Genomic DNA, 144,179 nt, shown 5'->3' with positions numbered 1-144,179 from the left:
AGAAGGTGCATTACTCAGAAGCAGGTATTGATCCAGAAGAAACACGTTCGCTTTGGTTGAATCTGTTTTTTAAGAGAACGCAGGGCATGTGTTTAAACTTTCATATGTGGAGTGTTTCTCCAGAAAGATCTCAAGGAAAAGGACTTCTGCCCCATTGACAAGTTAAACTTGATGCATAAAAAAGGAGTTTAAATTTAGGAAAGGGAAAAATGGGTAGGGAAAGAGAAGAAAGTCTCCATAAGGGTCTTGGTTGGAACACCATCCAACTATGAAGAGAACAACTGGAGGAACCAGTTTGACAAACAAGAAGAAAAAATATCTTTATGAGAAACCATGACGAGATGTATGAGGACCTTTGATGAAGGATAAGAAAACTATGAAGATAAGAAACTATGAAGAGGAAAACAGGTGAGAAACCAGGTTGAAAAACCAGAATGGGAACCAATGTGAGAAACCAAGATATGATGAAGAAAAACTGTTAAGCGATTGACCAGGATGAGATGTCTTGAAACATGATAAGCCATGATGAGAAAGCATGACAAGATATGAGGAACTTTGAAGAATAACAAAAAGAGAAAACTATAAAGGGGAAATATTATGAAGAGGAAAACTCTTGAAAAACCAGACGTCTTGAGAAACCATGATGATAATTCATGATGAGAAACCATGAAAAGATATGAGGATCTTTGAGAATGAAGAAAGATGAGAAACTCTTTGTGAGTATCCTTAAACCTAGCCAGTATGAGACATGAAGTGTTATAGGAACCAAAATGAACAGATACAATGAGAATAAAGAGTTAAAGAGAATAACCAGATGGCTAGATAAACTATCCTATGAATGATCAATAGTGATTGGCATTTGAACCTAAATTCAAAGTCACAATAAAATGTAGTCAGATTAGAATTAACTGAACCAAAAAGACAGAAACACACAGGAAACCTTCAGCTTTCATTGGATAGCTTCGTTTGTGCCAATTGGGAGGACCTTACACAATGAAATGGAAACCTGTTGACCTAGACAGCAAACAGTTTCGGCCCAAATCTGGCCCGTGTGAAATCCACGTGGGCCAAATGTGGGCCAGATCTGGGCCGAAACTGCTTACTGTCTAGGGAGGAACCTTGATGATAATGCATGAGAAGGAACCAAAGCCACACCATGAGGAACAAAGTTTAAGATCCTAAAGTCCTGTCGTCTGTTTGGTAGTTTAGACATTTTTAGCAGGTAAAAAATATTTTAGTATAACTGTAAAAATGTCCACCTTCCACTCATACAACCCTCTACATTGGGAGTAAATCACTAGCATATGCGACCGAAGCTTATCTCTGGGCGACTAAATAAAGTCTATCGTTAGCCATTGGACCAAAGCCTGAAAAAGCCTGATGGACCAAATATGATGGTCTAAGGTCCAATATTTGTTTCAATTTATAGGTAAAAAAGAAAACGAGGAGTTTCAGGTGTAAAGAGGTCTTGGTTGAAGCATCTTGAGAAACTATGATGTGTGGGGAAATTCTTCTAGACTAGATGGCTAATTGAGAAACTGGCGATAAACCACGATAAGCAGAACTACAATGATAATCCAAGATGAGAAACTGTGAAGAGAAAAGATAATATTGAAACAATAGTCAAATATGGTAAAAACCAATGTTTTTCGATCTCTAGAAAAGCCTGCAAGATCAGAAGAAAGCAAACACGAGGTCAATACAGATTCCCAGAAGACCGCAGTTGGACTCGATTCACCGGGAACATCCGTAATCTGGATTTTAAGAGTCAGTTTCCATCTGTAGTCAGAAGACAAAGATCTTGAGCAGCAAAGATGGCGGGCTCGAATCAATAAACAACCCAGATGAACGACAGCCGCATGCTGAAGAAGCCGAGCACCTTCCATCCGACTGCAATGTTGAAGAAGAGCCCATATCAGTGAAGTCAACATCCGCTCTCTCAGGAGACAGAAAGAGGTAGGAAACGGCCACTAATACCCACGGGATTTGGTGTGGCGCTCCCTGATAATATGATTTGTAGGATCCAAGTGAAGAAACCCGTATCAATAAGACTGACCTCTTCCAGAAGCTTTATTGAGCCCCTGGAGCCGCGAGGATTGATGGTGAGAGATTGGAAATGAGAGAGAGAGAGAAAGAAGAGGAGTTTTACCTTTATCCAAGAGGAAACTAAAAGGATTTTCCCCCCTCATTCAATTTAAGATCCTTACAGCGTCCTGACTGCTTTGAGAGGTGATGTGGTGTGGTGTATCCCAGCTGGACAGTACGGGTACAATATGAGTTTTCCTACATTACTGAAACTCATTGCGTCTTCTGCGGGGATTGCCAACTTTCTACCGCACTTAAGTTTAGAAATACAGCTTTAAGGTTTAAAAACCTCAGAAAAATAGCAATAACCATATGAAATGAAGAATTGTTTTAGATATTTGGGAATTCTTTAAATATACTTTGTTTATAATGTTTATATTTATTATAATTATTTATTACATGTTTATATATATTGTTTGTTATTTTATCTTGTTTTATTTCATATTATTTTTCTTTTGGATTATCTTTTATTTCTAGTTCAGTTTTATATTAATAAAATGATTGTTGTTTTTTGGATAATTTCGTCATAAAATGTATATTTATATAATTATCTGTCTCTCTCTCTCTCTCTCTCTCTCTTTATATATATATATATATATATATATATATATATATATATATACAAAAAAACGCACAATTGTTACTGAATATATATATAAAGAAAAATAAAAGAAAATATAAAAATGACAAATATTAGAAATGTCACATTGGGGAAATTTTTAATTAAGTCTAAGCACTAAAATACATTTTTATTAGTTTTTTGGAGATTTTGCATTAATATTACTAGTAAGGTATAAATAATTCTTAAGTTTTAGTTAAATTTTTTTTTTTATTTGTTCCATTTTTATTTATTTTTATTTAAGTGCTCCAACTTAAACTAAACAAAAATGTAAAAAACATTTAATATTTTTTTCTTTTTTAATATTTACAACATTTAAACTAAAACAACTTTTTCATCTAATATTCATTTTTTTTTCAGCTTTATTTAAATTTGTTTAAAAGGTTTTAACAGTTTTATTTTGCAATAATATCCCTGTTTATAACCTAGTGTTCTCGTTCTTGAACTTGATTCAATATTCAGCTAAATAAATTCCCACAAAACTCATTAAAGCAAGACAAATGTATTTAAGAAGCAACACTGCACGACTGAATTATGTTTCACCGCACTGATTCACTTGTTTTTATCTGGTAGATAATTAAAACTAATGAGAACTCATTAATCTGATCACATGCTCAACATAATGTGCATTAAACACCAAACAGGTTCTGATCTCAATGCAGAATTACACAGTTTTGACAAAATACTGTCTATGATGCTTCTGGATTTCATTTAAAACTAGACGTGAGAGTAAAAACATACACACACACACACACACACACACACACAACAGATGTCTTGACTAATAGGAAGAGTACCAGCAAAGAAAAAGCCGTGCAAACTGGACTGAATGTGTGGGTTGATTTCATGAGATGACTGCACTGAGGCTAGGCTTGCTAATTAACAGTCCCACGAGCACCTAACACTTTCATACTGATGAATATTTGATTAGACGCTGGATGTGTGTGTGTGTGTGTGTGTGTGTGTGTGTGAGAGAGAGAGAGAGGCACAATGAGCGTTTCTCTCCTCCGTTTATGGCAGCTCTCGCATTGAAAAAGGCTTATTATGGCTGTTAACACAAAGGGAACAAAAGCATGTTCTGGCAACAGATGCGCTTCTCTTTGCAAACAGTTCAACACACAAACAAACACTGCAAGGCTATTTAAAGAAACCGAAATGAGAGGTTCTGTTCGTGGCTTGGAAACGCATAGTATATTCAACTTTATGCCCAAAGAAAACAATAAAAGTGTCAAAAACACTCTTTTTCATATGGTACAGTGGTATAAGTTTAAGATTTGTATTGTGTTAAACTACGACAGCAAGCTGTAATATCCTGCACAGCGTAACTACAAGCAGGTTTTATTTAAACTGGAAAACAAGTCAAAGACAACTCATTAAAATCTCATTTAAACTGTTTTTGCAGTGTAAACACCAGATCTAATTTGGAGCAAATAGAACCGAGGCAGAAATAAATAAATGCGGTCTGTTTGGTGGTTTGTGTAATTGACTGTTTAACCAACAAATAAATAAATCAATATTCTTAATAAAGAACAAGTTTATCACAGTGTTGTTCCATAAACATTATTATAATATGCAATACATATTATAATATTGAAATAACACATCAATTAAAAATACTAATATACTGTAATATTTCAAACAAAATTTTGCATATTGTATTACTTATATAAATCTATAAATGTTATGTTTAAAAAAATTGTTTATTGAAAATAAAGCTGTCAGATTTTACAAGTTTACACACAATTTATAAAATAATAATAAATAAATACCAAAAAATCAATACTACTATGATAAATAAATAAACAAGACGCATACATACTCATGAACATAAGAAAATACTAACAGGACGCATAATGATAATTAAAAATAAATCATTAAATGAACTGACATGAAAGTATAAAAAAAATTAAAAAGCCAATTTAAAACGCAAATTAAAAACTATAATAATATATGAATTATACTAAAATGACACTGGGATAAAAATGCAAATATGAATTAATACTCCATTTGAAATAAATTATAAAACCTTAAGTCGATAAAGCAGTTTATTAAACATTAAATGTTGTTATGTATTAAATATTAAAAGTATTATTTTTTTTAAATAAAGCTGAAATTGAATACAAATAAAGATTTATGCACTTAAATTACTTAAACCTAAAATAACAACAACTTCTATGTTAATAGTAATAAAAATGATATAAATACTAAAATTAAAACTGCGAAAAATATTAAATAAGAACATTTAAATATTAAAATGGGAAGCTCAAGGATCATCATGATGAATACCAAGGTAAACCCATGATACGAATACTAATAAATATGCTTAAAGTGAACATAGAAATTAAAAGTAATTTACAGAATGCTACTTTAAAAACTAATAATAGTATAAATTACTGTGGATAAAAATGTAAAAAGTGGAGGCAATCTGCTTTGAAGCCTTAAAAGATGGAATCTTACATTTTAGTTCAAACCATAATCACTAAATAAAGGAGAGATCCCGTTTAATATATATATATACTAACACACACACATATATATGATGTATATAATATACTATTATATAATATATATATATATATATATATATATATATATATAATATATATATAATATATATACATCAGCTGATGTAAAATCACAATCTAGCTGCAGCACGGCTATCTGGCACGCAATGCAGGATCTGGATCTATATAGTTCTATAAAAACCTATTTGTTAATGGCAAACTGCATTATATTTGACCTCTCAGCACATGACGCTTCAGAAGATTCCCGTCTGTGTAGTTTCTCTTCAGGAAGAGGCGTTCAAGCGCGCGGCGTCGAGGTAGAGACACGTTTGGTTGTCATATCGTGCAGGTGGCACGGACGCTCTGAAGCAAACACCCGCCGCGTCCACGGCCCACATAAATGCCTGCAATATATTTAATGTGCTCAAACGTGGCCTGCGGCACCAACACATCTCTCACAGGGGCTTATGGGACGGACACAAATAAATAAATAAATCAATATCAAAGAGGCCCAGCGTAATGCTTTACTGGCTAATAAAACACGCGGCCGTCAGGGAGCACGGCGGGCGGCATGGATTCCCAGAGGGCTCTGGGGTGGACGAGCACTGCCGATATAAATTTAACAGCAAATGAAGTCCATTTCACCACGCTGAACGGGAAAAAGGTCACGCAGACCATCAGTCCGAGGTTTCAAAACTGGTCAAACAGTAAAACAATGCATGGCCATTAAAATATCATTCAAAACATGGTATCATCATGGAAAATGAAAAAATAGACATGGCATTAAACATGATAAAGTCCTTAACATGGTACCACCATAGTAAATGTCTCAAAACATGGTATTAAGATCTCAATAGAGCACTAAAACTTTGCATTAATGTTGTCAATGACAAAAACGTGGTATTACTATTATCAAAATGTATTTTTTGCAAATGAACCCTCATGATAATGTCATAAACATGCTAGTATTATAGTACATGTCAAAAAAAAAAAACATCCCATTACCATTATGATATGGTCCAAAACATGGTATTATTGTGGTAAATGTAAAAAACATGGCATTAACATCATGGTATGGTCTAAACATGGTAGTACCAAAGTAACCTTGCCAATGCCGTTAAGATAAAGTCCAGAACATGGTATTTCCATGAAAAACTATTTAAAAAATGGCATTCCAAACATGATAATGTCCAAAATATATTACTGACCATGGTAAATGTCAAAACCAGGGCATTTGATAAGGTCCAAAAACAGGCCATCCTCATAAAATCCAAAACATAACAAATAATATAATAGCACAATATTGTCAGCTAACGCCAACAAAAATACTTCAAAATTAAGCAACAACAGAAACTGCAGCGCGTCTCTGAACAACTACAGTAATGCGTTCTTGAATGAATCAGTGTTTTTGGATGAACTGATTCTGCAAATGATAAGAAAACTCACTTGTAAAGAGTCAATGAATTCGAAGGAATGAATTAATTCACTTATGTCTATGCATGAATCTGTTTTTTTTTGTAACAAACTCTTTGAGTGAATGATTCAGTGATTAGAAACAAATAGGTTGAATGAATGACTCAAATGACTCACTCATAAAGACAAAATATCATTTAAATATCAGATAAAAATCATTTGTCGCCCACTACTGGCGTAATTTTATTACTGCAGAGTCCCAACAACTCTTTAACAATTCTGTTTTCAGAAATAAATTTGAATTAGCTAAATTACACAAATCTCATATAAAATCGACTTTATAAAAAGTCGATACAACATTTAGTTTGACCTCCGGATTTTGAAGAAAAATACATTTTCGCTGTTGCGAAAATAACAATACATATTAGATGTCATGTTTTAAAAGGCCATTTCCTAGAGGACCAGAAACCAACATACTCATCTAAAGGACACATGAAGTACTTTAAGAGCCAAAAATGGATCTTCATGAGAGGTTTGTTTGCTGACCTTAAATGCCTCATACCTCATACATGCCCATAAAATGAACCGTATAGACTACTTTATTTTTACGAGTACAGACCTTTCAGTGAACTTTTTCTCCTCAGAGATGGAAAAAAAAAAAAATAGCATGAGGGGGTGACTTCATTCCTGAAGCAAAATCAGACTGTTTGAATTGAGTTCAGACAGGCCAGGAACATCAAAGCGTTCGCTGTCCATCGGCAGCCAAATGACTCACCGCATGACATGTTTGACATCCCTGCCTCCGACCAAGAGACTCTTCTATTCCGAGCATTACAAGTCAAGCTGATGTGGAACTGGGAAGGCAGAACCTGCTGGGATTTTGAGCTGGAGAACTGCCAATTATTATTCTGAAAGCACATATCCGAATGATGCATAGTTAAATATGTAACGCCGCCTGACGTTTACCGAAAGAGCTACTCAGAAATTATGAATTCTCAGTTGGATTTTTGGGGCATATGAAGGGAAATGAATCTGGCTGAAAATAAGTGTATGCGCTCTTCTGCATTCATTTATGCATGGCTAGAAATCTCCAAACGAACACGCGCAAAATGAATCATGCCGAATGCACGTAATAGGAAGAAATAAGCGTCAAATAAACCCATGAGAACGGCACCAGACGGATGTTTATTATTACTCTGTACTGTCGGCACTCAAAATTAAATGTACATACATTCGGAAAAGTTATGTAACTAAAGAAAGGTTTAAAGTGGCAGCTGCAAATGGATTAGCATAACAAAAGCTAGCTGTCTACCTTTGGGTATAAATACTCCTATAGTTGATCCCAGGTTAGAAATAGCAGTTGAAGTGTAATAAAGACGTTGCACGGGTTGCTAAGAAAGAGCTAAGTGGATCAATGGCATTCTCAAGAGGCTAGATGCTAAATGGAGATCTAGCGTTCACCGGCACATGCCGTATCAAAACTAATCAATACCAATTACTGGCACTTTTTACAACAGACCCCAGAATGAAGTCTTCAGAAAACGTTCCTTCACTGACAAAGTTATCTGCCATTTTTAAAGAGGTGAGGCAGACAGGAATTGTGTTTACATTCACCTGAATGGCAGCAAATAAATACATTACAAATATGGAAAATAGTAATTTGCACTTTAAAATAATACAGTTTTACCACAGTACGTCGAAAAAAGATATATATACTTTTTGTGCTAGTGTACCATTTATAAATAGTGCAACAATAAAAAACAGTTTTACCATGGTACAATACATGTCCAAAAAAACTTTTTTTTTTTGTTTATGTATAATTTAAATATACTTTGAAGTATGCTTTGATGCTAAGCAATGGTATCAAATAATAATACTATGGTACATTCATCTATACCATGGTACTAATTGTTGCCATATTCAAATACCATAGTTTTACCATAGTACATGCCCAACAGGTGAATAATAATAATAATAAACTTAAATATCTTTCAGATATTATAATATTAAATAAAATATATGCATACTAATTATTAATAATATTATAAACAATCAAATCTACCTTTTAAAATATATTGAAATGTTTTAGAAATGTTTACACAAATAAAAAATGTATAGTAGAATATCTTTGTTTAGTATTGATATCATTGAGCAATTCCATGGTATTCTTGTACCATTAACCATACTATTTAAATAACAGTGAATAAAATAATAATCATATAATTTGCATTATTTTATAATTATTGTACACACTATATATATATATTTTACATTTGTCCAGTAGTTATAGAAAATATGTTTTTGTGGTAGTTAAATATATCATGGTAGTGTCAAAAAAAAAAACAGAAAAGGATGCAGTATTATCATAGTTTCCCTGTAGTATATATTTAAGGTAATATTGCAGTCTTTTTGTGAAAGGATATCGAGCTCAGCCTTATTGTATGAGAATAAATCCAATCAAAACCATGATCTAAAATAAAAACCACAGCAGTTTCTCATCAGAAAGAAAGTGCATCATTTTCACACACCTGCCGTTCAAGACAGAAGAGTGAAAACCGGGAAATTGTTTGAGTATCAGCTGACCTAAGATCAGTTACCACTCACACACACACACACACACACATAAACATACACACACTGTTGAAGCTGAATGGAAGCATTTCCATTTAGATATGATAAGATCCCTGGGAAGTGCTGGAGAAAGTAGGTTGCTCTATCATCGGCAGGTGAATCCGAGTCTGAGCGTATCTCTTATCATGAGCAGTAATCTTGTCTGGAAGCTGCTATACTCACAATGTAATCCATGCATTATGCTTTCAGGATTAGATTATATTGTGGTAAAGCAAAAGAGAGCTGAAAACCGAAAGAGACTCCATTCACATCTGAGAATCATTGGTTTGTCTTTTTTTTTTTTTGGCACTCATTTTCTTAGTCTACTAAGGTATACAGGAATCAATTTCAAAGATTTTACCTCTTTCTGAAATTATAAAAATGTCATTTACACTGCATCCTTTTTTAATGATAAATTTAGTTTGATAAGGTTCTGTTGTGGAAATGACACTAAACATTTGTCTAAGTTTAATCTCATCACATGTTAGTTTTTATCCGAAACACACACAGTTTAATTATATAGTCATACTGTCTGCATAATTTGGCCAAATTACACCTTGACTGGTAATGACAATCAAACTTTTAGGCTTTGAATTGAGACCTTGATTTTACCTTGTTTTCTTCACACATTACATGTAATATTAAAAATTAATATAATTTAGCTCTTTAGTAACCATAAGCACAAACTTTTGGGAAAACTACATTAGTGGACAAAATTGTTGTATGTTGTGGAAATGACATCAAAACTTAGGAAAAGTTCTTGATTGACGAAAAATGTAAATGTTCAATTTAACCCCTTAACTGTCACTCATATTTTTGAACATTGACTTTGTAGTGCACAATCCAAACTTACATTTTTATTATTCATGAATGAAAACATTTTGTAACATGATATTGATGTATCATTTAATGCAATGTCTGATTTTAAATTGAGTTTTAAAGGATGAATTTTGAGATTTTAAGTTTTCAGTTGATATATAATTTCTCATGATTTCTAAAATGTGATAGAGAAAAAGGCAACAAAGTTTTCTTGTTTTTTTAACAAAGGTCAAAATTCCTGTTATAATGTAGATTTTTGAGGGTACACTCTTGTCATAAATTAATCTATTACTTTTCCTACATAATTTTTAACAAAAAACATTGATCAAATATAGATTTGGGAGTCTTAGACCTTTCCAACGATATATAGTTTGTCAAGATTAGATTAGATTTAACTGCAATATAGTGAAGTAAATGTAGGCGTCCCACAGAGCAGACGGGTGACAGTTAACAGGTTAAAATGTAAAAAAAATTCACACAATATATAAATTAAGAGGGTTTATGATTATTACACTTTTGGAGAAAAAAAAATAAATGTTTATTAGCCAAAATATTTGTATGTTGTGGAAATTCGTCAAAACTTAGGAACAGTCATAAATCGCATAAACATTTAAATGACTGTTTAAATTTGCGAGCTTTTCACACAACGCACCTTATGATTATTAAACTTGTGATTATTGAACTTTCGAAATGTTCAGTAGCCAAAATTATCATGCGTTTCAGAAATGTCTAAACTTAGGAAAAGTTGTAATTTGTTAACGTTTACATGTTCAGTTTAAAATGTTCATACAGTACAACTATTAAGATTGTTTACGATTATTAAACTTTTTTGGGGAAAAAACTTAATTAGTTGGCAAAATTGTTGTCTGTTGTGGAAATTTCATCAAAGCTTAGGACCAGTGATAATTTGAGTAAATGTTAAGATTTTTTATTTGAAACTTGCGAAATATTTTCACACAATATATACTGAGATGGTTTATGATTATTCCATTCTTTTTTAACAAAATTTTAGAATATTATAATTTTCAAATACTAAATCTCATTTTCACAGTTTAATTCAATAAAGATATTGAATATTTGAGTGAGATTACCAATCAAGCTGTAATTTTGTAAAATAATTGAAATAATATCAGTAAACAATTTAAGATAAGATTTACAATTTCCAATTTTATTTAAAATAAAATGTGATTCACACAAATCTGAACCATTTTCCACACATGTTTTATAAATATTTCAGTCTTTTAGATTATCATAGTTTTTCATAAAATTCATTTGATTCTAACAATGAAAATACATTTTGGTTTTGAAACTTTAATTTTGTGAAATAAAGTAGTTACAACAAAATTAATTGTGTGTATTTAAGATTAATATGCAATGAAATTAGCCTTAGCTAAAAGAATCGGCTGTTTTTTATCAAATGTAATTGTTGTGGAAATGATTTTAAAACATTTGCATAAACATTTATATTTTAATTCAAAATTCGCTTAATTTTCACAACAAATTGAAATGGTTTAGGATTGTTTCACTCATTGCTTATATAATAGCTTCAAAATGTACAAATAATATTTGTAATAGACATAAACATCCAAAAGACTTTCAGCTGAATATTTTTGAGTAATAAACTAATAAAGTGATGAATATTTTGAGTGTCATTGTAACTTTGTGAAATAATGTAAGTGGTGAAACAATACAATGCATTTGCATACATTTCAATTTTTTTTAAGTTACCAAACAAATAAATAAATACCTTGTGATGAAATTAGCCTTAAGTAATCTGTTTTACTGCAAAAAAAGTTTAAAGTAATTTCCGCAACAAAAATATATGTATCGCAAATATCAATAATGACAGTTAAAAGTTTCCAAGCCAGTTTCAATGTGAATTTCTGAAAACAAAATAAAACCTGAAATCTGTTAGTTTGATGTAAAAATCAATCTCTGAGACATAAGAAGTGCCAGTGGTTGGAGAAACAGCCATATACTGAGCTCTACTACCAACAAAAGTCTTTGTACGAGAGTCAAAACATTTTGTAAACGAAGCACTCCTGGAAAATGCTTTGTGAAAGCAGGACTCTCGTGGCTTTTGTACAATGTTTGTTTACCTGTGCTATTTAACGTGTCTTTGATGCACCAACCATTTGTCCTTTTATTTCTGCTTGTGTTTCTTTGATTGACAAATAAATTCATAAGAGAAGGCTTTCTGGGCTTTGGGATCGATACATAAAATCTGAGCTTTTACTGAGAGCACCAATCAGCCCCAGCTTGTTTTTATACCTCTAGATGAACACAGCACATGAAAAATATTACAACTTTAAAAGAATGGTGCACACACACACACACACACACAAATTAATATAAATATAAATAAATACATGAGTGAATTAAATAAATGACTAAAATTAATTTTTTATGATGCATATATGAACACATAAATATTGACTAGCGCATGGAAATAAAGTGCATGCTTAAATAAATGTACATTTAATTTCCTCTTTTTTTCTCCATCTGACAGCTTCTTAAATCAATATCTCATGCTTATCAAATGTAACTAATAGCTTTTAATGCATTCAAGCAGCACAGCATTGATTAAAGCAGCAAACACTGAGATGATGTTACACTTCTCTTTCCTCATTTTATGGGTGTTATTATTTATTACCCACAATGCAACACAGGCTGACTAAAACCTACTTAAAAATTGAAAAATAATACAAGCTAATAAAAAAATAATTGCTTTAATTAGATAGAAAAATACAAATAAAACGGGCATGACTAAAATCCACTAACCATAAACAATAACAAAAATACAGTTATTAGTAAAAAATGTAAAATATATCAAATAAAAATAAATCTAATTAGTGATTTGGGAATAATTAATATAATAATGGAATATTAAACATTTATCCATATTAAACATTAACATACTTTGCCAACTCAATGAAAGTATTTTAAATATATAAAAATAAGTAAATAGTAGTAGCAGTAGTAATTATTACTATTAATAAATCAATAATAAATAAAAATGTAAATTAATTTTAAATATGTAAAATATATTTAACATTTATATTATATATATATAATATATTTATATAACAAATATAATAGTTATAATAGTTTTAGTAGAAGTAGTAGAACTAGTAGTAAAAAATAGATATGGAATGCAAAAGTATGCATATTAAATTAATTTTTGTATTATATAAAAGTATGTGAGCCTATATTAGATTGCAGGTGATATAATCAATAGCTTTGCAACCTACAGTACATCACACTGTACTAGAACACCTCTTTAACACGGTAACTTTACTGTAATCTACTGACTCAAGCAGCTTGTTGTTTTAACAGTCTAAATCTCTTTTATAGCATGTTTTTAACTCTTAAAATGCAAACTAATGTAGAAACTGGCATTGTATTGGGCATTCTCTTTGACGCTGAATCCAGCAAAGCCTCTCGAAGCTCAAGCAGAACCGCAGCTCTTCTTTCTGTCGAGGTTCGGTTGCATCAGTGCAGCTGACAGCATTAACAAGAGCGAGCCGTCCCCGGTCTAATGATGAGAGGAGGAACCAGAGGACATCCACAAACAGATCAGAGGAGCGCCGCTGGATCTGTCACCATCACCGCTGGGAACGACCGGCCCTCGTCATCCTGCAGGGGTTTACAGGTCATCCAGACCCCACCGCACTGACAACCTGCTCTCACACCGGCCATAATCAAAAGATCTCCCACAATGCATTGAGACACACTCTGCTCCTATCCAATCCTGATTACAGAGCTCAGGACAATGGCAAACTTAGCCTTTGTGTGTGTGTATATATATATATACATATATATATATATATACATATATATATATATATACATATATATATATATATATATATATATATATATATATATATATATATATATATATATGAGAAACAAATTAGAGCTGAATTAGCATTGCTTTTCTATTCTAAAATGTAAAATAAATGTTTAAATATTTATATGAACAAAGCATAAATTTGTCAATTCTGGCGTTTTTTTTTTTTTTTTTTTTGTAAAATGACAGCATTTTACAACAATCGCGACTGTGCTGATTCTGAAAATTAGTTTGGGTTTCAGGGAGAAACAAATGCACGCCGCTGTTAAGGGACGAAAAAAAGAAATAGCTAGATTTGAATAGTTGTACCTCATATCTTCTTCTTTTATAATCCTTAGAAGCCAAAATCAAAATGAAAAATAAAATGACCTTATCACAACATCACTGTGGGTGTCTTGATATTTTACTGGCACAAAATAAACGAGCACCAAATAAAAAAAAAATTTGGTGCACTAAAACATGTGCAACGGTTCAATTAAAACAAACAGATTGATCTTAATCACCCCGGGGCCACAGGCTGGTAAACGTCCAATCTGAGAAAGGAAATAAAACCTAGAGATATTGAAAAACAAATGTGACGGGGGAAAATATGGAAATATTAGACACGATGAATCCCTCTCATATGAGCCTCACAGCAACAGAAGAGATTTCACACAACATCAGCTGCATTAACCATAGATTGATCTGGAGAGATTCACAAATCTGAGTCTAATATCGCTTTATTTTACCAGGTGCATTCGCCCATCCCTCCAAGACAGATGCATACAGTGAAACCCTCACGAAAACAACTGAAGATTTAGCTTCAACAGCAGCCACAGAGAACTGAAGAAAAAGCCTGATAAACGAAGAGAAACTAGACAGAAAGCATCTTTAAATGATTGAGACGCGTCGTCCAGTGTTTGATTGACAGCTCTACTCACCTCCGCCATTTACTGTTGATCAGTGGAGAAAATAATGAAGTCCTCAAACCAGAAGAAAACCCTCGCTTGTTATATATTTGGCATTTTTCACTTTGAAAAGTAGAAAACAATATATTCTAATCACCTCCAACCTGTCAGTGATGTTTTACATAATATTTAATGTAATCTCCATAATATGTATGTCATATACTGTATAAAAAGAGAGAGTAGGAGAAACTTAATCTTTAAAAATACCAATCCAAGTACACTGAGACGTGCTGCTCCAGTAATTCCTCTGATAATTTAACATGCCCTCTTTGCACTGAAAAAAATAAATAAAATACTTTTCTTTTCAAAGTTTATTGAAGTATGTTCTGCAAGGAAATACTTCAGTTTTTCGACTTCAAAATTTAATGTATAATTAAATGTTTAATTCATGTTTTTGCATTACATTTACTAAGAGTTTCTGGGTGAAAATGTTTACTACTATAATAAAGTGTCAAAAAGTGGGTTGTTGCTAAAAAAAGTATTAAAGTAATTAATAATTATTATGAATAAATTAATTGTAAATATAGTTAATGTAAATACATAACTACTTTTTAAAATGGGAAATTTCTAAATGTAAGCATGAGCAATTCTCTTAGTAAACAACACTACTTATTAATAAATTGTTTGCCTTTATCACGAAAAAAAAAACTTTTTTGTGTGCCTTGCTCTCCATTAGTCCCTAGGGAACCTAAAAAGGAAAGTAAAAACAGACAATAAGCAAGAAACAGCCAAAAACTGAAAATAAAGAAAACAGAAAATACTATTTCTGATTTTCTTCTTAAAACAACTCATGTTTAATTCAACGTTTTACATGCCATTCATTCTAATACTTTCTGAATTTCACTAGCAATTTCTGAATCAAAACAGTTTCGAGTATATATTGCTACTATAACAAAGTGGCAAAACGTGCTTCGTTTTTGCGTCATAAAAAATACATTTATAAAAATGTTAATATTGAAATATTAATAAATATACAAGATTTAAATGATTAACTACTCTACTCTAGTAATTTAGTCTATACCTTATTTTTGCAAATTAAAAATAACTAATGAAGATAAATAATAACTTCATGAAATAAAAAAATATATAGTTAATTTAATTTCTATTCAAATTTAAAAATATTACTAATTATTATTATATATTATTTTATTATTATGAATATATTAATAATAATTATAATTAGGGCCGTGACTTTAACGCGTTAATTGAGATTAATTAATTACACAAAATATAACGCGTTAATTAAGATTAATTAGTTACAGAAAAAAAAATTCCCGCATTTTTAATAACTTATTTTTACACCGCGGAACGTTTCTCACTGGATGAGTTTCGGCGGACCGATTATACTGAAGCACCAACTAGCGTTCGCATCTCACCACAGCACATCCTTTCTCTTACTGTCTATGAGCACATCGAACCTCAAGTATCACCTCAACGCAAAACATATAGCAACTAGCGTGGACTTTACACTTTATGTTGAACTATGTATTATTTTGTTGGTTCAACTGGCAGTTTATGTTAAACTCTTTATTGTTTTGGCCAAGGTCATTGAGAGTTGGACTTAGTATGTTATGGCCTCTGAAGCTACAGAGAGATGTTTTCTAATAGTCAGTGTTTCCAATGTTCTGAATGTAATTGACAGTATTGTGTTTTACTTAAAAAACTCTTTACAGAATGTTCCAGCACCTATAAGCTTCCTGAATTTCTGAAATGTACTATTTCTAAATTGTTTCTAAATATGCTATTGCTACACTTAATGGCAAAAATTGCACTGGTCTGCTAGACTTGGTTGAATAAAAATAAGCAATATTTTGTTGCTAAAGCTTATGTATTCAGTCATTATTCAATGGTATACTATAAATCCATGTGAAAAGAAAAATACTTCTCACTGTTCTCAGGTCAAATATTTATATGCGATTAATTTCGATCAATTAATTACAAAGCCTCTAATTAATTAGATTAATTTTTTTAATCGAGTCCCGGCCCTAATTATAATTCTTTTAAAATATAAAAAGCACCACACTAACCCAAGTATAAGTAATTCCATTCGCAAACAGCACTAATCATTTATAGCTTGCTTGCTTTTATCACAGGAATGGCTTTTCCGTGTGCCTTGCTCTCCATTAGTCCCTTGGGAACCCCCCAAAAAAAGACAATAGACAAGAAATGGCAAAAATAAATAAATAAACACCACCACCTACAGTATTACACAGCAAAAACAAAGGGAAATGGCGGAGTGAGGAATGTATCCAGGGGTCTCGGGCATGAAAGTGCAGCGGAAATAAGGGCTTTTTCGGTCGCGCTCCCCAGAGATGCATGCTGTGCTGTTTGGACTTTCATTGGAAAACTGCTGCCTGCTCTTTAATGAAAACTATATTTCACACAATGGGCGATGAAAGGCGCTCTTACTTTCCTCTCTCAGCCTGACAGCTCCCAATTCCTTCGCTGTTTGATTAGACGCAGCGAGAGGCTGAGCTAGATGCATGATAACCTCACACTTAACTTCATTCGTTCACCATGTTACCCGTCATTCACAGCCTTGGCAATACTAAAACAATTAATAACAGCTTTCTGTTGTGTATCACCACGTTCACTTTAATCAGCTGGCACCAGACCAATGGGCAGGAGGAACAAAACAGAAAACAGCGATGACCATTAAAGACCAGCTTCTGCTGGATTCCAACCAAGAGCTGCTAAAGCAAATGTCAACAGGTTGAAAAACAGGTTTGAATTGACACTGAATCCTTGGAAACACTTTTACAGGTATGATGCCTCACAGTGGATAACGTCAATGATTTTGGACAAGATGTGTAGTTTTTGTGTAGTTTTTGAGTATTGCAAAACTTAATTTCGCTAATATTGGTTTTGTCTCAGAGTTGGTCTTGAAATACAGATGCTTTTAATCTACACTTTCAATTTCATGTGTTGTAGAGTGCAATAAAAATCTGAAAACTTAAAATAATGATAATAATAATATTAAATATTGTTAACTAAATATAAATTGGTATATATTGAACTGTATATATATTTTATAAACTATAACAAATGAAACCATGTTATTGAAAATGTAAAGTAAATAAATAAAATATCAATTCTATAATAAATTAAACTATGCTAATACAAAGTAAATATATATTACATATTAATACATAAAAATGAAACCATGTTAATAGGCAAATATAAATATAATATATAAATGTATACATACATTTAATTATAATAAAGTAATGCTAATAAACATTACAAAGTCAAAAATAAAACAATTTATAATAAACCATACTGATAAAATAAATAGATGTACATATATAATGTACATAAATTAAAAAAAGAAAAGTATAGAAATTGTAAGCAATATAGAAACTTAGTTATAAAAGGTATTTTTTTAATTGAAACCATGTTATAAAGAAATATATATATATATATATATATATATATATATACACACGTTTATACTAAATTTCATTTTAAGTTTACAATTTAAAAAATAAAAAAATGCATTGCTAACCAAGATAACAGAAATGTAATTTAAAAATATATACAATAATTACATATAATATCTAATTTTATAAAAAATGTAAACACACACACACATATGTATATATATATATATATATATGTATATATATATATATATATATATATATATATATATATATATATAATAAAACGTTAAATTAATAATAATTAATAATAAAATAAAAAGAATAAATGTTGTCATAATTTGTATGTGATTTCTAATCTCTTTGCAAAAAACACGATTCTGTGTTCTCTGCACAGATGGGAAACTCCCGCCTGGTGCTGAGGTTAATTCACGAAAAAAATTATAATAACTCATTATCCTTAAGTAACGAGTATGGAAAATCATTTAATTAAAGTGAAAGGTTCACGGTTTCTGCTGTAATATCCGAGCCCTTAAAGAGCTGTGGGAATGGGATCTTGACGATTTATTAAATTAATTTGGAAAGTGGCCAGAGAGAAACACTTTAATAAGAATCAACAAAGTATAGAATACTACTATATAACAAAACTGTTAATAATAATAAAAAGCACAAAAATTTATATGTGAATTAAATACAGCATAATAATAAATTAAATGATGAAATTAAATGGCAAAAAATAACATATTTCAATTTAATATAGTGTAATAATTCACAGAATTATGCTTAAAAAGTAAAATTATTTATAATATAAATGAAACTGTTAAATATCAGATTCAGGATAAAGCTACTAGATAAGTCATCAAATTAAATTAATTTTACTTATGGTTACTATAGTTTTATTACAGTTCATCTCAATCCAGTTAAACAATGATGAGGTTACCATGTAATAATTATGTTAAGTTTTCAAAAAAGACCATTTTTTGGTGTTACTCCAAATATCAAAATTAAACTATGTAATACAGCTTAACCTTGATTTAATATGGCATTTCTTCAAATATCACAGTTAAACTGTTGTTACATGCAAAAACTAACCGTAAACAACGTAAATGAAATAACCCCATAGCATACAGGAATCACCTCATATAGCAGATCTATACAGGTGGAGCTGGGGAGGGTGGAGGGTTTCTGAAGTGCGCTGTGGACTGCCACAGCAAATAAAAGCCAGATATTTAAATACTGAGCAGTGAGCTCATTGGCTACTAATACAGGAGAAATCCAATCAGCTGTGCCATGTGATAGTGATGTCATTAGGTCAGTTGGAGTTAGACCTATTGTACTGTGCCATCTAGAGTTTCATGCCAGAACTCTGTATTCGAACTATGGTTAGTTTAATAATAACTACTTTGCTTGTGTTTACTGTTTTACTCTAAATACCAATAGTAAACTATAGTTACCATGCAAAGGCAATGATAAATGTCATCAGAATACAATTTGCATTGGTTTACTGTGGTATTAGTTCAAATATCAAATCTTTAGCATAACAGGGAAAACCTAACAGTAAACTTTAAAAATAAATACTATTTAACTGGGTTGACTATAATTTTACCCCAAATACCACAGTGGTTACGACACAAGAAACATGGTACATTTTCACAGAAGGTGAATTTACCTTTGTTTGCTATGGTTTTACCCCAAATACCAGTTAAACCGTGTTTATCATGCAAGAACTATAGTCAATTTCTAAAACACTACAGCTACCATGCCAAAATGTTCTAAAGATGTGGCTTCTAATGAAGATGCTGATATAATTGAGTTGATCAGCAGGTGGTTTGGTACAAAAGCAGCAAATAAAATCGATTCCTGCATCTAAGACACATGTTTGAGAGGAGACTTTCAATCATTTCCAGACGTGTCTCAACATGCCCATGAAGTGTATTGGAGTCTGAACTCATATACAGTCTTTCCTCTGACGAACACGTGCAAGCAACACCCATCTGAACACATCAACACCAGCAGGGCTGGGTTTCTATGGCAACTGTTAGAGCATCTCTTACAAGATGGTCAAGAGACCCAAACTCAACATGAGAGAGAGAGAGAGAGAGAGAGAGGGTAAGACAGTGTAACAAGTTGCCTTACACAAGTGTCCATGAGCATACTTCAGAATCTCAGCAGAAGTACTTTGATTTTGGATGCTGCTCGGCTCACATACTAATTAATGATTAATGTTTGAAAGTGAAGTGTAAAATAAATTATATAAATATTTTATTTGACTAAGTAATTACAGTAATATTTCAGTCTTTATATATTAATAATTGAATTAAAAAATAAGCAAAATAATAATGTTATTATTTAAATGTTGTTATTTGTTCAAATTTACATGGTTTCCAAAAACATTGTGAATGGAAACCTACTGTAGACAACCATCACATCTAAGATATAATGTGTACCAATAACCTGTTTTGTTTTGTTGTTTTTGTGTAAACAGATGCAGCACTGCTAATCTTACCATCTTTATTCACAGAAAACATCAAGTTTCTCTTTTGTCTGGACAATGTAAGTTTTGATATGTCATGTCTTTGTGTTCGCTAACTGACTCAATGATTCGCGGACCCGCTTTGAACTCCCGAAATGACTCAAATGATTCGCGAACCCACTACGAACACCCGAACGTATTCAAATGATTCGCGATCCCCAAACTGACTCAAATGATTCGCGAATCCGCTGAGAACTCCCGAAATGACTCAATTGATTCGCGAACCCACTACGAACTCTCGAACGGATTCAAATGATTCGCGATCCCCGAACTGACTCAAATGATTCGCGAACCTGCTTTGAACTCCCGAAATGATTCAAATGATTCGCAAACCCGCTTTGAACTCCCGAACTGATTCAAATGATTCGCGAACATGCTACGAACCCCGGAACTGATTCAAATGATAATGTTATTATTTGTTCAAATTTAAAGGGTTTCCAAAAACACTGTGAATGTAAACCGAGACAACCGTCCCGCTCGCTCCGTACTCCCGAACTGACTCAAACGTTTCTGGAAAAATGAGCGCCTGTCACTTCCATTATGAGCGCCCATTCGGTGCGCCTACATTTGAAATAACGAACTTGAGAGCGCAAAAGACGTGATATGTGAACAGCCCCTTACTTATAGCCTTGTTTGCTGCTCTTTAATTTAATTCTTTGTAATTTATGTGAAATTATGTACCACAACTTAACAGTTTTGCTTTATGGATTATATTTTTTATCTGTTGAACACCAGACATAAACAAAAATAAGTTTCAAACTTATTATTTTCATTAATTTTAAAAAAGTAAACAATTTGTTTGCATTTGCGCTAGCATATTCACGCAGCGCTGTCTCGCGAGTGCAGTGCACGTTTTTGAATTCCAACGGTCGAGAAGAGATTGATCCCCGTCTACTGATTTAAATTGATGGTCTGACAGAAATATTGTTGTGGTAAGTCAGAGAAATACATTCTTTTTAAAGTAATTTACTTTTTATAAGCTTTAAACCCATTAGTAATTAAGTTGTCAATGTTTCTGCAGCGGATTTACACTAAAACACGAAAGAGCCTGAACCTGCGACAGTGTCACAAGTTGCCTTACATCCATAAGTTTTGTTGTGCTAGTTGCAAACTGTTAAATTAAGAGTTTTCGGATCCTAAGCTTAGAAAAAAAGATGCAAGACTTCAAACTTTCCAGTACTCCGGTGTACTGATAATCCGGGTTCCACCCAGTCCCAGGAGGTTTGTCTGTTTTATCCTTCTTCACTAAAATGTCTTAAAATTGCTTGGTTATTGACCAGTAATGCTAGGAGATTGTATATATACAATAGGAGTTTTGTTATTTACTACTTTTTTCAGATTATATTAAACCTGGAAAATATTGGAGAAGATCAATTAAGTTTTCAGGAGCACATTACTGTGATAAATGCTGAACTATGTAAAAGACAACCTGACTACACCAACATATCAAAAATCGAATGAGATGCGCTCTTTTTAAAAGAGTTGATTTAATGACAAAATCAACATGAGAGTTCATGGACATGTTCCCATTTCTTCGGGTTCCACAAATTGTGAGTATTTGTTTTTAGTGTTGTTTCCTTTCAGTTTAGTATTTCCACAGAATTTTAAATTTTTTATTGTTTGAATAAAAAGTTAAAATTGTTTTAATTAATTTTTCTTTCTTTTTTTGGTAGCTGCTGCATGAAGTGAAGATGCGGTTTGGGAAGGACCTTCATCTTAATCTAGATACTGCTCTTCAAGTTAAATTAAATTAAATTAAATTTATCCATTTAGCAGACGCGACTTACAGTGCATTCAGGCTATCAATTTTTTACCTATCAAGTGTTCCTGGGGAATCGAACCCCCAACCCCACAATGCTCTACCAATTGAGCTACAGGAACACTACTGTCTACTTTAGCAAATCGACACAAACGCAAAAAGTGTTCTTTTTTTCCTTAACACAACCATTAGTTGCTTGGTTTGTTGAATGGTTACTCTAATAAATCTATTTATACCATGGTTTGTCTGAATATTTCATTCTGATTGGCTAAAAGGGGTGCATTAAAATAATTTGATTCACAGGTAGATTCAGTCAGTGTAATTACAATTAAAGTTAAATGTGCTGCTGCAATGACATACATGCAAACAAAACACTTGCACACGAGATCGGAGATTAAAATAATGTGAACTGTGACATTTTGCATTTATTTCTTTAAATAAATTTTTTACAACCTCAGTCGCATTGCTACACTGCCACTCATAAATCCTCTCCTGTGTTCTCATGGAGTAGTAAAGTGTCCATTGTAAGCATACTTCAGAATCTCAGCAGAAGTACTTTGATTTTGGATGCTGCTTGGCTCACATACTAATTAATGATTAATGTTTGAAAGTGAAGTGTAAAATAAATTATATAAATATTTTATTTGACTAAGTAATTACAGTAATATTTCAGTCTTTATATATTAATAATTTAATAAAAAAATAAGCAAAATAATAATGTTATTATTTAGATGTTGTTATTTGTTCAAATTTACATGGTTTCCAAAAACACTGTGAATGGAAACCTAGACAACCATCACATCTAAGATATAATGTGTACCAATAACCTGTTTTGTTTTGTTGTTTTTGTGTAAACAGATGCAGCACTGCTAATCTTACCATCTTTATTCACAGAAAACATCAAGTTTCTCTTCTGTCTGGACAATGTAAGTTTTGATATGTCATCTCTTTGTGTTCGCTAACTGACTCAATGATTCGCGGACCCGCTTTGAACTCCCGAAATGACTCAAATGATTCGCGAACCCACTACGAACTCCCGAACGTATTCAAATGATTCGCGATCCCCAAACTGACTCAAATGATTCGCGAATCCGCTGTAAACTCCCGAAATGACTCAAATGATTCGCGAACCCACTACGAACTCCCGAACGTATTCAAATGATTAGCGATCCCCATACTGACTCAAATGATTCGCGAAACCCGCTGTAAACTCCCGAAATGACTCAAATGATTTGCGAACCCACTACGAACTCCCGAACGTATTCAAATGATTAGCGATCCCCAAACTGACTCAAATGATTCGCGAATCCGCTGTGATCTCCCGAAATGACTCAAATGATTCGCGATACCCGAACTGACTCAAGTGATTCGCGAAACCCGCTCCGAACTGCCGAACTGATTCAAATGAGTCGCGAATCCGCTTTGAACTCCCGAACTGATTCAAATGAACAACTTAACAGTTTTGCTTTATGGATTATATTTTTTATCTGTTGAACACCAGACATAAACAAAAAGAAGTTTTAAACTCATTATTTTCATTAATTTTAAAAAAGTAAACAATTTGTTTGCATTTGCACTAGCATATTCACGCAGCGCTGTCTCGCGAGTGCAGTGCACGTTTTTGAATTCCAACGGTCAAGAAGAGATTGATCCCCGTCTGCTGATTTAAATTGATGGTCTGACAGAAATATTGTTGTGGTAAGTCAGAGAAATACATTCTTTTTGAAGTAATTTACTTTTTATAAGCCTTAAACCCATTAGTAATTAAGTTGTCAATGTTTCTACAGCGGATTTACACTAAAACACGAAAGAGCCTGAACCGCGACAGTGTCACAAGTTGCCTTACATCCATAAGTTTTGTTGTGCTTGTTGCAAACTGTTAAATTAAGAGTTTTCCGATCCTAAGCTTAGAAAAAAAGATGCAAGACTTCAAACTTTCCAGTACTCCGGTGTACTGATAATCCGGGTTCCACCCAGTCCCAGGAGTTTTGTCTGTTTTATCCTTCTTCACTAAAATGTCTTAAAATTGCTTGGTTATTGACCAGTAATGCTAGGAGATTGTATATATACAATAGGAATTGTGTTATTTACTACTTTTTCAGATTATATTAAACCTGGAAAATATTGGAGAAGATCAATTAAGTTTTCAGGAGCACATTACTGTGATAAATGCTGAACTATGTAAAAGACAACCTGACTACACCAACATATCAAAAATCGAATGAGATGCGCTCTTTTTAAAAGGGTTGATTTAATGACAAAATCAACATGAGAGTTCATGGACATGTTCCCATTTCTTCGGGTTCCACAAATTGTGAGTATTTGTTTTTAGTGTTGTTTCCTTTGATTTAGTATTTCCACTGCATTTAAAAAAAATTTTTGTTTGAATAAAAAGTTAAAATTGTTTTAATGAATTTTTCTTTCTTTTTTTGGTAGCTGCTGCATGAAGTGAAGATGCGGTTTGGGAAGGACCTTCATCTTAATCTAGAGACTGCTTTTCAAGTTAAATTAAATGTATGCATTTAGCAGACGCGACTTACATTTAGGCTATCAATTTTTACCTATCAAGTGTTCCTGGGGAATCAAACCCCCAACCCCACAATGCTCTACCAATTGAGCTACAGGAACACTACTGTCTACTTTAGCAAATCGACACAAAAGCAAAAAGTGTTCTATTTTTCCTTAACACAACCATTAGTTGCTTGGTTTGTTGAATGGTTACTCTAATAAATCTATTTATACCATGGTTTGTCTGAATATTTGATTCTGATTGGCTAAAATGGGTGCATTAAAATAATTTGATTCACAGGTAGATTCAGTCAGTGTAATTACAATTAAAGTTAAATGTGCTGCTGCAATGACATACATGCAAACGAAACACTTGCACACGAGATCGGAGATTAAAATAATGTGAACTGTGACATTTTGCATTTATTTCTTTAAATAATTTTTTACAACCTCAGTCGCATTGCTACACTGCCACTCATAAATCCTCTCCTGTGTTCTCATGGAGTAGTAAAGTGTCCATTGTAAGCATACTTCAGAATCTCAGCAGAAGTACTTTGATTTTGGATGCTGCTTGGCTCACATACTAATTAATGATTAATGTTTGAAAGTGAAGTGTAAAATAAATTATATAAATATTTTATTTGACTAAGTAATTACAGTAATATTTCAGTCTTTATATATTAATAATTTAATAAAAAAATAAGCAAAATAATAATGTTATTATTTAGATGTTGTTATTTGTTCAAATTTACATGGTTTCCAAAAACACTGTGAATAAGAAAACCTACTGTAGACAACCATCACATCTAAGATATAATGTGTACCAATAACCTGTTTTGTTTTGTTGTTTTTGTGTAAACAGATGCAGCACTGCTAATCTTACCATCTTTATTCACAGAAAACATCAAGTTTCTCTTCTGTCTGGACAATGTAAGTTTTGATATGTCATCTCTTTGTGTTCGCTAACTGACTCAATGATTCACGGACCCGCTTTGAACTCCCGAAATGACTCAAATGATTCGCGAACCCACTACGAACTCCCGAACGTATTCAAATGATTCGCGATCCCCAAACTGACTCAAATGATTCGCGAATCCGCTGTAAACTCCCGAAATGACTCAAATGATTCGCGAACCCACTACGAACTCCCGAACGTATTCAAATGATTAGCGATCCCCATACTGACTCAAATGATTCGCGAAACCCGCTGTAAACTCCCGAAATGACTCAAATGATTCGCGAACCCACTACGAACTCCCGAACGTATTCAAATGATTAGCGATCCCCAAACTGACTCAAATGATTCGCGAATCCGCTGTGATCTCCCGAAATGACTCAAATGATTCGCGATCCCCGAACTGACTCAAGTGATTCGCGAAACCCGCTCCGAACTGCCGAACTGATTCAAATGAGTCGCGAATCCGCTTTGAACTCCCGAACTGATTCAAATGAACAACTTAACAGTTTTGCTTTATGGATTATATTTTTTATCTGTTGAACACCAGACATAAACAAAAAGAAGTTTTAAACTCATTATTTTCATTAATTTTAAAAAAGTAAACAATTTGTCTGCATTTGCACTAGCATATTCACGCAGCGCTGTCTCGCGAGTGCAGTGCACGTTTTGAATTCCAACGGTCGAGAAGAGATTGATCCCCGTCTGCTGATTTAAATTGATGGTCTGACAGAAATATTGTTGTGGTAAGTCAGAGAAATACATTCTTTTTGAAGTAATTTACTTTTTATAAGCCTTAAACCCATTAGTAATTAAGTTGTCAATGTTTCTACAGCGGATTTACACTAAAACACGAAAGAGCCTGAACCGCGACAGTGTCACAAGTTGCCTTACATCCATAAGTTTTGTTGTGCTTGTTGCAAACTGTTAAATTAAGAGTTTTCCGATCCTAAGCTTAGAAAAAAAGATGCAAGACTTCAAACTTTCCAGTACTCCGGTGTACTTATAATCCGGGTTCCACCCAGTCCCAGGAGGTTTTGTCTGTTTTATCCTTCTTCACTAAAATGTCTTAAAATTGCTTGGTTATTGACCAGTAATGCTAGGAGATTGTATATATACAATAGGAATTGTGTTATTTACTACTTTTTCAGATTATATTAAACCTGGAAAATATTGGAGAAGATCAATTAAGTTTTCAGGAGCACATTACTGTGATAAATGCTGAACTATGTAAAAGACAACCTGACTACACCAACATATCAAAAATCGAATGAGATGCGCTCTTTTTAAAAGGGTTGATTTAATGACAAAATCAACATGAGAGTTCATGGACATGTTCCCATTTCTTCGGGTTCCACAAATTGTGAGTATTTGTTTTTAGTGTTGTTTCCTTTGATTTTAGTATTTCCACTGCATTTAAAAAAAAATTTTTGTTTGAATAAAAAGTTAAAATTGTTTTAATGAATTTTTCTTTCTTTTTTTGGTAGCTGCTGCATGAAGTGAAGATGCGGTTTGGGAAGGACCTTCATCTTAATCTAGAGACTGCTTTTCAAGTTAAATTAAATGTATGCATTTAGCAGACGCGACTTACATTTAGGCTATCAATTTTTTACCTATCAAGTGTTCCTGGGGAATCGAACCCCCAACCCCACAATGCTCTACCAATTGAGCTACAGGAACACTACTGTCTACTTTAGCAAATCGACACAAAAGCAAAAAGTGTTCTATTTTTCCTTAACACAACCATTAGTTGCTTGGTTTGTTGAATGGTTACTCTAATAAATCTATTTATACCATGGTTTGTCTGAATATTTGATTCTGATTGGCTAAAATGGGTGCATTAAAATAATTTGATTCACAGGTAGATTCAGTCAGTGTAATTACAATTAAAGTTAAATGTGCTGCTGCAATGACATACATGCAAACGAAACACTTGCACACGAGATCGGAGATTAAAATAATGTGAACTGTGACATTTTGCATTTATTTCTTTAAATAAATTTTTTACAACCTCAGTCGCATTGCTACACTGCCACTCATAAATCCTCTCCTGTGTTCTCATGGAGTAGTAAAGTGTCCATTGTAAGCATACTTCAGAAGCTCAGCAGAAGTACTTTGATTTTGGATGCTGCTTGGCTCACATACTAATTAATGATTAATGTTTGAAAGTGAAGTGTAAAATAAATTATATAAATATTTTATTTGACTAAGTAATTACAGTAATATTTCAGTCTTTATATATTAATAATTTAATAAAAAAATAAGCAAAATAATAATGTTATTATTTAGATGTTGTTATTTGTTCAAATTTACATGGTTTCCAAAAACACTGAATAAGAAAACCTACTGTAGACAACCATCACATCTAAGATATAATGTGTACCAATAACCTGTTTTGTTTTGTTGTTTTTGTGTAAACAGATGCAGCACTGCTAATCTTACCATCTTTATTCACAGAAAACATCAAGTTTCTCTTCTGTCTGGACAATGTAAGTTTTGATATGTCATCTCTTTGTGTTCGCTAACTGACTCAATGATTCACGGACCCGCTTTGAACTCCCGAAATGACTCAAATGATTCGCGAACCCACTACGAACTCCCGAACGTATTCAAATGATTCGCGATCCCCAAACTGACTCAAATGATTCGCGAATCCGCTGTAAACTCCCGAAATGACTCAAATGATTCGCGAACCCACTACGAACTCCCGAACGTATTCAAATGATTAGCGATCCCCATACTGACTCAAATGATTCGCGAAACCCGCTGTAAACTCCCGAAATGACTCAAATGATTCGCGAACCCACTACGAACTCCCGAACGTATTCAAATGATTAGCGATCCCCAAACTGACTCAAATGATTCGCGAATCCGCTGTGATCTCCCGAAATGACTCAAATGATTCGCGATCCCCGAACTGACTCAAGTGATTCGCGAAACCCGCTCCGAACTGCCGAACTGATTCAAATGAGTCGCGAATCCGCTTTGAACTCCCGAACTGATTCAAATGAACAACTTAACAGTTTTGCTTTATGGATTATATTTTTTATCTGTTGAACACCAGACATAAACAAAAAGAAGTTTTAAACTCATTATTTTCATTAATTTTAAAAAAGTAAACAATTTGTCTGCATTTGCACTAGCATATTCACGCAGCGCTGTCTCGCGAGTGCAGTGCACATTTTGAATTCCAACGGTCGAGAAGAGATTGATCCCCGTCTGCTGATTTAAATTGATGGTCTGACAGAAATATTGTTGTGGTAAGTCAGAGAAATACATTCTTTTTGAAGTAATTTACTTTTTATAAGCCTTAAACCCATTAGTAATTAAGTTGTCAATGTTTCTACAGCGGATTTACACTAAAACACGAAAGAGCCTGAACCGCGACAGTGTCACAAGTTGCCTTACATCCATAAGTTTTGTTGTGCTTGTTGCAAACTGTTAAATTAAGAGTTTTCCGATCCTAAGCTTAGAAAAAAAGATGCAAGACTTCAAACTTTCCAGTACTCCGGTGTACTTATAATCCGGGTTCCACCCAGTCCCAGGAGGTTTTGTCTGTTTTATCCTTCTTCACTAAAATGTCTTAAAATTGCTTGGTTATTGACCAGTAATGCTAGGAGATTGTATATATACAATAGGAATTGTGTTATTTACTACTTTTTCAGATTATATTAAACCTGGAAAATATTGGAGAAGATCAATTAAGTTTTCAGGAGCACATTACTGTGATAAATGCTGAACTATGTAAAAGACAACCTGACTACACCAACATATCAAAAATCGAATGAGATGCGCTCTTTTTAAAAGGGTTGATTTAATGACAAAATCAACATGAGAGTTCATGGACATGTTCCCATTTCTTCGGGTTCCACAAATTGTGAGTATTTGTTTTTAGTGTTGTTTCCTTTGATTTTAGTATTTCCACTGCATTTAAAAAAAAATTTTGTTTGAATAAAAAGTTAAAATTGTTTTAATGAATTTTTCTTTCTTTTTTTGGTAGCTGCTGCATGAAGTGAAGATGCGGTTTGGGAAGGACCTTCATCTTAATCTAGAGACTGCTTTTCAAGTTAAATTAAATGTATGCATTTAGCAGACGCGACTTACATTTAGGCTATCAATTTTTTACCTATCAAGTGTTCCTGGGGAATCGAACCCCCAACCCCACAATGCTCTACCAATTGAGCTACAGGAACACTACTGTCTACTTTAGCAAATCGACACAAAAGCAAAAAGTGTTCTATTTTTCCTTAACACAACCATTAGTTGCTTGGTTTGTTGAATGGTTACTCTAATAAATCTATTTATACCATGGTTTGTCTGAATATTTGATTCTGATTGGCTAAAATGGGTGCATTAAAATAATTTGATTCACAGGTAGATTCAGTCAGTGTGATTACAATTAAAGTTAAATGTGCTGCTGCAATGACATACATGCAAACGAAACACTTGCACACGAGATCGGAGATTAAAATAATGTGAACTGTGACATTTTGCATTTATTTCTTTAAATAAATTTTTTACAACCTCAGTCGCATTGCTACACTGCCACTCATAAATCCTCTCCTGTGTTCTCATGGAGTAGTAAAGTGTCCATTGTAAGCATACTTCAGAATCTCAGCAGAAGTACTTTGATTTTGGATGCTGCTTGGCTCACATACTAATTAATGATTAATGTTTGAAAGTGAAGTGTAAAATAAATTATATAAATATTTTATTTGACTAAGTAATTACAGTAATATTTCAGTCTTTATATATTAATAATTTAATAAAAAAATAAGCAAAATAATAATGTTATTATTTAGATGTTGTTATTTGTTCAAATTTACATGGTTTCCAAAAACACTGAATAAGAAAACCTACTGTAGACAACCATCACATCTAAGATATAATGTGTACCAATAACCTGTTTTGTTTTGTTGTTTTTGTGTAAACAGATGCAGCACTGCTAATCTTACCATCTTTATTCACAGAAAACATCAAGTTTCTCTTCTGTCTGGACAATGTAAGTTTTGATATGTCATCTCTTTGTGTTCGCTAACTGACTCAATGATTCACGGACCCGCTTTGAACTCCCGAAATGACTCAAATGATTCGCGAACCCACTACGAACTCCCGAACGTATTCAAATGATTCGCGATCCCCAAACTGACTCAAATGATTCGCGAATCCGCTGTAAACTCCCGAAATGACTCAAATGATTCGCGAACCCACTACGAACTCCCGAACGTATTCAAATGATTAGCGATCCCCATACTGACTCAAATGATTCGCGAAACCCGCTGTAAACTCCCGAAATGACTCAAATGATTCGCGAACCCACTACGAACTCCCGAACGTATTCAAATGATTAGCGATCCCCAAACTGACTCAAATGATTCGCGAATCCGCTGTGATCTCCCGAAATGACTCAAATGATTCGCGATCCCCGAACTGACTCAAGTGATTCGCGAAACCCGCTCCGAACTGCCGAACTGATTCAAATGAGTCGCGAATCCGCTTTGAACTCCCGAACTGATTCAAATGAACAACTTAACAGTTTTGCTTTATGGATTATATTTTTTATCTGTTGAACACCAGACATAAACAAAAAGAAGTTTTAAACTCGTTATTTTCATTAATTTTAAAAAAGTAAACAATTTGTCTGCATTTGCACTAGCATATTCACGCAGCGCTGTCTCGCGAGTGCAGTGCACATTTTGAATTCCAACGGTCGAGAAGAGATTGATCCCCGTCTGCTGATTTAAATTGATGGTCTGACAGAAATATTGTTGTGGTAAGTCAGAGAAATACATTCTTTTTGAAGTAATTTACTTTTTATAAGCCTTAAACCCATTAGTAATTAAGTTGTCAATGTTTCTACAGCGGATTTACACTAAAACACGAAAGAGCCTGAACCGCGACAGTGTCACAAGTTGCCTTACATCCATAAGTTTTGTTGTGCTTGTTGCAAACTGTTAAATTAAGAGTTTTCCGATCCTAAGCTTAGAAAAAAAGATGCAAGACTTCAAACTTTCCAGTACTCCGGTGTACTTATAATCCGGGTTCCACCCAGTCCCAGGAGGTTTTGTCTGTTTTATCCTTCTTCACTAAAATGTCTTAAAATTGCTTGGTTATTGACCAGTAATGCTAGGAGATTGTATATATACAATAGGAATTGTGTTATTTACTACTTTTTCAGATTATATTAAACCTGGAAAATATTGGAGAAGATCAATTAAGTTTTCAGGAGCACATTACTGTGATAAATGCTGAACTATGTAAAAGACAACCTGACTACACCAACATATCAAAAATCGAATGAGATGCGCTCTTTTTAAAAGGGTTGATTTAATGACAAAATCAACATGAGAGTTCATGGACATGTTCCCATTTCTTCGGGTTCCACAAATTGTGAGTATTTGTTTTTAGTGTTGTTTCCTTTGATTTTAGTATTTCCACTGCATTTAAAAAAAATTTTTTATTTGAATAAAAAGTTAAAATTGTTTTAATGAAATTTTTCTTTCTTTTTTTGGTAGCTGCTGCATGAAGTGAAGATGCGGTTTGGGAAGGACCTTCATCTTAATCTAGAGACTGCTTTTCAAGTTAAATTAAATGTATGCATTTAGCAGACGCGACTTACATTTAGGCTATCAATTTTTTACCTATCAAGTGTTCCTGGGGAATCGAACCCCCAACCCCACAATGCTCTACCAATTGAGCTACAGGAACACTACTGTCTACTTTAGCAAATCGACACAAAAGCAAAAAGTGTTCTATTTTTCCTTAACACAACCATTAGTTGCTTGGTTTGTTGAATGGTTACTCTAATAAATCTATTTATACCATGGTTTGTCTGAATATTTGATTCTGATTGGCTAAAATGGGTGCATTAAAATAATTTGATTCACAGGTAGATTCAGTCAGTGTGATTACAATTAAAGTTAAATGTGCTGCTGCAATGACATACGTGCAAACAAAACACTTGCACACGAGATCGGAGATTAAAATAATGTGAACTGTGACATTTTGCATTTATTTTTTTAAATAAATTTTTTACAACCTCAGTCGCATTGCTTCACTGCCACTCATAAATCCCCTCCTGTGTTCTCATGGAGTAGTAAAGTGTCTATGAGCATACTTCAGAATCTCAGCAGAAGTACTTTGATTTTGGATGCTGCTTGGCTCACATACTAATTCATGATTAATGTTTGAAAGTGAAGTGTAAAATAAATTATATAAATATTTTATTTGACTAAGTAATTACAGTAATATTTCAGTCTTTATATATTAATAATTGAATTAAAAAATAAGCAAAACAATAATGTTATTATTTAGATGTTGTTATTTGTTCAAATTTACATGGTTTCCAAAAACATTGTGAATGGAAACCTACTGTAGACAACCATCACATCTAAGATATAATGTGTACCAATAACCGGTTTTGTCGTTTTTGTGTAAACATATGCAGCACTGCTAATCTTACCATCTTTATTCACAGAAAACATCAAGTTTCTCTTTTGTCTGGACAATGTAAGTTTTGATATGTCATGTCTTTGTGTTCGCTAACTGACTCAATGATTCGCGGACCCGCTTTGAACTCCCGAAATGACTCAAATGATTCGCGAACCCACTACGAACTCCCGAACGTATTCAAATGATTCGCAATCCCCAAACTGACTCAAACGATTCGCGGACCCGCTTTGAACTCCCGAAATGACTCAAATGATTCGCGAAACCCACTTCGAACTGCCGAACTGATTCAAATGAGTCGCGAACCCGCTTTGAACTCCCGAACTGATTCAAATGATTCGCGAACGCGCTACGAACCCCGGAACGTAGTCAAATGATAATGTTATTATTTAGATGTTGTTATTTGTTCAAATTTAAAGGGTTTCCAAAAACACTGTGAATGTAAACCGAGACAACCGTCCCGCTCGCTCCGTACTCCCGAACTGACTCAAACGTTTCTGGAAAAATGAGCGCCCGTCGATTCCGTTATGAGCGCCCATACGGTGCGCCTACATTTGAAATAACAAACTTGAGAGCGCAAAAGACGTAATATGTGAACAGCCCCATACCTATAGCCTTGTTTGCTGCTCTTTAATTTAATTATTTCTCATTTATGTGAAATTATGTACCACAACTTAACAGTTTTGCTTTATGGATTATATTTTTTTATCTGTTTAACACCAAACATAAACAAAAAGAAGTTTTAAACTCATTATTTTCATGAATTTTAAAAAAGTAAACAATTTGTTTGCATTTGTGCAAGCATATTCACGCAGCGCTGTCTCGCGAGTGCAGTGCACGTTTTTGAATTCCAACGGTCGAGAAGAGATTGATCCCCGTCTACTGATTTAAATTGATGGTCTGACAGAAATATTGTTGTGGTAAGTCAGAGAAATACATTCTTTTTAAAGTAATTTACTTTTTATAAGCTTTAAACCCATTAGTAATTAAGTTGTCAATGTTTCTACAGCGGATTTACACTAAAACATGAAAGAGCCTGAACCGCGACAGTGTCACAAGTTGCCTTACATCCATACGTTTTGTTGTGCTTGTTGCAAACTGTTAAATTAAGAGTTTTCCGATCCTAAGCTTAGAAAAAAAGATGCAAGACTTCAAACTTTCCAGTACTCCTGTGTACTGATAATCCGGGTTCCACCCAGTCCCAGGAGGTTTGTCTGTTTTATCCTTCTTCACTAAAATGTCTTAAAATTGCTTGGTTATTGACCAGTAATGCTAGGAGATTGTATATATACAATAGGAATTGTGTTATTTACAACTTTTTTCAGATTATATTAAACCTGGAAAATATTGGAGAAGATCAATTAAGTTTTCAGGAGCACATTACTGTGATAAATGCTGAACTATGTAAAAGACAACCTGACTACACCAACATATCAAAAATCGAATGAGATGCACTATTTTTAAAAGAGTTGATTTAATGACAAAATCAACATGAGAGGTCATGGACATGTTCCCATTTCTTCGGGTTCCACAAATTGTGAGTATTTGTTTTTAGTGTTGTTTCCTTTCAGTTTAGTATTTCCACTGCATTTAAAAAAAAATTTTTTTTTGTTTGAATAAAAAGTTAAAATTGTTCTAATTAATTTTTCTTTCTTTTTTTGGTAGCTGCTGCATGAAGTGAAGATGCGGTTTGGGAAGGACCTTCATCTTAATCTAGAGACTGCTCTTCAAGTTAAATTAAATTAAATGAAATTTATGCATTTAGCAGACGCGACTTACAGTGCATTCAGGCTATCAATTTTTTACCTATCAAGTGTTCCTGGGGAATCGAACCCCCAACCCCACAATGCTCTACCAATTGAGCTACAGGAACACTACTGTCTACTTTATCAAATCGACACAAACGCAAAAAGTGTTCTATTTTTCCTTAACACAACCATTAGTTGCTTGGTTTGTTGAATGGTTACTCTAATAAATCTATTTATACCATGGTTTGTCTGAATATTTGATTCTGATTGGCTAAAAGGGGTGCATTAAAATAATTTGATTCACAGGTAGATCCAGTCAGTGTAATTACAAAGAAAGTTAAATGTGCTGCTGCAATGACATACATGCAAACAAAACACTTGCACACGAGATCGGAGATTAAAATAATGTGAACTGTGACATTTTACATTTATTTTTTTAAATACATTTTTTAAAACCTGTCGCATAGCTTCACTGCCACTCATAAATCCTCTCCTGTGTTCTCATGGAGTAGTCAAGTGTCCATTGTGAGAATACTTAAGAATCTCAGAAGAAGTACTTTGATTTTGGATGCTGCTTGGCTCACATACTAATTAATGATTAATGTTTGAAAGTGAAGTGTAAAATAAATCATATAAATATTTTATTTGACTAAGTAATTACAGTAATATTTCAGTCTTTATATATTAATAATTGAATTAAAAAATAAGCAAAATAATAATGTTATTATTTAGATGTTGTTATTTGTTCAAATTTACATGGTTTCCAAAAACACTGTGAATGGAAACCTAGACAACCATCACATCTAAGATATAATGTGTACCAATAACCTGTTTTGTTTTGTTGTTTTTGTGTAAACAGATGCAGCACTGCTAATCTTACCATCTTTATTCACAGAAAACATCAAGTTCATCTTCTGTCTGGACAATGTAAGTTTTGATATGTCATCTCTTTGTGTTCGCTAACTGACTCAATGATTCGCGGACCCGCTTTGAACTCCCGAAATGACTCAAATGATTCGCGAACCCACTACGAACTCCCGAACGTATTCAAATGATTCGCTATCCCCAAACTGACTCAAATGATTCGCGAACCCACTACGAACTCCCGAACGTATTCAAATGATTCGCAATCCCCAAACTGACTCAAATGATTCGCGAATCGGCTGTGATCTCCCGAAATGACTCAAATGAGTCGCGATCCCCGAACTGACTCAAGTGATTCGCGAAACCCGCTCCGAACTGCCGAACTGATTCAAATGAGTCGCGAACCCGCTTTGAACTCCCGAACTAATTCAAATGATTCGCGAACGCGCTACGAACCCCGGAACTGATTCAAATGATAATGTTATTATTTAGATGTTGTTATTTGTTCAAATTTACATGGTTTCCAAAAACACTGTGAATGGAAACCTAGACAACCATCACATCTAAGATATAATGTGTACCAATAACCTGTTTTGTTTTGTTGTTTTTGTGTAAACAGATGCAGCACTGCTAATCTTACCATCTTTATTCACAGAAAACATCAAGTTCATCTTCTGTCTGGACAATGTAAGTTTTGATATGTCATCTCTTTGTGTCCGCTAACTGACTCAATGATTCGCGGACCCGCTTTGAACTCCCGAAATGACTCAAATGATTCGCGAACCCACTACGAACTCCCGAACGTATTCAAATGATTCGCGATCCCCAAACTGACTCAAATGATTCGCGAACCCACTACGAACTCCCGAACGTATTCAAATGATTCGCAATCCCCAAACTGACTCAAATGATTCGCGAATCGGCTGTGATCTCCCGAAATGACTCAAATGAGTCGCGATCCCCGAACTGACTCAAGTGATTCGCGAAACCCGCTCCGAACTGCCGAACTGATTCAAATGAGTCGCGAACCCACTTTGAACTCCCGAACTAATTCAAATGATTCGCGAACGCACTACGAACCCCGGAACTGATTCAAATGATAATGTTATTATTTAGATGTTGTTATTTGTTCAAATTTACATGGTTTCCAAAAACACTGTGAATGGAAACCTAGACAACCATCACATCTAAGATATAATGTGTACCAATAACCTGTTTTGTTTTGTTGTTTTTGTGTAAACAGATGCAGCACTGCTAATCTTACCATCTTTATTCACAGAAAACATCAAGTTCATCTTCTGTCTGGACAATGTAAGTTTTGATATGTCATGTCTTTGTGTTCGCTAACTGACTCAATGATTCGCGGACCCGCTTTGAACTCCCGAAATGACTCAAATGATTCGCGAACCCACTACGAACTCCCGAACGTATTCAAATGATTCACGATCCCCAAACTGACTCAAATGATTCGCGAACCCACTACGAACTCCCGAACGTATTCAAATGATTCGCGATCCCCAAACTGACTCAAATGATTCGCGAATCGGCTGTGATCTCCCGAAATGACTCAAATGAGTCGCGATCCCCGAACTGACTCAAGTGATTCGCGAAACCCACTCCGAACTGCCGAACTGATTCAAATGAGTCGCGAACCCGCTTTGAACTCCCGAACTAATTCAAATGATTCGCGAACGCGCTACGAACCCCGGAACTGATTCAAATGATAATGTTATTATTTAGATGTTGTTATTTGTTCAAATTGAAAGGGTTTCCAAAAACACTGTGAATGTAAACCGAGACAAACGTCCCGCTCGCTCCGTACTCCCGAACTGACTCAAACGTTTCTGGAAAAATTGAACGCCTGTCACTTCCATTATGAGCGCCCATTCGGTGCGCCTACATTTGAAATAACGAACTTGAGAGCGCAAAAGACATGATATGTGAACAGCCGCTTACTTATAGCCTTGTTTGCTGCTCTTTAATTTAATTCTTTGTCATTTATGTGAAATTATGTACCACAACTTAACAGTTTTGCTTTATGGATTATATTTTTTTATCTGTTGAACACCAGACATAAACAAAAAGAAGTTTTAAACTCATTATTTTCATTAATTTAAAAAAAGTAAACAATTTGTCTGCATTTGCGCTAGCATATTCACGCAGCGCTGTCTCGGGAGTGCAGTGCACGTTTTTGAATTCCAATGGTCGAGAAGAGATTGAGCCCCGTCTGCTGATTTAAATTGATGGTCTGACAGAAATATTGTTGTGGTAAGTCAGAGAAATACATTCTTTTTGAAGTAATTTACTTTTTATAAGCTTTAAACCCATTAGTAATTAAGTTGTCAATGTTTCTACAGCGGATTTACACTAAAACATGAAAGAGCCTGAACCGCGACAGTGTCACAAGTTGCCTTACATCCATAAGTTTTGTTGTGCTTGTTGCAAACTGTTAAATTAAGAGTTTTCCGATCCTAAGCTTAGAAAAAAAGATGCAAGACTTCAAACTTTCCAGTACTCCTGTGTACTGATAATCCGGGTTCCACCCAGTCCCAGGAGTTTTGTCTGTTTTATCCTTCTTCACTAAAATGTCTTAAAATTGCTTGGTTATTGACCAGTAATGCTAGGAGATTGTATATATACAATAGGAATTTTGTTATTTACTACTTTTTCAGATTATATTAAACCTGGAAAATATTGGAGAAGATCAATTAAGTTTTCAGGAGCACATTACTGTGATAAATGCTGAACTATGTAAAAGACAACCTGCTACACCAACATATCAAAAATCTAATGAGATGCGCTCTTTTTAAAAGGGTTGATTTAATGACAAAATCAACATGAGAGGTCATGGACATGTTCCCATTTCTTCGGGTTCCACAAATTGTGAGTATTTGTTTTTAGTGTTGTTTCCTTTGAATTTAGTATTTCCACTGCATTTTAATTATTTTTTTTTTTTGTTTGAATAAAAAGTTAAAATTGTTTTAATGAATTTTTCTTTCTTTTTTTGGTAGCTGCTGCATGAAGTGAAGATGCGGTTTGGGAAGGACCTTCATCTTAATCTAGAGACTGCTCTTCAAGTTAAATTAAATTAAATTAAATTTATGCATTTAGCAGACGCGACTTACAGTGCAATCAGGCTATCAATTTTTTACCTATCAAGTGTTCCTGGGGAATCGAACCCCCAACCCCACAATGCTCTACCAATTGAGCTACAGGAACACTACTGTCTACTTTAGCAAATCGACACAAACGCAAAAAGTGTTCTATTTTTCCTTAACACAACCATTAGTTGCTTGGTTTGTTGAATGGTTACTCTAATAAATCTATTTATACCATGGTTTGTCTGAATATTTGATTCTGATTGGCTAAAAGGGGTGCATTAAAATAATTTGATTCACAGGTAGATTCAGTCAGTGTAATTACAATTAAAGTTAAATGTGCTGCTGCAATGACATACATGCAAACAAAACACTTGCACACGAGATCGGAGATTAAAATAATGTGAACTGTGACATTTTGCATTTATTTTTTTAAATAAATTTTTTACAACCTCAGTCGCATTGCTTCACTGGCACTCATAAATCCCCTCCTGTGTTCTCATGGAGTAGTAAAGTGTCTATGAGCATACTTTAGAATCTCAGCAGAAGTACTTTGATTTGGGATGCTGCTTGCCTCATATACTAATTAATGATTAATGTTTGAAAGTGAAGTGTAAAATAAATTATATAAATATTTTATTTGACTAAGTAATTACAGTAATATTTCAGTCTTTATATATTAATAATTGAATTAAAAAATAAGCAAAATAATAATATTATTTAGATGTTGTTATTTGTTCAAATTTACATGGTTTCCAAAAACATTGTGAATGGAAACCTACTGTAGACAACCATCACATCTAAGATATAATGTGTACCAATAACCTGTTTTGTTGTTTTTGTGTAAACATATGCAGCACTGCTAATCTTACCATCTTTATTCACAGAAAACATCAAGTTTCTCTTCTATCTGGACAATGTAAGTTTTGATATGTCATGTCTTTGTGTTCGCTAACTGACTCAATGATTCGCGGACCCGCTTTGAACTCCCGAAATGACTCAAATGATTTGCGAACCCACTACGAACTCCCGAACGTATTCAAATGATTCACGATCGCCAAACTGACTCAAATGATTCGCGAATCCGCTGTGAACTCCCGAAATTAATCAAATGATTCGCGAAACCACTACGAACTCCCGAACGTATTCAAATGATTCGCGATCCCCAAACTGACTCAAATGATTCGCGAATCTGCTGTGAACTCCCGAAATGACTCAAATGATTCGCGAACCCACTACGAACTCCCGAACGGATTCAGATGATTTGCGATCCCCAAACTGACTCAAATGATTCGCGAATCTGCTGTGAACTCCCGAAATGACTCAAATGATTCGCGAACCCACTACGAACTCCCGAACGGATTCAGATGATTTGCGATCCCCAAACTGAGTCAAATGATTCGCGAACCCGCTTTGAACTCCCGAAAAGATTCAAATGATTCGCGATCCCCGAACTGACTCAAATGATTCGCGAAACCCGCTTCGAACTGCCCGAACTGATTCAAATGAGTCGCGAACCCACTTTGAACTCCCGAACTGATTCAAATGATTCGCGAACACGCTACGAACCCCGGAACAGATTCAAATGATAATGTTATTATTTAGATGTTGTTATTTGTTCAAATTTAAAGGGTTTCCAAAAACACTGTGAATGTAAACCGAGACAACCGTCCCGCTCGCTCCGTACTCCCGAACTGACTCAAACGTTTCTGGAAAAATGAGCGCCCGTCGCTTCCGTTATGAGCGCACATACCGTGCGCCTACATTTGAAATAACGAACTTGAGAGCGCAAAAGACATGATATGTGAACAGCCGCTTACTTATAGCCTTGTTTGCTGCTCTTTAATTTAATTCTTTGTCATTTATGTGTGAAATTATGTACCACAACTTAACAGTTTTGCTTTATGGATTATATTTTTTATCTGTTGAACACCAAACATAAACAAAAAGAAGTTTTAAACTCATTATTTTCATAAATTTTAAAAAAGTAAACAATTTGTTTGCATTTGCGCTAGCATATTCACGCAGCGCTGTCTCGCGAGTGCAGTGCACGTTTTTGAATTCCAACGGCCGAGAAGAGATTGATCCCCGTCTACTGATTTAAATTGATGGTCTGACAGAAATATTGTTGTGGTAAGTCAGAGAAATACATTCTTTTTAAAGTAATTTACTTTTTATAAGCTTTAAACCCATTAATAATTAAGTTGTCAATGTTTCTACAGCGGATTTACACTAAAACACGAAAGAGCCTGAACCGCGACAGTGTCTCAGGTTGCCTTAAATCCATACGTTTTGTTTTGCTTGTTGCAAACTGTTAAATTAAGAGTTTTCCGATCCTAAGCTTAGAAAAAAAGATGCAAGACTTCAAACTTTCCAGTACTCCTGTGTACTGATAATCCGGGTTCCACCCAGTCCCAGGAGGTTTGTCTGTTTTATCCTTCTTCACTAAAATGTCTTAAAATTGCTTGGTTATTGACCAGTAATGCTAGGAGATTGTATATATACAATAGGAATTGTGTTATTTACTACTTTTTTCAGATTATATTAAACCTGGAAAATATTGGAGAAGATAAATTAAGTTTTCAGGAGCACATTACTGTGATAAATGCTGGACTATGTAAAAGACAACCTGACTACACCAACATATCAAAAATCGAATGAGATGCGCTCTTTTTAAAAGAGTTGATTTAATGACAAAATCAACATGAGAGGTCATGGACATGTTCCCATTTCCTCGGTTTCCACAAATTGTGAGTATTTGTTTTTAGTGTTGTTTCCTTTCAGTTTAGTATTTCCACTGCATTTTCATTTTTTTTTTTTTTTTTTGAATAAAAAGTTAGAATTGTTTAATTAATTTTTCTTTCTTTTTTTGGTAGCTGCTGCATGAAGTGAAGATGCGGTTTGGGAAGGACCTTCATCTTATTCTAGAGACTGCTCTTCAAGTTAAATTAAATGAAATGAAATTAAATGTATGCATTTAGCAGACGCAACTTACAGTGCATTCAGGCTATCAATTTTTTACCTATCAAGTGTTCCTGGGGAATCGAACCCCCAACCCCACAATGCTCTACCAATTGAGCTACAGGAACACTACTGTCTACTTTAGCAAATTGACACAAACACAAAAAGTGTTCTTTTTTTCCTTAACACAGCCATTAGTTGCTTGGTTTGTTGAATGGTTACTCTAATAAATCTATTTATGCCATGGTTTGTCTGAATATTTGATTCTGATTGACTAATAGGTGTGCATTAAAATAATTTGATTCACAGGTAGATCCAGTCAGTGTGATTACTATTAAAGTTAAATGTGCTGCTGCAATGATATACATGCAAACAAAACACTTGCAAACGAGATCGGAGATAACCCTGAATCAACAAACAGAACTAACAATTATTGCTAAATGTGTGACTGCATCATATAATTACTTAATTAATAATATTGATAGTTCATCGTCTAGCTGACTACGTCTTGTATTATTATTTTTATTTTTTCTAAAATCCTGTCAAATGTGCACAAACTACTAGCTACTACTAAATATTGTAGAAACATAATTTTCTGTAAAGTTGATTTGTAACGATTTGTTTTGTAAAAAGCGCTATACAAATAAACTTGAATTGAATTAAAATAATGTGAACTGTGACATTGCATTTATTTTTTTTAAATAATTTTTTAAAACCTCAGTCGCATTGCTTCACTGCCACTCATAAATCCTCTCCTGTGTTCTCATGGAGTAGTAAAGTGTCCATGAGCATACTTCAGAATCTCAGCAGAAGTACTTTGATTTTGGATGCTGCTCGGCTCACATACTAATTAATGATTAATGTTTGAAAGTGAAGTGTAAAATAAATTATATAAATATTTTATTTGACTAAGTAATTACAGTAATATTTCATTCTTTATATATTAATAATTGAATTTAAAAAAAATAAGCAAAATAATAATGTTATTATTTAGATGTTGTTATTTGTTCAAATTTACATGGTTTCCAAAAACACTGTGAATAAGAAAACCTACTGTAGACAACCATCACATCTAAGATATAATGTGTACCAATAACCGGTTTTGTTTTGTTGTTTTTGTGTAAACAGATGCAGCACTGCTAATCTTACCATCTTTATTCACAGAAAACATCAAGTTTCTCTTCTGTCTGGACAATGAAAGTTTTGATGTGTCATGTCTTTGTGTTCGCTAACTGACTCAATGATTCGCGGACCCGCTTTGAACTCCCGAACGTATTCAAATGATTCGCGATCCCCAAACTGACTCAAATGATTCGCGAATCTGCTGTGAACTCCCGAAATAACTCAAATGATTCGCGAACCCACTACGAACTTCCGAAAGGATTCAAATGATTCGCGATCCCCAAACTGACTCAAATGATTCGCGAACCCGCTTTGAACTCCCGAAATGATTCAAATGAGTCGCGATCCCCGAACTGACTCAAATGATTCGCGAAACCCGCTCCGAACTGCCGAACTGATTCAAATGAGTCGCGAACCCGCTTTGAACGTCCAAACTGATTCAAATGATTCGCGAACGCGCTACGAACCCCGGAACTGATTCAAATGATAATGTTATTATTTAGATGTTGTTATTTGTTCAAATTTAAAGGGTTTCCAAAAGCACTGTGAATGTAAACCGAGACAACCGTCCCGCTCGCTCCGTACTCCCGAACTGACTCAAACATTTCTGGAAAAATGAGCGCCCGTCGCTTCCGTTATGAGAGCCCATATGGTGCGCCTACATTTGAAATAACGAACTTGAGAGTGCAAAAGACGTGATATTTTGAAAAGCCCCTTACTTATAGCCTTGTTTGCTGCTCTTTAATTTAATTCTTTGTCATTTATGTGAAATTATGTACCACAACTTAACAGTTTTGCTTTATGGATTATATTTTTTTTATCTGTTGAACACCAAATATAAACAAAAAGAAGTTTTAAACTCATTATTTTCATTAATTTTAAAAAAGTAAACAATTTGTTTGCATTTGCGCTAGCATATTCACGCAGCGCTGTCTCGCGAGTGCAGTGCATGTTTTTGAATTCCAACGGTCGAGAAGAGATTGATCCCAGTCTGCTGATTTAAATTGATGGTCTGACAGAAATATTGTTGTGGTAAGTCAGAGAAATACATTCTTTTTAAAGTAATTTACTTTTCATAAGCTTTAAACCCATTAGTAATTAAGTTGTCAATGTTTCTATAGCGGATTTACACTAAAACACGAAAGAGCCTGAACCGCGATATCCGCATGTTTGTAAATAGCACATTCTGTGTCTTTTATAAGTGGCGAAGAGAAACCGAAGAGGCTGAGCTCCAGTAACAAATGTAAGAAATGTTCGATCTCAAGACGCTTTCACAGTGGAACTGTGTTTTATTAGCATGAGCATGTTCTTGTGTTAAAAGAGGCAAACAGCTTAATAAAGACTTGATAAGAAAAGACAGTGAATTTCAATTCATCTGTGCAGCATTTTTCAAATTAAAAATAAAATGCTTAGATTACAAAGCAGATTCAACATTTTTCACACAAGATTCAAATACAGTAAAAATTAAGTATGCATTGTTTTTACTAAAGAAAAAAATATTATTCCATAATTTAGTTAAATATCATATATAATAATTGTATTATTTAAAATTATTGCATTTCATATTATTTTTAAGTTTTGATACAGTCATCAAAACACAAAGAAGAGTTACTACCTTTACTCCAGTTAAACTATGATAACCATTCAAAATGTGCATTGAAAGGTAAATTTGCATAAAGGTTATCTTACTTTGGTTTACTATTTGGATTTACTCCAAACACCGTAGTTAAAACTATTGTACTATGGTAAGCTTCTATAGACTAGAACTGGACAATAGTAGAACAGCTGAACTGGGTTTACTATGTTTTTGGCCCAGCTACTTAATTTAAACAATCATTACCCTACAAAACTATGGCAAACTTAAAAAAAGATTCTAACTGGGTTTAATATGGTTTTACTCCAAATACAATTATAGTTGTATGCAGCTAAGGTAAACATTCATAAATTACCATTTGTGATGGTTTTACTCCAAATTTAAACTATAACCATTTAAAATGTATGGTAAAATTTGCATAAATGTTATTTTACTGTAGTTTACTATGCTTTATTTCTCCATATACTACAGTTAATCTATGGTTAAAACTATGCAAAATTGTCAAAAACGATTTTCTGTTTTTAGCTGTTCCTTGTCTATTGTCTTTTTATTTCTTTTTGGGTTATCAAGGGACTAATGGAGAGCAAGGCACACAAAAAGGTTTTTTTTTTCGTGATAAAGGCCAATGATTTTACCTAAAGTTATAATGATCTTACTACAAAAACCAGAATCAAACAATAGTTCCTACACAAGAAGTCAAAGATCTTAGAATGAGCTCAAACATTTCTCATAAAATTTTCTCAAAACTAAACGTTTCCAGCTGATTGTCAACAACTGAGAGAAACAAAAGCAGTAGAATCTGCTGAAGACCCCAGACCATAAAGTCACTGTGGGTAGTTTGTGTGTTCATGTTATCAGAAATAAATGAATCTGCTCTTACAGGTGGGAATTGGTGCATCCCAACATGCCGTTTGTTTAATGGCTTCCTTTGCTGAGCTAATCAAATGTACGCCTGCCGGATTTGCTGAAACCACTGCATCTTATTTCCAGAGCTTAAGTGGGTAGACTCACACAATCTGTTGGTGTGGCGACAAGGACGGTCGAGGGCTTCGACTGAGTAGAAATTCAGCGTTTTCAGCAAATACGAGCTGGTGTTCGTGCTCTGGATGTGCGAGGGGCGAACGCTGCCCTTTTGAACTGCTCTCAGATCAGTTTACTCATGCTAAATGGCTCCAAATGTACAATAAAGACACCTCTTTCAATGCATAGGAGAACAACTGCTTGTCTAGCCAAAACAAAAATGACAAACTTTACGACTTGTTTTGGACAAAACATTCTGCTTTTATGCCAGGGATTTGTTAAACTCAAACTTAACTCGACTCACTGTAGCTGTAAATTAAAAACAAAGTTAAAACTTTACAATACAGTTGTTTACAATGAACAGCACTTTTACAGCATTTATGAATCTTGGTTAATATGCATTATCACAGAGTATACATGTTGAAATTGTTTAGTTCTTTATGAACTAACATTGAAAATAATGAAACAAAATGTAAATTTTTTGCTCATTTTTAGTTACTAAAATCCAATTCTTATTGTATGCAATAGAGTCATGTTACATACTTAAAATGGACAAATTAAGCAAACAATTTAAAATTATGCCACTTAATTCACATGGCGTTTGGTTGTCAACCTATTTGCAATATTCTTTTTCTATCAGGATCTGTATAAAAAAAATTAAGTACCTATCTAAATATGTAAAATTGTATTAAAAAAAGGTTGTTATAGCCACAAATATTAATCTATATTTTAGTAGTGGGTTAATATTATACCATACATATATACAGTATTGTTCAAAATAATAGCAGTACAATGTGACTAACCAGAATAATCAAGGTTTTTCGTATATTTTTTTATTGCTACGTGGCAAACAAGTTACCAGTAGGTTCAGTAGATTCTCAGAAAACAAATGAGACCCAGCATTCATGATATGCACGCTCTTAAGGCTGTGCAATTGGGCAATTAGTTGAATTAGTTGAAAGGGGTGTGTTCAAAAAAATAGCAGTGTGGCATTCAATCACTGAGGTCATCAATTTTGTGAAGAAACAGGTGTGAATCAGGTGGCCCCTATTTAAGGATGAAGCCAACACTTGTTGAACATGCATTTGAAAGCTGAGGAAAATGGGTCGTTCAAGACATTGTTCAGAAGAACAGCGTACTTTGATTAAAAAGTTGATTAGAGAGGGGAAAACCTATAAAGAGGTGCAAAAAATGATAGGCTGTTCAGCTAAAATGATCTCCAATGCCTTAAAATGGAGAGCAAAACCAGAGAGACGTGGAAGAAAACGGAAGACAACCATCAAAATGGATAGAAGAATAACCAGAATGGCAAAGGCTCAGCCAATGATCACCTCCAGGATGATCACAGACAGTCTGGAGTTACCTGTAAGTACTGTGACAGTTAGAAGACGTCTGTGTGAAGCTAATCTATTTTCAAGAATCCCCCGCAAAGTCCCTCTGTTAAAAAAAAGGCATGTGCAGAAGAGGTTACAATTTGCCAAAGAACACATCAACTGGCCTAAAGAGAAATGGAGAAACATTTTGTGGACTGATGAGAGTAAAATTGTTCTTTTTGGGTCCAAGGGCCACAGGCAGTTTGTGAGACGACCCCCAAACTCTGAATTCAAGCCACAGTACACAGTGAAGACAGTGAAGCATGGAGGTGCAAGCATCATGATATGGGCATGTTTCTCCTACAATGGTGTTGGGCCTATTTATCGCATACCAGGGATCATGGATCAGTTTGCATATGTTAAAATACTTGAAGAGGTCATGTTGCCCTATGCTGAAGAGGACATGCCCTTGAAATGGTTGTTTCAACAAGACAATGACCCAAAACACACTAGTAAACGGGCAAAGTCTTGGTTCCAAACCAACAAAATTAATGTTATGGAGTGGCCAGCCCAATCTCCAGACCTTAATCCAATTGAGAACTTGTGGGGTGATATCAAAAATGCTGTTTCTGAAGCAAAACCAAGAAATGTGAATGAATTGTGGAATGTTGTTAAAGAATCATGGAGTGGAATAACAGCTGAGAGGTGCCACAAGTTGGTTGACTCCATGCCACACAGATGTCAAGCAGTTTTAAAAAACTGTGGTCATACAACTAAATATTAGTTTAGTGATTCACAGGATTGCTAAATCCCAGAAAAAAAAACTGTTTGTACAAAATAGTTTTGAGTTTGTACAGTCAAAGGTAGACACTGCTATTTTTTTGAACAAACCCCTTTCAACTAATTGCCCAATTGCACAGCCTTAAGAGCGTGCATATCATGAATGCTGGGTCTTGTTTGTTTTCTGACAATCTACTGAACCTACTAATAACTTGTTTGCCACGTAGCAATAAAAAATATACTAAAAACCTTGATTATTCTGGTTAGTCACATTGTACTGCTATTATTTTGAACAATACTGTATACTATAAAATGTATCAAATGTGATAAAGAAAGAGATGTTTAATCTGACCACCAGTATAGTTTTAAACTATTCACATGCTATTTAAGCAAAGTCTATATCCAATTTCAAAGTTCAGGTCTGAATGGAAATGCTGCCACGTCAGAAGGAAAGAGAGCGGACGTGTTTTTATTTACACATTTCTAGACCGCCTTTCCAAAGACACGAGTGATTCTCCATTCACAACCTTTCAGTCAAAGCATGAAACGCTAAATACATGTAGTAGAGGAGGACTTGTGTTTCCCACATTTTAAGGGCAACGGTGTCTCTCAACATGCAAAAGCAACAGATGTTCTCACACTTCTGCGAACGCTAGCAGGATGTTTCATAGGGGACGCAGCTGAGAGCGCTAATTAGCCAAACCGTCCAGACCAGATACAGTTATAACAAGAAATGTGTGAATGTGGACAGATGTAAACTGTAAAACATCCGCTAGCTGTTCAGAAAAAAAAAAAACTGATCGGAGAAGCAATGACTGGTTATGCTGGATAAATAAATAGATAGCTAGCCAGACAGACAGATGATTTCTAGAGAGACAGACAAACATATAATAAGACAGACAGAAGGATAAAAGGATGTCTAGTAGAAAGATGTCTGGAAATATTATTAGATAAATATATGACAGACGGACAGACAGACAGATGGACAGACAGATAGATAGATGGACAGACAGATATATAGATATATAGATAGATAGATAGATAGATAGATAGATAGATAGATAGATAGATAGATAGATAGATGTCTAGTAGAAAGTATGGCATCTTGAAAGATTACTAGATAAACAATCTAACAGACAGCTAGACAGATAGATGTTTGTGGTCAGACAGACACAGATAAATGAATGTCTAGACAGATAGACAAATGCATAATCAGACAGACAGGCGTATTTAAACATACTAATGCAACTCTATTTTACTCACTTTTCTTTTTTTTTTCCTTTGTAATTATTTTTTCCCCCCACACACACTTCACTCAGATGGAAGAGCTCCCACACACACACACGCACACGCACACACACACACACACACACAGGTTTACAGCCGCCGTCTCCACCATGACCGATGATGATGATGTGAACAATATTTCAGGTCTGTGAGTAGCCAGGCCGAGCACAGATGAAGGCAGACTGAGACTGAGACTACAGCAAGTGAAGCTGGATCAGGACTGACCCCTACAGGTCATGTGGGAATTACACCCACCCAACTAACTCCAGCACAGACTTCTTGGGTTGTTTGACAGGCAAACAATTCTGTGTGGACTAGATAGTTAGCTGTTGGGCTAAATAGTGGTTTTAAATATGATCACTGTGATTTTAAACAACAAAACACAAGGTAGCGTAATGGGTTAAGTGGCTAATGCAAGGTCTGTTTTGAAGGACTGATGCTAGTTTCACAGCCATGGATTTTAAAAGAAAAGTTATTCCAAAAAATTCACCTTCATGTCTTTTCACACCTGTATGACTTACTTTTTCCATAAAACACAAAATATTAAAACATTCTTAAATCAAGATTCATTTACTAGAGAAGTAAAATAACTTAAATATTAAATATATTTAATATTTATTTTCTGAAGAAAAAGAAATGAAGCAATTTTATACTTAAAACAAGAAAAAATTACCTGTCAAATTAAAAAAAAAAAAAAATTTATTCAACCACGTAACAAGATACAAGTCGTTTACTTGTTTTAAGTAGGAGTACACTTAATATTACATTTTTCTGGGGAAAAAGACTTTATAGTTTACATATCTTATAGCCTTTATATATTATTTAGCTTTTCCAAGTAAATGTATCTTGCAGATATTTGTATAGTAAAACAAAAATACTGAGCGGGGGAAATCAACAATTTTATGCATTTATTTATTGTTCTTTTTGTAGATTGACCATATAAACTCATATAAAATTGTATTTGCACGATTCTAAGACTTTAATATTGGTTTAACGAAAGACATGTTTGATGCTTTCATTTTACTTTTTATTAAAAAGTAAAATTTATATCTATTCTTCAGACAAATCTGTCGTATGGCTTCAAAAGATGTGGAATATAATGGGAGTCATATAAATAAACTACTATAATGACACTTTTATTGTGCTTTTAAATTCTTTTTGGAGTTAAATTGTCATGATCTTAAGATATTAATATAGGTTTAAATGACATGAGGGAGAGTGAATAATGACACAATATTTCAAAAAAATTTTAATAGCATATCAAACCGTTTTGCTCACAAACAATCAACACTATCAACCATAAAGCGGCGTGTTTAGCATGTCAAAATATGTTATTGATTCTGAGCATATAAAACCACAGCACACTGACAGAGGACTTTAACAACTAATTGATTAAGAAATGAATTAGCACTATATATAGATATGCAAATCAAGGGTGGAGATGTCTAATTGTGCATGCGTGTGCTAACGTGCTGTGCAGCTTAAACAGGACACACAGAGTGACAATAATCTCTGGATCAATATACAAAGCTAGAAACGCAAAGTAAGATTACTCTGAAACGAGCTACGGTTATTTAACATGCTATAATTGAATCATTATCTACAAATTAGACGTTCTGAAGAGGCTAATTTGAGATATGAACCCATAGCAAGAAAATACATTCTACTTCCAAATAGAGATGTGTCATTACTAATTAGAATCGGTGTTATTAATGTTAACTAAAACTACAAGTAAAACTTAGCTGAAACTTGAAAACTTGTTGCCTTGCCTTTGTTAAGAAAATGTTGCCTTTTATTTAATAGCACACAAAGTTACTACAATTTTAACTGAGAAAAAAACAATCATAATCTAACTCAAAATATTCATAAAATAAATAATTAACAGAAATGCATATAAATAATACTACAGTTACAGGCATTAGCACTGCACTTGGAGTAGTTACAGATGTATAGTCAGTGTTTTAATCATTGATTAAATTAGAAATGTCATGCCATGGCAACTAACTGAAATAAAGTTCAAGTACTAAAATTACTTAAATTGAAATAAAAAAGCTAAATAGAAATATTTAAAAGAAACTAATAAGAAAAGAAAATTACTAAATTTTAATTCATGTTACAAGTATATAATACTACAGCAACAGTGATTAGCATTGCAATATGAATAAGCAACAAACATATACTATCAGTGTAGTTATTAACTAAAACTACAACTAAAACTTAAAAAAGTTAAAAGTTGAAAGTTAAAACTGAACAAAAATATTAGTTGTAGTCATTTTGCAGACGCTTTTATCCAAAAGCGATTTACAATTGGGGAATACATGAAGTGATTGTTTAGGCAAACAGACACAGGAAGTGCTCATAATACCAAGTTTCAAGCATTGTTCAAATAAGTACCAGCTAGAAAGGGAAGAAAAAAGTAAAGAGAAAGACTTTTTTATTTATTTAGTATTAACCACAAGGAAGCAGGTTGTGTTCAGGACCATGGAGAGCACCATCAGTGCCATCCTGTGACGTTCAGGACCAGGGACAGCTCCTCCAACACAAGTGTGCACAGTTTCTCTTCTGATAGGGAGCCTAAGCTGCAGTCTGTTGGGCACAATTAGCAAACACATAAAGAAGGGAACAAAGAAGTCACCGTAGGAGAGGAGGAAGGGAAGTGAGTGGTCAAATCTCTGAAGGTTCCACAGCCCAAGAATTGGACCAGTCCTAAGCAAACCACGCTCTGGATGACAAAGGCCTATTGACGGACATGAATAGCCTGAACCAACTTGACTAAGTCATAGGTTTCTCTGCCTTCCCTCCAGATGTAAAGTTGATGCAACTAGGAGCAACTTGGAAAAGAAGAAATGCCTGAATTTATGCACCCCAATCTTGTGTCCGAAGGCTACATATGGTGGAGGATGCGAGCATTGGTGGGAGCCTCGCATAATATTTCAGACAGTGCACCAGGCAGAAGAGAAGAAACAAGATTGTGGTGCATTAATTCAGGATGACCCATGAAACAACTCATCAGGCTAGAAATGACAAGGGCCTGGCAGCATGCTCCATCCATTGTTGTGCAATGCAAACCTGCAAGATCGAGCCTTTGCAATGTGGTTTTTGAACATCAGCTGGTCATCTTTACACCAAGATTTCTGACCGAAGTTGATGGGTTAATTGTAGAGGAACCTATCTGGATGGTAAAATCATGCTGTAGAGCTGGAGTGGCATGGAAGACAAGAATCTCAGTCTTCGCCAGGTTGAGCTGTAGGTGATGTTCTTTCGTCCATGCTGAGATGTCTGCCAGGTAGCCTGAAACACTTGCAGCTACCATTGGATCATCTGGTTGAAAAAAAAAGATGGAGCTGTGTGTCATTAGCATAGCAATGGTAGGAGAAGCCATGTGTCAGTATGATGAGACCCAGTGATGTAGTGTATGTGGAGAAGTGTAGGGGTCCTAGAACTGATCCTTGAGGTACTCCAGTGACCAGCTGATGTGCTTTGGGCACCTTCCCTCCCCAAGCCACCCTGAAAGACCTACCAGTGAGACAGAAATCAAATCAGCAAAGTGATTGGACAATGATGAGAGGTTGGACAAGCGTATCTGATGATTGAAAGTGTCAATATTACATGAAAAAAAATAAATAAATAAATAAAAAAATCTTAGAATATTAGACATTTTGCCTTGGCAACTTTCTGAAAGTTTTAGTTGATTAAAATTACTAAGAGTGAAAAAAAAACATGAGATCTAAACATAAATATTTAAAAGAAAATCTAAAATCATAAAAGTGCAAAAAATATATATATTTTTTTTTTGTTAACTGAAACAAAGTAATATAAATATAAATAATATAATATAAATATTACATGAAACTTTTAGATTTTTTTAAATAATTTATTTTTAATAATAAATTACTCCTAATATATGTAAAATAAATAAATGGAAAACATACTAAAAACACAAAATTAAACTTGTTAAAATAAAAAATATTAATAGCTAATTTAAAATATTAATTAAAACTATACTAGCAAATAACAGTGTTTAACTTTGCACTATGATGAGTAGCTAAAAACATATGTCATTCACGTTACAGGTCTAGGTCAATTAAATGCTCTCAAGCACCACTGCAAAACCTTTGGAGCTTCATCTGATGGACAAAATTTGCATTTTACTAGTGGTCCTCTTTACTAAAGTTACATAAAGCCCACTTTTCCAAATACATTTCCAAAGCCAGGCGCTGAAAGCAGAGCTGAAAGTGCATTAACGTTGAGCAGACAGTGTTAGGGTGAACCGAGCCGTACCAATCAAAGATCAGGAACCAGCTTTCAGTCGCTTTCATTGCATTCTGTCAGACAGGTGGAGCAGACCAGCCAGCGGGTGTTTGACATTTCTCTGACATTTCTTTTTCATGCATTTCTGCTTCATTGAAGAGAAGGAAAACTCTGCATTTTTCCTTTTTATAAACACGAATTTGAGAAATCCCTAATGGAAGGCACTGAAAGGAGAACTTTGTTTCGTCCTGGAGGAAAGTGTGAAACTGCAATCTCACGCTGCGCTCATGCTGCTGTCACAATGGACAAGATTATTCCAGTCCGGTCAAATAACACGCTGACTTTAGATTAAAAACCCGCCGCCACTTTGACAGTCGTGATGATGCCGAATGCTGCGAAAGAAACGTGTTTATGTCCTGGACTTTCAGCAGCACTGCTGGATTAATCACATTCAATCTATAACATCATTTACAGCCTCTGAGACTTCAGTCTTCAGAGCCACTGTGTTACTTGAACTAAATTACTGCTTTAAAACACAAAACAAAGAATAAATACATAGGCTACTATAAATGTACAAGGACATTTCAGTGTAAGATAAGATGATCTTCCATATGAATAAAACTAGCTGATTTAAAGCCACTTTAGTATGCAGAAACTGATATAAATAAGTCATCAGTCGTTTGATTTCCTCAAATAGTGCACAACTGGGATGATATTAAAGAAAAAGCCATGCTTGAAAAGTCTAAAACATACATAACCAATGGCTTTAACAGCAGTGCGATCAAAGATATTAGCATTTAATAAATAATGTGATCATTTAAACGATTTATTAGAATTTATATTAATAATACATTTCATATTTTAAATTATGTATTATTAAATTATTAGCTGTTTGAGATATTTATTATTGAACGACAAAATTTGTGTTCTTTAAAACAATAAATAATTTAAACAGTAAAATTTTGTAAGTATTACATTAAGAATATTTCATATTTGTTAAGAAATATCAAAATGATAAAATTAGCATTAAATAAAAAGAAAATATAGCCATTTAATGTATTATTATTATTATTATTATTATTAATCTATTAAACATATTCTTAATATTAATAATATTAGAAATATTAGAAAACAAACTGAAAATTTACATTTACATTTATGCAAATTATAAGGATATATGACTGATAATTTTTAGTTAACATTTGAAATAGTGTAAGAATATTTTTTATTATGCTTATTATTAATATTAATGATTACAATTATCAATTTATTAATAATAATAATGATAAAATGCACTATAACTCTTGCAAATTTAATACAAAAGGTTAAATTAAATTAAATAAATCATTTCAATATCTACATTTCAAAATATTATATTATTAACAAGAATGTTTCATAATTGTTAATATACAGTTTGTATAAACCCATTTCAGTTTATAAAAATAATTAATAATAAATTAATTAATAATTAAAAATAAATAGTTTAAATACATTAAGAATAATGATTAATAATTGTTAAGGCATATAATAAAATATATATCAAACAATATATTTAAATTCATAAAAATTAATAATAATAATAATAATACATGTTTTATTATTCTTAAATGGATAATTAAATTAGCATTATTAAACAAAAAAGCAAATATATAATTTTAATTTTATTATATATATATATATATATATATATATATATATATATATATATATATATATATATATATATATATATATATATATATTAGATTCCCAATCCACTCTCATCTAAATGAATTCCACACTCGTGAGCTTGTGTATTGATTAGAGAGGATATAAATAATTGTGCCAGTGATCAGAAACCCGTCTCCAGTGTGATCTAACAGCACAGCTTCACATGACGGCACATCACAGAAGATGTCCTTTACAGAGGTCACCCGTCCAGCTCAAACATCTTCTCCACAGATGTGTTATGATCATCTATGCACTGACATACAGAGCATAAACCAGGTGGCTCTGCTATGAATGCTGCTATTATGAATAAATAATGCAGAGCTCAAACAGCACGATGCATCTTGGGCCGGCAAATCTAGTTTCACAGACACACCTGCCAAAAAACCACACAGAACACATTAATATTTCTATTCACATGTATTTAGGTTTTCCTACCAAATCAACTTACACAGCAAATAATGTCTGTCATGAACATGTCTAGGTGATATTTCAGATCAGTTATGAACATAAGGCTCAAATATACACAGGTCACACATTGAAAAAAAGAAAATTCACTCAGAAACTGCTAGAAATGTTCACAAATGCATTGAAATATTTGTACAAATATAATAATACTAATACTTTGAGACATTGGTATTCCTATGACTATTATAATGACAAAGATTATAAAAATATACAGATTTTTTACATTTTCTTGTAAAAATGAATAAATAAAATAGCATAATAAGTTAGTGTATTTATACTTTAATTTAAATACTTTTTTTCACATTACAGATTTGACAAGTTGGGTGGCAATATGCTTAACTGTCATAATGCTGAAAATGCAATAAATAAATAAATAAATAATTTCACATTGCAGCACACTGAATTAAACATGAAATGTTGGAGTCAAAAATATGAAATAGATGAATTTTCTTTTAAACTATACTCAAAAATATTTTTAAATATACTCTAATAATTCTTAGGCTAGTTACAGCTTAAAAAATTTTTTTTTTTACAGTGTACATCACCTCAAAATAAAATAAAATAAAATATTTTAGGACCATGTATAATATACCTTATGACTTTTGATGATTTTTCCTGAACATTAAGCATATTCATCCTCTTATGTTTTATATTAAAATTGAATGCAGAATATATTAAAGCCATATTAATATTTAAAACAAGTTTTCATAATAATAATAATAATATAATAATAATAATAATAATATATAAATTATATATATATATATATATATATATATATATATATATATATATATATATATATATATATATAAAACAACAACAACAACAATAATTTGAGAGATACTTTGATATTTCCATAACTATTAACAGCATAAGCATTCCCTTAATTATTATTCATTTATTCATAAAAGAATAAAGGTAATGAAACAAATACTATCATAATGTATCAATACTTTTATTCAAATAATTTTTTATTTCCACATTATAGAAACTAGAAATTGAGTGACAATATAAATCATTTTTATGAAAATAACATCAAAATTCAGAAATAAAAATAAGATTAAAAATAAGCGTAACTTTCTATAAGCAAAATAACACGGTAATAACACAGTGATCTCACAGAGGGTACTTCCTCCCAATGACAGTGAGAAGTGATGGTTGAAAATCAGACAGCTGAAGGGAACCGGGTCAAACAGCTCTGGAGAACACACACAGAACGGATGTGTGATATGATTATCTGGAGAGACATGGGTCAACATTTACACCGCACACAGATCAATGTGAAGACATGTACGCCTCTCACCAGACAAAGGTTAGTTTTCGGCACAGTATATACTGCTTAAATACTTAAGTTTGGCACTTAATTCGTCCACATTCTTTATATCCCAGAATGAACAGGACCAAAAGGGATTTGAAAGTGATCAAAAAACAGTAAAGAAAGAGTTTTTGAGAGCAGCCTGTACAGTCAATGGGAGCATGTGTTTGTGAGAAACAAAATCAACATTATGACGTTTTAACTTCAGAGCATTGCATTCCGGTCTGTGGATTATTGTGATGTTTTTAACAGACTCTCATTCTGACGGCACCCAATTACTGATGAGACACTGATGCAATGCTACATTTCTCCAAATCTGATGAAGAAACCAACTCATCTGCATCTAGGGTGGTCTTAAAGGTACAATTTGTAAGATATTTGCAGTAAAATATCCAAAAACCACTAGGCTAGTGTTATAAATTTTGTCCAGCTGATTACTAACAATATCTCTAATGTTTTCAACTACTTGTAAATCATGAGAAAATTCCCATTCTAAACAGTAGTTACCTTTTTTTACGCGGGGCATCGCGTCTCTAAACCCAAGCGAGGATGCGTCTGATCCATAGTCTGATCGCGCCTTTGCATTGACTTGTAATCTACTTGCGCAAATCATTGAACTTGCGTTAAAACCATGATTATCTTTCGGTCTGATTGATGGCTGTCTGCAGTTGGGTAGAAGACAACAAATCCCATCATTCCACGCTGCTACTTAGCGTCATCTAACCACGTGATTGTTATTGTTTCGGTAGTGCGCCCTCTAGTGGCAGGTCATACAACCTGTACCTTTAAGGGTGAGGAAATTCATCAAATTTTCATTTTGGGATGAACTATTCCTTAAAATGTCGATTCAAAGCTATTTCAGTCAGGATCTCATCAATGGTCTTGTGCTCAGAAGAAAGCAGGAGTGAATAGCAGCGGTATAAATAAACGAGGGGAAGAGCAATCTTTCTGTGTAGTTATCAGTCACTGCTGTGTGCTCACTGACTCGTTTGATTCATTGCTGTAGCAAGAGCAGTGGTGTCCCTATCCCAGCAGTCATGGGTCAAACCACACACTCTCGCTCACTCGCTCGCACAAACACCCGGGCAGGTCGCACACGCTCGGCTGAGCTCTCCAGCTAACAGGCAACAAGCCAGTCAATAGAACAAGGCCCAGGCTGTCAATAGGGGCGAGCCGCTTTCGGATTTGTGCCCCGCTAAAGAGTCCAGGGCTAATGCGGCATGCCAGCACCAACAGAAGGGTGGCATGACCTCTACCTGCTACAGAGACTCTCGCGACTGCAATGGAAACCTATTATACACGTGCATTTAAGTGCAGCTGCTCACACTGGACTGCAAGCATGCTAAATTATTCTGGACACCAGGGTATTAGAAAATTCCTGTTTAAAGAGAGAGAAAAAAAAACTAAAATGTTGTGGGTGTAGGAAGGGGGGTCATCTTACTTGGAAAATAAAGTGCAACACTCACTCTAGAAGAAAATATTTAAAGGGATAGTTGACCCAAAAATGAAAATTAGCCCATGATTTTTGCACCCTAAAGAGCAAGGACATTTCAGATTAGATTCGTCTGAAAGAATGAAGTCACATCTAGGATGGTTTGAGGGTGAGAAAACTTCATTTGATTTTCATTTTTCAGTGAACTATCCCTTTAAGCATTATTAGTTAAAAATGAGTGACATCACTACATTCTCACCTAAAACTGCATTCCATGACACAAAAGCAGTATTATTTGTAAAACTATGGTGGATTTGGGCTTCAGCCATGACACCCGCTGTGAGAAATACTGCAAGCAGAGTGATACAAACACTGAAACGGCTGGAGATCTGTTATCACTACAATATCACAAGCCTGGAAAAGATTGTCAGCCAATCAGATTCGAGGACCAGAAAGAACAGTTGCGTATATGATTGAATAATCAGCGTAATGTAACTTGCACTATGCATAGACGCATCTAAAATGATGCAATAGTGCATTATGGGTAAATCATGCTCTGGGAAACTCCACTCATTTCTGAATTCTGGCTCAAAACCTTTGTTTATAGCTGAATCATTTTTCCAGAGACAGGTTCGCCCTTGCAAGGACAGTCCTGACTTCAGGGGAAACTTTAAAAAGCTAATTATCTGCAAACTCCTTGACGAATTGCTCAGATAACCTTATCCCTGGTGTGAAAAAAGAAAAATAAGGCTATCAGCAGTTCTTAAAAAGGGCCTGAGCTTCCCTTTTTGGGTGAGGAAGCCCAGGAAAGCGCGAACCATTCATAATGTTTTGTGTCAACCTGGCAATTAGGAGAGATAATGTTCCTAACCAGTGTCATCATCACCTGTGCTTTGGAGAGCAGGGAACATGACTAAATGGCCAGGTGCTCGACTGCTGGGCTTTTTCCTCATGAATAGCGTTCTTTTTTCACCACCGCATTTCACAGCAATGCCAGCAAATAACGCAAAACCAGTGAAATCCGACTACAATGATATCGCACAAACATGGTAGCAAACAAAAAGCAATCTCTTTCACTCGGCCTCAAATCACGACATAATGCATTTTCAATCACTGTACGAACTGGAAATTAAAAACATGTTATTGGCATAACCAGCGGCGTGTTGCTCGAACACTGACAGGAAATAGTACATCAGCAAGCAAACATCAAAAAAGAAAAAGAAAAAAATGCTTGATATTGAATAATCATCTGCGCTCACACGCAGAGGGAAAATGATTTAGATTCGTTTTATTGACCGACAGAGAGCACGACTGTTATCCAAACAAATTAAGGGCGGGAAAGCGCACGCTTTGCCCTCAGGCTGCGGGGACTTCAATTACATTTGAGTGCGTGTTTGCAGGACTGTCTACTGGATTTTCCTTCTTTATATCTGAGTTTCCACAAATCAATTTGTCATATGCAGGAACATGTATAAGAAGCAATTTATTTTACACTTGCGTGAATTAGATGTTCCCCACTCCGCTTGTTGACATCTGAGTTCTGGGAGATAACGATATTCAGCCTCTGCATAACGGTGAGTGGCTAGAGGTCAATTCATTATAAAACATATTTGAATATGAAACAGGTAAAGCATCCCTCATTATTGTTTACATGAAGATAGTGAGATGAAAGAATTTTTTGAGTATTGTGTTCTTAACATCTACAATTTGAGGTTATAAAAAAAGTGAGAATGTTTTTAAATGTTTTTACAATGTGACGTCCAGTTTTATTTTCATGAATTTTCACTTTATATAAAGTTTACAAAAACTTTTCTCACAAGATTCTACTAACTTTATTTTCCGCCAAAAATTAAACGTTATTTGAACTTTTTTTTAAATTTAATTTAGAAGAACGTGAAAATATCCAGTCTTCCTGTTGTGATTATAATGTTATTTAAAGGTTCCTAAAACGTTTCTTACAGTACTCTAATAGCTTTTTCTCACCCATAAATATAACGTTATTTAAACTATTCTTTTTAATATTCTAAGAACATTAAAATGTTTAGGTTTCTTGTGATTAAAACTTTTACTGAAGGTTGTTAAAACGTTTCTCACAGTGTTCTACTAACTTTATTTTCAAGTTTATTTTTAATATTCTAAGAACGTTAAAATGTACAGTTTTCTCATTGTGATTAGAATGTTATTTAAAGATTGCAAAAATGTTGTACTAACGTTATTTTTACCCAAAATAGAACATCATTTAAACATTTATTTTTAAGATTCTAAGAACGCTAAAATACCCAGTTTTCATGCCGTTATTAGAACATTCAGTGTTCTTAAATCATTTCAACATTCTAACTGTATTTTAAGCTAAAATATAATGCTATTTTTAAATTTATTTTTAATATTCAAATAATGTTTTCCTTCAAAATTATGAGAATGCTCATACACATAAGATCATAAGAACATTCCAAGAATATTGTTCTAAGAATGTTTTCTTACTTCCCTACTGCAGAGCTTTATCACCTCTGATATGAGCGTGTTTGTGTGTTAGTGTTTAGTGGCACCCCTTCGTATTCTGTGAAAGGAAATAAATGGCAATAAGCTGGGATTAGGTTAGAGTCAGGTTTAATTCCAGTTTCCAGAATAGCATGCGCTGCGAATCTACTGAGGTGATTGCTCAAATACACCACACACAGACTCCAGGTCTGACCACATCTTGGACTATCCTGAATGTGTGTGTTTGTGGTGTCCTCATCCATATAAACAGATGTACTAGATGGAAATACTATGTTTTTTTTTGGACATTTAAATGATTTTTGTACCTGGCTTTGAATTACTTTGGAGTACCATCTAAATATTATAATACTATGATATTTCGATATATACTATAATATGTTTTTCCTGTCGTAACCCAAGGTCATGATACATGTCCAAAATACCATGGTAGTACTCTGGTAGAATGCCCACAAACATGGTAATGCCTTTTTTTATCACCTTTTGTAACAAAAAACACAAATATTATGATATTACCATGTTTTACCATATGAAATAAATTGACTGCTCACACAACAAAACACAAAATATCATGGTATTACCTTTTTTACCTTCTCTTAGAAGAAATTACCATGTTTTTTGGACATGTTCCATAAAAAAATTACTTTGTAAATCATTTAAAAACCATGGTATATGAAATTTGGTCATTACAAAGGCGCCAAAAGTAGCATGGTATTACCATGCTAATATAGATAAGCATCTTGTGGTTGACAGGTGATTATCGGCTAGATTTAATATTCTTTAAAAAACAATAATCATCTAAAACACCATGGTTGTACCACATGGTACAATGTCCAAAAACATGGTAAAACTATGTTTTTTGATCACTTTTAGGAAGTGAAGTGACTACTCATTTACACAACCAAATACAAAAACGCTATCACCATGTTTTAACATCTCTGACACGAAAGTAACGTATTGTTTATTTTTTTTTACAAGATATCATGTTTTTTCTTTTTTACATAATATCATGGTACATGAATATGCTCATCACAAAACCGCAAAAAATACCATGGTATTCTTCAAACCACATTTAAGTGCCAATGCTACAGTATACAAAAAAAGCACCATGGTATAACCACAGCTCTTTTTAAGTGTGTAATGCAGTTTCATGCTCCTCAGAAACATCATATAGGCATTGGATAAATAAGTTTAAATAATGTATTTTGTTGTGTTTGTGCAATACCTCTCTGGGTAACTTTGGTTAAGCGCTCCAGCTAAGTGAAGGAAGCACTTTTTGATTAATCCTTAAATCTCTAAATCGTTTGGTGTCAGAGATGTTCTCGCATTAGCACAGAACTTGGCTGCCCTCTCGTGAGAGGAACACAATGCAATGAGGTGTTTGGGTCCTGTCAAGCCGTTGGAGCAGGGCCCTTTCATGAGCCAGGGGCCGACAGATGGAAGATAATAGCATTTTCAAACTTTCCATTTAGAGGATTAAAATGCAGCAGTGGCCGCGACCCCCTTCACATTCAGACAGGGACCGCTGAGGTTGGGAACATATGCCTGCTGCGAACAGCACAGCCAGAAGGGCCAACAACACACGTCCTTCAGCCAACTGACCCCACAATCTCTCTGGCACCGCTCCTTCCTTCTCTCTATCTCTGCAAGCTGTTTGCTTCTAAGCAGAGCTTCAGACCGGACTCAAACCCAATATGTGGTTATGCCTAGAACAGTGATTTTTTTTTTAAAGCTGGGTTTGCTTCTCAGTCCAGATATGACGTTGAAAATGTACTGAAATTGTTTAATATCAAAGTATAAAAAGATTTACTAAGCCAGTTTTTTTTTTTTACTTTGCTTAATATTTCCTCACCCTCAAGCCATCCAGTATATAGATGTGTTTGTTTCTTCATCAGATTTGGAGAAATGTAGCATTGCATCACTTGCTCGTCAATGAATGGGTGCCATCAACCAGCTGATAAAAACATCACAATAAGTAATCCACACCACTCCAGTCCATCAGTGAACATCTGAAGAAAACTAAATGTATGTGTCTGTAAGAAGGAATCCATTAATAAGGCATTTATAACTTCATCACTTCTAGCTAAAATACGAAATCTAAGTCCAACCATAGATTGGTTTAGAGCTGTTTTGGACTGTAAAACGGTACTTGATTTGTGCAGATTTCTCTCCTGATTCAGACCAGAACACTTTTTCACTGGAGGAAGTGTTATAATGGATTATACACTCATATTTTAGTTTTAACATAAAATATTTTAATTACTTCATTTATTTTTTAATTTTAAACATTTTAAAGGTACAGGTTGTATGACCTGCCACTAGAGGGCGAACTACAAAAACAATAACAATCACATGGTTTGATGACGCTAAGATGGAGCGTGGAATGATGGGATTTGTTGTCTTCTACCCAACCGCTGACGGCCATCAATCAGACAGAAAGATAAATCATGGATTTAACGGATGCAAAGACGTGATCAGACTATGGATCAGACGCATCCTCGCGCGGATAAAGAGATGTGATCCCCGCGTTTGGCGTGTATGCCCCATAATACTAATCTTGTTGGTCGTTATAATAGAATACGTTTTTGTAAAGATATGAATTAAAACAGCTCACCTGTCGAGTAAAACACAAGCGAGATCGGCATCTCTTTCTAGTTGAAGTTTGTCGCGAAGCTCTCTCCATCTAGAAAATGCAACACCGATATTGATCCTCGCTCTTTCTCTCCTCTTGTCCCAAACTCTTCTTGGGTTGTTTGGTTGGTCCGTATACTGATGTTTACGGGAGCTGTCCTTGTCGACAGAACCAGCTGCAGATGGTAAACATTAATTATGTTCCATAAATAACTAACACAATCCACCATAAAATGTGCAAAAAGAAGTAAATAAGGAACTGCTTGACACTAGACTAGACACTACTTCCGCATTTGTCCACGACATTGTTGTCATGTTTTCTACGTCAGTAAAGGCGGTAACAAACGGTAACTAACGTCATTAATAAGAAAAATGGAATTCAGGATATTAATTTTAAGGTTTTAATAAAATGGGCAAGTGAAATAAATAGTAAAATATTCTTTGACTTTATAAGAGAGAGGGGGTTGTTATATAGAATTTAGAACTCTGTTCCACACTCCGGAGCAGAAGGTGGCAGTAATGCACCTATTTTACACTGGTGCCAGCCGCCGTTAAAAACCAAGAAGAAGTAGTAGAACTAACGTCATTGACAGGCGACTGCACTGCCCTGTGTCACTGTTTAGAATGGGAATTTTCTCATGATTTACAAGTAGTTGAAAACATTAGAGATATTGTTAGTAATCAGCTGGACAAAATATATAACGCTAGCCTAGTGGTTTTGGGATATTTTACTGCAAATATCTTACAAATTGTACCTTTATTGCTGGATTTGTTTCATCTTTAGTCTTCTCCAGATGTTAACTGATGGACTGGAGTGCTGTGGATTATTGTGATGTTTTTATCGGCTGTTTGGACTCTCAATCTGCCGGCACCAATTCACTGCAGAGCATCCATTGATGAGACACTGATGCAATGCTACATTTCTACAAATCTGATGAAAAAACAAACTCATTCTGATCTTTATTATATTTTAGCATTCATGATATTGTTCCTCTATAAATATTAATCATTATCATTATAACCACTTCATGTCCATTCTGAAGGATTTACGGAGCTATTGTTGTGAATGAATTCAAACAAGGTATTTCTACACAACTGAAACACCATGCTAACAGTTGATTTCCCCTGTAGGCTGTTCCTGATTCATCAAGACGTTTACGTACTGCTACAAACAGAATTACATTACGCTGGAAGATGCTCATCTGTTCCCTTAAAAGGGCAAGGATTCACACTTCATCCTTATCGCATTATTGCTAAATGGAGAAGTATGTCAGAGCATCGTGGCTTTAATTATCTGGCCAGCAAGTCCATTAATAATGCAGTAAGACCAGAAACAGGCCGCATCTGTCTGCCAACCGCAAACTGTAATGAATTTACAAGCCCTCTCGCAAAGCAGCACTTAAAACATAAAGTGTGCTTGAAAATAAAGCAGGAGGAGGCGGGTGGTGTGTTAGTTTCATTACAATTTACACGGAACATAAAAACAAACTTGAGTTAAAATGTGAAGACACAGTGTGATGACATAAGAGAACAACTCCAGAGAAAAATATTTTGGGCGAAATATTTAATTAAACAATAATTTAATGAAAAATGTGCATAAAATGTCTACGCTTCAAGCAAGTGACTCTTGCTAACTACCTTAACTGTTCCCTGTCACTGCATCTGCAAGACACACAAAAATACATATTTCTTGGCATGATTAGAAAGTTATTTAAAAATTACAAAAACATTACTTAAAGTGTTCTTCTAACTTTATTTTTACCCAAAATATAATGTTATCTGATCATAATTTTTTTTACGATTCTAAGTTGTCCAGTTTTCTTTTCATGATTGAAATGTTATTTTAAAGGTTGCAAAAATGTTTCTTACAACGTTCTACTAACTTTATTTTAATTTTTTTAATATTCTAAAAAAGTTTAAAATGTCCTGTTTTCTTGTCATGATTATAATGTTATTTAAAGGTTACAAAAACGTTTCTTAGAACATTCGTCGAGTACAAATTACAACATAATTCCGAGAATGTGGAATTTAGAACGTTTTCTCTTAACATTATGTATAAGTAAACATTTATAAGGTTATAAGAAAGTTCCATAAACAGTACTTTAAGAATGTTTGGCCCTAACATTTAAAGTTGTGATAACATTCCCTATTAGCTAGGAACAGACCAAAAAGTTAGCGCAACAAGAAATGCTAGTAAATTTCACTCACAATTACAAAGAAATAGCAAGTAACACAATGAATTAAACGTGGGATATTGTAGTAGCCTAGATAATATTTATCATGTAAAATGTTCTACATTTGTACGAATATTCTATGGGGCGATAGAGTGGATTCACTCCCTGCTGGTGCCAAGACTTGAACCTGCGACCTTTGGGTTGTAACTCGATAACCATTAGGCCACGACTGCCCAGATCATTATTCAGATAAATTACTTACATACTGACTGACTTGTTCAGCAAGATTCACTTCAAACTGTTATCAGTAGTTCACTTGAAAAACAAAACTTACGCAAAAGACGCCTTTTACGTTGAATACGCAGAACGCAATGGCGCGAGAAATGTGTTTCGCACAATTTGCGTAGATAATCAACAAAACTATCTGCAGTCTAAGAGTGCAAATAATCGCTCTTGTTGTAATCAACCAAGCTATGTGCACTTGCCACACACTGGGCAGAACATTAGATTAGACGTTAATTTGACGAAATCTGCTCACAGGATGTAAGCAGGCAGATGTCAAAGAAAGGCACAGGGGAAAAGAGCTAATATTCCCGGATCAAAGAGAAAAATTCGTTCTCACAGCAGCAAATGCAATTTTGCAGCCCCCTCCAGCTCCACGGCAACAAACAGGAGAAATATGTTTACTTGTTTTAATTTCTTTTTCATGTAATGTTGACCCTGAGGGCTGCAAATATTTCCCCTGCTCTAGCGCTATCTACATGGTGATTAAATTCAATTTTATTCAAATGAAATCTCCCACTCTGCCCTGACACACACTCACACACTTACACACAGATAATTAAGGAGCGGAAGCGTTTTCTTGCGTTCCTCGCTTTTCTCTAATTACAATCCTGTGAGAAATACAGGAGGAAACGCAGAGAAACACTGAGGTTTCCTCTGAGGGGAACGCGTGTTGACAGAAAAGCATTAACTGCATAATTACAGTTATGATTACACCATGACCCACAGATACCTGGAATAAGATCATACAGCATATTTATCTGCATGTCAGATTGTCATTGAGGTTTAGTGCAGCATGCTCAACAATTCTCAACAATAAATAGATTTATCTGTCCAGGTATTTATCCATAAACTAGGGTATGTTCTGGATATTCTTACATTACACTAGGTTTATAATCATGTCAAAAACAAATATAAAAAAAATAGCGTTAGCATTAAGTTCGATAAAATTTTGTACAATCAATGTTTGTGCTAATAAATTGACTTGACTAAAACTCTGATCTGTTTAAAAAATCTATCTCTAAACATGGAACATTTTGGCAAGGTTTTCTTAAAGTTATAAACAAACGTTCTTCCAGTAACATTAATAGAACATCAAAACGTTAGCGTTAGTTTTTTCTAAAATGTTTTCGTCTAACATTTTTAAATGTAACTACTTGTTTTAGAATGTTCAGAGTACATTCAAAAGTAACATTTCAATGACTTCTAAGAAAACAAGTAAATTGAATGCTCCCTTAACGTTTGCAAAACCAAGAAAATATATATTTTAAACATTTTAAAAAATCTGTACTTTTAAAATGCCCTTATATTTTGACGTTAACTTTAATGCGGTGTGTAACATAGCCGTATGAAACAGTCTGAAAAGTTGTAAAGCTGAAAGTGTATTTTCAATAAAGTTGACTCTCTAAAGAAAGAACCGCTTAAAACGTCGTTTTAAATTAGAAACCCATTTCCGTTAAGTTCACACGTCACAAGTTACCACGTTTGAATAATGTCGGAAAGATGCTGTGCTCTGTGCTGTGAAAGTGAATTCAGTTTATTTTCAGTTCCAAAGAATAAGGCTGAGTAGAATCCGGAGTTAAATTCATCTTTACTACGATACCACAGAAGCTTAATCACAACTTTTAGCTGTTTTTCCAGTCATTTCACAGACGACTGCTTCTCTAATCTCTGCAAGTTCAACGCTGGATTCGTAAATATGTTGTTTCGAAAGATGGACCAGTGCCCAGTTTGATTGGACCAGCTTGCTCCTCTCCATCACAATCTATATGATTAATAATTATTTGGTTTAAGGTTCTGTCGAGCGTGCAAAATATGTAGTTTTGTGTGTTGTGTTGTGTATTCACTCAGTTTAGCTATAGGTCTCTGGCTAACTCACATTATAATTCTGTTGATCAGCTGTGGACCATTATTGTCTAGAAATATGTCGATTAATATAGAATTTCTGTTGTATACTTAGAGTCATAATAACGGATGGAACAATACGTTAGTTTACAAACTGCAGTGCTTTATCAGTACTCCATGTCTGTGTTCGGCTAATGCATGCACCATTATTGCTTGGTTCTTTACTAAATTCGGTTTCTGACGTGCTGTAACAATAGACACAATCCAACAGACTGGGTCATTGGATCAATCAGAGCAGAGTAACATTATGCAAATCAGATAAAATTATCTATCTATCAGTTCAAGATGCATTAGCTATGGCTCAACTAGTTGATCAGAACTGTCCCTGATGCATCATGGGTCAAATATGGGTCTCATTCTCTCATTTGCTTTCAGTGTCTTTCTGGGAATCTGAACACCTTGGCGAAGGCTAATCCTGCGTACGCAAGAACAATCACGGCTAATCTCCTGCAGTCTGCTTTAAACGCAAAACTAAATTAAATGAATGCTGGGTTTATGAAGTTTGCCTTTCTCTCTTTATGCAGCAAATCTTTTGAAGGTCACAATCAAAAGATGACACACTTGTGCATGCTAGCTGGCAAGCCATGATTTGCCACGTGCTATTGCTAGTAAATCTAGATCATCTAGATAGTATTTTTGGTTCATGTACAGGAAGAAAAAGACATTTTGTATGTCTGCTAAAAGTTTCATTAACTTTGATGACCTCAAAGCTAATGCTAACAGAGATACAAAAACTCCCATTTTGATTTCACGGATCTGTAAAGGCTTTTTCACAGGTTAAAGGCTAATTGTATCTGAAATGAGGTTTTAAGCAGCAGAATTATTAGAGGTCGGAGGACACAGTCCTTCCGCAGCTGATCTGAGACCAGTTATAATAACTCCAATCAAAAAAGCCAGATGTCTGTGAAGAAAAAAGTTTCTAGTAGCCTACAGCTAGATGAAGGAATTAGCTGATAGCTAAAAAGTAGCTTAAACATTTTACTTAAAGACTTATTTTAGGGTTTTGTGTTAGTTACTGCAATTAGCTTAATAAATAAACAGAACAAATTGCCTCATTTAGCTAGCAAACGTTCACAAGCATGTGTGTGTGTGTGTGTGTCTCTAGCCATTTCAGAGACGCTAATAAATAAAGCCAAGCTCGGCGAATCAGAAACATCATCCACTTCTGGACTAATGGAGCGTTTAGGAGCTTTTGGAGGAGAGGAGCGATTAGTTTTTCGTCCCTGACTGGACAAAGATGCTTCATTAGCATGCCAGTAACTCACGACGCTGTTTTTCATTAATCTTAGAGGACGGCTTATACGTCTTTCTCTCGTCATCTGTCACGCACACACACACAAACTCCACAGACAAGACATTTGTATTCAAACAGCGACTGAAAACAACTTTCAAGCTGTGTTCACATTCTTAATATTGAATACTGATATACAAGTACCATTTCTGTAGTTTGTTTACTATTAAAATAACCATATTTATTTATGAAATGATAAATGGACACCACTCATACAGTAAAATGTAACTGTAATTTTTTTTTTACTTATATGTAAAATGTTAAGTATGCTAAACACGGCATGCTACTTGTTTATGTACCAATGAGTAAAACAACACATAATACAAATTTATTGTTGTTTTATTGTAATTCTATTATTATTTTTAACATCATCTTTTGACTCCTTATTTGTTAAAAATTCCAAAAGCTGAGACATTCTTCCACAAAAAAAGATAAAAGATGTATTTTTTTATTAGAATTTTATTATTTTGTTCTAATATATATATATTTTTTACTTTGAGTTTGTTAAAACTTGCATGAAAATTTTCTAAAATTTTACTAATTATTTGTTAAAAATAATTGAACTGCATGTGACAGCAAACTATTTTTTTCATCTTTAATGCATTTTTATGCAAAAGTCTCGTTTTTTAAAACAAATAATTAGTAAAAAAAACTAATAAAATAAATAAATAAATAATAAAAAGATAAAAAAATGGACCTTTAATACATTTTAATGCAAAAAAAGTATACATTTTTGAAAGTTTTAACAAAATCAAAGTAAAAAAAAAAGAAGTACAAAATAATACAATTCGAATAAAAAAATTTAAAACGTACATTTTTATCGTTTTTTTTTTTTTTTTTTTTTTTTGCTGAAGAATGTCTCAGCTTTTGGATTTTTTAACAAATAAGGAGTCAAAAGATGATGTTAAAAATAATAATAGAATTACAATAAAACTACAATTCCAAAATCTTTAATCCATTTTTGTGCAAAAAAGTAAACTTTTGGAAGTTTCAAATAATGATAATAATAATTCAACAAATAATAACAAATAATGATTAAAAAAAAAAAAGATGTTAAAAATCCTAATATTATTCAAATAAAACTACTGTACCGATCCAAAAAGAAACAAAAACAAAAATTTTTGGAACTTTTTATGTATAATGAGTTTAAAATAATAACAACAACAATAATAACATAATTATTTTAATTCTATCTAGCAAATCCAGCAAGAATTATTCAAGGAATCTTCAGCAAGGCCATTCATTTCATGTCACATGACAGGTGATCTCAGCTTGGCCAGCACGAAATAGTATTTCACTGCCATGATCCATAATATCAAAGCAGGCCTTGTCTTTCTCTAAATGCATTTTAATATCTGTAATGGTGAATCTGGCACGATCCCAGCGCCCTGTTCTGAATGTAACCACACGAGTGGAATATCAATGCCCCAGAGAGAGAGAGACAGACGGGTCAGAGCCACGCTGTCACTCGCTGCTCCATAGCGCTGGCAGAATTTGTCTTAGGTGGCATCGGTCCGGTGCCTGTAATTAGGGGGAGCGTGTTCACATCAAACGGCCCTGCAGCGGCGACGGGGGTCACAGGGGGGTCATGCAGAAACCCGCTCTCTCCTGTTTCATCTGCTGACTTCAAAACAACTTTCAGCAGCATCAAAGACGGAGATCGAGATGCTGATCACGTCTAACAGCACAGAAAGAAATAAAGAGAGACACGGAGACAGATAGATATCTGTGACAAAGAATCACAGATGACAGAGTCATCCATGTATGTGTCAGAATACACAGAATAGATACATACATATACATACATAAATATACATATACATACATACATATATATATATATATATATATATATATATATATATAATTTAGATTAGCTAAGTGGCTTTACTATTATTATTATTTTAAATAAAATTCAAGTATAGGCCTAATTAAGCATGCAGGGATTCTATATATATATATATATATATATATATATATATATATATATATATATATATATATATATATATACACATATATCACTTTTACATGCATTTACACTACATTTATGAATTGCATAAATAATGTTATGAGATTAATGTTTTAAATATAAAAGCTATCAAAATAGCAAATGGTAGGGAAAAAAATAAAACGATACTTTTAAATATGAAACAAAAATTGTCTGCATCTGCATAGTAACGTTGTTGTTGACAAGTAAATCAGTTTTCTTGATGCTGAAAACAAACATATTGAAGGCAAAAGACTAAATATAATCTAATCTGATATAAATCCATATATATATAAACAAAAATTTTCCATTGTATGTGTTTATCTATGGCAAAAACGCTAACAGCCTCTCCTCCATCTTTGGTCAGTGATGCGACAAAGTTGAGAATCCTCTAACTTTATGCAAATGAAGAGCGACTTCCGAGAGCAACAGCCAATAGAAAAGAAGAAGGTAGAACTCATGTGATCGTTCTCCTTTCAGCACCGACAGTGAAATTGAAAATCCCTCATTAGATTTAGATTTTATGTATGGATTTATAGTCTTTTGTTTCCAATATGTTTGTATTTAGCTGCAAGAAAACTGATTCGCTGTCAAGAACAATGTTAGGCAGCCAGTAGTAAGAACGCCCACTAATGACCTCATCACCAACCCCAGGTTACATGCAGCGACAAAAGTGTGAACGCAGCTCCATCCGGTCGCTGTCACTCATGTCGCCGGATCTGAGGTTGCGAAGCTTTGTCATTGCATATTAACTTTAGTGTGAAAGGGGCTTTAATAAGTGAGTCGCTGAGTCATTCATTCAATCGATTCTTTCAAATCGACTGATTCATTCAGAAACGATGGAAGAAAGTTTTTTCATGAATGAATCACTTGATTCTTTAAAAAAAAAAAAAAAAAAAAAATTCATTCAGGAAGTAATCACTGCAGTGTTTTAGTCAGGCGGCAAGGAAGTCGACCGGAAGTTGAAGTCGGCCGCGTGCCGCCATCTTGTAGCAGAACTTCACTTGAGTTAGCATCCCATTGACTCCCATTCATTTTGGCGTCACTTTGACAGCGAATAACTTTACATCTGAGGCGTTTAAAGACTCCGTTTGTCCATTATTTATTTCTAAAGATACACGACAATGTATAAAGGGCTCCATTACTTTCTGTTACATTATGGCCCCGTAGAAACAGTTTCTGTAAAAATAGGCTAACGATTGCGTCATAACCACTCGTCTCTCTGTCGCATTACAGTACAGACAGGAGGAGAAGCTCGCAGGCAATTAACTTAATATGGCGTACTGGCGTTACATTTTAAAATACTATACAAAATAATTAATCAGAATACTTACTCCTGCTCATTCACGACAAAGAACTCCCCGCTCAAGCTCGCCGTCTCTGCAAGATTAACGATGGCAGTTTGCACGCACAGCTACTAGAAGATTTACATCTGTCAGACAGGTTGCTGACGTCGTCAAGCTTCGTTTGAGTCTTTGCGTCAGAAACGGAAGTGCTAAAAAAAACGCTAAAAATGGGCTTCATTTGACTCAATTGAGTTCCAATGGGGTCGCTGTGTCCATTTCTTTTACTGTCTATGGGTTTAGTGCAGAGATGTTCTTTGTATGGAAACATTTTTGTTAGAGAAATAGACAATACGGACAATATTGTCTCTACAACTTAATATTCATTTCTTGTTCATCGAACTGTTGCCCTGACACTAACAAAAAAAAAACCTTGCTTACTAATCCGATAAATCGCAAATGCGTGAGTGCCAGTTTGAACTCATTAATAGAAATGAATCAAATTAAGCTCTATCACCATTTTTCTACAGATTCTAAGTTCAGTGTTTTAACTTTTCATTAATGATTTATTGAAAGGATTCAATCTGTAACTGTGTTAGAGCTTGAACGTACGTACACACACTGAGCTAATGAAGATATGCAGCAGGTAATGAGCTCAGGTGTCATTTCACATCTCTTCAGTTCTGCAGCTGTGTCTCGAAATATGTCTGAGCATTAGAGGATTCATCACTTCATGAACAGAGTTTGTGAGCGAGTGTCACGACGATGTGCGCGGTGCATTATGGGATCTACAGTTGCGCAAAACAAATACGGACTGACGTTTCACTTTAGTTATGCGAAACAATTAGTCGATATTTTAAAAGCCTAGTTTGGTTTTTAATTAGAAAAAGGCACATTTAGAGCGGCTAAATGTCAATGAGGCTTCGATTTAAAAAAAAAAACCTCTCAGATTAATCTTCTTGCATCGGATGATTCATTGTTTTTTTCATAATGGTTTATTTTTAACAGGCCTGGTCTCCGAGAAAAGCTTTTAATCTGTTCGAATGTGATCATTTGAAATGAATAAACAACAATTAACTGACCTCTGAACTTCAGAAATATACTTTTCAGAAAGCAATTTTTTTTTAAATGCCACATTTTCGAGAGGAAAAGCTTGTTATAGGCCAATTGATTTCCGTGACCTTTACAGTTGTTTTTGATTACTGGATAAGGATTTGAAGAACCGTTTGGATTACATTTGGGGAAGTTTACTCAATTTGTGAACTGGTTGAAGTGATTCATTACAAAGAACTAATTAAAAAGAATATTAAAAACTAAATAGATGAGCAAAAGCCTAGCCAGATGTAATATATTTATAATTATTGATAATCAATTACTACATTCATTCAAGTATTGTATTAATTTATTTGTATTATTATTTAAACCAGGTTTATCATGGTCAAATACAAAGCACAGTTTCACTTCACATTTTATTACAATCTTTCCTAGTACTTCTGCACAAATAAACATTTGCCATCATCAGTATGCAAGCTGTGGTGGGTTATTTCATTAAACCTGCCTCTTGTGACGTTTCTGTTAATGCAAAGCAGAAATCCCAAAAACAGAGGAGTACAAATGCCATTGACACACTTCACGTCTACTGTCAGAGCAGCCGTAATCATCACTGGGGGGTGGGAAACAAACGGTTTTGAGACGAGAACGATGGTTGTCACATTAAACAGAAGGGAAGAGGGATGTGCTTGCGAAGTTCAAACCTCTGTACACACATATATTATCGTAGAGATGTAATTCAGATATTCTTATATCATATATATATATATATATATATATATATATATATATATATATATATATGAAAAAAGGACTGTCAATTATGTTTGAAAAATAATGCAATAAAAAGGAATGCAATTAATAATTTTCAAACAGTCTATTTAATGAAAAAATAACCTCGTTTGGGGACTTTCCTTGCATTCATTTACTTTGTATTTTGCACAATTCTCCAAAATCTATGGCATGCTAAAGCAAGTGAATGACTATTCCACATGAAAATCATTTTCAGTTTGACAAAAAAGGTGGAGCAAGGGGTTGTTGGAAGCATCAGAAGAGTGTGGCATCTCCCAAGGCTATGTACTGGGTCCGTTTTGACTTTAGTCTATAACAACAATCCTGTCTGTAACGGTCATATCCAAGTGTTTGTTTCCAAATTAATGGAGGGTTTGCTGGATTAAGCTTTCAGTGCTATTTGAATAATGAACCCACAAGTACCAGTGAAGGAGGCGTGCTGATTGATAATCGCTCGCGTCAGAAAATGAAACAACAAGGATGGCCAAACAACAAGGAGAAAACAAATCCAAAGTGACAACCAGACCCTTTATTTGAATGTGACGGCATTTGATAAGACTAGAAGTTATACTGAAGACAATTTTTCCAATTTGCAAGCAGGACATCTAGTATGTACACCTAATTCTGGGTCACATGACCCGGATCGCCCCTCAGTAGTCTAAGACCTCTATAGCACCTTGAGAAGGCAGATTGCGTATCTGTTTAATATCACCTATGACTATACGCTTAAATGTATGCCACTTCAACCTTTTGAATAAAAATGATATTCAATTTTTTTTTATCTTTTGACAATATGTTGCAAATATTCACCAAAATAAAAATCAATAAAAATAATAATCAATAACAACAACTGTAATTATAATAAAAAAAACAGACAATAGTATTCAATATCAACGTCTACCAAGTATGCTAGAAAAACAATTCATCTGGTGCTGAAAAAGTTTTTATCATAGATTATAGAAGAATACATGAAGATACGCAAATCTATCGTAACACAGATGTGTACGTAAACTGAAAACTGTAGCTTCTGTTGCTGCCATAATTGATTTTCTTTATACAAGTATTAAATTTATATGCGACAAAAGACATTTAAATACTTGTTAAATCCAATGAGCCCAGCAAAAACTCTTCCTGTGACCCCCCGCCCGAACACTTGAGCGTAGAGAAAAATACCCGAAACTGTACAAATTTAGACTGTCTATGTGATCTGTGACCGGGTAGCATGATTTGGCTCGAGTTAGAAAAATATTTTGCACTCGTTTGAGAAAAAAATCAGGTATATAGTCAACAGCACATACAAGTGAATGATTATCCCATCTGAAAACGTGTGGCAGCTCTTCGTGTTAAATGAAAGAACCGGAGCGAGGGATCGTGGAAAGGGTCGGAAAAGTGAGGCGTCACCCAAGGGTATGTACTGGGTCTGTTTCAGCTTCAAGCTATAATGACACGCATGCGTCCCACGCGTTCATAGGTGGGAGACTCGGATTAGCACGACAGCGAATAAATGAAACAAAGACATGCAGTAGATGAATTTAAAGTCTGTATGTGTTGACGAATAGCTGGTAGCGCAAAGTGGCGCTTCAATACATCTGCTGAACACCTTGTTCACCCTCTTCTGGAGGAAAGTCAGAGTTGAGGAGAGACTCCATGTAGGCTACGTAACTGGAGCTGTGTGTGTAACTCTCGCTGGGTTCCGGGGCAGGAAGTGTGGCTGCAGTAACAGGAAGTGAGGTGGGGGGAGTCAGGCAGGGGGCAGTGCTGGTGTTTGGAGTAATACTAGCAGGAAGGAAAGTGTTGACTATTTCTGGAGGTAGTGCTGAGGGCTCAATGGCTAGTATTGGAGGCGGTGTCGGCAGACGAGGGCGCTTTGCGGCAAGAGGTTCGTCTGACGGTTTGCACCTGAGGTTGCTGTTGGTTCACAGTTGCCTGTTAATAAAAAGAAAAGACAATTATCATTTAGTGACGTCCATCAGAGCTCTCCAAATGGGCTCCAACCAGGGGTGGGCAAAGACCTTTTTTTCAAAATTAGTGTAGAATTTCCTTACCTCAATATATAAGTTGACCTGACCATCACTCTTTTGTGTGTTAAACACAATCTACTAAATATAGACAACTTCCTTTTAATGAAAGATAAATTAAAAAATAATCATAATTTATGACAAAAATACTATTATAAACTAGGTTAGTGGACAATTCGGCAGCAAAAATTACTCTAGAAAAATCATGAGTGCACAATTTTATAAAATCTAAACATTTAAAAAAAAGCATTATTTAATGGGAAACAAATAAAGGCGTCCGACTAAATTTGGTAAAATGTTATATATTTCTCTTTGTTTTGTTGTGAAATACATGAATGAAAAACAAGTAAATATATTTATATTTAAATATATAGTAAACAATTAAAATACTTAAATGTATAGCACAGTAATGAGGCAGCAAGATATGATAAATTGATCAGAACAAGAAAGGATATTAATAATCTTTCATTGCGCAAGAATTTATCAATATGAAAGGCTCGAATACGAAGAGGCATAGAGCACGTATGCTCAACTAATGCATAGTGTAATATGTCCGTGAGATAGTTTATTGAACCTTTTCTTTGAACAGTTTTACATTTCAGATAAAAAGAATACATACTCTGCTTTTTTATTACATAGTTTTCCAGACCTGGAAATTACTCAAAACAGAGTAACTCGTTTAACCGCTACCTGATCCAGCAGAAAATGGCAGTATCAGAGACAATACCAACACTAATTATCAGATCGGCACACCTTCAGCTCCAACTGCACTGTTAGCTTGATAAACCCTCTAGTTTGACAAATACGAAAGCTATGAAGCGTTGCACCTGCACTTTGACTTTACGTTGATGAATTCTGTGTGCAGAAAACATATGGTACTCGGCCTGAAGCAAATAAAAGCGCTTACCAGACGAGACATGACCCTCTTGGGCAGCTCATGGTCCAGAGAGTGAATCTCGCTGCGCTTCAGTAAGATCTGCGTCTCGTCCTGAAACTCCACCTGGAAGGAAATACAGTTTAGATGCCTTGGATCCTTTCCTTAGAACCACTTCCACTAACCACTAATGTTGTTAATAAAGCTATAAAAAACTGCATTTAACCTCAAATATTCCCTTAAAACTCTTACATTTTTCATCGAAACAACATCCAACAACAACATAAGTTGCAAACTTTCAACCAGTCTGCAATCAACACCCTATTCCACATCAATTCCCAACGGCTTCAAGACCTGTCAGACATTCAGGCATCCAGCTACAGATCGCCTGCGGCGGGTGGGAGAACGTTTGCCGCGTCTAGCAAAGTCAAAAGTGACGTCATGAAAGCGATTGGCGCTTGTTACGAGTGCCAAGTCTCACACGGATCTAATAAATAATTGAGTCTTGTGGTGGAGGAGAGAATCAAGCAGTTTGTTAATGCTGACAGAGGAGTCTCTCAAGAACTCAGCCGAGCAATGAAACACTGTGTGCGTTTGGGTTTTAATGAGAAAGAATCTGACGTGAAGCAAAACTAGTTCATCCAATGTGTCAAACAATGTATTAACACAGTTTGTAAGCCAAAAAAACTGAAACTGGTAGTTTTCTGAGTCACGTTTCCATCCAAATGTGATTTAGAAGACAAATGACGCCTATTCTCAACACCTGTGGTCCATTACACCTTATAAGCTTCATCTACAGACTTCATAAATGCGTCACATCTGCCTAGTTTTCTCATTTTCCCATTATTCTCATCTCTCTTCCACTCAACATGTCAGTGGCTCCTCTGTGTACAAGGAAAGCAAACTTTGCACCAAATGTGGGACTCCTGAAAGACTCGGATAAGATTGGGAATCAATGAATTGAAGACGTAGGTTTCTAACCTAAAAATCTGATATCATTGTGAAACTCTACTGATCTGAATTATACAAGTAAACTAAATACTATACTCAATTACAAATGACTTTATTAAATAGCACATTTTTTTAAACAATTAATTGTTCTAGTTATTGAGATACCTAAAACTGATTCATTTTGACAATAATTAAATAGATCCATTTCATAAGAGTCAACGATTCACAGATTGAACAACTCTGGTCACACTGTACGATTATTTGTTTGCTGTATGAAGACGCGTTGCACTTTGCAACGTCCATTTAATATCCAATTAAAAAGTAGTTTGGCTTGAAACAGATTACCAAACCAAGTAAATAGTCATAAAAGGGGGGATGAACAAACACAAATAAAACTGAAGGACGTCACAGTTACCTGATAGTATCGGTGGATGTGTTCCTTGATGAAAGAAGCGTTGAGAACCCGTCCGTCAAAGGTGTTGACCACCACGAGTTCACCCAGATCTGGAGGGCCGTTCCTCAGGCAGTCATGACTCTGAGATGCAGAAATCACAGAGATGGTGGATCAAACAGGCAGTTGTAGCTCTAAAATCTGATTGGATGAGCCAAATGACTGTGCCAAAGCCAACTGGCAACCATAACAACCTACCGTTAGATTTTAACCAATCAGAGAAATGCATTTTAAAAGGCAATCAGACACAAGAGGATGTACATTACAACGGTTTTATCATGAACAAGCTACTAAAAACTCTAAAATCTGACTGGATGAGCTGAATTTCAATCAATCTAGATTTAAACCAATTAGCATCCAGGAGCTGCCTTTTAGACAGCAATAAGCCACAATGACATACGTTACAGTTATTATTATTAATTTTTTCATGATTAAGGAGGTTTTAGAATCAGAATCTCTAGAATCTGGTTGGATGAGCCAAGTGAATGCAACAAAGTATGGAAACCCGTTTCCAACACTGAAAAAAAAATTCTCACAATTCTGACTTTTTTCTCTTCAACTGCGAGTTTATATCACGCAATTCTGACTTTTTTCAGAATTGGACTGAAATAAACTCACAGTTCGGAGAAATTAAGTCAGAATTGTGATATATAAACTTTTTCTGAGTCTACATATTTTGAGTATCGCAATTCTGAAAAAAGTTTATATCAAACAATTCTGAGGAAAAAACAATGTCTAAATTGTGAGCCACAAACATAACAAAAAACATTACATAGTGCTTTTACTAAACTAAAACCAAATGTAAATCCCTTAAAAGTGGCTATTTCTTGGCATCTCACCAGCAGGTTCTCTGGGAAGACGTTATCACAGTAGGAGCCGTCATCAAAGTTGACTTCATAGTAGTTTTGCGTGCCGATGCCGGTGATGGTGCAGCGGTAGAACCAACCATTGCTGCTCTTGCCGATGACCTCCTGACCCAAAGACAGCTCGCGTGAGCCACTTTTGACCTGCAACGGAGGGAAACCGTCAGTTTGAGGATCACCGTGTGCATTAAGATCCCTTCTATGGTGGCTACACACCTTCTGATTGGTCTGTTTGTGTTTGTGGCAGGTGACGGACACCACGTATGGCCAATCAGCTGGCTTCATGACGACTCCAGCGAGGAGGGCACAGGTGACGTGGAAGGAAGTGGAACAGTTGTCCAAAGAGCACTGGATACATGCGCCGAAGATCTGCTTGGTCGTCTTGTGGCAGTAGACACACTTCTGCAAATCGTAACGAAGAAATTACAGCCTTTGTAACATGACAAATTTCCAGGATACTCAATAACAAAAATTTATTTTATCCATCAGGGAAAGGGCCTACTGGAAGTTGGAGCCTAAGCCAAATGAGAGTACACTGCTAGATGTGAACACAAAACCAGTCTTAAGTCTCTGGGGTTTTAAAAAAAAAAATCGACCCTTATGACTGGTTTTGTGCTCCAGGGTCACATATAGCTATTAGGCTAATCGTAAACAGTAAAAAAAAAAAAAAACTAAAAAAAAAGGACGTATTTTCAGAAGTCTTTCATTATAAAACATTTATTAATGTGTGGACTAAAATAAAACTTCCAAAATGTTTAAAATTACAGTAATTTTTTTAAAGTATAAAAAATGAAAATAAAATTAACAACAACATAAAAATGGACCAAAAAAAAAATGCAAGAAACAACAAACATTTAATAAACAGAAACAAGAAAAACGAAGCGATTAGCAAAAATAAAATAAAAAGAATTAAAACAAAAGCAGAAGCCAAACCAAGAAAAAACTGAAAGACAAACAGCATAAGAAACTAATAGTGAAAGAAAAAACCTACACAAAAAGAACAGACTAAATAGATAGAAACAGACAGAACAAACAAATATATGAACTAATGAAAACAATGAATGAAAATAAAAAAACAATAGAATGAATGGAAAAAGTAGAAAAAGGAAACTAACTAAAAATGTACAATAATGAACAAAAAAGCAGACATTTAGTAAGAATATATTAAATGAGAAAAAGTGATTTTACGCATAAGAAAAAGGGCGTTTCATACCAGAATGTGGCTTGAGATTGCAAAGTCAATGCTAAGCAGCTATTAGGCTTTCGGCTAACATTATTTTCAAGTGTCAGCTGGAAACAAAAGTCATTCCATGAGCTCAGCAGATCAGATGAAGACTACAAAGATGAACATTAACTAATAAAATGAACACAAACAGTCCGTTTCGTTTTCACATGGACTCACAAAACGCAGAAATCAGGGCTGAGTTTGTGGCACGAGACTGTATTTGCAAATAAAAGCAGCTGATATTTTAGCATTTTTTTAACATCCTCTCAAAAAAAAATCTGTTAATTCCTGTCTCTATCCTCTTCTCCTCCATTTCTGCATAAACCACCTCCAAACACACACACACACACACACACACACACACAGAGGGATATCGACAAGAATAAAGATTCTTTATTAAATTGTCAATACTTCATTTCAGCCTCCTGTGGCCAAGCGGCCATAATGTACAACGGCCTTTTGATGAGGCGCCAGCTCGGAAATATTTCATCGGCTGGTGAAAGCCTCTGATTTATCATTCGCCAAAGATTGATCGCCAGACAGGCCAACGGACAGGGCAAGGGAAAAGAAAATACATGATTTACGAGCATCAAGCTCTCAGTTATTCATTCATGCATCAAGAGCCGGTGTCCGTTTGTGTCATGGCGAGCAGGAAGATAAAGCGGCCTCCTTTTGTGCCTGGAAACCAAACACGTGCTAATGGCGACTGGTAGAGCAAGTCAACTGTATGAACTGTAAGAGAGGGTTATGTGCCTCGGCGAAGCATGTTTTTCAAGTAATCATGTGCTGAAGCTGCCTGGGGTTGTGTATTTGTCAGCATAAATGCATTGAGCAGCGTTCAGACATGCAGAGGAGGAGAAAACCTGCCTATATAATCAATGCAGCGCATTTAGCACAGTGAGAAACGACACCTGATTATTCAGCCATTGCACGTCATTAATAATGCATCATATATCCTCTGAGAAAGAGAGAGAGAGAGAGAGAGAGAAACAGCAAAACATGAAAATACAAATTAAAGAAAAACTGAGCAAAGAAAGAGTGAAAGAATGAAAAAGGCAAAAGAAACAAACTAAATGAACAAAAAAAAAGAAATCACATAATAATGAACGGATTAATAAAATAAAGCCAAAAAGAAAAAATATCAATGAAAGAATTAGAACAATGACTGAAACAAGTGAGAAATTAAAAGAACGATTGAAAAAAAGCACAAAAAAATTAAACAAAAAGACACAGAAATGGAGAACAAACGATTAACCAAAACAATTACCTAAAAATTAAAAAAAATTAAATAAATGTACCATGAAAGAATGGAAAGAACAAAACAAAATAAAGTATAAAATAATGAGAAAACAAGCACCCATACAAAAAAAAAAAAAAAAACAGAAAGAACAAACAAAATCTTAATCAGAAATAAAATTAAACTTGAATAACAAAATTAATGAAAAAGAAATAACCAAATAAACAAGCACAAACTTAAGAAATAAATAGAAAATAGAGAAACTAATTAGAAAGAAAAGCACAAATGAAAGATTTAAAAAAATGATGGAAAGAAACAGAAAAAGTGAATAAAAAGAAACTAAACTTAAACAAAAGTATAAAAATACAAACAAAGACAAAATAGAATGAAACAATGTAAGAAAAAAAACTAAAGTCCTTTAGGAAAATGAATAAACAAATGAAAGCAGAGAAAACAATACAAAAGATAAATTACATTTATATCAATTACAAGTAAAAAGAACAAATGAAATAGAAACATTAAAAAGAAAAACAATGAATGCTGATATGAAAGAACAGAAAGAATGGAAGAGAGAACAAACAAAAGAATGAACAAAAAAAGTAAGTGTAAACAAATAAAATAAATTAAAAACAAATGAGACAGAATCAACAAAAAAAACACTAAAAAATTACAAAAGAACAAAAGAGAAAAACAATGTAAGAAAATACAATAAATGAAACAAATTAAACAAACTGATTAGTAATGAAGAAAAAAACAAAAGCACAAATGAAACAGCGAAAAATTGACAAAACAAAAAAGTAAGAAAGTACAAAACGGTGAAAAAGATAAACAACGTAAGAAAAAACAAATACAAGGATTGAAAAAATAAAGTGCAACAAACTAATTAGTAATGAACAAAAGCACAGATGAAACAGAAAAAAACAAATGAACGAATGAATATATACGAATAAAAATAAAAAAGTAAAAAAAAAACAGCGAAAAAGAAAAACAATGCAAGAAAAAACTAACAGAAATACAAAATACGAATTAGTAACGAACAAAAAACAAACAAACAAAAGCACAAATGAAATGGAACGAAGAAAAAATTCTGAATCAACTAAAACTAAAACGCAAATAATGAAAGAAATATTTTTTTTAAAGTAAGAAAAATTAAGCTACAATATAAAAATAGAGAACGAAAGGGAAAAGCAAGAAACAAATGCACAAACACAAATGTAAAAGACCGACATCTACGACAGAAATTAAAGGAAACGCAAACGAGCAAATTAACAATCAGAGAGATCTCCATTTGAAAACATTATGTGGTAAAACAACGAAGAGGACTGTGGTTTCACCGCCGACTCACCAAACTCTTCCTGGTGTCGGGGACAGCCGTCACATCCACAGGCTCTCGCTCCACAGCGTTAACGAAACGAGCCTCGGCTACAGCGATGGCACAGATCACGTGAACCCACCTGCGGACGGGACATCAAACACATGAACAGATGTCGCGTATCTCCTCGCGATATGAGAGAAACAGTTCGAGATGTTAGACCTGTCATCTGTGGTTTTCTTCAAAGCTCCTCCTCTTAAACTGCACAAACAGCAGCCCTGCGACGAATAAACAACTCCAATCATGGACCGAATAAAGTTAACGCAACAGTAAATGTGCTATATAGAAGTTCAACATACACAATTTTTAATATCAATGATTTTAACTGATCTATGTTTGCGATACTTACCGCTGTCCAGTCGGCCGCAGTGCACCGAGAACACATCCAGCCGTCCCGTTTCGTTTCGGGATTTACGCCGTAACAACCTGATGGAAACGAGAACAGACACTTAGCTGTCTATGAACCAAACTGATAAATGTACGTTCGGATTTAATTATTAAACAGACCGTGTATTTATTAATTATTGTATTATTAAAGAAAACAATACAAAATTTAAATACAATTTTAGTAAAAAGAACAAACGAAAATAAAGAAAACATTAAAGAGAAAAAACAATGAATGCAGATATGAAAGAACAGAAATAACGGAAGAGAGAACAAACAAAAGAATGAACGAAAGGTTTAGCAATTAACTAAAACAAATATAAAAACAAGTAAACAAATTAAAAACAAAACAAACAAAGAATGAACCAAAAAAAAATAAACGAAAAATTACAAATTAACAAAAAAGAAAAACAATGTTAGTAAATACAATAAATAAAACAAATTAAACAAACTGAGTAGTAATGAACAAAAAAACAAAAGCTCAAATGAAACCGAACAAACAAATGAACAAGCGAAAAATGTACGGACTAAAATGAAAAAAGAAAAAAAAACAGCGAAAAAGAAAAACAACGTAAGAAAAAACAAATACAAGGATAGAAAAACTAAAGTGCAACAAACTAATTAGTAATGAACAAAAGCACAGATGAAACAGAACAGACAAATGAACGAATGAAAAAACTGATTAACTAAAATGAAAAGGTAAAAAAAGAACAAAACGGCGAAAAAGAAAAATAACACAAGTTATTAAACGATTCACCAATGTATGCTATTTACTAAGATAAACTGTTTCTGTAATTTAGAGCAAAGCAAGAACAAGCAAAATGCATATTTGAAACAAAAGCAAACAAAACAAACAAAAAAATTATGGGAGCAAAATTTAATTGATAAAAGAAATGAAGAATGAAGGATAAAGTCAAGGAAAAAAATAAAAATACAACAAATGAATGAGTAAAATAAGTAAAAACTATTATTTGAATATATTGTGTATTATTAAAGTTAAATGTTTTTTCGTGGAAAATTTTTCTAAAAAGTTTAATGAACAACAAACGAATAAACACAAAAGAGAATAAATGAAAACTAGTGAAATCAAACAAAACTACAATATATTAAGTAAACTGTTTAAGATTCACTAGTCTATGTTATTGAGAAAAAAAACACTTTTTGTAATTTTTCATTAAAAAACAACTATCAACCTATGTTAAATATGAAATAATGAAAAGATGAAAGAAAATGAGCAAAAACTAACAAGGTCATTAAAACAAATCAAATGAACCAAAGAATTAATGAAAAACAAAACAAAAGGAAAAACAAAAAATTGTATATTAAATATTGTGTATGAGTCACTAATATATTTTACTTAAATAAGAATGTAAGCGGGGTCAAACAATACTTCTTACAAAAACAATTAAATTACAATTTATAAAATCCCGAATACTGACATTTGGTTGGAAACACATTGTTAAACAAGTCGCAAAGCCGTTTTCAAGTCATTAATCGTCAGAAATATGTAAAATCTTTTTAGTCTTCAGCCCATGTTCAGGGAAGCCATTTCCAACAGAGTTCAAGTGTATGAGCGCTTAAGAAAAACCCAAAATATCATGAAGAAACTAACAAGCTGTCTATCACTTCAAGGACTCTTTTTCAAGCCTTTGGAAAGCAAACAAGCTGGAGATGCTGTTGTTATTACTCTTGGGTTAATTTGGGTCGGTGGCTCGCTGTCGTCTCTGTAAGAGGAAGTCGAGGGGATCTGGGCGTTTAAAACACCTCCAGGGAGCCACGGGATCTACTTTCAGCAGGAAACTCACGGCGTGGAGACAGTTAATGATAGTGAGAAGCCACCAGGGGTCAAAATGTAGTGGTCTTACCACAGTAAAGGGGTTTTGATACAGTAAAATATCTATCATTTATGGCCTTGAAGAATAAAATAATAAAAAACAAGATTTTTATTTCAAATAATTGCAAAAATAAAAATGGATATTATTATTATTATTTTATTGAAATTATATATGAAAACATAAACAGAAGAAGAACAGACAAATAAATATAAACAAAAAATAAAATAATTAAGTAATGAATTGGAGATGAAAAAGACAAAAAAACGACAAGAATAAACAAAAACAAAATATATTTGTTAAACACACACACACACACACACACACACACACACACACACACACACTAATAATAATAGCTATTATTATTATTAATAAATTATTTATTATTATTATTTTAAAAAGAACAAATGAAAGAAAAAATTTAAAGAAAACACAATGCAATAAATTAATGAAAAAAACTAAAGTCAAAAATGACAACAAAAAAAAAAACTCAAATTAAATGCAAATAAAATGAGAATAACAAAAGGAAAGAAACAAAGAAATTAAATGACAAAAAGACAAAAAAAGTGTAGGAAAAAGCAGAAACCAAAGAACAAACAAAACAAAAGATATGTATGTGTATATAATTACATAAAATATAACAATAATACTAATATATTATAATTATAAAAAGGAAAACAAACAAAATAAAAACAAACAGAATACAAAAGTATGAAACAGAAAGAATTTACAACTGACAAAACAGAAAGAAAAAAATAAAATCTGAATAAACCAAAGAGAAAACAAAACAAAAAGTAAAACAATTATACAAAAAACTAAACAAAAAAAATGCACAAAAAAACGAAGAAAATAACTATATTAACAAAAGAAAATAATTATTATTATTAATACTAATATTTATATTATTCTTATTATTATTGTACCAGTCTTAATAATAAGAGTTGTCATAATCAACACTTCCACTAATTAACACACTATAACCGTAGGCTGCTAACAGTCCTCGATGCAGTAATATATAACCGAGCTGCATCTTAATCAAACGTGGGTCATCAGGGGAGATTTACGAGACAGAAACCTCAGTTTTTCATAAGCTGTGCTTCTTTCAGAGAGCTTGAGAAGAGCTGACAGCAGCACAGGTAAAATATGAGCAAGTACTCTTCTGACGACTGGAATCAGTCTGACAGAGTGAAAACAGAGAGCAGCGCTAAAGTGATTAGCGCTGCTAAAAGCAGAGCAAGACCGCACTTCATAAATCCAAACAACTCGCCGTAATCAACTCACAAACTTACGTATCCCAACGTTTTTTAGCACGCTGACATAAATCCGTCGCTCTTTCGCAAGTAAATATAATCATATCATCAGCCGACTGGAAATATCACGGCCGAACGCTTCTGGAAAACACAAAAACATCAAGAAAACTGAAATAGTTTGGTCTAGACTGCCATTTTTTAACCCAGATGCTGGTGTTCATCTCGACAAACGGCTAATTGGCTAACTGCGCGGCTTAGACTAGCGCCGTGGAGAGAAACCCCTCGAAACGAGACACTTTCTCCTCTTCGTGAGGTTTTTTTCTGTGCTCGTCTGAGTTGGGTTCAGCCTGACTGACGGTAAATTGGCTCTCGAGGCCCTGCCACCAGATAAAGTTCAAGTTCAAGTTCATTTATTTATATAGCACATTTAAACAGCCACACAAGACAGACCAAAGTGCTTTACAGAACAAGCATATAAGAATAAAAGCAGAAAAACACACATAGAGAACAACTAAGCTAAGATTAATTATAAAATCAAGAAGCAAATGTAGAAAAAAAATAAAATAATAAATAAATAAATAAATAAATAATAATAAAAAAAATAAAAAATAAGAACAGTCTAAGATAAGAAATCAATATGCTAACGAGAATAGATATGTTTTGACCAGAGACTTAAAAACAGGGAGGTTGGGAGCAGTTCTGATCTCTAGAGGCATGGTGTTCCACAGACAAGGCCCTGCCACCGCAAAAGCACGCTCCCCTCTACGCTTAAGTCTGACACGAGGGACTACCAGCAGCGCCTGGTCGTGGGATCTGAGACTTCTGGACGGAATGTACGGATGAATAAGTTCAGAGAGATAAACTGGTGCTAGGTTGTGTAAAGATTTGAAGACAAAGAGAAGAATTTTGAAATCTATTCTCTGCCGGACTGGTAACCAATGTAAAGATCTGAGGATGGGAGAGATATGGTCATATTTGCGACAATTATGGATGAGTCTGGCTGCCGCATTTTGGACTAACTGAAGACGGGAGATTTGAGAATCTGATATACCGCAATATAGTGAGTTGCAATAATCCAGTCGACACGTGATGAAGGCATGAACCGCCATTTCCAGAGTTATTGGAGTGAGAAAGCCTTTGATTTTAGATAGTAAGCGAAGTTGGTAGAAACCAGAACTGACTACAGATGAGATGTGTTTATCAAACTTTAAAGACTGGTCAACAAGAACACCTAAGTTCCGCACTTCTGTAGATTTAAAGGGAGATAGACCTCCCAAGTGTGGGCATGTGAACTGGGACCTTTCACTCGGGCTGAAAACAATGACCTCGGTCTTATCATCATTAAGGGATAGGAAATTTTGAGCTAGCCATGCCTTCACCTCCTCTAAGCATAGATGAAGAGAGTTTAGTGCTGCAGGATTATTGCGCTTGATTGGAATGTAAATTTGGGTGTCGTCTGCATAAAAGTGAAAAGATACACAGTGTTTCCTAAAAATTGTGCCCAACGGTAGCATGTAAAGAGAAAATAGAGAGGGAGCCAAAATAGAGCCCTGTGGAAGACCACATCTCAGGGGTGCCATGGAGCTGGAAAAGTTTCCCATTTTTACTAAAAACTTTCTGTCAGTAAGGTAAGACTGGAACCATGACAGGACAGAGCCTTTTATGCCCACCCACGTCTCCAGTCTAGCTAGCAGAGTAGGGTGGTCAACGGTGTCAAAAGCCGCCGACAGATCTAGGAGAACTAGAACCACAGTGTCTCCACAGTCAGTGGAGAGATAAATGTCATTTAGCACTCGCAGGAGAGCGGACTCAGTGCTGTGGGCAGTCCTAAACCCAGATTGAAAGACCTCATATATACAGTTATTTGACAAAAAGTGTTGGAACTGATCCAACACGATTTTCTCTAATAACTTGGAAATGAAAGGTAGGACAGAGATGGACCGGTAATTTTTTAAAACAGAAGGATCCAGTGAAGGCTTCTTGAGCAAAGGAGTGACCGTAGCCACTTTAAGATTGGCCGGAACAGATCCAGTGCTTAGACACTTAGATAAAGCCTGAATCAAGGGCGTTTATTAGCACAAACAGACTGAAAAATGCAGATTGGTGTGAAGGAGGCAAACAAACAACTGGAGATACAGATGCAGACGTGAAAGACGGGACAGATTTTGAAGTAAACTATTTCCTTTTTAAGAAACTACAACAACACTAATGGTCTGAAACTACATTCATTAATATGCATTTTTTAAAGGAACAAATAAAAGGCACTTTTTACTCATACAATAAAGTCCAAATATAGCCAACATATATCCAAAAATAAACTTTTTATTTTTATAGATGTTAGCTCTATTTTGACTAACACATATGATAATATACTAAATATATTATGAATAATTATTTTTATTATATATTATACTTTTATAAATAAATGGGCATGTCCAATGAAGCCAATTTCTAAAAAATAATAATAATAAATAAAAAATATTGTTCATTATCATTTATACTTAAATAAATGTTAATTTAATATTACATTTTACAGAAAAAATGTTGTTTATTTGTCTAAGTAAAGCTATATATAATTCATAAAAAAATTAACAGCTTGTTTTAAAAATTTAATTATATTTATATATATTATAATACAGTATAAAAATTTATTTGCATTATTATAAATAAATGTATGTGTTCTTAATAATAAATGTTTATTTTAAATAAAATAAATAATATTTATATGCTTTTAGAAACTAGCAAAAAAAAAAAAATTGTTCAAAATCACTCCACTTGGTTCTTAATCTTAAGGATTTTTTAAGGGTTGTTTTATATATATATATATATATATATATATATATATATATATATATATATATATATATATATGTGTGTGTGTGTGTGTGTGTGTGTGTGTGTGTTTGTGTGTCCAAGCTATATATAAACAAAGTATGAACTTAGTTGAAGGCATCCATCGAGCACATTTGTATGAATGAATGGTTAAACAGCAGCATAGTGTTCTGTGTGAACGGCTCTTATCATGACATCAAAGCCATCTTTGGATCACAAGAAGCACATGTGAGGTGTGTGAGCTCACTTGTGTGGACTTGTAGGCCGCAGCAGCTACACGACAGCAGGACACTGGGGCCGTCGTCACCGATGTGAGAGTTCGACGGCAGCGGCTCTGTGTTTTCAGTTCCTGCGCTGAAGCACATCTCTGGAACCAGTGGACGGGTGCGAGAGCCGACCCGGGACACCAGACCAGACATGTCCGAGAGGTGGAAGGGGTCCTTAAGAGGCTAAACACACACAAACACATGAGAGAGAAGAACATGCTAAACCACAGAGAAACGTACAAGGAAATTAATCGGGTCCAAAGAAGCTTAGAAGTGAACCAGATTTTGCGCCGATAGCCAAAAGTCTGTTTTAGTGATTTGATAGTGCTGCACAGTGCATTACCTGTGTGTACGGACAGAAGAGCGTGCAGACGGCGCAGTGCGGCTCGATGGTCGCCATCGCAGCGTTGAACTGTTTCTCGGCCAGGAAGTTTGGCACGCGGTTCTGCCACAGCGCGCTCTCCTCAGACTTCTTGGCCTCCGGCGGAACGTCGCCACCTACAGGCAACCCAGAGTACAGCTCTACAGAAACACACAGAGACGATACACTCAAGAGTCACTCTTCAGAAGAGATACGCAATACAACAATCACTGTACAAAACTAGATAGATAGAGCGACAGAATGATAGAACGATAGATAGGTTGAACAATAGATAGATAGCGTCAGAACGATAGAGCGACACACAGACAGAATGATAGATCAAACAGACGAACGATAGATAGATAGATAGAGTGAAAGAATTATAGAACGAGAGAGCGACAGACAGAATGATAGAATGAATGAACGATAGATAGACAGATAGACAGATAGATAGATAGAGTGACAGAATGATAGAATGATAGAACGATAGAGAGCGTCAGAATGATAGAGCGACAGATAGAATGAACGATAGATAGAGTGACAGAATGATAGAGCAACAGATAGACAGATAGAATGACAGAGCGATAGATAGATAGATAAATAGATACATAGATAGATAGATAGATGGATAGATAGACAGACAGAGAGGGACAGAATGATAGAGAGACAGACAGATAGATAAAATGATAGAACGATAGAATGAAAGAGACAGAGTGACAGATTGATAGAACAAAAGTGAAAGACAGACAGACAGTGACAGAAAGCTAGAACGATAGAGCGACAGACAGAAAGAATGATAGAACGAACAATAGACAGAGCGACAGAACGATAGAGCAACAGATAGATAGATAGATAGATAGATAGATAGATAGATAGACAGACAGACAGAGAGGGACAGAATTATAGAGCGACAGACAGACAGATAGAATGATAGAACGATAGAACGTTAGATAGAGCGACAGAATAATAGAATGACAGAGCGACAAACAGACAGAAATAATGATAGAATGAAAGCCTGATAGAGTGCCAGAATTATAGAACAATAGAGTAACAGACAGACGACTAAGCTACATAAGAATTTTAATATGAATCTCTCTCATAAGCACTAAAATCCACATTTTAGAGGTAAAAGAATCATATAAAAGTGAAACATGGCTCAGTATGAGTGCTGTCCTCTTTCTCTGAGGCGTGACTCAACAGACAGCAGCTTTGATGCCCCTCTGTCCTGTATTTTGCCCCCTACAGTGACAGCAGGTGGTGAGGATTTACAGCTGTCTGTCTGTTCATAACACACGGCACAGACAAATCAATAACCGTCTTTCAGCCGCCCATCTCATAAAGCACTGATTGTTTGTGGCTGCTTTCTTTCATACTTTATTGCTTTTGCTCTTTGTGTCGCGAGTGCACACCTTCACAACAAACAAACAAAAAAAACAACATCTTGACATCAAACAAGAACACTCTGAAATAAAATGAAATGTTCTAAAAACATTCATATATATTGTAGAAACATATCTAACTTTTAACAACTTTATCCTCAGATATCAGACATTAATCTAGGATTCCAACTTGCTTCTGTTCTCCAGAGCTACATGTGAAAACAATATTGCAATATTTCTCATAGTACCCTATGAAAACAAAAATACAACATTGCTGTTTTCATAATAATATTATATAAAAAATATTGTAATTAAATAACATGCATTGTCATAAATTGAGCCTCATTTCAGAAACACTGAATCATTTGTAAACTTTTTTGTAAAACTTTCTTGCTTAAGTTTTTCACTATTTCAACAATAAAAAAACATTCATTAAAATACTTTTACGAAGTTTATGAAGTCGTAAATTTCATTTATGAGAAACAAGAAAAAAATCAAATAAAATATCTCTTATTTAAATGTGAAAATTTAATCAAGATGGTTTTCACAAGCAATTCTATAAACCAATTTTTCATTTTTATTCAATTTTATGATTTTACAATTTTATCGTATACATAAGAACCAAACATACACTTTTTTTTTTTACCATTTGAATGATTGTCATTTATTATACTTGCAAAACAAAATATGGGTTTTTCTTTTTTTTGTAAAAATATTCTAACATAATTCAACAATTTATGAAATAATGGTTTACAAATGCCATTAGATTTTTTTGTGGACATTATTACAAACTGCATTTTAAAAAAAAGCAACACTTAATTCCAGAATATCTTTGCAAACAATTTCACGATTTTATGACGATCATTGCTAACGCAAACAAAACCGTAAAACTATTCTAAAGCAAATTCAACAATTTAAGCAAGAAATGATTTATGAATGTCATTCGATTCGATGGACATTATTATGAACTTCGTCATATCACAACTTAAGTGTTTTCAACCACACAATGTTTATTTTAGATTTCAGACATTCCAATACACAAAAGTACTTGGTGTTAAACTACCAAATATATTTACTTACAATTATTTGAAAATCGGAATATCAGATATTTCATAATATAGTTAACATGTAATTTTTTTTTTTATATAAAAAGTAAAAATTTAACTCAATACATGCCTTATACACAGCTATTGTAGCTGTGGTGTGTTTTGTGAAAAGCATGACGCATTTCCATGAAAACGGTAAGGATACATTCTAATATAACAGTAGCCGAAAAAAAAACATGTGAAAAGGTTATATGATTTTACAAACATTCGTTTTTTCACGGATATTACTACAGATTGCATTTAAAGTACACATAAAACCTGTTAATGAATGAACAACTAAAATATACAATTACGAACAACCTTCCGAACAATTTTACTTTCCGCACATTACTTCAAATATAATTTTTTATTCTTGATGCATGCAAGAATGGTTTTATGAACAAATTAACATCATTAAGAAATTACGATGAAACAAAACATGCACGGAGAATGTAAATCTGTTCTAGCGTAAAATGTTGCACTGAAACTTTAAGTGAAAATTAATGTTTTGAAGAACAATTCACATAGGAATCTGCATGCATGTCATAAATGAGGCCCAAAAAATGAATAGTAAAATTCCAGGGGAAATTTTATAATTAAAGTATATCGCGCTTAATGTTTATCGTTGATGATGTCATGAATGCATTACTTACCCTCATCGCTAGAGGCTTCCTGTTTGACTATGGAGTGAGGAGAGCGCATGGGTGGCTTGCTGAACGGATGTCTTCGGCTCTTCTTCACCTCAACTTTCTTCTTCAGTTTCGTGAAAGGTTTTGGCTGAAAGCAAAAAAGATTTAATTTAATTTAATCACCTCAACGTTTAATTCAAATCCTAAAGAAACGCTTTGGGACCAGAGAAGCTGCTCACCTGCAGGCCGGGAGCAGCTCCATTACTCTGGTCCTGAATGTCGGTGGAAGCAAATTGCTCAAACACCTGCTGGAAGGAGAGATCGTCGGGATGCTTCGGTTTCTTCTTTTTCTTCTTCTTCTTCTCCTCTCCGTTTTCCGATGGAGGATCCTGAGATTCTGTTTTTATATCTTCAGCTGCAAAGACGAATGAATGTGAAGAAAATACAAAATCACACATTCAGTAATAAGAAGGCATTTGCTAGGGTTTATGATATTACAAGATATCGGCATCAACATCGGCTCTCAAAAAACACATATCGGTTGACCACTACACACAACGCTTCTGAACTTCTGATTTCTCCCAATATGGGGACAGGAGACTTGTCAGTCAATAAGTGAAAGAAAAAAAAATCTTTTTTTTTTTTTAAACTATGATATTTTATTGTAAATTAAAAAGTAATGCGTTACTTTTTACTAGTTACTCAGATTACTTCGATATATTATTGTAAATTTAAAAGTAATGCGTTACTTTTTACTAGTTACTCAGATTACTCCGTTACACCGATGTTTTTTTGTAAATTAATAAGTTATGCATTACTTTTTACTAGTTACTCAGATTACTTCGTTACTCCAATATTTTATTGTAAATTAATAAGTAATGCGTTACTTTTTACTAGTTACTCAGATTACACAGTAACTCCGATATTTTATTGTAAATTAAAAAGTAATGCGTTACTTTTTACTAGTTACTCAGATTACTCGGTTACTCCGATATTTTATTGTAAATTAAAAGTAATGCGTTACTTTTTTACTAGTTACTCAGATTACCCGGTTACTCCGATATTTTATTGTAAATTAAAAAGTAATGCGTTACTTTTTACTAGTTACTCAGATTACACAGTAACTCCGATATTTTATTGAAAATTCAAAAGTAATGCGTTACTTTTTACTAGTTACTCAGATTACACAGTAAATCCGATATTTTATTGAAAATTCAAAAGTAATGCGTTACTTTTTACTAGTTACTCAGATTACTCCGTTACTCCAATATTTTATTGTAAATTAATAAGTAATGCGTTACTTTTTACTAGTTACTCAGATTACACAGTAACTCCGATATTTTATTGTAAATTAAAAAGTAATGCGTTACTTTTTACTAGTTACTCAGATTACACAGTAACTCCGATATTTTATTGTAAATTAAAGAGTAATGCGTTACTTTTTACTAGTTACTCAGATTACTCGGTTACCCCGATATTTTATTGTAAATTAAAAAGTAATGCGTTACTTTTTACTAGTTACCCAGATTACCCGGTTACTCCGATATTTTATTGTAAATTAAAAAGTAATGCGTTACTTTTTACTAGTTACTCAGATTACACAGTAACTCCAATGTTTTTTTTGTAAATTAAAAAGTAATGCGTTACTTTTTACTAGTTACTCAGATTACACAGTAACTCCGATATTTTATTGTAAATTAAAAAGTAATGCGTTACTTTTTACTAGTTACTCAGATTACTCGGTTACCCCGATATTTTATTGTAAATTAAAAAGTAATGCGTTACTTTTTACTAGTTACTCAGATTACCCGGTTACTCCGATATTTTATTGTAAATTAAAAAGTAATGCGTTACTTTTTACTAGTTACTCAGATTACACAGTAGCTCCAATATTTTATTGAAAATTCAAAAGTAATGCGTTACTTTTTACTAGTTACTCAGATTACACAGTAACTCCGATATTTTATTGAAAATTCAAAAGTAATGTGTTACTTTTTACTAGTTACTCAGATTACTCCGTTACTCCAATATTTTATTGAAAATTCAAAAGTAATGCGTTACTTTTTACTAGTTACTCAGATTACACAGTAACTCCGATATTTTATTGAAAATTCAAAAGTAATGCGTTACTTTTTACTAGTTACTCAGATTTCTCCGTTACTCCAATATTTTATTGTAAATTAAAAAGTAATGCGTTACTTTTTACTAGTTACTCAGATTACTCCGTTACACCAATGTTTTTTTTGTAAATTAAAAAGTAATGCGTTACTTTTTACTAGTTACTCAGATTACACAGTAACTCCGATATTTTATTGTAAATTAAAAAGTAATGCGTTACTTTTTACTAGTTACTCAGATTACTCGGTTACCCCGATATTTTATTGTAAATTAAAAAGTAATGCGTTACTTTTTACTAGTTACTCAGATTACCCGGTTACTCCGATATTTTATTGTAAATTAAAAAGTAATGCGTTACTTTTTACTAGTTACTCAGATTACACAGTAACTCCAATATTTTATTGAAAATTCAAAAGTAATGCGTTACTTTTTACTAGTTACTCAGATTACACAGTAACTCCGATATTTTATTGAAAATTCAAAAGTAATGTGTTACTTTTTACTAGTTACTCAGATTACTCCGTTACTCCAATATTTTATTGAAAATTCAAAAGTAATGCGTTACTTTTTACTAGTTACTCAGATTACACAGTAACTCCGATATTTTATTGAAAATTCAAAAGTAATGCGTTACTTTTTACTAGTTACTCAGATTTCTCCGTTACTCCAATATTTTATTGTAAATTAAAAAGTAATGCGTTACTTTTTACTAGTTACTCAGATTACTCCATTACTCCGATATTTTATTGTAAATTAAAAAGTAATGAGTTACTTTTTACTAGTTACTTGAAGTAATCTGATAATGTAACTCGCGTTATCCCCAGCACTGGCTATATGGTAAGAGTTTTCTTGCAGCACCTTCTAAACGGAGCGCTGCTTCCGCCTGCTCCTGCTCCTCCCTCTCCAGCGCCTCCAGTGTGAGGAGTGCCTCCCGCGCCATGCGCTCGTCCTTCTGCTGCCGCCGCTGCTGCTCGCGCTCCTCCACCTTGAGCAGGTATTCACTCATGTCCAGCTCTACTCCCTCCACTTCCAGAATCTTCACCTCCTCCAGCTTCAGACGGCGGAACTGTTTCACCTTCGCTTGAACTCTATGACAAACATCGCAAATGGACAACAAATTTATTTCAACACTATCGTTTAGCAATTTAGTAGTTCTCATTTATTATGATTCAAAGAGTAAACACAAGGTCGATAAAACTTTTATTTCAAATAACATTTACAACTATTATTTAGACCAGCTAAAAAAAAAAAACAACATTTTTAAGTTACAAATGTTCAATGATATTAACCATTAACCAATGATAATTTAACAATGAACGTTCTAACGTGACATTCCAACATCATGCCATTGCATCCTTTTACTATTATCATTCCGTATATTATTTTAATTTAACAATGTATTGTGTTTCGCATTAAAAGCACTTAATAAATACAGTACTTACACAGATTTTCACATTCACACATAGTTGAAATGAATCCGTGAGTTTGCGAAAAGCGAGTTTTTTTTGTTCAGGGGCCCGATGAATTTTTTTTTCTAAAATCAATGATGAAGACAACTAACAGATTTTTGTTGCAAAAAAAAACAGAAAAGAAACACTGAACATTTCGGCACCTGCGCAGGAGTTTCTCTCTGTACGTGACTCTGGTTTTCCTCCAGTGCTCCAGCTCGGGGCTGGTGAGGCTCGTGGGTTTGAGGTGGTCCAGGAGCGTGTTATCTTTCCCCTGTTTCCACAGCTCGTAGCGGTCGGGCTGCAGGCAGCGAACGAAGACGTCCATGGAGATCTTCACCATGTCCTTACGGCAAGTGCACTGCAGAAGACAAATGGGAACCAACATCTCTAAGTAAACTCAATCAACAACTGTAAAAAAGTTATAATTGTATAAATATATTAACTTCCTAATAGCTTATATTTCAATTCAGTTTAAATATACAGTTTTATTTGTATTTTTATTTTATTTTAATTTTTTTTGTGATTTTATTTTGGCCTTTGGTTTGGAAATTAAATAATATTATAGAGTAATATGAATAATAAAGCAAATGTATATACAATATATTACATATTAATATAATAAATATTAACAATAATAAACATTAATTAATATAAAAGTAATACATTAGAAATAATGAGCTATTAATAAATGTAGAAACTTTATTTTCATTGTTTATTTGCATCATGAAAAGTGCTATACAAATAAACTAATTGAATAATCCTATAAAGCATCAAAAAAGTATGTTTAACAATATTAATTATAAAAAAATAATATATATTTATTAACTTATTAAATTTCTATACATTAATACATATATTTAAATAAATACTTAAATGTAAATTATTTAAATACACAAAAAATTAAGATGCAAAGGCAGATTAAAATTTAATGTGAAGAAGAATATTTAAAACAAATATATGTTTTTCTAATATATATGCAAGTTCACCTTAAAAAAAAACTACAAAAATATCGGCGTTGAAACTGATGAAATTGAATAAAAGATGAGAATAAAATGAAGTGCATCATGGGATTCATGACTGAAACAATGATTGAGAGGAAAATGAAGGCGATGGAGACGAGATGTGATGATTAGATGAAATAAGTCTTCATGCAGGTGCGCAGACACAAGATTATTAAATCATCAGCACCAACGACTGCGAGGGAAAAAAAACAGCCTTTTAATTGCAGAGTTTGCACGCAGTGGATCGAAGTGAAACCACACAAATCAACATCTCTCAATCAACAGTGAGAGAGAAAGAGAAAGAGAGAGAGAGAGAGAGAGAGAGAGAGAGAGACAGATGGAAATAAAAGTAATTTTCCTGTGAGATGCTCTCGGCTGTATTACATCGGGCCGTTATTTCCTGCACTGCGCCGATGCTGCTGTTCAATTACCAGAAACATTCTGCAGCTGAAGTGAAGACAAACACTGCAAACACTGTGTGTGTGTGTGTGTGTGCGTGTGTGTGCGTGTGAGAGAGAGAGAGAGAGGGCATAATAACGGCAACAAGTGCTATTCTTCACTCCGAAATGTCAAGGTCTTTGCCATATTACGCTCAGAAATGCAATTGCAACCCGACTGGAAGGATCAGACTCCTGGAAAACAAGCAGCGCTGAGAAGAAGATACAGCCAAAACTAAAAGTACAATCATGCGGTGAACACTTTTCAGGAGCGTAACTGAGACTCAGCTGTTTCCAAGATAAGTTTTTACAAGCTAGATTACCTTAAAGAAAATTGTGAAAATAGGGAGATAAATATTCTTAAATGAGTAAAAAAGTAAAAGGAAATGTATTGTTCCTTTTAAATGGCTATATATATATATATATATATATATATATATATATATATATATATATATATATATATATATATATATATATATATATATATACACACATACATAAATACACACACACACACACACACACACACACTCATACATATGAATAGTGTCAGTGTGTGCATAAAGTAATATATAAATAATATCAAATTAATAAATAAAATTCTATAAAACCATTTAAATGAAATAACATTTTATATAAAAATAAAAAAAAACTCAAGCTGCAAAGTATTTCAATAAAGTGTGTATATATATATTTGCAATCCCAATACATAGGCAATATATAATGAGAATAACATTAGAATAACATTTTTTTTGTTTTGTTATTGAAATCTTCCACTTCAAATTTACATTAAATCTGCTCTTACTAACTTTCAAAGAAATATAATACAAATTTCAATTTTATTTTATTTAAATATTTATATAAAGGCATAGTATGTTTTTTTTTTTAATGTATTAATTTTATTTTTTAATTTTATTTTCTTGCTCACCACTGCCATTTTGATTTAATTTGAAGAAAAACACTATCGGGAAAAACTACCTACGTTATATGAGAGAGAGAGAGAGAGAGAGAGAGAGAGAACAAGAAAGAACAAACGAAACTAAGACAAATGAAATGAAAAAACAAATGAATAGGACAAAAAAGAGGAAATAAATACAAAAAAAGAAAGTAAAACAAACAGAAATAAAAGAAAACGAACGGAAAAAATGAATAGACAAACAAATAAAACAAACGAAAAGTAAAAGAACAAACAAAATGAAACTAAAAAATAAAAAGGATAGGACAAACAAAATGAAATAAAAAATGAGAAAACAAACAAACTGAAAGAATAAAAACGACACATGAAAAGAAAAAAAGATAGGAAAAAAGAAAGAACCGACGAAAAGAAAAAACCTAACTAAGAAAAACAGAGAAAGGACCAACAAAAATAAAAAGAAAGAAAATGACAAATAAACCAATGAAAAGAGAGAACACATGAGGAAAAATTAAAAGAACAAACATGAAAGAAAAAAACTGATGCAAAAGACACTGAGAAACTGCAAAAGAATGAATAAATAAGCAAAAAACACGAATGAATGAAAGAACGAATGATCAAACAAACGAATCAGGAGCAAATGAATAAATGAATGCATGCACAAATGTAGGATGAACTGAAGGAGTGTGGCTCATGTGACTGACATCTGTCCTGTTAGACTTACACTCACCTGCGTGGCCATCTTGCCGTAGTCGACCCAGCGCAGGGTCGCGAAGTTCGTGGACTCGGCGCAGTTGAAGCCGTGGTTGAATCCGGCGTGATATCCGTACGGAAACGTGATCATGAACTCGCCTTCCTCCTGTGTGATCTGACAAAGAAAGACGACAACCACAAAATCATCACAAATGCGCAAAATCTCTTAAAACATTTCACGTTATCTGCGCTGATTATGGCGTGGAACTTCGCAATTACACAAATTTTATTTCATGTAGTAAAATACATCGAACTGGGTGGATTAGATTTTTACACCGATGTTTTGGGAACTGAAAAACGTACAGCGTTTTATAGCGAATAAATTGCTAAAATTTTATACACAAAAAACAAGAAATAAGAGAAAACGAAAATACCAAATCATGGTGTAAATTTACATAAAAAAATATTGATTTTTGATTCTGATTGCAAAAAGATTTTTTATGTGTCTTTTTGAATAACTTGAGTTTGAATGTCAGTATCTACACTTTATTGTAAATTCTGCTCATGTGGTAATAATCATGAAGCTCACGGTTCATCTTCATGGGACAGACGCATGTGTCTCTGAAGAACGAAGTGCTTAACGTTTAATTTTTTCCCAGCTATTGCTCCGTTTCCCCACACATTATTAATTTCACTGAGCTCTACAGTAATCTGGGTGAAGGCAGCACTGAACTGTACTTTGATGAAAGAGCCAATAACCACTGAATTAAGCTGCAAACGACACTTCAGAGGGAGAAAAAGCCATTGCGGGAAAATCAGCCGAGACTGAGAAACACGGCGGCTTTGAGCGCTAATATCTGTAGCCATTAGTGGCCGACGGGAAAATAAATTTGCTGTGAGAAAACTTCAGCATCTTCTCTTGCTTTCTCCATCCATTCATCGTCTCCTTCAGACCTTGGGCTCCTCGGCTGACGGCGGCCAGAAGAAACGTTTAAAAGACATTTTCAGATGCTACGAGAGGGATTAAGATGGAGGCATGGATCATGGCGGAAAGTTAGCCAGCCTTAGCTAATGAATCTTTTTATTTCACTTTATTTTTTAGCTTTGCGATCTGTAAAGTTATGCTTAGAAAGAAAGTTAGATTCATTAATAGCGTTCTGAGACAATTTCGTAGAATTTGCCCCAGATTGTGTTCGTAAACTTACAGGTACATTATTTTGAGTTGGGTAACTAGAAAAAGTACTGCTTTTTGTTGTTACAAAAAAAAATATACAATATTATATGAGACGATAATACAAAAAAAACATGAAAACATTGAATGAACAAAAAAAAGTCAATGAATGAATGAGCACGAAAAACAAAATGACGTATAAAAAAATGACAATAAAAATCTGAAGTGAAAGGAAAAAAGTAAACTAAAATAATAAAATTAATTTTGAAAAAAAAATAAATAAATCAGGTTTTATGCTGTACACTGGCATTACCATAAAAAAATATGATTGCGAAAAATTTTTACATAAAAAAAATATTTAACACAGAGCGAATAACTTGCAGAAATCTGATCTGAAAGAAAATATATTAAATTAACTTAAGCTAATATTTAATAAAGCGATGAAGTCAAACTTTATGGTGCAAATTTGCATTACAATAAATAATCAATTGCGAAACTATTATACACAAAATATTTTATAAAACAAGTGAATTTTGCATAAATGTATATCCAAGTATTATTAATAATTAAATAATAAATAAAAACATTTTAACTTAATTGAAAGAAGTACAAAGTTGTTAACACTTTAGAATAGGTTACACTTGTTAACTATTAACGATGACTTTTCTCTCTATACATTCTTAATTTGCTGCTTATAAATAGTTAGTAAGATAGTTGTTAAGTTTAGGCATTGGGTAGGATTAGTGATGTAGAAAAAGGTAATGTAGAATAAGGCATTAATACATGCTTAATTAGCACTAATACATGGCTTATATTCTAATAGTATGCATGCAAAATGTTACTGAAAAGTTATCTATATTATTTTTTTTACTTAAAATAGAATGCATTTCTAATTTAGAAAAAAGTCACGTATTATGGTATAAATTTGAATTACAAAAAAAAACTGCATTTGAATTGAGCAACTGCATTTATTTAAAAATAAAAGAATTAATAACATTTACAATAAATAAATAAATAAATAAATAAATAAATAAATATATATATATATATATATATATATATATATATATATATATATATATATATATATATAAAACTGAACTTACAATAATACATTTACTTTTTATTCATTATTTTAAATTTGCTTTTAATAATTTGAAACCGATTTTATTACCAAAATGAGCACTATTACATAGTCTGACAGGCTTTTTAACAATAAAAAGTACATTTTGAGTTCATGGTGACGTTACCGTAAAGCATTTCAAAGAAAACCATGGTACAGCATCCAGAAAACATCGGTATTAAGTCTGGTATTATGTATCGTAACAGTATTAACGGTCACCATAATGGTGGAGCAGATGAATCTTAATGAATTTCTCCTCAGACTCGCGAAGACTGCTTGCTAGCAAGAGTTTGAGCTGATGCTCTAATAATGTCCCCAGACACACGGAGAGAGTCAGACAGACAGGAAACTTGCTGAGATCAACACTTCATCTCCCTTTCGGTTTCATCTCACTCTCTCTAACTCAAAAGTGACGATAGCATCCATCGTATGGAGGAGTGAAAATCAGGATTGCAGCAGTTGAGCGGAACGTATAGCGGCGCTGAACTTTATCTAGCCTCATTACAGAGATTTATTCCCATTTTAATCTCACTGTGAGGGTCTCGGGCTCCTGAAAATGGGAATTATCCATGGAGAAAAAAAAAAAAAGGAGTAATTTGCATGGATGGAAGCAGGCGACAGAGTAAATTGAAATGTAATCCACGGCCCGTATAAATCACGTATAAATATAAATCACGATTGTTGTGTAAATACACATAGAAAGATGTGTGAGGGGTCACAGCACTTTAGTTTACTACCCTCTTCATCTTTGTACACAAAGCTAAATGCTAATGCTACAATTTCTGACCACAGGACATTAGTGCTACATCTTGCATTAGCATTAGCATGAAAAAAACACATTCAGAGATTCCTAATACTTCCCAAAAAGCAACCAAGCTTAGCGAGCTAACAGAGGTTTGATCTTTAACAAAAACAAAAATCTGCGCATGAAAAATTTGTTAGCAAGGCTGTTAGCAAGAACGTGCACAGCACACACCTTACTTCTATTAAAAAAATAAATAAATAAACGCTCACAAAAGAGCAAATCGTGTGTGTACTACTAACGTTTGTGTAAACTGTTCGTTAAACCATTCTGATGAAAATAGTCGCAACAAATTTCTGCAATAAGCCAATAACAGAAGCTAATAGCTTTATCAACTTTATTTACTGGTGTATTAATGAAACAAGTAGAATTTTAAAAACATTTCTTATTAAAATTGTTGCAACAACATTCAACAAAATTAAATTTGCTTGTGTTTCTATAAAAAATGTTTGAAGCTAATAAAGACAAGCAGACCGTTTGAGTAAAATGTTCGTAAAAACATTAATTCTTTAATTCTTTAAATTCTTTAATTGTTTCAACACATTTCCACAAAATTGCTTGTGCTTTTTAATTACAAAAACATCAGAAGCTAATAAAATAAACTCAGTATCTTTTACTGGTATACTAATGAAACTAGCAAAATGTTTTGTCAAATTTTCCTATTTTTTTATTTTTTTATTGTTGTATTGTATTCATTTTACACACGCACTGTTACTGAAATTAAACATCTAAAGGATGGCAGATGTAAGAATGGTTTTCCGAATAATTTACAGAGAAATTCGTAATTATTAAGTCAGTGAAGGAAGCAAAAAAAATTGCTTCATTAGCTTCTTTCACTGGCGTATTAATGAAACAGGAACAGAACTGAGTTACAAATAGTTTGCGAAACCATTATTGAATTAAAAATTGCAGCATTCAATTCAATTAAATAGTAATACACTGTTCATTGGTAAATTTATTTAGTTGTTAATATTATAAAAAAATTTATTGTATTATGCAAATTCTAACAAAGCGAATTACAATAAATAAATAAGCTTTATTTGCTTTTACTGATGCAATGGTTATAAAAGTTATAAGTTGTTCGTAAAAAGTTGTTTGTAAGCACATTCAGTTTGACGGATTAGCACTGGTGCTACAGCATTAGATACAAAACTAACGAGAGAAATTAAAATTAAAAAGTTTGATAATTTGCACACACACACACACACACAAAACGTATTTCATTAAAAACTAACATTTAAAACAAGTTGTTAAAATCCAATAGAGTGAATTTATGCAAATTATTCACAAAAACCATGCATAAATTAATTTTAAGATTTCAAGAACAATTTAGAAAGGAATTTAATTTGATATAAACTGCGCTATATTTAGATCATTAGATAATCAAACTGTAAGAAATGAAGATGACATGATGTATCCACAGGAAAAAAATAAATATTGATATATAAACTTGCTTTTGTAAAAAAGTTTACAAAACTATGAGAAACTATGAATAATTTGAAATTAATTTAATTATTATCTCAAAGTTGGTAGTTCAATAAATCGAAGATTTTTTTTATCAACGCAAATGTTAATCAAATAGTTTCACAATTAACATTAAATCAAATAGCGTAAAAATCTTTAATTTGTTGCATGTTATTATGTGATAACCTACATAATAAAATGTAAATTCAATTAATATAACAAATTGTAAATTTAAATAATATAGTTTTATTATTTATTACATCAGTATTTTTAATTTAAAAATAATAAATATAAAATAAATTATTACAATTAAAGTTTTTTGTTGAGTTTTTTATTATTTAATTTTATAATTTTATATTATTACTACCTCATTTTAATGAATTTAATATTTCTTAGTTTTTTTACACAAATTATAACATCATAACACGAAAAAAATACGTCACATTATAAAGTGACAATCTGCACAATACAATTATAAATATTACAATAATTATTAAAACAACAATAAATCGTAACTAAGTAAACTACATATACGTTTGTTATTATTATTAGTTTTATTACTTTTAGTATTAATACTATAACTAATAATAAAAATAATAAATAAAATGAACATTTTGATTTATAGTTTAATTATTATTACACTTTTAATGTTTTTATAGTATATTGCAAATGGCTTAAACATTCCCATTTGATTTTGTGAACCGCTGTGATTAACATTTGCATTGATAAAATCATTGACAATTTATTCCACTTATCTCCAGCTATATCATATGAATCAACATTTGGGCTGTGTCAGTGACAGGAAGTGATGTAATAGATGAGTAACTCACTCTGTCAAAGGGGATGCTGTATTTCTTCAGGATCGATGGAGAAATGAGGGTCATCTTGTGACGGAGAAACGCGTCGCAGCCCTGAGAACTTCCTGGAAAAAAGCCTGCAGAAAACCACAAACAGCGAAGAGAGAGTGAGAAAAATGCCAACAGATGAAACGCTGAAATAAACAGACTCATGATATTTAGAGATCAAACTGCGCGGTGTAAATATTATAATAATATTTTTTATGTTACTATGTGATAACTGTGATATCATAATAATAATGATTATCATCTTTGTATTTAATTATTTAATTATTATTAAGATTATGAAGACTGCATGATATTTAATACAAATAATTTATTTTAATTTAATATAATTTTTTAGATTTTGAAAGTATTTTTTATTTATTCCAACTAAATGAGAATAGTATTATATACTGCAACTTTTTTTTATTAAATTTGTATTTTTTATTGTCAAAATGTGCAAAAACACCACATTTTTTGTTGTATTATTATTATTATTATTAATAGATTGCATGATGTTTCTTAATTTCACATAGATATTCATTTCATATAAATAAATAAATACATTATTTTTTTTAAATGCTACTAAATAAAAATAATAATATTATATACTGTTAAATCTCCATGCAATTTGTTTTATGACAACATTTGCAATAACACATTATAAATATATTCAATAAAATATATATTAAAGCATATTAGTATTATTGACTTTAAAAATAAAACCATACAAACATCTACTCATTCAATAAAAAACTATTCTTTTTAATTAATTCCAGTTATTACAAAATAATGAGAAGAAATTGTAATTTCTGTATGAAATTTGCTTCATATACTTGAAATAAGCATAATAATAATAATCCATTAGTACTATCATTAATGCTATTATTAATTATTTTGGTCATATCAATAAATTGTTGAAAAAGAATGATTAAACCCAATATTGCCGTCCTATAAAGTTTACAACATCATTAGCAACATGCTAATGCAAAACTACTGGGATCAACTTTAAATCAAGTTCCCTGCTCTGAATCATTCGTTTAGCATAAATGTTAGCGGTTAGCATGGCGCCAGTCTACAGCAAGGTTTCAGCACAAAGTCAATGTAAAGCTAATCCAGTAAAGCATCTGTGGAGACTCGATAAAGCAAGAGTCAGTGACGAGCGAGGGATGATTACGAGCGTAACGTGTAATCACCGGTTTTGAGGTTATGGGTAAAAGCTTGCGCGCGTCAGACGGCCGCGGGTCACTACATCAGCCTCGCACTGAATCACGCTGAAAGCCTTTAATTATTATAATCGTCTCTTCATTTCTGCCCACAGAATACAATAAGGGGCATAACGACACAGAGAAAATGTCTGATAACCGCCACAAGAGTGCAAACACGCATGATTCATCCGTGGCGTCTATCATTAGCGCTAACACGATTAAATGGCTTTTCCGGCTTAAATAGAGAAGATTTAGGGTAATTTTCACTTAGCAGAGAACTTTTGCCATTGTAACTTTGACAGTGCATTCACCCATCTACCATTTCCTTTGGGTTTAGCATGCTACTGTTTCCAAGATCTCGCTAAAACAAGTGAAGTTTCACATCCCTTCGATCAATGCAGCGGCTGTCTTTCTGTATTTGCACGCAAAAGCTGAACCATTTCACACACAAAATATATAATGTAAAAAATAGTTTTAACATTTAAAAATATTAATAAAATTATAAATAATCAAATAATAATAAATAGTATTTAAATGTATAAAATGTAAAAATATTGAAATAAAATGATATGTAAAAAAATATTTAGCAAATAAGTATCGATAAATAATGAAATTTTACAAATCACATTTTATATGTACAAAAAAAACAAAAACAAATGAAATGTTCAAAAGATAAATACATTATGTCTACAAAAAAGTATGCATTTATAAAATTATACTTCAATTTAATAGAAATTATTATAAAAAACACAATATATTTTTTTTTCTTAAATATAAACCCTACATTCAGTATTTTCAATACATATAACAAGATAAATATAAATAAAATGAGTATTACATGTTAAAAAGAAGACATTTAATTTGTATTTTAATAAATAAAATGAATATTATATAAATTATCTTGGGTTTATATCTATAAAGAACAGTTGAAAATTAAAAATGACAAAAAGAAAACACTACATAAATTAATTAAGTTAAGAATATTTATAAAATGTAATGTTGAAATATTTATTATAAAACTGTAAATAGATATATTAAAAACAAATATAAAATGTAACACTTAAACTTGCATTTATATCTATAAAGCACAGAGTAAATTTTATTTAATAATAATAAATAACATTCTAATCAATGGGTGAAAACAAAAAAATAAAACACCAAATGTGGGCGAAAAATGGAGTAATGGTGTGAAAGCGCTGCTGGTGTTTACAGGCGTGTTCTCTGTGTGACATCTCTCAGTGAAAACCCTGCATCATGTCGAGTGTTTGAAGCGCGGTGTTTGTGGGACAGGAGCACGTGTGCGTGGGCTATACTAGTGTTCTGAAGTACAGCAGCCTCAGATCTCAGAGAGATGCACAAACATCTTCACATCAATCCACACAACCACAGGCAGATGCCAGGGCTTTCCTAGACAGCGGCGTGAAGATTCGGGAGGTGGGAAGGGGATTTTCTGTCAGCACCTCATTCAGGATTACGCCGATGTTTTGTCTGTGTAATTTGGGCAGGAAAAGACCAGCGGAAAAGGATTTTCCCCGTTTCAAGCATCCGATAATGAACTTCTGCCATTATTTACTCTACTTCAAACCTGTATGGCTTTCTACCTTCAGTAAATAACAAACTAAGAAATTTTGCTGATTATTACTTACACTAATTTATTGTTCGACTTCAAAAGAAGTGAAACATGACATTAGCTCAAATGGTTAGCATAAATGTTTCATGTATACTTAAATGATATATTTATAAAAATAAAAAAATATACATCAAAATAGATAAATCTAATACAACACACACACACACACACACACACACACACACATATATATATATATATATATACACACACACACACAAAATCGAAGAGTTAACGATATCAATCATCGATGTTAATGATAAACGGTAGATGATGTTATAAAAATGTTTTATATTTTTTATCTCTAAATGTTTTATATAAATAGAAATAAATTAGTGCATTATATTATTATATAATATTGTGATATACCAAATGTTTGTTCATTTTATCTTTTTATTGTATTAATACATTTAATAGCATATAATATAATTTTATAGAGATACATACACACATACACATATACATACATATATTATATATATATATATATATATATATATATATATATATATATATATATATATATATATATATATATATATATATATATATACATACACACGTTTATATAATATATATTTATTTCATTTGTATATATTATGACATGTATTATCTTAGTTTTACTATATATTTTTACCAAACATTTAAATTTTATATATTTTTAAATGTATAGAGTGTGCATGTTTATGTATGTATGTGTGGGCATGTTTTTGTGACATATCAGGACACAACTCTGTATAAATGACATGGGTATGACACAGATATTACAAGGAGAGGATGACTTATGAGGACATAACCCATGTCCCCATTTTTCAAAACGCTTATAAATCATACAGAATTAGGTTTATTTTTGAGAAAGTAAAAATGCACAAAGTTTCCTGTGAGGGTTAGGTGTAGGGTTGGTGAAGGGCGATAGAATATACAGTTTCTACAGTATAAAAACCATTACACCTATGGGATGTCCCCACTTTTCACAAAAACAATCATGTGTGTGTGTGTGTTTACATATACATAAATTCAAAAAAAATACAGAACAAAAAGTGAACAAGTTTCCAACATTAATTCTGTTTCTGCTCCTTTTCCTTTAAGACTTCTGTATGTAAATGACCTCCGTTTTGATCACCTAACCTCCCAAGTTCCACTTCTGCATGAAGACATGCTAACGAACAGATGTGAGGTCTTACCTTGCGCCAGCCGCTCCAACCTCTTGCCGTGCTCGGGAGGAATCGCATACCTGCGGTGAGGAGGAAAAAACCGAGATCAATTAACGGGATCAATGAAAAAGAGGAAAGGGAAAGACACTGGAGGGACGCGCAGCGAGACGCCTCTCTGTGAGAACCACTCACACAGAGAACATTTCACCCCTATTTCACCTTCACCAGTCACACGCTAGTTTAAAGACAAAGTACTCAAACGACAGCGAAACAAAACCTGGAAAATTACTGCGCGAGAGCCAATTTATTTCAGCTAATCGGCTCAAACACGCGCAATGCTAATACAGATTTGCTGTGCTGTTTCATTTGAAACGATTTTGGAGGAGAAGGAAATGGCACAATATCTTCTGTGCCACTAAAGGTTCAACTTGACGTTATTGTTGACATTGTCTGTATTAGCTTAATTATTTTCTCAAGTTTCCAGAGAACCGAAACCCTCCCCGAGGCCTAGAAACACGAATGTAAATCCAATGCATCACCCTCCCCTGGGCTCCAGCTCCAAAAAAAAAATGTAATAACGGCTTCAGGTGAGTTTTGAGCGGCGCCGCAGTGTCCTCTACTGGACGCAGGAGACAAAACAGGGATTTTATTGGGCGAGTGGCTCTTTCTGGTTAAACACAGACCAATTTCACAGCAGTGGTTCTCTCTACACAAGCGCAGGATCGTCTGAAATTCAACTGAATACCAAGTGGACGGATTAGACTTTTGTGTTTGTATGCAGCTGATGGGATGTACAAGAAGGGGTTTGTTTTATTTCACAATGCGTTGTGGCTTTTACTGAAAAGTTACAGGAGAGAAAAGTACAAGAATTAAAGGGGAAAACAAAGTGGGTGGGAACTGAAAGCACTTGACATGGCAATGCACTAACCAAATAGGAACAATAACAAGGTGGAAATTAGATCTAAGGAGATGGAAAGTCAGATGCAAACATATTCAGATAATTATGGAGTTGGGAGTAGCTCAAATTACTCACAGTTCGGTTCGTAACATTGTTTTAGAGACACCGTTTCCATACCGGAAAAGGTCTATACCGTTATAATCAAGCTACAAGCAACAGCACAAATAAATACAACCGAGCAAAGATACAAATAAAACAAACTGTGCTTTTCAGGTTTTTTGGGTAGGTATAACACTACATATTAAATGTAAAATAATATTGCATATTTGACTGCATGAAAGTTTAATCCTTATTAAAGTTACAAAATCTTTTCAATCAAGAGCAGTGAGTGATTTCCTTGTATTTTCCTTGTTTGATTAACAATTTGAAAGTGCTGTCTCTTTAAGACAATGTTTGGATCCAGTGCACTGATACTGTACTGTCTGCTGGGATACTCACCAAGACAAGCATGTTGACATAATTTTTGTATGAATTCATCCATTCAAGCACACGTCTTGAAAGAGAACTCAGTATTTGCACAGGTTTGGCGATTCAGATGAGCGCACAGGCAAATCTACTCATTCACGTCTTCTGGATATTTAATGTTTAAACTGACATTGAACACCAAATCTAAGCACCCAGGGACCTCGAGATTTTTAGTTTTTACTACTTAAAACTAGAGATGTTCCGATACCCTTTTTCTCTTCCCGATACCGATTCCGATACCTGGGCTCAGGGTATCGGCCGATACCGAGTACTGATCCGATACCTGGGTGTATATCTGTATATACAGCTGTATATACTACTAGCCCTGTGTAAATTGCTAGAATTTTTTTATGGTGTGCTTCAGACAGATCCCTCAATAAAACATGAACAAATACATGGTGAACTACTGTATTTATTACAGTATTTTTATTATCTAACATGAATTTGACAGTATTATTTATTTTCTTATGCAAAAAAGAACTTCAAATGCAGCCAAAAATCTAACACCGCAAACTAAAAAAGGTATTTAAGTTCCCTTTCAATACTTCACTCGTACTGCGTCGAAGACGCATATGGGAAAAACCCCCTTTTTCTCCTGAACTGAAGCCTTATTCAATCACGCAGTGAAACTGCACAGCCATTGGATCGTGCAGTGCTATTAAAACAAACCAATGGCTTGGCAGCGGTGCTGCACGAACCTATGGCAGCGAAGCCCGCCAAAGCCCGCCAATATGGGCGGGGAATCTGGCTATATATTGGCCGCTTCGCCACAGGAATTCAGATTATTTCTCCTTCAGCGACGACGTCACATCGCTTCGCTGATCTCCGCTGAACTGCTCGCCGTTGACACGCCTCGCACTGGAACGCGACTGCCGGTCCCCACCGCAGATTCATCGCTTCCCTGCGGCCATCCGGTGAGATATATTGAAAGAGCAAATTTCTCTAAAAGAGCCTTTTTCTACGGCGTTGTTGCAAATGCCGTCTCGTCATTGCAGCTCGTGCAGAGCCCCTCTGCACGCTGATGACGGGCACAGCGAGTGTGTCGCGTGCTTGGGGAAACCCCACGCTGACACAGCACTCGCGGGGAATTCATGTTCTCATTGCGAGAACATGAATATCGCCTCTCTGCGCTCGCGAATCGCTTTCTTTTCAGAGAGCGATCTCGCTCCTCGCGCCCTCCCTTTTTCTTCATCCCGCGAGCCGGCGAGGAAGAAAAGGCGGGGCAGAGGATTAAAGCAGCAGGATGAAAGCGAGCTCACGCCGGCTCAGCCCCCGCGTGCCTCGTTTTCTCCGCCCAGAGGGGATTCCCCAGTCCTCTTTGTACAGCCAGACCAGTGTCCCTCTGCTGCCGCGAGTGATCTGGTTTTGTTTGGAGGGACTGAGGAGGAACTGCTAGAGGACAGCATGTCTCTAGCCGCTTCAGATGCTGAGGAGCTGTCGGGCTCGCCGGACCCCGCCCCCTCGATGTCATCTGAGCCAAACCGCTCGAAACTCGGGATGGACGCCGAGCTTATCCGCGTTCTCTCCAGGGCAGTGGACGAGCTGGGTCTGGATTGGTCTCCTCCAGAGGAACCAGCCCGTAGCTGTCTGGATGAATGGTTTCTGCCGGGGCGCCAGCAAGCCCCTCGTCAGCGAACTGCTCCGTTCTTCCCGGAGGTCCACGACGAGCTCACTAAATCGTGGCGCGCCCCCTACTCAGCGCGCCTGCGTACTTCATCTTCATCCGCCCTCACCTCAATTGACGGCGCTGATGAAAGAGGATACGAACGGCTGCCGCCGCTGGACGAGTCTGTGGCCGTGCATCTCTGCCCGCCAGCAGCTATTGGATGGAAAGCCAAGGCCAACCATCCGTCCAAACCCTGCCGTACGACGTCGACGCTCGCCGGGCGTGCCTACTCATCGGCAGGGCAAGCAGCCGCGGCGCTCCACTCTATGGCGGTGCTTCAAGTCTTCCAGGCCAAACTTCTCGCCGCCACCGACGAGTCTGGCCCAGATGTCGCCACGCTCAGGGAGCTGAGAAGTGCAACAGACTTGGCGCTGCGTGCTACCAAGAGCACCGCCCAGGCCATTGGGCGCTCGATGGCTAACCTGGTCGTCTTGGAGCGCCACTTATGGCTCAACCTTACGGAGATCAAGGATGCTGACAGAGCCCAGTTCCTAGACGCACCGATCTCCCCCAGCGGCCTCTTTGGCCCGGCGATAGAGGGATTCGCCGAGCGTTTCACAGAGGCGCAGAAGTCGTCCCAGGCAATGCGACACTTCCTGCCGAAGCGCGCTTCATCTGCTACCAATCGCCCCAAACAGGTGCCGATTCGTCAGCCTCCTAAGCAAGCGCCAGCTGCTACCACCGCAGCCCAGCCGGTGAAACCCGAGCCTCGACACCGTTCTCGCTCGGCCACCAGACGGTACCAGTATCCCAAGCGCATGGGACCCCGGCCCAAGATAGTGCTGGACCCTGCGCCGCCGCCGTCATCCTGATCAACAGGAAAGAAAGAGGAGGGGGCTAAGTCTCGCCACAGCCGGACCACCCCCCAAACTGCCCCGTGTGTTCTGCCGTCCATCTACAGATGTCGACGAAGTTGTTCCTGCTGCAAACAATGGGCCCTTGTTAGCGCCCAGACAGCAAAGCGCTGTTATAGTGCAAAAAATAAAAAACACACTCCTTCACAAAAAGAGCAGTTTTCCTCACACAACACTAACGAGTGCTATGTCCCCCCACGGCGGTCAATCACTCGAGTTAATACAACCTCTGTCCATCCGGGCCTCACAATGGCAAGCCATTCCCGGGGTATCAGATTGGGTCATGGGAGTAATAAAACACGGCTATTCCCTTCAGTTCGCACGACGGCCACCACGCTTTCACGGGGTGGTCACCACTTCAGTGCACAACGAGAACGCTCACGTTCTTCGTGCCGAAGTGAAAAATCTGCTGGTGAAGGGAGCTATAGAAATCGTTCCCCCAGCACACCGCGACTCAGGATTTTACAGCCGTTACTTCCTGGTTCCCAAGAAGGATGGTGGGCTGCGCCCCATCCTCGATTTAAGACATCTGAACCGTGCCCTCATGAGACGGCGCTTCAGAATGATCACATTGAAACAAATCCTCTCGCAAATACGCTCAGGGGATTGGTTCTTTTCGCTGGATCTGAAAGACGCTTACTTTCACATCCAGATAGCCCCCCGTCACAGGCCGTTTTTGAGATTTGCCTTCGAGGGCGTGGCTTACCAATACAAGGTCCTCCCCTTTGGGCTGTCTCTGGCGCCTCGCACGTTCACAAAGTGCATGGATGCGGCTCTCTCCCCTCTCAGGCAGAAGGGCATCCGCATTCTCAATTACCTCGACGACTGGCTAGTTCTAGCTCAGTCAGAGGGGGAGGCATTGGGTTACAGAACTGTGCTCCTCAGCCATCTGGAATGCCTGGGGCTCAGGGTGAACTTTGTCAAGAGCTCACTGTCCCCCAGCCGGCGGATATCGTTTCTGGGAACAGTGTTAGACTCAGTGACGATGAGGGCAACAATGGTGAAGGAGCGCGCTGCGGCTCTACAGCGACTTGCGGCCTCTTTCAAAATAGGTGCTTCTCGACCCCTAAAGACATTCCAGAAGCTGCTGGGTCTTATGGCGGCGGCATCGCCGGTGCTGGAGCTCGGGCTTCTTCGTATGCGCCCCCTCCAATATTGGCTGAAACCACGTGTTCCACCTCATGCATGGCGTCACGGACGCTTGAATATCAAGGTGAGTCAGGACTGTATTTCGGCCCTGACCCCTTGGAGGGACATGCAATGGATGGAACGGGGTGCTCCACTTGGTATGGTTTGCAGAAGGAAAGTGATCTCCACAGACGCGTCCAACAAGGGTTGGGGCGCGCTGTGCGAAGGGAAACCCGCTTTCGGCCAATGGTCGAAAGAGGAGAGCAGGCTCCACATCAACTGCCTCGAGATGATTGCAGTTCAACGAGCCTGCCAGAGCTTCCTGTCAGACCTAAAGAGCCACCACGTGCTGGTCAGATCGGACAGCATGACGGTGGTCTCTTATATAAATCACCAAGGTGGGCTGTCGTCGACGCGTCTCTTCAGACTGACGTCGCGACTGCTGGAATGGACCCAAAACAATTTGGGGTCCCTGAGAGCAGTGCATCTTCCGGGCAAGCTGAACAAGGGCGCGGATATGCTGTCAAGAAGCGGAGTCTCCTCAGAAGAGTGGAGACTCCACCCGCAGACGGTTCAGAAGATATGGGAGGTCTTTGGCAGAGCGGAAATAGACCTCTTTGCCTCAAAAGACAACTCTCATTGCCCAATATATTTTTCCAAGATCAAGGACGCGTTGTCCCAGGACTGGCCCAACCGTCTTCTTTATGCTTTTCCTCCGGTCCCTCTGATTCCCCAAGTAATCAGGCGGGTCAGGGACCAGAGATGCAGGGTTCTGCTTGTAGCCCCATTCTGGGAAAATCAGCACTGGATAGCCGACCTGTCGCAGATGCTGACTGCAGCCCCATGGCCCGTTCCCCTGAGACGGGACCTCCTTTCTCAGGCGGACGGGACGATTTGGCATCCACACCCAGAGAAGTGGTCTCTGCACATTTGGTCGCTCGACGGGAGCCCGCGGGACTCCCTGAGCGTGTGCTAGACACAATTTCACAGGCTAGAGCTCCGTCTACACGACGCCTCTATGCCTCCAAATGGTCTGTGTTCTCCACATGGTGTTCAGACCATGGTGAGAGCCCGACCTCTTGTGACGTATCAGTGATACTGTCATTTTTGCAAGAGCTCTTGGAGAAGGGACGATCCCCCTCCACGCTCAAGGTCTATGTAGCAACTATAGCGGCATCACACGCCCTTATAGCAGGCCAGTCGGTGGGCAGAAACGACTTAGTCGTCCGATTTATGAGAGGTGCCAGACGGCTTCATCCGCCTTGCCCTCCCACCGTCCCTTCTTGGGACCTGCCCACGGTGCTGAGAGCCCTGAAGGGGGCCCCCTTTGAACCGCTACAGTCCATAGGCCTTAAAGCCCTGTCGCTAAAGACCGCTCTGCTATTGGCACTAGCGTCTGTTAAGCGTGTGGGTGATTTGCAAGCACTTTCGATGAGCCCTAATTGCCTAGAATTCGGGCCTAACGACTCGAGGGTCGTCCTGAAACCGAGGCATGGCTATGTGCCAAAGGTGCTCTCCACACCTTTTAGAGCACAAGTGGTCACCCTCTCTGCGTTACAAAACACAGAGGAGGATCCAGGGCTGAATCTACTTTGCCCAGTGAGGGCTCTAAAAGTCTACATAGAGCGTTCTGCACCAATAAGACGATCAGAACAGCTCTTCATATGCTTTGGAAACCGCACCAGAGGGTTACCGGTCTCTAAGCAAAGACTTTCAAGGTGGATTGTGGATGCAATCCAGCTAGCCTACTCTTCTTTGGGCCTGCAAAGCCCAATTGGAGTAAGAGCCCATTCGACGAGAGCAGTGTCTTCGTCTTGGGCATGGTCTAATGGTGTGACTATCGCAGAAATTTGTGAGGCGGCTGGCTGGAGCTCGCCGTCCACATTTGCTAGATTTTACAATCTAGACGTCCCAGCGCTTCATGCTAGGGTACTTTCTGTGTGAAGGTCACCTTCTTGTTCCTCATTTGCATGCTCTTGGCCATTCTTGCCCAAGGCTCAAACTCTACTCGTATGCACTCGGTCCCTTGGCTACTGAGGCGATACGAACACGGGATGATCAGGCTAGGCCAGACGTAACCTCATTGAGCTTATTCTGCCCCTAGTTGCTATTATCATATCTTGGTTTAACAAATCAAGTTTGATTGCGTTGGTCGTCCTCCCTTCTTAGCATGGCGTGATTGAACTGGGTTCCCATATGCGTCTTCGACGCAGTACGAGTGAAGTATTGAAAGGGAACGTACTCGGTTACTAACGTAACCTCGGTTCCCTGAAATACGGGAACGAGTACTGCGTTCCTTGCCATGCTAAAAAGGCTGCACAACTCAGTCGTCGCTTCAGTCGAAGTAACCTGAATTCCTGTGGCGAAGCGGCCAATATATAGCCAGATTCCCCGCCCATATTGGCGGGCTTTGGCGGGCTTCGCTGCCATAGGTTCGTGCAGCACCGCTGCCAAGCCATTGGTTTGTTTTAATAGCACTGCACGATCCAATGGCTGTGCAGTTTCACTGCGTGATTGAATAAGGCTTCAGTTCAGGAGAAAAAGGGGGTTTTTCCCATATGCGTCTTCGACGCAGTACTCGTTCCCGTATTTCAGGGAACCGAGGTTACGTTAGTAACCGAGTACGTTTTACAATATAACTGTATAAAAAAACTGCAACAAATAAGTCTAGGAATATAAAAAAAGATCTATTAATCAGATAATCTCTAACAAGTAAAAAACAAGCAACCATCTAGGCATAATTATTATTATTATAGAGATGTATTATTATTACTGTAGGCTACAACAGTAGCTTTATATATTGTCAATTTACTCATGTAAACCAAACATTTATTTTAATGGGCTGCCATGAAGATCTTTGAGTGTCTGTGTTTATGATATGACAGTATTCTCAAATGAAACGGTAAATTCTCATGAAGTGACGGTTTATGCGTTCGTGTCCTCATGACACACAGCAGAGACTACAAAACAGCGAGCTCTCGCGCATCTGTGCCAGTCACCCACAGAGATGTAGATTTTGCGGGAGTAATATTTAAATAGTATTTTGCAGTTTAATATTCACAGACACTAGTATATATTCGGCTACTGTCTGGAGCCCTGCGTTTTGACTTACACGGAAGCGACTGAACGCAGTTGCCGGTACTGAATATACTCGAGAGTCTGTAACTACCGGTACTACAGAGACATACTGCTAACCACTGATCTATAATATAGTAGCGGCTTCACTGTCTTTTGGCAGTTTAGAATGTGATGAGTGATCCAGTCATATATAGATAAGGGCTGCTAACGCGTTTTTATTTCTTCTTCGCTGCTCTAAACAGGGGTTGCTTGTGGCAACACAGCACAACTTCCTGTGTTTTCAATGCATTTTGAGCAGCGAAGAAGAACCGTGCAGCGGTTAGGCAAAGCTTGCGGTCATAACTAGGTCTTTTTTAAGAAAATGGTATCGGATCGGTATATGGGTTCATGTACTCGCCGATGCCGATGCCAGAATTTGTTGTGGTATCGGAGATATTTCCGATACTAGTATCGGAATCGGAACAACTCTACTTAAAACCATTATACAGTGTCTTGTAACAGTCCAAGACATTACAAAGCAGTGAGATGCCAATAAATGGCCTCCACCCACAGCATATATGAATGCTAATCAATTCCCATGATGTTGTGCACTGTTGCATGTATTGAGAACTGTCTTGAACACCAAAGACACCGACTTCGGGAAATCGAACGGCTGGCCACAAGCACCCCAACTCCAAGGACACGAGCGGTAATAGATTCAATCTGGTGTTTGAGGTGCCACCACAGATCAATAACAGTTAGATGGCTCTTTCTCTTTTCTTGCCGATAAAGCTGGATCTGATGGGCAGCTGTAATTAGGGTACGAATGTTTCCTGCCAACAGGAGTATCTTTACACCCCACTAACTCCAGACCAGATCAAGCGGACACTGACTCTATCTGGCAACTGAAAGTTGGCGAAGCTTTATTCGATCTGGGGAGGAAGGCAAATATTGACAAAAATCACTTTGGGCACCAGAAATCAAGCTAAATCTGAGGGGCTTGGCTTTTTGTGACTGGAAACACCTACCTGAAGAAAGGCTACCAGCATCTTGAGGTTCCTCAGGCACCACCGGAACAACGAAATGAACAAGAAGTGCCAACTAAACACCGTTTTTGATTTTGAGACAAGGGTACTTGGGTGCCTGGGCGTATGTAAGGGATGCATCCCATTTACCTAATGTATGGCTTATGAAACAACTCCGTACTTCACTTCCTAGATGCAAGATCTCTCCAGTGCTGAGGCTGCAACACAAAACCCCTACCTGCCAAACGTCACCGACGCAGTAGGCAGCGTTTAGCTATTATTTGTCTATATCTTGAAAAGGACACGAACAAGAAAACATGCAATACGCGATTCCCTTGACCGCGGCACTCCCTTTCTCAGTGATTATTTCCGGCAGCATGTGCACCACTTTGGGCCACTCCGCAATCTTTAAGAATCTGACACTAGATCTCAGGAGGCTGTGAGAATTATGACTTTGATGGGAGGAGAGTTGGAGGCGAATGAAGTTAATTTCACAGTAGATGAACAGAGGGTTAGGCAAACAGCTACCACACACACTTTAACATACTGTAATTACCAGAAAAGTGAACCGGATTCAATTTCAAAAGCAGAAGGGGGTGTTTGAATGAGGGAGGACAAGCGCACGCATAGTTGCATTAAGCCAAGTTGAAGGGTGAGTAAATGTTCTCCTGTGCACGAGCCTAGTCTTTTTTTCCGCTATGCAGAAAGTTAACTTGAGATAAGGCCTATGGAGAACGGTGGAAAGAGAGAATGCTTAGCTAGAGACATCAAGAGCTAACACTTCAGAGAGAGATGAGGACACAGAAGAAATGGAGACAGAAAGATACCCAAGAGAGCAAGCAAGACTTACGCAAGACCTCTTAAAGAATCTGAGTTTTGCACCCTTATCCATTTGGACACCTGTGCCTACCAGAGCTTGACCCAAAAACAATCTACGACCCTTTCAACAAGATTCAAGTCAATGCATTAAACTTTACAGAGACCAGTGTCGAGCACTAGCATTAAATCTTTCGAATGAGGCTTGATGTTACCTCTTGCATTTACATTTACTATTCAAAGTTTTATGGTTCCCACATCTTTTGATCAAGGAACTGAATGTTTTTCATTACAGAAACATTATTTTTTGCATGCAAACTCAGAGTTCTCGGTTGAAATTTGCAGCTATGCACAAAATAAAGAGGTCAATAACATTATTTTTAAAATGAGGGTACAAAGTGCTAACAAGCTTTAAAATTAAACAACTTTCCTTGCTGGAAAATTATGCAGTTGCATTTGTGTAACATTTACATTGATGGATTTATGTACTTCTACTAAATTGATAAAAGTGATGTTTGATATAACGTTTGATATAAAACATCTTACCAGAGACTTTTTGGTACAAAAATAACTATTTTAAAACTCAGCATAATTAAAAATATATTAATACAAAATAATTCACTTAATAAATTGGACTTTTCAATCGTGGGAAACACTACCAATTAGTGGGAGCCCCGCTTCCTACTTTCTAAAGTATTTTGTGATGCAACCTATTATGCTTTTCTTCTCACACTTTTTGAAACCCCGACGGCATTCACTTAAATTCCTACAACATTGATCAGTTTTAAATTAGTTTTTACAAGGCACAAAACATCATGAAATATCACTCTGTACGACAGCCCGAAATACTGACAGAACAGCTGTGTCTAATAAACGCGGTTTCTTTAAGACAACACAAACACAGGGTATCAAGGACTAGTGTGCAATATCCAAAACATACTTGCATCTTTCTCGAAAGAGGGAGAAAATGACAGGATACACTAGGGAGAAGATTCAACATGAGACCGAGGGAAGATAAAAAAAAAAAAAAAAAAAAAGAAGAAAAAAGTCTCACGTGGAAAAAGCACAGGAAAGACTCCCAGCTGGAAAATTGTGTATTCTGAACTTCAAAATACAGTATTTAAGCCTCCCTCTGCAAAACCGAGAGGGAAAAGTCAAGTTAAACTTTAGGAAAAGAAACCAACAGAATTCCAAATCATTTAAAACAGCATTTGGATTTGGATCAAGGAGTGTTAAGCTTGGTTTTAACATCTTTTAGTCCACAGTTGACACATCTTCTTGTCAAAACCTTGATTTCAATGTACATTTATCTTTCTATCGATTGAATGAAAACACAGCACATATACATCATCCCTGACGATCCTCTAGTGGATTTACTTCATAACCAAGTGCTTCTGAAACGACGGCTCCATTATTAAGAGCCTGTGGTGCACTTAAATGCGGAAAGAGCGAGATACAGTGAGATAAAGCAGATAGCACATGATTCATCTCTTTCTATGACATCATCCCGAGCGTCTACAGCCAATGTGAATGACAACAGTGCCCCCAAGTTAAGATTCTTCATACTGCACCCATGACAAGTTAGTACTGTTAAATCAAGAATTAAAACTAGTTGAGACACTAAATGTCAATAAAACTGATGGGCACCATTTATGGCTAGCATCAAATCACTTTTTGGTTAAACACTCCCAAAATGACCAAATCTGGTCATACTACATGTAGTGTGTGTGCATTTTAAAAAAATGGCCAACAAACTTTGAATCTTTAGAATTCAACTAAATGCACATATAAAACCTATATAAAAACTATAATTATGCACAAATTTATTTGATGCGTAAGAAATGAAAACAAATGCAACAATTGTGACGATGATGACTAATCTTAAACTCCAAGTAATGCACAATTATTGATAAAACCTCCAGATATTTAAATATTTTAACAAAATATTAATGTTTTCAACAGCATTTGTGGCAAAATATTATTTTCCACACAAAAAATTATATATTTCTAAAATATATTTAAAAATTAAAACTCTACACAAAAGTATTGAATGCACATGAAAACGAAACAAATACAACAAATGCAAGTGTGATGACTTGTTTTTAACAGTAAGTAGTGCAAAATGATTTATAAACCCTCCAGATAAGCAAATATTTTTACAGTATTTGTGCCTTAATATTGTTTAACACAAAGAAATGGATTACTAAAACACGTTTATTTTTAATTATATGTATACACAAAAGTATTGAATGCACGAGAAATCACATATAATATAAAATACTTATTTTTAACAGTAAGTAATTAATAATTATTAGGCTGTGTGAAGGAAATATTTTAACAAAATATTAATGTGATATTTTCATCAACATCTGTTACATAATATTGTTTACCACATAAAATATTCATTCCTAAAATATGTTAATTTAATTGACTTGCTATTATCTCAAGATAATGCTTATAAATGCTAATATTAATATTTTTGCAAAAGATTTTGTGGCATATTATTGTTTAACATAAAAAACTGATTCCTAAAATTTACTTAAAAAATAGGATTTCTAGTAATTTTACAGATATAACCAAAAAGATAAAACTATTTTAATTAATTTTTTGTGTTTTTCCAGTATTTTTTGTAGGATCATTAAAAAGTATATTATGCTCATATCATTAAGTGCCTTACTGTAATATATATATATATATATATATATATATATATATATATATATATTGATTTTCAGAGTGCACTTTTATATAAAACATAGAAATCGATTTCTAGAATATATATGAAAATATATATAATTACAATTAAAATTATACTCAAATTTACCAATGCACATGAAAAGAAACATCAATTCACTTTCTGGTGAAATACCGCCAAAATGACTAAATCTGATCACTCTTAAATCACTTTAATGTAGTTCAAGTGTTAAAAATGGCCAACAAACTAAACGCACATATATAGTGAATATAGGACGCTCACCAGGACTTTGGTTGGCCGAAATGCAGGTAGTTAATGCTGTAGAGGTCCATGTCCTCTGTGTGCCAGGCGAAAGTGGTTTTCCACATGCCGAAATACAGGTAGGGCGTGTTGACGCCCTCAATAACGATCCCACACTCCTGCTCCACCATGTCCAGAAGAGTGTTCAGATGGCTGATGTTCCACTCCGTGATGTCCTGATGAAGAGAAAACATCATAAACACATGCATAGGAATAAAAAAAATGACACTTGAAATAAAACAAGCTTTAACCGAAATAATATATATATAAAAGAAAACATTATACCACCATAGTAGTCTATTAAACACTAATCCCAGTAAGGGTGACTAACCGGGTCATAGAGGGACCCGCTGATGTCAGCGCCGTAAATAGGCGACACAAATGTCAAGTTTTTCCAGTATTTTCTTTCCAGGTCATCGAAATCCTTGTGTGGAGGGGTGCAGTACCTGAGGTTGGCCAAGAAAACAAAGTTAAAGTATGAATTAAGCTTGAAGAACCAATGAAACACTTGCTGTAGTAAAAGCGCAAACTTGTCAAACTTAGTATTAAATTTACATTTAATCTACACTATCAGTCAAAAGTTTGAGCAGTAAGATTTCTTTTCTCTTCAGCTCACCAAACCTGTTTAATTTGATAAAAAATACAGCAAAAGCAGTTATATTGTGAAATATTTTCCTGTTTAAAATAACCGCTTTCTATTTTAATACATTTTTAAATGTAATTGATGCAATGATTAATTTTCAGCATCATTACTTCATTATTACTTCAGTGTCACATCATCCTTCCGAAATCATTCTAATATAGTGATTTTCTGCTCAAGAAACATTTATTATTATTATTACTATTATTATAACTAATTTTTAAAACAGTTAAGTAAATTTTTTCAAGATTCTTAAATGAATAAAAAAGATCCAGAGATCAGCATTTCTCTCAAATAAAAAACGTTTGTAACACTATACACTCACCATTTAAAAACCTGAATTCAGAATAGTTATTTACTTCATGGGAAAGAAATTATACAAATTAATAGTTTTATTTAGCAAGGATATTTTAAATTGATTTTTTTTTATAATGATACAAAAGATTTCTATTTCAGATAAAAGCTGTTCTTCTGAAATTTATATTCATCAAAAAAATCTTTAAATTAAAATCTATTGTTTTCAACAATGATGATAACATAAATGTTTCTTGAACAGCAAATCAGCATAAAATAATGATTTCTGAAGGATTGTGTGACACTGAAGATTACAGTAATGATGCTGAAAATACAGCTTCGCATCACTGGAATAAATTACATTTTAAAATATATTCAAAAAGAAAGCAGCTATTTTAAATAGTAAAAATATTTCACAATTTTACTTATTTTGGATCAAATAAATGCTGGTTTGGTCAGGAGAAGAGATCTATTTAAAAAAAAAAAAAAACTTAAAAAATTGGGTACTTCACCATTCATTCACTCTTTTTGAGAAAATAACAAAATGTAGTCACATTATTGACATAAATGTCCAGATAAGACAGGTCAACTTTATAAAGAAACCACATTGTAGGCATAATAAAAATTGGATTTGATCAAACAAAGCGTACTTTTTACTATTGGCCAGTTTGCGATATTCTCCGACCGTCATGGACTTCTTCTGGATGTTGTATTGAGTGAAGAGTCCTGATTGGCCGGTCACCACTTGCATGATGGGAGCGGGAATGACCATCTCTTCAATGGTCTCATAGGAACTCCGCGGCTTCCACTCCTTCGGTGGAATAACCTGAGCGAGAAAATAACCGTTCAGTTAGATAATTGACAAGCATTTTTCATTGCATTTTTGTTCAAATGCTTAGAAAACAAAACTGACTTCTGATCTTAGCATTCAGAAGATATAAAAAAAATGCATTTACAGAATTGATTCAAGGTAAATATTAATCTATATAGATATATTACTGTATTTAATTTCTGTTTGTTCATAAAACATTAATGATTAATGAATTTATACAACTTGAAATTTTAAAAATGTATTATGATATGTAGAAATGAACATTAGCTAAGATAAGTAAATGCTGTAAAAGTCATAAGAGTTGGAATTTTATGTGCATTTCTTTATTTTAATTAGAGAAAGTCTAAAGAAAAAAAAACAGATCTAAAGTTTTTAACATTTGAAAAAGAACTATTGTTGTTTAATGATATAACTCACATATAACTTAATGAAAAAAAGTAAGAAAGCTGCTAAGTTTAGTGATTATTTTCATTTAGATCAATAAAAGACATAAAAGTATTATGTATTGTAATTTACTGTGAATTTGCTCATTTTAATGGTGATTAATGAGTTTGGAGAAAATAAGTCACATATAAAAATTATTATTTAACATTAAAACATTAATATTGATATAAAGCTAATACAAGTACACATAATTTAAAGCAAATGAGTAAACTTACATTTTGTGACTATTTTAATGTTAAGATTAATAAGTGCTGTAAAAAAGTATGTATTGCAATTGTATGTAATTGTTAATTTAATAATGAGCCTGGACAAAATATGTTAGATAAAAATAAAAATAAAAAACATTTAAAAAAAGTAAATATTCTTCTATAAACACTATTTTTTTATGTTTTTACATATTTTTTTAATTTCCAACATCAATACATTAGGGTTAAATTTATATGGATGTACATATGAAAAAGTCAGGTCCTTAAATACAAAAATGTACAAAATATTATTTTTATTATATGTACACACATAAATCAAGGAAATTGATTTATTTTTATTGTTATTCATGATACCTACAAATGAATAAACTTTACTTTTAGATTTTAATGTAGTCCTTTTCGTGTAATTTAAATTTAACTTCAATCAAAATTCCATTTAATTTAAAATTTAAATGTAACTCGAACTTCCACACGATACCTTTGCCAGACCAGCTCGATGAGCTCCTTGGGTCTCGATGTAAGCAATGTACTTCCCAAAGTCCTTGAACTCCTCCATGGTGGGTCTGAAAGTCATGATCTTGTAGGAGTTGGCCGCTGGAGGGGGGCCCGGGGCCGGTTCTGGGGCCGGTGCCTCTGGTGTGAGTTCTGGTGCTGATGGCTCTAGCTTTATTTCTGGGTTCAGGGTGGGTTCTTCAGACGGTTCTAGGGTCGGATCTGAAAGCAGTTCCTGGGAAGGCTGTGGGTTTGAGTCCGGGGTGGGTTGGACAGGTGACCCGTGAGCGGCGTCTGCTTGTGGAGTGACATCTGGAGCCGGTTCTGGCTCTGGGTTCGGGTCTGGAGGTAAAGAGGGGTCCATGACTGCAGGTCAGCTAAAGCTGTGGACGCAAATACAAAAACACCACCAATTAATAAACACACCACTATTACAAATAATTACAACCATTAAGAGGAAAATCTGAGGGGAAATAAAAATGCTGATTACAAATTTTGGAATAATTGTTTACTGTAAAATATTGATTTTCTAACTTGATCATATAGGCAGGTTTTAATTTATACTACCAGTCGGATTTTTTATGTTTTTCAAGAAGTCTCTTCTGCTCATCAAGCCTGCATTTATTTGATTAAAAATACAGGGAAAAAAATTTATATTGCGAAATACAGAATTATGATGATGTAAAATAACGTTATATTTCTGTGATGTGCAGCTGTATTTTCAGCATCATTACTGCAGTCATCAGTGTCACATAATCTTCAGAAATCATTCTGAAATGATGATTTATTATCAGTGTTGAAAATGTTGTGCTGCTTAATATATTACTGGAACCTGTGATGCTTTTTTCTGATTAATAAAAAGTTAAAAGTAAAAATAGAAATCTTTTCTAACAATCAAGTCTGGGGTCAGTGATTTTTTTTTATTTTTTATTTATTTGAAAATTAAAACTTCTGCGGCAAATTAGTGTTAAATTGATAAGAAGAGATATTTTGAATAAAAAAACGTTTCTTTTCTTTATTTTTGATCAAATAAATGCAGCCTTAATAAGAGACTTCTTTATTTATTTCAGGTCCTTAAAGACAGAAACACAAACATTTAAAAATTAAGCCTGAGATGAACTAAGTAAACAAAACAAACTTATTATTATTATTAACAAGTATGAAACTAACCTTTATTTTATCAAATCAAATTCACTCATCATACATTATAGTTGGTAATTTACAAATAACTTTAAACATTTTATTTTATAACAAATATTTTAGGTTTCAATTTATATGATTTAAATAAGTTTATTTATGTCAAGTTCTTACAGACAGAAATACAAATTTCTGAAAAGAAGCCTGAACGGTTAAAAACGAATTACAAATTTAAAACTAGTATGTGTACATTTTTTCTTTAGTTCAGTCAATTATAAATGATAGTTGGTCATTGATGTTCCTATTTTAAATATATTAATATTTCAAGATACAATTTATATCAGTTATTTGAGAAAGTGTATTTATTTCAGGTCCTCAAAGACAGAAATTCAAAAATAGTGTTGCAAAAGATTAATTGCGATTAAATCGCTTCCAAAATACGTTTTTGTTTGCATGATATATGTTTGTGTACTGTGTATTAGAGGTCGACCGATGTATCGGTTTTGCCGATTAATCGGCAGTTCGGCACCAATAGTTTATTGCTGGAACAATCGGTTATCTGCAAAAATCCATGCCGGAAAACTATTTTTGCAGATAACTGATTGTTCCAGCAATCAATTATCGGTGTCAATTAATCGGCAAAACCGATACATTGGTCGACCTCTACTTTTATTATTACTACTACTACTATTAGTATGGTTAAGTACTGTTTTTTCTTTTTTTGTAAATAAAGCACTATTTTAGTTTTTGTTCAGTATCCAGTTTAAAAATTATCGGTTATTTAATCGGTATCGGCCAGTGTGGTCCAAATTAGCTATTAGTATCGGCAAAATTAAATATCGGTCGACCTCTACTGTATATATTTATTATGTATAGCATTAGTTGCAACCCAACATATGAAAGTATAAATACATTTATTTATGTCAAGTTCTTACAAACAGAAATACAAATACCAGAAAAGATATTACAATTTTAATTACAAATGTAAAACTAATCTCTGCAAATTTTTTCTTCAGTTCAGTCAATTATAAATGATAGTTGGTCGTTGATGAACATTAGCTTGTCTATGACTATAAAGTTTGTGTTTTATATTAATGTTTTAAGATCAAATAATGTGCACTGGGGTGAATTAGAATGTTTAAACAAATGGAACGATTATCTCAAAGCACATTTTTAAACAAAGATTCTATTTTAAAGCACTACAAATTTAAAATTAATAGGGGTATAAATACATTTTATAAACAATGAAGTTGAAAACCATGCTAAAATAATAAAATGGCTCACTAAATTCAAACTAAACTGAAAATATCTGAAATACACAGAATAGTTAACTAGCTATCAAAGAGTCTGGCAGCCATGATGTTTTGCATGTTATTTCCTCATGCAAAAAACACATGTCATGAAGGAGCGCAGATTTAAATTAAGTGACTCAAGGTATTATTATTTAAACGGCATGGAAAAACAAAGAAAAGGGACTATTAATAAGTGATTATATCACCAAAAACAGCCAGAAATCAAATACAAACAAGCAGTATATTCGTTTTCCCCTCTTCCTGTCACTTCTTGGAAACAGAAGTTGTACAAACCAAGCAGAAGTGCAAAAAAAACTGATTTCATGCTATGTCTGACAATGAAAACATTAAATCACCATGTAATGTTTAAATTATATTTTAATAACTACACAATAACCTGTTCTGTACCTTAAAAGATTTAGCATTCATGAACAAAATAATCAATAACTACTTGAAAATTCATCCCAGCTCTCACACAAACCAAGCAGACAGGCATTTTGGATGATCCTTTATAAGGAAAAAAATAAGTACATAAAAAAAAATCCATAGCTACATGTTAAATGCATAATTTATATTTCATTTGATTAGATATTAAAATATGTGTCAACGTCAATATGCAAGAATGCAATAAATAATCAGCAACTGTACGCAAAATTCATCTCAAGTATGTCTTCATAGCTTAAAACTTTGTAGTTTGTTGAATATTAACACTATGCTTGATGCTTAACCATAAAGAGCATTCATGCATCAAAGAAATAACCAATCGATGCAAAATGCATGTCAAACTCCTGGTGATCAGCTCAAGTTCAAACAGCATGAGAGATGGAGGTTTAAATGGCCTCTTTGTTTATGTGTGCAGCCTACAGCAGAATGCATCATGGCTACTAAAGCGAAATGCATGAAAAATCACAAGCGAAACTATTGAAGCAATGCATATACATCGCACACGGTGACTTTTGCATCGAATGCACGCCTGTATTCACATGCAAATGCTTTAGTGTGCTAATATTTCTCACTAGAAGCGTATCAGCTGCTGATTTGACAAGCATATCAACACAGCTGCTCTCGAACATCCAACATAACGATAAAATCCCTTCCAGTGTCCGCGAACTCGACCCTAAAGCGCTATATAGATCGTATACATCGCCTTACCTCCTGCTCTGGTTCGTTTTTTGCTCCTTTTTCGTTGTTTTCTTCAAGATTCTGTCCTTTTTTGGGGGGGATTCCTAAGGCTCGTTAGTGTTACGGCAGCGCTGGGCCACGTCTCCGCCCACTGCAGCGAGACGTGTACAGTGATTGGCTGGATCGTACCAAAGCGTAACCTCCCATTGGCTGGCGCGTTCGATTGACAGCTCAACCGTCCTTTCGCGTTAAGTTTGTGCATTATACGATCACGGAAATCACGTAATAGTAGTGTTTTTTTCCGGTATGACATACTTGATTCTACGTCAGCGTTTGATGGAATATGCCATATATGGTTTATATCCCAGATTCTTCCCGTTTTAAGCATGTTTTCAGCTAAATACGTTACAGATATAAGAAAAGCTTCCATTTAAACGACGTGGAAATATGTTCAATGAACACATACACAAAAAATAGCAGACCATCTAACCATCTTTTTATACATCTAGGTTTTCTTTCAGAATTAAATTAAGCTTTGAAGGAAGAAAACGTCTATGTGGTTTAAGAGATATAATAATGGTTTCATAAAAAGGCCTTCGGGGTTATCAAATTTAATCGCAGCTTTAGAATAACTTATCAAATCTTTGCTATGAGTAAAACTTAACTCACTTAAATCTTGAAAAACATTGAGAGGTACCCTCCTTATTCTGTGTTTATAGAAGTTATATTTCTAAATAAAAACGGTCCATTATTTTGCTTAATTGTGCCAAAATAGTATTTCTATTAATTATAACGATCACGGTGCTCTATTCTTTAGACTCGCCCCTCCAAGCCCCGCCCCTTCACGTTGTATTTCCACAGTTTAAAAGGTAAGGTCGTACTCATTTGAAAAATGAATCCACAAATTTCTCTTCAACAGCAGCTACACCATAAAACTTAGGCAAACCCGAAAGTTCAATTCTAAAGAAGGTTGCGCATTTGTTTTTTCTGAACCATTATAATGTCTATAGCAGCTAACCTGCTGGCTTTTTATTCCAAAATAAAGTGGATATACGCATAGAGCATTTTACAAGTAAGAAAGGACACACAGGTTTTACTTTATATAAAAGTTCAATGCAGTTTATTGAAAAATATATCACTCACCCCAGTGCAAGAAAATAGCTATGCACCAAACACTACATAAAAACGCAAAATACAAGTGCTAAAAATATACAATTTAAAATTTGAGAATATACAGCTCCAGTCTACTCAAATATTAGAAATAATTGAGGTATAGCTAAGGAAACAAAAATACGTAATTATCTGCAGCCTTAGGCATTTTATTTAGCAAATTCTATAACTCACAAAAAGCAAAGAACGTCAACAGGCGAAAAAGACAATGCAATTAAATACTTCCTGAATGAGAAACTGTTGGAGTTTGTGCGGAAAACGCTTCAAGGATTTACCTCAAACCTTCAACAAGTCAAGGCAGAGCAGGAACGCTTAAAACCTGTTCGGGGATCGATTTAAAACATCACCTGAAATGCAGATCGCGGGCTGGTTTTATACGCATGACCACTGTTTGCGTAACGGCAGAAGTTAGTGAGAAAAAAAACAAACAAAAAAACACCTTTTCTAAAGCACATACAGCAGTTAAACAGCGAAGCAAATAAACAAAACTGAAAATACAGGGATAATATCTATTAATTTCAGAGGTTATTAAAATTTAGTCAAACTTATCAAAATGGATGAAAAAAAAAAATATTTCAATGCACGCTGAGTTTTTACGTAAATTACTACTAGGTTAAAATTAATAATTTTTGGATTAAATTTAGATAATTACCAATAAAGACAGTTCTATAAACGATTAAATAAAGCCAAAATGTAAATTTTGTGCGCTAGTAAAGCTACAGCACCTTAAATTCACGGATTTTGATAGCATTTTTTACAAAGGCTTGTTAACATCATGAATGACGAAAAACTGCTGGCCAAAAAAGAACGATTAATGTTGCAAACAGTTTTATAGTGCATAGCTAGTTCATGTACATTTTGACTTTTTACGGAAATTACTATTAGGTTAAAACAAATCTATTTTTAGATTAAATTTAGTTAGTTACCAATAAAGACAGTACGATAAAAGATTAAATAAAGTCAAAATGTAAGCGGTTTGTGCGCTAGTAAAGCTACAAAACCTTAAATTCACGGATTTTAATACAAAAAGCTTCTTAACATCATAAATGACAAAAAACTGCTGGAAAAAAAAAGTTGAAAAATTAACGTTGCAAACATCTTCATAGTGCATAGCTAGTTCATTAATTGTTTTTTGACCATGTAAATTACAAATAGGTTCAAATGAATAAATTTTTAAATAAAAATTAGTTTGTTACCAATAAAATCAATTTCTAGATTAAATATAGTTAGCTACCAATAAAGACAGTACGATAAAATATTTAATAAAGCCAAATTGTAAAAAAAAAAAATGTGCGCCAGTAAAGCTACAAAACCTTAAATTCACGGATCTTAATAGCATTTGCACAAAGGTTTGTTATGATCATGACAAAAAAAAACGCTGGCCAAAATAAAATTGAAAGATTAACGTTGCAAACATCTTCATAGTGCATAGCTAGTTCATTTAAATTTAGTTAACAATGGTACAGTAAAAACATTACTGTTACAGCAACTTAAACTCATGGATGTTAATATGAAGGCTTGTTAACGACAAAGGATGGAAAAACCTGTTGGGATATTAGTGTTGCGAAAATCAAACAGTAAAGTTTGTTTAAACTTTGTTAGCACTAACGAAGGTACAGTACAAACATCAAATGCACAGATCATGCACAACTGGATCATTTTAACAGAGTTAACAAAGCATCATAATCTCAAATTATTGCTTGCAAAAAAACATTAGCCAAAATTGTAATCGCTCATAGATAGTTAAATTGAATTTAGTTAACGCTAACGAACTGCTACGGCACTTACAGAGCTTAACATTTGCACAAAAGTTTGTAAACATCATGTATGGTGAAAAAGTTATAAAAATAGTGCATAGCTAATTTCATCTACATTTAGTTAGCATAAACGGTGGTACAAATATCAAACATCATAGCACTGATCATAACGCAATGGGACCGTTTTAACAGGATTCTAGAGCCAGTGCTTTTGGATAAATCATCGTAATGACAAATTACCGCTTGTGATAAAATTGAACATAATGGTGCATAGATAGTTCATTTAAATGTAGTTAATGCTAACAATGGTAAAATGCTACTGCTACAGCACCATCCTTAATAACATTCGTTCAAAAGCTTGTTAACATCAAATGGCAAAAAAAACAAAAACAAATTGGGATATTGACGTCCGTTGAATTCCAATAGCGGTAATGATGGAACAGTAAAAATGTAAAATGCTTTTATAAAGCAATGGAATCGTTTTAAACGGGATTCTAAAGCCAGCGTTTTCGTATAAATCATCTCATTTTTAACTGTACATTTTAATTGTGCATAGCTATGGTTCATTGTGCTGGTGATGGGTACAAGGAGGCAATGATACGTCACTTGAAGTGGCTCTAGCTAAAACACGACTAGAATAATTTTACTCGTAAATAAGATGATCACAATTCGGAAGAAATAACAACAACAACGTATAGAAGTCGAGTGGCTAGATAGAGGCAAATCACCAAACAGGGCCAAATCAAGTAGCGGTGTTCAATCAAGGTAGAGGCGTTTCCATCGATCTTAAAAAAACCTGATGTATTTGTTAAATATATATAAAAAATTAAATCCATGTTTCATTCGTTGAATTCTGTCCCACCGATATCAGTGTCAACACCGCCCGCTGCTGTATCCGGGGAAGAGCTGGGTGAGAATGGCTTGGAGAGATTTGTTCACCGTCATTTGGTAGTTTTTGCCCAAATCATGTCGGCAAGCCGGACAGGTGTAGACCTCTGCTTTGAAAGACCGCTGAAGGCATTCCTGCAAGAAGAAAATCATTAATGTCTTATTCATAAACTTACAAACTAGCACATATGTAATGAAGATCTGAAACCCTCATTTGTTGTCATAAACCCCAAAAGCAGACATATTTATTTTGATGCTAATGTGATAGTGATAGAAGTACAACATCAAGAAAATTCAGTTTTTATACATTTCAGAGATCGCACTCACATTTTGAAAATAAATTAAATTGTTTTAATTTTGAATTTAATTTATAATACTTTTTTTTTTTTACAGGCCTGTGATGAAATTACATAAAAAAATAACAAAAAGTATAATTAAAATATTAAAATGGTACAATTAAAACCAAAATATAATTAGGATCAAAATAAATACATATTAAAATAGTATAAAAATAAAATAACAGTATATAAAAATTACTTATTAAACAGTAATAATAAATAAATAAAATATATTTTTTTTACATAACTAAAATGTTAAGTACAATTAAAATAAATTTATTCAAATAACTAAACTACGAAAGTATATTTAAATACTATACATAAAAAGTGATTGAAATATAGCATAATTACATTTTATATAATAGCTAAAATATAACGTTTACTAAAGAAAATTTTTAAATAAATAAGATGGAGTATAGTTAAAGAATTTATAAAGCAGAATTAAAACTAAAATACATTAAATTATGTGAAACAAAATATAATTAAAAAATTAGCAGCTAAAATGCAACTAAAGCAAAATTAAAAATGACCAACAAAACTATGATTAAAACGAAGAACTAAAATACAAAGTATATTTAAAATAAATTGTATTTTAATTAATAATGCAAGTAAATAAACTTAAATTAAAATTAATGACTAAATAAAAGGCAACTGAAATACATGTATTTTATGTATTTATTCAGAATTTCAAGGAATTCCATGCATTCAAAAGAAAACTGAATAGCTTTCTATAGTCCACTCTAAAGTCCATTATTGCAATATAACACAAGTTTGTTTGTGGTTTTTTCTCTTACCCTGCAGACGTTGTGTTGGCATTCTGTGGTGATGGGCTGGAAGACGACTTCTTGGCAGCAGATGCATAGGAAAACCTCCTCCACTTTGTTGATGAAGCGCTAAAGTGTGACAAACACATTATACCGACAATCATCCTCAGAAAGCACTTTAAATCACAAGACTCTGGTGTGTACGTACAGGTCCGAGGTTGAGAGACTGCATGGCTTCATCCCACAGCTTCTTGTTGAGCTCATCCTCTTTGATCAAGGACTTCTGCTCTTTGCTCAGTTTGTAGGCCTCCACTTTCTTCATCTTAGGCGTGCTTTTGGCCGGAGAGCTCTTCTCATCCACTACGTTAGAGAAAAGTGAGGCTTACAGACATAACCCGGAGTTGTCATTGTGTTTAGTCTTTATTAGGGATCCATTGATATAAAATTTTGGCCGATACCGATTACCGATATTTTTATTTGAAAGCCGATAACCGATAAGTTGGCCGATAAACATATATCCAAATTTTTATGTACTTTCTAAGAGCCCGATTATAAAAAAAGGTCTCATCATTAAAAGCCACATCCCAAAGCAGCCTAGTTTGAACAGTGTACATTTAAAAAAATAGTTTCACTCTCCCATTACCAAATTTCATCATAAAAATTCTAACAAAAAAATAAAATAATGCATTAATAGTGCAAACAAGTCATCTCAAGTCAAGTGTTTCTGAAGGAAATAATGCATTATTTATCGCCTTTAAGATATCGGCCAAATTTTCTTACCGGGCCAATACTGATAACAGAAATTTGAGCATTTATCGACCGATACCGATATGGTGGCCGATATATCGTGCATCCCTACTCTTTATCAAACTAAGATGTTTTCACCTACCGGTTTGGGATTTCCTCTTCCTCTTGCCTTTGGTGGGCGTTTCCTCAACGTCTTCGTCGTTTTTGTTCTCTTTCTCCTTCTCTTTCGCAGCCACGGCTTCCAGATAACCTTCTGGATACTGAAGCACAGGGGAATGAGGATTAGCGCACAGATCTCGTGAGGAAATAACTATTTAGGTGTGTAATGTGAGTGAAATCAGGCAGACTTTACCTGCATGCTGAGACCCAGTTTCTTAACGCGCTCTTTTCCGTCACGGGTCCATGGAGCAGGTTCATCATCGTTGCGTTTCAGCAAATATCTCCAAACGAGGAAGCCGGACTTGCCTTTCTCTGGCCAGTACTTAACCACCTAATAAACACACTGATTAGTTAAAGATTTCTGCAGTATTATTTAAGACTTTAAAAGACCCTTTTAAGACCAACTAAAGATGATAAGGAATAAGTTACAGGATCCATCATGTTGTCCAAAAGAGTTATTAGCAACACCTCAAAGCTAAAAACTTAGAGTATTACAATATTATAGATTATTAAAAATCTGAATTAGTTTTTATTTGCTGATCAATTTTAATGTTTGTTTTAGTTTAAAAAAAAATAAATGAGATGTTTTTTTTGCAGTGCAAAATGTAAATTTAAAAAACTTCCTGCTCTGATTTAAGACCTTTTAAAATTGTTTAATCTGTGGAAGGGTGCATTAAGGCTTTAAGAGCGGTTTAATACACACAGAAACCCTGTGAAAACCCATCATGCTCAAAACACCAGGAATCGCTCGCCTTGTAAATGCCGTCGTATCGGTTGCCGTCTTCAGGACAGAACTTGCTGTGTTTGCGTCCTTTAGAGCTGCGCACGACTCTCACGGGTTTCCCAGCCTTCCAGTCTTTGGCCTCGGCTCCTTCCTTCTCGTTCACCGCTGCGTTGCAGTTCAGAGCAAGAGCCCTACAAACAACAACAACTATAAAGACTTAAAAACAGGAGAATGCACACAAAATCTATCCAATTTTTGTCCACTTTTGATGCAATATTCATTAAATCTTTAACACTTATTTTCCAGATTATTTCTAAAAAGCAGCTTTGTATAAAGCACTATATTTACTAATAATTCCGCACGATTTAAAAGCCATGATCCAACTACGTTATTAAATGTGTTAAAAACACGCTTCATTTGGATGAGATCTTACTGCATTTTCAAATGTGTCTAACCTTAGTTTGCGTCACTCAGACTATGAATATAATAAATAGGTTAAATAACAATCATATTAATGATGGTAAAAATAAATGTGAATGTTTTATACAATATAAAAGAATTCAGTTCAAGTGTTTGTTTTTTCTAATTACTTTATAACAAATTGTTTTCTTTGGTTCAGTGTATATCACTGTAATATAATAAAAAATAAATAATAATCTGAATATTGAACTTTGATACATTATTAAAGTTATAATTCAATTAATTGTGTCCGTTATTAAATGTTAAAACTTATTTTTACTTGTTTATCCTTTTTAATTATAAAACGAATACTTTTTAGGGTTTTCCATGATCAAAAATCTAGTATTATTAACTATTAAACTAATAATTTAAAAATTTATTTAAACTAATAATAATGGAAACTATAATTAAACAATCTAAATTGTATAATTTATAATACATTTTATAATAAAACAAGTACTTTTTAGGGTATCTATGATTTATAAAAAATAATAATAATAACCTTGACATTGTTATTTACTTGGCAGTCAATGGGAGTCACAAGCCTCCCGGTTTTCATCCAAAATATCTTAAATTGTGTTCCGAAGACGAACAAAGCTATAATGGGATTGGACCGACATGGGGGTAAGTGATTAATGACTAAATTTTCATTTTGGGGTGGAGTATCCCTTTAAGAAAACCTGGCACGGTAACGTTATAATTTTTAGTTTTGGTACCGACTTGGTACGAAGACTTACCGAAGTCTTTGACAAAAATAATGGAAAATATAAATTTAAAAAATAATTAAAAATAAATTAATTAAAATGGTGTTCATTATTAAATATAAAAAATAATTTCATTGTTTTGCATTGTTCAGTGTAACTATCACTATTACTATTAATAATCCAGATTTTATATTGCATTTCTATCTGAACACTGGTTTATCATGGCATCTCGTAAGTTTTTCGGCTGCTCTCTCGCACCTGTTCATGTTGGTGAGCTTCTGATCGCAGGACTGCTCGGCCGTCCGCTTGTTTCCTGAGAGGTCGCGACCCCCGGAGCCCGTGTAGGTGAACTCCTTACCATCGTCCTGATAAAGACAAGAGTCACAAGTGAACAGACGAAGAACTTCTCAAAGGACGGTTTGGGGCGAGAATCTACAGACGTACCACATCGTCTTCATATCCTCCGGCAAGAACCAGTGAATAAGCGCCGTCATTACTTCTGCCGTGAATCCCAGCGACGTGAGGCCTGTGAATGCCAGACTCACTCACCTGAGCGTCAGAAACACAACAAGATCACGTTCATCTCCATTCAGGACAATCAGGAAAAAACAGGACTCACACTCACCTTTCGACAGACTAATGAAAACATTTTCAATGTTTAACTACTGAATTATAAGTGCGGCGTTAGAGAACTTAAGAGACATTTAAGTCTATATCGTTTTAAATAAGTGAACATTCAAATAAGTACATTTGCGAATAAAAAAAAAAAGTCAGTTTGAAAGTTTAACTATATTAAATATGTAGCATCGTTTACATTTGATAAAACGGTGATCAAATAAACGATTAGCTTGGTAATTATACAATTTTACAGAAATTTGTAACAAACACTGTAATTGTTTCAAACATATTTATAAACTAAACTTGAATTGTATAATAAATGATTAGTTAATTAATAAATGAAAGCTAATTGTTAAGTTTGTAGAAATGCATCATTTAGATGAGAGAAATTTATTTTTTATTTTATTTTGCATTTTTGTATTCCGTTATTTAACTAATAATGGAAATTATATTTAAATTTTTTTTAAATTTTTTAAATAAAACTAATCCTTAAAACTAGTACTAATAATTGAAACGGGCTTACACAAATATATATATACGCATATATTATGTCAGCATCAAAGGCTATTTTTGTGGCAAATACCATAAAAAAAAAAAAAAAAAAAAAAAAAAAAACACATAAACAAATAATTTATAAAAAAAAAAAAAAAAAGATTTTTTAAATTAACATGATAATTTGTAAACTTTTCCTGCCAAAATTTTACAATTCTAAAAAATACAATAAAAATAAAATAAATAATAAAAAAATAAAATAAAAAAAACACTTATTGCATCTTTATTGCAAAAAGAGCTTTCTCTGTACATTAAAAGCTGGACAGTCAAATAAAATGTGCTTAACAGAAAGGGGAACTTTGCAGAAAACTTTAAACCTATATATTAACACACTTATACAGCCTCGACATTAACGCTTGTCCAAGTGGATTTTGTGAAGGGGCAAGTGAAGGAATTTTATTTGCCCGACCAGACAAGAAACCGGATTAAAATTTTAATAACAAACAATAACTAGGGCAGCGCCAAAACTTTGGCCGAATGATTCAGATTTTATTATTTTCAGTGTAAACGGTGACTAATAACAGATTATGTATTGACAGTATCAAGGTCGAGTCAGTTGAGGCTCGTGCAGCTTTCTCACGGAGAAATCAACACTATTAAAAAAAATAAACAAAAAAAGATAAATATTCTATATAACATATGTAAAAATCACACGACTAAGACTCATGTTTTCCAGGCATTCAGCACGAATGCAAATGTGATACTGAGTTTATACAACTAACGGACTTCCATTTTAGACATTACTGATCATTTTTGCTCCACTTTACAAAAACTACAACGCATATTTTCCGTTGTTGTAATAATGTAAAATATGTAAAAAAATTATGTGTTTCTGAACAAACGAGTATGATAGCATGTTCTAGTACACCCCACAAAAAAAAAATCAAGACCTTGTAAAAGAGCATAATAGGATCCCATCAAATTTAAGAATTTGACGTAAATGGTGACGCGTACATTTAATCAGGTTAGGAAAATATTGTCCTTTACAAAGGCGGACAAGAACATGTCAAAGCTTAATGTCGAGCCCTGTATAAATTGACTATTTTTACTCCATTATTAAAATAATAAATGGAAGCTATAAGTGGAAAAAAAATAACATGACCCTGAAGCACAAAACCAGTTTTAAGTCTCTTCTATATTTGTAGAAATAGTCAAAAATACATTAAATCCTAGATTTTTCTTTTATGCCAAAAATCATTAGGATATTAAATTAAGATCATGTTACATGAAGATATATTGTGAATTTCCTATCATAAATACATCAAAACTTAAGTTTGGATTAGTACAACTTCAAAGGCAACTTTCTCAGTGTTTTATATTTATTTTTTTGCTCCCTCAGATTCCATTTTCAAACAGTTGCATCTCCTCGGCCAAATATCGTCCTCATAACAAACCAAACATCAATGGAAAGATGATTTATTCAGCTTTCATGTCATGTATAAATCTCAATTTACAAAAACAATTGACCCTCATTACTGGTTTTGTGGTCCAGGGTCACATCCTTTCTGAGGTTTGTGACCATAAACAGGATAAACTCGAGTGGATTAGAGATGCCCACCTGTACTCTGAATTTCCACAGCGTTCCCACTGGGACTCCAGGAACAGGGCCGTAATGGTTGGAGGGAACGATGGTGCACTGTTTAGTGCGGCCGACACACGCCATACCCTGCAAAACACAACACCAGTTTCATAAACGCTTCATGTGAACCAATCCCACCCCTGTTTTTGAGCATTCGTCCGTCTGAAACACACCTTCCCCCAGTCCCTCTGACTGGACGAGCTCGCCGACGCCATCTTGGCCTTCTTCTTGCTTTCCTTCAGCTTCTCTCCTGCTAGAACAACTTCGCTGGCATCGTTACGGCATTCAGGACAATACCTGCGAAAAAAGACATGTATGGTGGAATCGACAGGTTTAAATGTATTTATTTTTTATGCTTAATTTGGTCAAACAATTTGCACAATGGCTTAATGAGCAATTAAATGAAGGCAAAAACTTTTCTTTTCTTTTTTTTACAAACATTTTGCACATTTATTTTGCCAGAAGATTATTGGTTCAAATTTGTTTTAAAAAGTTGATTTAATGTTGCTTTGAATGAACGTATAAGATAAAAGACAAGTAATAAGTGAAGAAATCGTAACAAGAATAGTTTTGTTTTATGAACACTTTATTGGTGTTTTTTTAAATTCATCAATTTACAAATGATAGTTACACCAAACTATTTAATAGTTTTAAATACTTAATATTTAAATATTGCATAAAGTTGTCTTTCTTCATTAAATAATTAAATTAAGTTGGTAGATAAATTTGAGAACCCTTGCAAACATGAAAACAAGAGCAAAAGCTAACAGTTGTTTGATTTTGGCAGAAGTTTTTTGGTTCAAATCCCGCAAATGTCGATTTTTTGTTGCTTTGGATAAATATATTGGATAAATGATGAGTAATTAACTGATTACGGAGAAATCTTCAATTATTTTATGAACGTGAATTTTAAAACTTAGTTTAACATAATTATTGCAAATATATTAAAATATTGTACAAACAACTTTATAAGTGTTAATTAACGAATACATTTTCTTCATTATACAATTATAACAATTACGTTTGTAGATACATTTATACAAACTTTAAGCATGAAACCACAGCTAAAGCTAACAAGTTTGATTTCGACAGTTGTTTAAAATCCCTAAAGAGTATTTATTGTTGCTTTGGATGAACATGTTCAATAAATTATGAGTAATTAGTGATGCAGAACTTGTTTACTAGTCCTTGTTCCGAAAATGTTTTTACAAACACTTTGTACAATTTTATTTATTCCATTTTAGAGCCTAGTGTAACAAATCTATGCAAAGTCTTATCTATGTACAATGCTGTAGTCCACTTTGATACAATTGAAATATTTAAGTTTGTAGCTAAAGAGACCAATTGAGCATGAAAACAGAGCTTAAGCTAACAATTTTGTTGTTGGTTCAAATCCCTTAAGACTCAATTTAATGTTACTTTGGAAGAACGTATTAAACGAGCAATTAATGACAGATTTACACAAATTCAGCAATTTTCAAATTATATTAAAAATTGTTACACTAACCTATGTAATTGTTTTACATAGCTTTAATATTTTAAAATATTGTAGAAAAACAAATTGTACAGAAAAACTATAACAAACTTTATTATACAATTCAAATATGTAAGTTTGTAGATAAATTTGAGAAACTTTGTCACCAGAAGGTTGTTGGTTCAAATCCCTCAAGAGTCAATTTATTGTTATTTTGGAAAAATGTATCAAATGAGTAATTAGTGACGAAGAACTAATTTACCAGTCTTCGTCAGAAGAATGTTTTTTTCAAGCGATTCAAAGAAATTGTACAATTTACAATGATATTACAGATGGTTACACTAAGCTATATAATTGTTTTAAAGATCTTAAACATACTTAATCTTCAAAAAAAAAAAAAAAAAAAAAGGTTTATGGAAAATGTCAACTATAACAAACTTTCAGGATCAAATTCAAATATTTAAGTTTGTAGATAAATTTGAGAAACTTTGTCACCAGAAGGTTGTTGATTCAAATCCCTCAAGAGTCAATTTTGTTACTTTGGAAGGATGTATTAAATGACCAATTAGTCATTTTAACAGAATTAATTTACCAGTCTTCATCAGATTCAGAATGAATTACACAAATTCTGCAATTTACAAATTATATTAAAGATTGTTACACTAACCTATGTAATTGTTTTAAATATCTTTAATATTTTTAAATAGTGTAAACAAAACGGTACCAAAAAAAGTTAACTATAGCAAACTTTCTTCATTATACAATTAAAATACATAAGTTCATAGATAAATTTGAGAAACTTTGTGTGTTTTTTTGACGTCACCAGAAGGCTGTTGGTTCAAATCCCTCAAGTGTTGAGATGTCGCTGCTTTGGATAGAACTATAAGATAAGCTTGTTTACCAGTCCTCGTCTTCTGGGATGGTGGAGAGCGGCGGGTTCAGGCAGTACATGTGAAAAGCCATGTCGCATTCGTCGCACAACAGCTGTTTGTCGGGATCCTGCTTCACGCCACAAACGTGACAGTTGCATATGCGGCAGTTCTTCTTCGGGTCGTCTTTACAGACCTTGCACTCGGGTCCATTTGACCCTGATTTAACAAAAACGAGGTACCTTATAGTTTGCGCTCAACATACGGAGACAGAATACTGCAAAATGTAAATGTTGGTTCGAAACGAAACAAAGTCAGACTCACTCTTGAGAGGGCTGTCAGAAGAGGCCCCTGGACCCTCCAAACTTCCCGGCTCATCGATCTTGTAGATTTCGGTTACGAACATGATGCGACAGTCATTGAGAGAATCACCAGCATCTCTGTAGAAAATGTTAATTAATAAAAACGAACAGCAAGACATTTAAATATCTTATTTTCTCAACGGCAAATTTTACACACTGCAATTGTTTGGTAACCAACAATTGGTAACCTGTTTGGTAACCAACAATTCTCAAAATATCTTCTTTTGTGTTCAACAGAATAGAGAAGCTCATTTGGAACAACTGGAGGATTGAGTAAATTAGAGATTTGTCTTTTAGTTGAAATATCCCTTTAAAAGTCTAAATGTTGGCCTACCCGAGCAGGATCTTGCCGTAAACCTCACGTTGGGTGCGCTTCTCCCTCGTCCTCTGGATCTCGGCGTCATACCAGTAGCCGCGCTCCTTGGGCTCATCAGGGTTGTAGTTCACCATCACGATCATGCCCGGCTCCAGCTGGTGCCATTGGTAGACGGTGCGCGCTCGCGGACGGACATCTTTCCCGTGCAGCTGCACCACGCCATTCTCAGGGTAACTGCACAGAGCAAACCCACGCGATTAACAGTCACTGGCGTGGGATGCTCAAACAGACTGTCTGTGATGAACGGTTTAAGATGCAGATGAAAGGAAAGACTGAAACTTGGAGGTGGTAACAGGTGCATGAAGCGCTCAATGATGAATCCAGGTGTTCAACATGATAAAATCAGTTCAAATTTGGAGGGAAAAACCCTGTATTTTGTAGATCATTTCAGTGGGTTTGGAAAAACAAAGTCACACATGTCTGTTGTTAGTAAACTTAAAAGCTTAAGTTGATTCAACATTAAAATTAGGCCATAAAAACATCTTACTGAAAATGAATCTTTCCCCGCCAACATAAGTGGTCAGCAATTTTGATGATTTTCACAAGAATTTGATGACCTACAGTATATTTTGCTGTATGAATATCTGAATATGCAACATACCAATAAAGATCAAAGCCTCTACTTCTAAACAAAACAAAAAAATATATATTCTAGTTTAAAGCATTCCTTTATCAACACTTGAATATAGGTAGGTTTCATAAAAATGTATAATTGAACAAAAAAAAGTGAGAAAAATCAAATTTTTATCAAAAATACATCTGGATAATATTCAGTATGATTATCAAAGCATAAATCCAGTAAATCCCTTCCATCACCTCCAAAGCTTGCACAGTCATTTTATTCCATAACATTATGCATTTTACATTTATATGCTGTCTACTGCTAATGATCGTATAATTTTTTCATATGCATCCGTTTACATACGAGATAGCTTGTTTTTTTGTTTTTTTTTTATTCCTGTTCTTGTGTTTTTGTTGGTGTGGGAGGTTTGTACTCATACAGAAGATGTGTATTGGCAGTCTGAGTGTTTAACTCAATAAAAACACTTCAATGGCGGGAAAAGTCAACTTGGACTGATTCATGATGCAGTGATTCATTTAAGATATTTGATGCAGATTAATTTGGGTATAGTTACATTATAAAATCTATTTCACTTGCAGAAATATTCTCTCAATGTTGATGTTGTAAATTACATTGTTTCAAACCAATAACTCAATTTAATTTAATTATATTAAATTCAGACTACACTGATAACATTGTATATGTGTTTTTGTGTTCAGCTCACAAGGACACGATATAAAAGCCGTTTCTTGCCATTATTATGCATGATTCTTTTGCATCGGAGAAGAAGATTCACAGTCAGGATTAATGTGATATGTACAGTAACTTAACATTTAAACTCACTCTTCGTATTTGACGTGATAAATGATCTCCTCTTCTCCATCAGTGCCTACGTCTTCATCCGAAGACTTTGTTGTTTTTGTCACATTGATGATCTGCGCCTCAAACCAGGCTCCCATGTTTAGGTCTCGAGCATCCACAAACTCATTTATCTGGAAAAAATTAAGAATGACATTTACTATCTGATGGGGAAAGCCAGCGAGACATTTGAAGTGGAATCGATATAATGCAAATCGATCGAAATCAAATTTATTAAGTTAAGAGTCATTTATGCAAGTTGTCACATTTGCCATTTTTTTTAGCGAACGAAACAACTTGTGTAAAAGTGACTAACAAATATAAACATTAGTTGGATACATCAGAACGATTTACAAACTCTTTATGAATGATTTACACAAATTACAATTTAGAGCCTAGTGTAACAAAACCATAAATATCTTTTAAAATATTTAAATACTGAATCACTTTGGATAAAAGTGTCTGCTAAATGTACTGTAAATAAAA

The 144,179-nt window shown here is 34.4% G+C and overlaps 1 protein-coding gene, 3 long non-coding RNA genes and 1 pseudogene across 4 annotated transcripts; 3 read left to right on the top strand and 2 right to left on the bottom strand.

The window, feature by feature from the left end:
• Window positions 1–26,651: 26,651 nt before the first annotated feature.
• On the top strand, window positions 26,652–27,341 carry LOC113064589 (uncharacterized). The gene is made up of 3 exons (XR_003278843.1): window positions 26,652–26,731; window positions 26,821–27,019; window positions 27,137–27,341. It is a non-coding gene; the product is annotated as an uncharacterized LOC113064589 (long non-coding RNA).
• Window positions 27,342–29,167: 1,826 nt separating this feature from the next.
• On the top strand, window positions 29,168–29,855 carry LOC113064588 (uncharacterized). Its single transcript, XR_003278842.1, has 3 exons — window positions 29,168–29,245; window positions 29,335–29,533; window positions 29,651–29,855. It is a non-coding gene; the product is annotated as an uncharacterized LOC113064588 (long non-coding RNA).
• A 1,825-nt stretch (window positions 29,856–31,680) lies between these two features.
• On the top strand, window positions 31,681–32,368 carry LOC113064587 (uncharacterized). Its single transcript, XR_003278841.1, has 3 exons — window positions 31,681–31,758; window positions 31,848–32,046; window positions 32,164–32,368. It is a non-coding gene; the product is annotated as an uncharacterized LOC113064587 (long non-coding RNA).
• Window positions 32,369–74,800: 42,432 nt separating this feature from the next.
• On the bottom strand, window positions 74,801–128,886 carry LOC113064642 (lysine-specific demethylase 4B-like; annotated as a pseudogene).
• Window positions 128,887–129,824: 938 nt separating this feature from the next.
• On the bottom strand, window positions 129,825–143,857 carry LOC113064519 (E3 ubiquitin-protein ligase UHRF1-like; the record flags this gene model as incomplete). The annotated part of the gene is made up of 14 exons (XM_026235380.1): window positions 129,825–132,683; window positions 133,681–133,779; window positions 133,859–134,010; window positions 134,540–134,657; window positions 134,750–134,887; window positions 135,309–135,471; window positions 136,702–136,808; window positions 136,888–136,992; window positions 139,172–139,279; window positions 139,366–139,489; window positions 141,568–141,754; window positions 141,860–141,975; window positions 142,232–142,447; window positions 143,679–143,857. Coding segments are annotated over 14 exons (1,962 nt in total), but the record flags the coding sequence as incomplete, so codon positions are not given.
• Between the last annotated feature and the right edge of the window lie 322 nt (window positions 143,858–144,179).

Source organism: Carassius auratus, chromosome 47 (genome assembly GCF_003368295.1).
Source record: "Carassius auratus strain Wakin chromosome 47, ASM336829v1, whole genome shotgun sequence".
Classification (NCBI taxonomy): domain Eukaryota; kingdom Metazoa; phylum Chordata; class Actinopteri; order Cypriniformes; family Cyprinidae; genus Carassius; species Carassius auratus.
The sequence above is the reverse complement of the archived record's forward strand: the minus strand, read 5'-3'. Positions and strand labels throughout refer to the sequence as shown.